Consider the following 144,179-nt stretch of genomic DNA (forward strand, 5'->3'; position numbering starts at 1 on the left):
CAGTGGGCCAAAACAGTTTGGCTACAGCAGGGAAGTTTTGCTTGCCATTGTGAATGGCAAAATGTTTTCTGTGAGCCTGGAAAGAGCTCAGACCCTGTTAATGCACAGGATGAATGTGTGAAATGCACAAACATATTGGCAGAGCTTGCTGTAAACCTCTGAATATGATGAACTTAGTATCTGGATTTGTTATATTTTCAGGTGGGACCCTCTCCTGACATGTGATCTACAGTGAGCTCCTTTGACTCCTACGATGACAATGTTATCACTGCCACATCTCTGGGAACCAGTTATTCACAAGTACATGGTATGTGAACGTCTGCATCTTACATTAACCATTCCTTGTTGGAACAACACAGAAACAATAACAAGAAGGTGCTAAAAGTCATTGAAGTACACGTTAAGCCACATGTACAACCAGTTACATGGAGCTGTTCCAGGAGATGTTTATCTGCTAGGCCTGCTCTGTATGCAGAATGGTGAACTGATTTAACTTGAACAGGTTTTTGTTCACAGATATTGGTAGAAGCATTCTACTGATGTTTCCTTTGGATGAGGTTATACTGGTACAGTGATGATATGTAGATATACAGATGTTTATTCTCTCCCTCAAGAAGGAGGGAGTAGTAAGCAGTAGCGTGAAGGGTTCTGTGTTTTAACTGTATTGCTGCACTTACAGCAGTACTTTTTTTGCATTTAGGAAAGATCTTCAATTGTTTGCTTTCTTCATTCCATTTTCAATTTCTGGTCAGTCTAAATTAGATTAATTTCACACACCAGTGAATCCCTAAAGAAGTGTAAATTAACTCCATTTTACCAAACTCAGCCAGATGATGGCAGTTATTCCCTTGATGTTTATCTTTACATCACCCACCATCTTTGGCCAAGATTTCAATAGGAAGTAAATTCATATTTGAGCCTGTTTTCCTCACCCTGTATAAGGAAATGGAGACTGAGATCCACATCTGGTAAAGGGAGGCTATTCAATTTCTGGCCTATAAGGCAAAAAATCTAAGGTCACTGATAGCTGGCATGTTTTTCTTTTTTACAATTCCGGCTTGAAATTGTTAACACACTCAAGTTCTGTAAGACTATGGCAAAATGGTTTTATGAGAGTGATTACATTGTTGTTTTAGGTTCTAAAGCAGTTCATAGCACACCACGTAGCTGTTGGCATGGAACATCTTCATCTGATTTATGGCCCCAATGCAACTCCCACCAAAGCTGGCAGAAAAAAGTTTCTTCATGCTGATGGGTGTGGAATTGCGCTGCATGTAACACCTGAGACTTCTGTTAAAGTAATGTTCCCTGCTTGGATTTTTTTTTTTTTTAACATTTGACATTTCTTAGAGATTAAGTATTAAAGATACAAATGTAAAACAGAATTACAAGGAAATGGATAGACAAAATAACCAGAAGAGAACTCAATTAGTGAAATGCTTGTTATAAGTGATAAGGAGAGATGACTGTTCTCTCTGAAAGTATATATCTGGGTTTAATGCACTGTATTTTTATATGTAATTTTGAAGGCAATGTTTGTCAGAAATATGGATGATCTTCTGCTACAGCAGTGAGAGAGGGAAAGCAAGGTAGAAGTCTTACAGAGAGCAGGAAGAGAAAGCTCTTGCTTTGTTGATCAATGCAGTGTGTTTTGGGAGAGCAGTTCACAACTTGGGTAGCCTGTGTGTTGGATGGTAAAGGTTTCCACATCTGGCTGGACAAGTTCAAAGAGAAGCTCCCAGAGCTTCTGAAGTGAGAGAGCATTGCACCTGCTTCTGCTGGCAGGGCTTCCAGCATGCCTTTGTAGCCACCACCCTCAGTAATCTCTGCTGGCCAAACACCATTAACATGACCCTTTGCAGACTGTTTGTATTTGTTCAGATATCTCATCTGTCGTCCATATCTAAGCACCTTTTCAGGAGGGATACAGGAATAATCATTCTGCTGCTCATGTTTCTTCTGAGTTGATTAATTTTTAAACATCCAGAATTATTTGTTGGTACATGTTTTTGTTAATAATTTGTTTTGGTGTGTGTGTAAGCATTGGTAATGGAAAGCTGGTTTGAAGAAGATGAGTTTCATGTCCGGCAGGGGCAGAGGTCTGGAAAGGACCCAGCAGACCAGCTAGTCTGTCTTCCTGCCATCACAGGTATCTCATCATGAAAAGCATGAATGCGTCTTGGTTGACAGTTTCACTTTTCTGGTGGAATGTAGCTTTCTGCCAGTGCAGGGGACCTCTTGGAGTGCCGAGGGCAGGTGGTGGGGAGAGGCAGCTGTCAGAGTGGTGACCACTTGCAGATCTCAGTGTTCCCAGCACAAAGAGCAAGCAGCCATCTCACAGCTGTACTTCTAATGAGCTGTAGGGCAAGGGAAGCTGTGTCTCCCATCTCATGAAGCCTCTGATACGCGGCAATAACCTTCACGGGTTTGCCATCTACCCAAATCAAAGTGAAATTTCCTTTGACTGGTGAACACAAGAGTCAGAAAGAAGTGAAGGTTTTCATGTTTATTTTTTATTTTGGGTGTTATTTTGGTTCTCCTCTTTTGCTGGTTCTCATATAGCATTGCAGACATTTCAGTAAACTAATCTGCAGGACTACAGCTCATAAAAGATCGACCTGCCAGAGGATGAGGCTCTGCTTATTACGGAAAAGCTTCTGAGACAGTGACAGCTGAAAAGATTGCACACTTCCACAGGAAATTAAATTGGATGTAATATAGTGAAAGAATGACAAAATAGAAAGGGTATATATAACATACTTGTGATTATTAAGCAGTAGAAAAATGAAAACTTGAGATCCAATAAAGTGCATGTAATTTAGATATGGACAGAAGATTTCCAATAGTTTTTTTAAACTTTGGCCGTCTACTTTGCTTTGCCTTCTCTCAGTGTTGTTATTTCAATGTATCCTTAACTTCTTAGAATCATAGAATGGCTTGGGTTGGAAAGGACTTTTAAAGATCATCTAGTTCCAACACCCCTGCCATGGGCAGGAACACTTTCCACTTGACCAGGTTGCTCAGAGCACCATCCAGCTTGGCCTGGAACACTTCCAGGGATGGGGCATCCACAGCTGCTCTGGGAAACCTGTTCCAGTGTCTCATAAAATTGTGTTAACTTTTAGGCACATTAGATTTTAAAGCATGTAAGTCAAGTTCCAGAGCAGTCTTATGTTATCCAGGTAGATTGCACTCTTCAGCAGAAGGTGCCTATGTGGCACCAGACTGGGAGAGGCAAGAGCTTCCTCTTTGCTTTGTCCTTTTCCCTTGTGGATGTGCAGTGCCAACAGAAGGGGGAGGCTTTTCTTCCCTGTCTGCCCATGCCTGTCGCTGAGGTGCAGCATGGTGCTCCATGGTCTGTGGAAGGCCTAGCCCTGTCCCAGCTGCCAGCTGGGGTCACAGGTGTCGTGTGGACCCACTGGGGATTGTTCAGGTGACATACATGGTTGGTACTGAGGCCCTTGCTGCTAACCCAAGGCACAGGGTTGCATGTGATGTGTCTCCTTTTCCTCTCTTCCTTGGGGTCAGCGTAGGTGCCACAGTGAGCCTGACTCTCTCCTGGCCAGGTGCTTCACAGCAAAACATAGGTTTTCTTTCAGACGGGATGGTAATAACTTACAACACCTTAATAATTTTTCCTTTTAAGATCTGGTTACCTGCAGTTGGAAAGAGTAAGCAGGGCTCCGGCAGATTTAACTTTATTAACCATCATAAATCCTTTCCTTTTTGACTCTAATCAGCCCCTGGAGTCCTTTTACTGCTCTTGACATTGCACTGGCCTTTCATCACGGCACAATATACATTTTCCTGTAACTAGAAAACTGGTGGCGAGAGCCTTACGTAAACTCGAGGTAATGGACGCTGCGATGGGGACGTGCGACTGTCAGATGCTTGCTGATGATGGAAGGAGGCGAGGGAGCTTATGCTGCCAGCACGGCTCTGCCCTCTGTGGAGGGCAGAAGAGGGAACCCGAAAGCACAGGCACTCACAGGGGCTCATGTGCATCCCCTAGCACCTGGGGACAGGGGATCAGCTGCCTTGCTCTGGCCCAGAGACACAGAGACAGCAGTGATTTTGTGTCTTATTTTGGCAAGTGGGCACCAGGGCCCAACCCAGCCTCAGAAGGCCCCTCTGTGCTCAGCCCCCAGCCCACATCCCTGGGGCAGAGAGTGGCCGGAGCCTGCCAGCAGGCAGCTTGCTGGCCCAGCCACCAGGAATGGGGGGGCTGGGAGCGGCACAGGGACCAGTCAAACCTGCATGGGTAGAGGTGCTGGGTGAATGGGGCTTTTCTGAGCTGGGGACAACACTAAAAGGAAGGAGTGTTACCAGGTGGTCGAGAGGCAGGCACCAAGGCAACAAATGCTGCCTTCATAAAGTCACTACCTGGGTTATTGCCTCGCTGTCCAGCCTGTGCACAAAATGCTCCGGAAACCAAGAGGGGAATTCCCCGGTCGGTAGTCTGTCTGTCTCTCTGCTGTCCAGGAATTCATGGGAAGGAGAAGGCATCCCAAGAATCTGCCCCAGTGTGGAGGGACAGTAAATTCCCTCTTGTTTTTCCATACACACAAGTCAGCAAGTTTCTTCAGCAAACGCTTTAATTTTAAGCTTAATACTATGTAAATATTTAACTTGGGACAAAAAAAGCCTCAAGCTGGCTTCACAACATGGATTGGCTTTCAGTTGTTTCTGCAGGTACAGATCCTATGTTTACGTACACGAATGGCTGTTTGTTTGTTTGTTTGTTTACTATGGTAATTTTTTTTATAAAGAACTTGGATATTTTTGTACTCTGCTTTTGCTTTGAATATAAAAATCTTTATATTTGCAATTCGTGTACAGGCATTTTCAGAAGCTTTGGCAAAAGGCTCAGATCTGCTGAAGATAATCACTGTAGGCTGAATCTTTAGGATGACACAATTGTACTGACTTTTTTTTTTTTAACTGAAGTGCCCAAAGTTGTGCTCACCACTGATATCCTGCCAGCCTAAGTTATGAAAGAAAGGTATCGAAAGATATGGTATCTACTGCAGTGTAATTTGTTTGTCCGGACAAATGGGTACAAAAGAATATTCAGCAGTGTCAAGAGCATTAGCAATAAATATGTTTACTAGGTTTCAAAAGTCTGCTTAAATGCTACCTTGAAAGATAATCCTTTTCTGTATCCACATCTATCTCATACATTTATGCTTTCTGCAGCCCTCATCTCAGCTGCTGCATGCGTGAAAGCAGTCTCCTATTAAAGAGGGAAAGACCATAGTCCTGTGGACCTTCTGTACTGTGCTCAGTGTGTGAGCTATTGAGTACATGAAGATGAGAATAGCTGTGTCAAGTGTGTTTCATTTGCATGTGGCAAGATAGAAAAAGCAAACTCTGTGTGAAGACGAGCAGGCAAGAAAGACACTGAATGCCGTAAATACTAAAGGAGTTAATGCTATGCAGTGATTCTGCTTCTGTTATAGGAAGTGTAAGAACAGTATGCTTCCTGGCGTACGTCGCCATCCAAACTGCAAAGGTTTCAGTTCCATGGCAACATGAAGGCCTGACTGTGCTGAAGGTGTATGTATTAATGCATTCAGAGTGAGGGGTTGGGACGGAGCTGGGCAAAAATAAAATGCACCAAAATTTTTCCTGTTGACTTATTTATGTATAAAGTAAAGCCTTTGTTCTTAGAAAATCAAAGCTGACATGAATACACCTGCTCCCCCCACCAATTCTCTCTGATTCTTTTTTACATACATTTTTCTCAGGCAAAAAGTAAATAAAGAGGCTGTTTTTCTGAGGGTTTTTTATAAGACTGTAAGTGCAGCAGCACTTGAATGTTGCCAGAAAATAATATTAATCCCTGAGACAGTGGTATATCTGTAGAGAGAAAGACTTGGGATGGGGGTGGAATGGCATATTGTTTCCAAGATGTAGTGCTTTACAGAGCAAAGTGAAGCAGTGGGTGGTTGGTTGGTTTTTGTTTGTTTGGTGGTTTTTTTATTATTATTATTATTTTCCTTGATCCTTTTGATCTGCCCTCTTTCTGCCTTTCTCTACATCTACTTCCAGTTTCCCCTACCTCCGCTGGCTGAGGAGCAGGAAACAAGCTCTGTTTCCTGACATCCAAAGAAATATAAAAGTACAAGGAAACAGTGTATTTTGTTTTCCCAGCTGACTTGGATTCACAGACCTGCACTAGAAAGGCACCTGCTCCCAGAGGGTCAGGAGTCACCCTCCAGAACAACTGGGCAATCGGCCAGGGAATAACTGAGAGCTGATCATTATGGGAATTTTGTTTGATCTGCTTGGTTGACTGCAAGAATGTAGGATGGGGGATTGTGATAAATATATTTTGCTCAGGGTGAAGAACTACCTCAGGCTGATCCTGCCAGCTGTGCTGATGGGTGGGTGAATTGCAGATTTGCAAGGTTTAAAGTCAGACTGTGCAGTAGGAGAACCTCCAGATGTTGGTATTTGTGAGGCTAACAGCAGTGCTAATCTGGCATGGTAAAGCTGACAGAAGTGGCAAGTTAAACTGGATTTACAGCTGCTCTGTATTGCTAAAACAGGCAAAGCAGCCAGAACATACCAGTGGATCTACCCTATAGATTTCAGCAAGGTTTCTCTGTCTAACGGGGAAAAATACAGCTCTGCAGTTGGAAGTTGCTGTGCAACAAGAGAGCAGTTCACCAACTTTGAACTGCAGTTACGCTGTGCAAGAGGAGAGGAGGAATAAAATTCATCTCTCTTTTAATCTGTATCCTTTTTCTCCTTTTTTTTTTTTTAATTTGTTTTGGTTTGGGGTTTTTGTTTGTTTGTTGTTAAATAGCAGCAGGAATGTATTTTTTCTTAAAAACAAGCCTTGCTTCCATTGCAGTGGGAACCTTGTCTTTGAGATTCTGTTTGGAGGAAATTTCACCCTCTTCAGGAGACCAGTGCAATGTGGGTAAATCTTTTCTAGGGGAATAAATAGCATTGAAATGATCCTGTCTTGGCATTCCACAAAGGGCTGGATTTCACCCTCCAGGCAGTAGAGCTGCAAAGTAAGAAGCTGTCATTTTTAAATGTTCTCTTTCTTAGGCAGAGCAGCACTGGTAAGACCAGGTCCCTTGCTGATGCTGCACTTGACATTCTTCCAGTTTCGCTGTTGTTGTTGTGGCTTCTGATTTCTGCACAGCCCCCCAAAACAAGGAAGCAGAAGTAGCTCACTAAATACTAGCATATGCTCCCCAAATTGTGTCACACCTTCATTTTCCTGAGTTTTGACAAAGGAACTGGGTATGCAACCCTAAATGAAGAGGAGGAACCGCTCCAACCAACAATGTAGCAAGAGAGGTGAAGGATTCCCTTGTAGGTGTCCCTGCCTGATATAACCCTCCGAACAGCCCAGCTGCTATTTGTCAGCACCTTCCCAGGGGAATACCTCAGTCAGCTTGCCAGGAAGGATGAAGAGAAAGCACCAAGAGGAACATCAAAGAAAGAAGAAAAGGAGGAGAGGAATCAAGGATGGGAAGAGTGAGGAAACAGAGCAAAGGCAGAAGGGTGATCAGAGAAAAAACAGGGGGCTGGGAAGAGTGCAGCAAAGAGATGTTCCTCTGGTGCCTGTGAGGGAAAACCTGGTTTTCAGGTGTAATGTAGACAAAACCAAACCAAACAAAAAAGAGAGCAAGAAAATTAAAGTGCACAAAGTGGGAGAAGACACCGGAGGGAGGAGAATTCAGATTGACATGAAGAGGAGAAAATACATAAAATACATGGATGAATTTCATACCATCGTGCAGCCTATTTTATTTAAATAGTAGTTGCTAAGTTTGTAGCATCAAGAACTTGTGACCTTCATGTGGAGGTTTTGGAGGCTGGTGAGGAGCAGTAGGGCCATGTTGGGAGGCTGCTGCAGGCACCAGAATGGGTGGTTGGAGGCAAATCTTTTCTGTGCACTGTGTCTGGAAGCCTAAAGCCAGTAGGAATATCCCCAAAGAAAATTGCTCATCCTGCATCTGAAGACTGACAGTCATAAAAATGTGCCTCCTTCTCTCTGAAGGTATCTGAGGAAGGGCTGTTGCCATGCAAACCAGGGATAAGGGCTTCCTCTAGATCCCTCTTCCAGTTGTTCAAGCTATCTAGGCTACCAGAAATAAAGAGCTGAATGGAAATTTCAGTTCTGGCTGTGAAAAAGAAGCTTTTGAATGAATTCTGCATCAAATAATGAATGTCTTCTTTCCTCCTCCTCTCCACCTACTTTGTTCCTAAACATTAACATTTCATGTCAGTTGAGCTAAGTTTGGTGTCAGACTCACAGGATCCTGCTGAAAAATACACCCCTGTTTTGTGGCAAGCCAGAGAAGATGAGAGGCTTGTGGTGTTTTTCCTTCTCAATCTCTGCTCTTCTGGGAAAAGCAGCTAAGGCTGTGTGAAGCTGTCTTCTTCCCACTCTCCTAAACTTCACTCCTAAAAATGCTGCTCTCTCAACAGCTTTGCTGCTTCTCTGAAGGAGGCATGGCTTGGCCCACTTAGTGCCATCACTTGCCAGGGGATGTTTTCTCAGATTGTGGTGAGTTCCATCATGATAGGAGGCTGAAGAAGGTTGTTGTGGAACAAGTCATTGGCATCGCTATCTGTGTCATTTGAAAATGGTTATTTAAGCACAAAAGGGAAGAAAGAGATCAGAAATTATGAGATTAAAACCCTATCTGAAGCTCCAAACCTCCAAATAATTTCTGCCATTTCTGCTGCTTCTTTTCTAAACACTTAGACTGTATTTGCTTTATATTTTTACACTTTTCTCCAGAACCACCAAGGTGAGAAACATCCTTTCTCTGAAATAGTTTGTTTTGTGGGCAGTGGTACCAGTGTGTGTTCTCTGTGGCCCTTTTCCCACCAAGACTTGTCGACCACCTTGTGTATGTTGCTGCCAGGCTGAGGCTTACACCCTGGCTTGCTGCCACAGTGGCCATGCAACACCATGGCTGATCTTGGGACATCAGTCTAGAATTCCTCCTCAGAGCCAGCTACCAGTTTTCCCCAGACTTTTTAGAATGTCATTACTGAAATGCAAGAAGGTAACAAATGTCTGCAGAGGTGGAGAAATGTGCATTCAAAACAGTGGGTTTGTTGTACAAGAAGAGGAAGGGTTCTTTGGGCACTCATCTCTGAGATACTCTGCAGTGTGTGGTAGTATTTCATGTTAAAAGCATGGGGATGGGAGAGACCTGGAAACCTTAATAATTTTTCCTACTATAGAGAAAGCAAGTGGTGAAAAGGCACAAGAAGGAGATGTTGGTGAAAACAGACCTTTCGACAGTGAGCGTGGTCTTGCTGCTTTTGGTGGCGTGAGTAGAGACATTCCTGTATCTCACTGTAGTGATGCAGAGATGTGCTGATACTTGCTTATTTTGATCAGAGCTGAAATGCAGAGACAAAAAAATTTCATGTTGCTTTGGAGTGCTGTAATACACCTGAAATCAAAGCCAGTTTGATGTGAAAATTATGATGGCTGATGTTTGTGTAACCCCAGATCTCTCAACCTGTACCTGAATTTACTTCTCAGTTCTTAGAGGAAAACCATCCTTCCCACAGACGCCATGTGAACAGGACAGCCATTTCTACACAACAGGAGGAGTTTTTTTCCCTTCTCTCACCTTGGTGTCCAAGCAAATAGGAATCAAATTTAACCCTCAGTGTTTGTTTCAGGCCCTCTGAGTCTTTAATTCGTTGCCATCAGCAAAACAATTATTTTTGATAGGCACACTAGTTGTTTGTTAATTTGTTTATAATCCGTTTTCTAGGAGGTTGCTTTGATGTGGGAGGAACTGAATTCTTTGGGTGCAAATATTTGCTGTTGACTCTCTTAGTCATTAAGAGATGTTTTCCACATTAAGGTGCCTTTACTTTTAAGGGAAAATGTCAAGCATCTTCTGATACCAGAAACATGAAATGTGTGGCTGCCTAAAGAGGAACCATTTGCTGAGCTGCAGCATGTGAGGGCAGGAGGCACCAAGACCAGCTCACGCCTTCTCCAGTCTGCTGCGGAGAGGCCAAACAACCCCCAGGCCCCCCTGGCTGCTTTGCTGCTATGGCTGTCCACAGCAGCCCCCCAGGACCTGAGACCCCACAGGTGCTGGTTTCAGCTATTGACCTACATCCCTGCTGAAATGGCTTCACACTAAAAGATGTCACTGTTCTTTTCCGAAAAGAATGTGTCTTTTTTTCTCAGGCTTTTTTCTTTTAAATAAATTCTCTTGCCACCTTTTTGTATTTTCTGACTGCAGCTCTTTTAAGGCTCCCTGCTGCTGCAGTTTTTGCCTTTGTATAGGTTATTTTTGGAAATTGGGGAACCAGGAGGAGGGAAGAAATTTAGGGGAGTTAACTGCAGTAGAAGTAGAAAGCTCTTTCCTTTGGTGTGCTCTTTCTTCCCTATCCTTTCTTCTCATGACCTCTGTGGTCCAATCCCCGTTGCATTGCTCATTCCAGGGCAAGCCGTAGCCGACCCTCTTTGTGCCCAGCGAGTGGCTCCTTCCCACACGGTGCTGCTTTGCAAGCTGTCCTTGCTTCTTCCTCCCTGCAGTGGCTGCTGCTTCTCTGCTGCTTTTCTGGGTCAGCCACTTGGCCAAAAAGTGGGTAGGTGGTCAAGCAGAGTTTTGAGAGCTGTGAAACACTGGAGGCACTTGGGAGGTTATGTGCCTTAGGGTAAATTGTATGCAGAGAAGAATGTGTTCCCTTCCTTGTTTCCTCAGGGGAGTGGCCCCCTCAAGGTGGTTGGCTTTTTCTTGAAATGCCGGTGGTTTTTTTTGTATTAGAAGTGTCACATGATGACTGCCAAACTTTGTAAGAAAAAGCAAATTCTTTGGAAGACTGAGAAACAGCAACTGAAACCTGACCTGGCAGAGAGACCAGGAGCTCACCTTTTGGATCTGGTGCATGGGGCAGGCAGTGGGGCACAGGCCCCCAGAATGCCTGAACTCTTGTGAACAGGAAAAATCAATTCACCACAAAAATGTGAGGAGAAATTTTCTATGAAGGAGCAACCAAGGACTCTTTTTCCCGTATAGGTTTTCTAAAATCACTAGCGCATCGAAAGTCATTGACCATACGGTAAGTCAGGCTGCTGAGAAAGTATCCAGATAATTGAAATGCCTGTGATTAGCCAGGAAAACTTGCTGATGTTTACACTGCTGTCAGGTATTGAAGTCACACCATAATACTTGTTGCGGTATCTTGCAATAGGTTTTAAAATAGATTGACATCCCAGTACAAAGTGGGAATTTTCCTAATTTTTTCTGTGGTTATGAAAATGCTTAAATAGCAGTGTAGCACAGTAAATGTTAAACACTAAAAGCAGGGTTTATGTGTACTGATAAGAGGATGTTGGTAGAGAAGGAAGTAATTTGAGTTTGAGAGCAGTATGGTGGAAGTTAAAGCAGGGGTTTGTTATAGACTCAGAGTAGTAACATGGTGACTTTAAGGGATGGATTTGGGTCAGCATCATACTGAGAGGTGATATTGAGGAAGACTTTAACCGTAAAGAAATAAATTTTTGAAAAGATGATTCTGTACAAGAAGCCGCACAACTGATGCAAAAATCCAGCCAAATATGAGGAGAATGAAATCAAAAGGACAAGAGGTACTGTCTCAACATACATAGAAATGGAGGGGGTTTTTCTATCATGCTATTGCAGAGATGAATGAAACTGTGCAGAATGGTTATGCAAAATGTTTGCTGTAGGGAAATAGCCGTTTTCCATAGATTCTAGGAACGAGTACTGGCATGCTGCCGGCAGTGATTTATTTTCACCCAGCCCTGGTGCTTGTGTCTGGCACTCAATGAAATCTTCCAGGGTAAATTATTTATTTAATTAAGAATGGCCGCAGTTGCACTGAGAAACTGGCAGCACAGCAGCAGGAAGTCTGTTAGAGATTGCATCTAACTTCTTACAGATAGGCTGCTTATATATACTTTCATTAATTAATATAATAAATAATTGTATGTTGGCATTTTTGTTAATTAGCACAGTTCATAGTACTGACTGTGGTGAGTGTACTGCCATACATTGTAGAAATCTAATTTCTTGATTAAATCACCCAGAGGCTTGTGCAGCAAGCTAAGACATCACATTGTTGCTAACTGAACTTTTGAACTTTTCATAGGAAGAGGAGATTGTCAGTAAGAGAAGAGTCAAATTTATCAGTGCGTAAGCTGGAGCAACCCAAAAACTTTCATTTCAGTAGGCATTCCCATAAGAGCAAGGAGAGGAACCCCCCTCTTCTTATGCCACGTTGGCAAGATAATGCTTTTTCTGTAATTTAACATATTCCAGAGATAAGAGATAAGAGCTGGTGGTTTGAGGGAGTCCAGGAAGAGAGGAATTTGGGTATAACTAACAAGTGAAACTGTCGTTTGAGGAGAAATCCCTGAAGAGTCTTTATGCGATTTTTTTTTTCTGTGTTGTGTAACAAATATAAAAGATGAAGCAATGTGATTTGGTAATTGTACTTTTTTCAATAAATCGGATTTTTAAGAATGCTTTATGAGTTTGATCCTTGCGTTCTTTCCTTGGTTGTTGAGCAACAGGAAAAAACCTTGCAAGAGGAAAAGAAACCACCTCTTTTATAGGAAAATACTCATGGATTTAAGCTGTTCAGTTTGCCACAAAGGGAAAAAAATGGACAAAGGTTTTGAAAAATATCACAAATGGGCATTTCTGAAACATCAGACACACTTGGTTTTTAATGGGCCTAATAAGCAAATCAACATAGAGCTAAATACACCTTCTGGGGTGATCTCCCCTTTTGGCATTGGGGGTGGGGACCAGCCAGGAGGCTGCAGCCAAGCTGGGGCTATCTCCTTTACATAGGGTGGTTTGGACATTCTCCTTTCTTCCCCCTGCAGTTCCTTCAAGACCTTGCTGGCTCTGTGATGGTCCCTGCTGAAGCTGTTGGCATCAATGTCTGAAGCACCTCTCAACTTTGAGAGGTCAGCTTTTCTTTTCCTTGGCCAGGAATCTCCAGTGCTGCCAAAGCTGGAAGCAAGTGGGCAGGTGGTTGGAGATTGAGGAAAGGTTTCCCACTGTCCTGGCTGTGCTTTTATGTCTCAGAGGGGCTGCTCTTGCTGCCTGTCCTATGCAGCCAGTTGCTTCAGCCCACACTGGGCTGGTTTGGGCAGCTGGGCAGGCAGTGAGCTGTTGGGCAGCCAGGGATTTCTGATGGGTGAGCACTTTGGATTGGCTCCCCATGGTCACAGGCAAACTGCAGAGCTGGCAGGAGCACACAGCTGGCATTGAGAGGAAGAAGCAAAGTGGCATCCTCCCCTCTTGGGTGGCAGCTCACCACTGGACTGACCTCACTGAAGCGTGAAACTTCATCCTCAAGGGCAGGTCAGATCATGTACTTGTGAGGTTGTTAACACTTAAATACGATGTTACATTATCACAGTGCTCAGGGATGGAGAAAGTGAAGACAGTGGAGTTTCCTATGCTGCCCTTTTCCACTCCCCAGTTTTGGTGACCCCTAGTCGCTCTCTGTGTGTTTCCCTTTCCAGATGGAGTTAGAAATGGGTGTACATTCTGAATTAATTTTTTATTGGCCGTACCTGTGGATGAAGACTGTTTTTACTGATTTGTGATCAACCATCAAACTGAAATGAATGTCATTTCAGAATAGTCTCTTTGCAGTCACTGTTTTTATTTTTGCTTTACAGTATCTTTGAGGTACTCCTAGTTCTGTGCACTGGAATTACAGTCACGGAATGGTCTGGGTTGGAAGGGACCTATAAAGATTATCTAGTTCCCAACCCTGTCGTGGGCAGGGGCACCTTCCACTAAACCAGATTGCTCAGACCCCCATCCAATCTGGCCTTGAACACCTCCAGGGATAGGGCATCCACATCTTCTCTGGGAAAGCTATTCGTGTGCTTCACCATTCTCATAATAAAGGATTTCTTCTTTAAATCTAATCTACCCTCTTCCAGTTCAAAACCGTTGCCCCTTGTCCTATCACTACAGGCCCTGGTAAGAAATCCCTCTCTTATAGGACCCCTGTAGGTACTAGAAGGCTGTTACAAGGTCTCCCCAAAGCTTTCTCTTTCTTCTCCAGGCTGAATACCCCCAGCTCTCGCAGCCTGGCTTCACAGGAGAGGTGCTCCAGCCCTCTGATCATCTTTGTGGCTCTTTCTGGATCCACTCCAACAGATCTGTGTTTGACTTGTGGTTGTTACCAGAGCTGTGTATGGTATCCAGGTGGGGTCTTGCAGGAGCCCAGTAAAGGGGCAGAATCACATCCCTTGACCTGCTGGCCACACTGCTTTTGATGCAGCCCAAGATGCAGTTGGCTTTCTGTGCTTCAAGTGCACATTACTGGGTCATATCTAATTTTTCATCTACCAATATGTATTGGATTGGTATAGCAAGGTTTTGGAAGCAGTTGTGGCTTCTGTGAAAAGCTTCCAGAAGCTTCCCCTATGTTCAATGGAGCCAATGGCAGCTGGCTCCAGGGTGGACATGCTGCTGGACAAGGCTGGGCCCATCAGCAACAGAGGTGGCACCTCTGGAATAACAGATTTAAGAAGGAAAAGAAGTTGCTGCGCAGCAGCAATTGCATCCAGAGAAGAGCAGGGTGAGAACCTGTGAGAGCAACAGCCCTGCAGACACCAAGGCCAGTGAATAAGCAGGGGCAGGATGTGCTCCAGGCACTGGAACGGAGAGTCCCCTGCAGCCCGCGGTGCAGACCATGGTGAGGCAGCCGTGCCCCTGCAGCCCATGGAGGTCCGGGGTGGAGCAGAGATCCACCTGCAGCCTGTGGAGGACCCCACACTGGAGCATGGGGATACCTGAAAGAGGCTGTGATCCCATGGGAAGCCTGTGCTCTCTCCTGTGGGGGGGACCCCACATGGGAGCAGGGAAATGAGTGTGAGGAGTGCTCCCCTTGAGGAGGAAGAAGCAGCAGAGACAATGTGTCTGAATACAACTCCATTCCCCATTCCACATCCCCCTACACTGCTGGCAGAGAGGAGGTGGAGAAAGTCTGGAGTGAAGTTAAGCTTGGCAAGAAGGGAAGGGTGAGGGGAAATTTTTTTAAGGTTTGGTTTTATTTCTCATTGTTCTATGCCAACTTTTTTGGCAAGAAATTAAACTTATTTGCCCCATCAAGTCTATTTTGTCTATTTGTGTAATGGCAACTGGTGAGTGATCTCCCCCATCCTTTTCTCTTTTGTTGTGTTTTCTCTCCTGTGTCCATTTGAGGAAGGGAGCAACAGAGCAGCTGTGGTGGGCACCTAGTGTCCTGTCAAGTCAACCCACCACACAATACCCCCAAGTCCTCCATGGGGCTGCTCTTAATCCATTCACCCCCTGTCTGTCCTGATACTGGGGGTTGCCCCGACCCATGTGCAGGTCCTTGGCCTTGGCCATGTTGAATTTAATGAGGTTCACACTGGCCCACTTCTCAAGCCTGTTAAGGTCCCTAGAGATGGCATCCTGTCCACCAAGTGTATCAATTGCACCGCTGGGCTCAGTGTCACCCGCAAACTTGCTAAGGGTGCACTCAATTCCACTGTGTCATTAACTAAGGTGTTGAACAGAATCAGTCCCAATAAGGTTCCACGAGGAACGCCACTTGATACAGATCCATTTGGACATTGAGAGGTTGACTGCCACTCTCTGGCCATGGCCATCCAGCCAGTTCCCTATCTATTGAATGGCCCAGCCATCAAATCCTTATCTCCTCAGTGTAGAGAGACAGAGATGTTGTGTGAGACTGTATCAGAGACCTTAAAGAAGTCAAGATAATGCCATCAGTTTCTCTTTCCTTATCCACCAGTGCAGTCACTGTAGAATAATGTATAGAATAAATCTGTCATGTTTTGATGATTAACTTTATTTGGTCCCTTCAAGTCAAGTGCCATACATACAATGTGTACAGACCGCTGAGACCGCTATTATTTTTCATCACCATATTCTAGAAACACTTCAAAGGAATTTTGGAAAAGACTAGATCTTAAAGTATTTTAGTTATTATCTTGGAATAGAGTTGTACACAGACAAGGCTATTGCTATCACATGCTAGTTTCTTATTTCAAGAAAATCTGGTTTCAGGTGCTCAGGCAATAGCTTTCTTTAGTTTTATGGTGTGATTTACTTTAGAGCTTTGACATAAACTGTAATTTACTGTTAACTATGCTACCAAATGTATCCAGTTTAGACTATATCATAGGTAGTGTTAATTTGAAATGTAACTTCAAGTATACTTATTTCCATAAATAAAAGTGTTTATTTTTGTGTTATATATCTAAAATAAGCACAAGTCCCACCACCATCATCCATTGTTACTCATCTTGGATTTCTTCAGGGGTGTTTGAATGCAAGGGGATGTATCAGAGTCCTGCTTCCAAATAGAGAAAAATCAATATGTAGTCTTAGAAGCCTGTGCTTCTATAATATTTTAATTTTGTTTTTCAGTTATGATCAATATTACCTGTTTTGCCAATGCTAGCAGTTAGAGAAAGGCCCTAAGACACTGATGTGCAGGCAGACTGAGAATAGCATGAACTATATTTGTGTTTCTGACATCAGTGTCCTGGTTTATCTAATGTTGTATGATATGCTGACTAAATGCTCCATACTATCCCATCCTCAGTGAGCCAACATTTTCTAATACTGCCCCTTGTTTCAAAAATTGTAGAAATTTCAAATAATAATTTGTTAATGTAAGTTGTTCTCCTACTGTCTGTTTGGAAATCTCATAGTCTCTTTACTTTTCATAAACAATGTTCCTACACTACATTAATGTATATTCCAAATTGGATGCTCCTGGGCCAGTAAGAGAGAATTCATGAGCTTCCTACTTCAAATACAGCATTTTTAAAACTATCATGAATTGTGTTGTAATAGAACATCTCTGCACTCTTTAATACTTATTTAGATGGGTATACTTAGTTAGCACTGTAACCATGATCCCTATTCTGTCCTTTACCTGTCCTGTTTTCGTTATATTTTCTCTGTATTGAAAAGCAACACATTTTTGCTACTGGAAACAGCAAAAGCCGCTCCTGCCAGATCTTAGTTTTTCCACCATATCTCCTTTTATCCCACAGATACCACCTTCACTGCCCATCTGTTACATTACCACATCTGTACCTATCCTCTGCAAGGTTTGCTGGGTTCTTCTCTGTTGCAAGAAGTCAGGCTTTTGAAAAGTCTGTTGCCTTCCAGAAAAGAAGTTGCACAAACCAGCCTTGTTCTAGGTCTCCCATGTGAGAAGTGGCAGAACCGACAGCTGGTTGAAAAAAAAAAAAAGGCAAGCAGAAAAATGAACTGTGCCAAAGATTTCACTTTCCAAATGGACTAAAATGCCTGTTTTATGCGAGCAAAGGGTTTTGACAGTTCCATGTTCAAATAAGCCCTTTGTCTTTTAATTGATGTAGAGATTTGGATTACAACTGCTTAGTGAGTATTGACTGATTCTGTAGCATCCTTTTCCTGGAGATGTGTGTGAAAGGAACATTAGCTGGAATGTTGTAGTAAGGTGCTAGAGAAATGGAGCCCTAGGACCCTTCCAAAATGCCTGGCCGCTGTGATTAACACATTCTGTCTCCCAACGGGCAGATGGCACATGGGAAGTTAACTTTCCAAAGACAGCTGGAAGTTTCAGGATCAGCCTGATGCCTCCCAAACAGTTGAGCAGTTTCTGCTTGAAAATTGCTGTTCAAACGCAGAAATATGCAGTATATGCTGCGGCTTCCTTTTTCCCAGTCCAGGTTTAAACAGACCTTTTGAGGATTGTGAATGCAACCCTAAAAGTTAGTCTGTTTCACAGTATTTATTTTGAGCTTCAGATCCTGATCTCTGTTCTATGTTTAATTTGATTAATGGTTAATAGGGCCATCCAGAGTTGTCCACAGAGGTTTATGTCTTTAATTAAATGCAGAGAAACAGCCAGCTCCAGCTAACCTCTGCCTCTTTTAGCTGGAAAAAGAGGAAAAGAACAGAGCTTTAACCCTGCTTTCCACACAGCCTCCCATTCTCTTGCATCCTTTGGGCAGCCAGTGGCCACTGGTGTGGCTTAGAGCAGATGCACTCACTCAAAGGTGCCAAAGAGCTGTTCTGGCAGCTGCCAGGCAGCTGTCTGCCACCACAGGGTCAGCATTTCCTGGGACTGCTCTTTGTCAGTGGGGGTTTTCCTCCAGCCAGGAGAGGTCTCCTGTTTGGGATTTGGACACTGTTTCGTTGACCTCACCTGTCACGCTGGAGATGGTGCCCAAAATGTGTGTCAGCATCCCCACCTCCTGGCTTTCCTAGCTTTGAAGGCATGCTCCAGCTGTGTCCCTGCCATAGCCATGTGCAGCATAAGGTGATGTGGCCCTGTGCCTCAGTGGTACCCGATGCAGCCTCCAGGAGAAGGGCTGGAGTGAGAGGGAATGGGAACGTGGAGGATGGAATAGGGAGTCCGTCCCTTTGACAGACATCAGAGTGAAAGGAGAGGACAGCTCTTCCTGCTTGCTGAGGCTTGTGTCATGGCAAAAGGGAGATCCTGGGCTCTGAGCCGTGAAATCGTCTGATCCATCACTGACTTAACTTCAGAATGTGTGGCAGAACATAATTAATGGCTTATAAGCATTTTAAAGGCTCCTGATGAAGGGGGAATTGCACTACTTCTGAACGGGTAAGGGGCTTCTGGTGTTTCATGCAAAATTGTAGGTTGTATTTTCCCATGGAATTTGCAGACTTACTACAAAGTATATTTGGGTGCTTCAGCAGTTCTTGGTAAGGTGGTATTGAACACCTCTCCTATTTTTCATGGCACTTACGCTATTTTAAGAGCTCCCACAGTTGAGAGCCCTAGGGGATTTGAGTGTTTTGATTCCTGTATCTTCTGTAGGAAGTGGCTTGTTTTATTCCAGGACATTGCATTTTGGGGGCACCAGTGAAAGACCCAGGAATGTCGGGAGAAAAGAGACTGCTGCTCAGTGTCTGCAGGAAATTGGTAAGGAAAATCAGCTAGAGGGCACCAATATTTCTTCTTAGGGCTGTTAAATTAGGCCATGTGGACTGGCAGCATATGGATGCATGAGAGAAACATGAGGGCTCTACGAAACAGTTGTGCTAAAAATAATTTTTGGTGTTATTTTTAATAATGTTATCACAGATGAAGAAAGTGAGGTAGAAGTTCATAGCCTGGGACAATTCTTTCTCCTGCTTTACAGGGTAAGCACTATAAATCCTTGAGTGTTTGTTTGGCTAGGTAATGCTTTCCAAAACTATGTCAATGAAATAGGCATCAGAGCCATAAAATATTTTCCTGTATTTAGATTCTAAATGTGCAGTAAAAAGTCATTACAGTTTAGACTCCTAAGCACCAATATTGCTTCTAAAAAGAGGGTTTGGATGTTAAAATCTGATCTTCTAAAAAAATAAAGGTTTTAGTATTGCCAGAAATGCCCAGTCAGTGTTTCGTGCTCAGTGGTGTTAGTAGGCTCAGCTATATCCTAGTAAATTTTGTTGCTGTCTGGGCATGAAAAGGATCCTGAAACTGTTGAAGGGGGCAGGAGTATTGTAGGATTACCAGCTGATTGGTTAATTTAGAGGATTATGGTTTTAATGCCAAAAAATCCAGTTGCAGAGAATTGCGGAATAATTTAGGCTGGAAGGGATTTCTAGGGATCCTCTTTCTAGCCCCTGCTCAAAGTGAGTGCACGGTACATGGTTTTGCATGTTGCAATAACTTACCTTTACATGGTTTTGATTTGTGCAAGAAAGATTAACTATTTGGGTATTTTTCTTTTTGTGTAGTAGAGAGACAAATACCAAAGAAGGATAAAAATTAAGGCAAAAGTTGATCCAGATAGCATTTAAGCAGCACCAAAATGTCCCATACCATTTTGCATATATTGTTTTGGTTTTTTAAGATTCAAAAACATTGCTCTAGGGTAGCACAAGGGACTTAGTTTAAACATCTGTGAATTAATTTTAAATTGTTCTTTTCATTGCTGGCTAATATGCAGGAGGAATTGGTAAATATTGAGAGCGAAGGCTGTACAGCATTTTTTAGCCAGTGGTTCTGTTTAGACTTAATCGCTATAATGCAGTGTTAAAATTTACAAAACAGCTTGTAATTGCAGTAGCTTATTTAAACCAGCTATTTGTGGTTATGTCTGCTGAGGAAACTTAAACTTCAATGTTCCCCAGCCATCTAATAGCAGCAAATCGACTGCGGGTCTCTTGAAGGAATATCTAAATGTAGGCTGTTGAATAATCCCTTTGGGGGCCCTGTAACTATTTTTGTGCCTGGATATGCGTCATCAGTGGGTATTTTCTCTGGTGACTAGCTTACATCAGTAGGTCTCCTACCATACGCTCTATCAGTGAGTGACTTATGATTGATGGGAGTCACGGCTGCTGTTTAGCTTTTATCTGTGACCTCAAATAATGGACTACAGGAATTTCCAGGCTGTTAAATTCCTTGAATGACTGAAGACACGGGATGGCTCTGCTGATAAACGCAGGTAGTACCCAGATCCTGGGTGTTCACCGGGGGCTGAGGCGGGGAGGAAGGAGAGGGGGGTTCCTCGGCTGCAAGGCGGTGAATCCGGCGCCGACGCGTAGCCGCGAGTTGCGCGTCCCCGGACGCCGGGAAGTGGCCGCGCCGGAGGATCGCCGAGCGGCCGTGATGCTCCAGCTCCCCGAGCTCTCCAGCCATCCGTGTCCGCCGGTGGCTCTGGCGTTTCAATGTCTTTAGCTGGCTGATCTTTAGGGCAGTTGGTCCGTTCATTTCATCCCAGGGAGACACGCAGTTTGCAGCTCTGTGGAGGGAAAGGCTGTGGCATTTTCAGCTGCAGTCTGGTTGGTTTTTAACCCTTTTTATTACCATCAGCAGCGAGTGGATTTATTGGCATGCTTCACCCAGGTGCTGCCTGGGCTAAATCTGAAGGTGCAGTAGGCTACGTGGTCTTAAGGTGAAGTTGCACCTGCCACAGTGACCCACTGAGCGCACAGTCGTAGTTCATTTCCTGGTGTTCAGTACTTCATATTAAGGAAATAAGGACTGCAGATACTGAGTTATCTCCTCTTTCTGTGTCCATTCTGCCTTTCTGTCAGAAGCTGACATGCGAAATGGGGCTGCAAGACAGCTACAAGATTTTCTGTGTTACCTGTGATGAATTCAGCAGCTTGAGTCAGCCCTACGGCGAGGCGCTTTGTCATTTCTTCTTCTTTCCCTCCTGTTCTTCCTGTCTCAATCCTTTTGATGAAGCTATGATAGGAAGCAGATTGGCTCTCTGTGAACTTGTGCACAGAAATCTCTCAAGCCCTTCTCCTGGTAACCACGGAGTAAAAATGACAGATATAGATGCTCCCAGTGTGATTGAGGATTTAAAAAAAAAAAAAAAAAAAATCCTTAATGCTGTTTATCACGCGGCATTGTTTGGCTGAGGGAGGATAGCAGCTGGATCCAAATTCCTTCTTACCACTTCTTCCTGTTGGCAGGTGGCCTTCCGCACAGGCTGGGCTTGCAAACTCTCACGCGGGTCTTACTTATTCGAGTGCCTACTATTGCTTTTCATTCAGGTGACAGCGGTTTGGGTTTTGTGTGAGATTTTGAGACTTGAAAAGTTTCAGAGGGAAAACAGGAGCTTTGTTTGAACTCGCCTGTATGTTCCCTCCTCCGCATGTACTAGCCCAGAGGTCGTAGTTAATGAATGAAACCAGGCTTCCTGCAGAAGCCAGTTAACCGCTGGCTGTGCCTTTGTTGACACAGTGCTTACAGGTGTGCACTGTCGTGGTGTGGATGCCCTCACTCTGAGCAATATGGGCTGTGTGTACCTTTCTGCTCCTTTCAGACAGGTGCCTGCTCCAACACATGCACTGGGTCTGAAGTGAATTTCCTCATCTGCTCTGGCTAGCTAGCCGAGTGCTGGTTAAGAATTGCATTTGGCAGAAGTAGTAGGAAGAGAAGCAGCAATTAAAAAGAGGCTTGGAAAATCATGAGAGGGAGATGAGGGAGTGGAAAGGTCTTCATCGAGCTGTGATTTTACTCTTCCTTTATTTTTGGGTTTGTTTTTTTTTCAGTCACTTCAATAAGACTTTGAGATTCATGGCAAACTGGTTATATAATTCAAAATCTGTAAAAGGTTGAGCACAAAAATGTTTGATGAATCTTGAGTCATTTACATTAAAAATCAGTGGATTTTCGTGGTGTGTGCTTTGAAAATGTAAAGTTTGCTAACTGGTTGATGCTACTATATGTGTCATTTACCTCAGCTTTCTAGGAATCAAAATGCCTGGCTACACAGTAATATTTTTGGCTAATATTGACCTCATTTGCCCTCATTTTTAGGGGTGTCATGTTTTGGGTAGTGATAGTATTTTAGGGTAGCTTTCATTTACAGTGTTTGTGCAAAAGCTCAGCATTACCACCTTTCCAGAAAGACTCTGCAGAAACTGGAGAACATTTCCAGAAAGGGTTGCCGTTTTCTAAGAAAAAATGTTGGCAAGTTGCCTGCTGTTTCCTGATGCTTGGCACTGAGGCCAAGGCAGAGGGATGGAATCCAAACTGGCATGTGGCAGGGTGTGTAGGTACCTCCCTGTGTGCTGTGACAGAGATGTCGCGTTGGGGACAAACTTAATTTAGGTGCTGACCCTGCAGTGAAGTCACACCCTATGGATTCCTGGGTCTGTATGCCTACACCCTGTTGCCTTCAGTGACTAAGTGCAGGCACCAAGTTCTGCTGGCACAGCTTGAATTGAGGAATGATAACCGAAGTACTAAAACCTTGTTTTTCCAGAAGAGCCTTCACTTATTTAATGGTCACCTTTAAAATCTGGAAAGTCACCCTGCACAGTGCCTAACCAGATATTCCTCTGTTTAGTTAAAATAATTAGGTGTTGGAGCCAGAGATACTGCATATTCAACGAAAGTCGAAGTATTCACTGCAGCATCTTGTAGTATCTCCATCAGCAAACCTCTCCCTCCTCCAGTGAAGCGTATTGGTGTTTCAATGTGCAACTAGTTCCCAGTGGGCACAGGATTGTAATTACCATATATGGGAGGTGAAAACAGAGGCTGAATCTGACACAGGAGTATCAGGGGCTTCATTCTGAAATCTTTTTAAATATTAAATACAATTCTTTTCTCTTCCACCCTTCCCACCTGTTAAATCTATGACTGTACACTCTGTACAGCTGCTGTAGTGATGGGTATTTGTTGAGGGTCATAACAATGAATTGGTATTTAATAGTTTTGTGTCATTTTTACACAAAGTACTCTCAGTGCTTAAATACTCTTGAGAGTAAAGAGGTGCTCTGAGATAGAAAGAAGAGCAAAAAAATTAGAAAGCTCACCTCGCCAGGGCCCACTGTTTTGACAGCACTATTTTTTTTGAAGAGTGACTGTGCGGAGCAGGCAGTGCTGCACAGTCATTAATGAAATCATAAACACAAGTAAATATATGTTATTACTGTGAGCTGGCTATACGTTGTAAAAAATAGTCTGAAATATGAGGCAGAGTAGTTATTTGACATTTTCAGGGGACGTGGTATATTTTGTTTGTTTTAGTTCAAAATCGTCTATTATAGTTACAAATACTTGATCTCTCAAGGTGATCTTTGTGTTTCCATAAAGTCCAGTTGAAGCCACTGAACCAATTCCCAGGTACTTGGAAACTGCAGTTTTGGTCAGCTTGTGTGAGGGAGAGCCTGGAGGAAGAGCTTAGTTTCATTGGTTTGCTTTGAGTTTTGTTCCTTCAGGTATCGTGGAAGAAATAATAATCACGTCATTTAGGCATTACTTTGCTGTAGGGAAAAATAAGGAGTTACTCATAAACATTGCTCATATTTGTAGTGATCAGAGTAACAAAAGTGAAGAGGAAGAAAAATAATGCAGTGAAATAATACAAGAAAAGCACAGTGTAAAAAAAAGTTGGAACAGTGAAAAAAGTTATTTCATTTTTGTGAATATAATTTCTTAAATCCAATTGATACAATGAATGAAGAGCCTTCCATCTTTTTGATGTTACTGTGTACAGTAATGTGAGTGAATGGAGTCAGATACACTTCAGCACTTCCTGTGTGTTCTGTGCCTGATGACCTTGGTCCTGAGACCTTTCGTCATCATCTCAGTCCTTCCTGCAAGCGGCCAGCAACTTTCATAAGGTTGTTGGAGATCCAGGACTAGGCTGTCAGTAAGTTTATAGATTTATAGATGTTGCCCTGGCATCAAACAGTTAATTTGAATGAAATCCACCCATTTGTTGGCACGTGGGGAAGAAGAGAAAAGGAACATACTGCAGGTGAAGGCTGTGTACTATGGCAGACAGGAGAGTACCTCCTTTATGTCAGTAGTCTGGCACCAACTCCTGTAAACTGTGGCAAAGTCTTTTCCTCGTCTCCTGTCTTGTTTCCTGTATCTACACGGAGCAGTAGTTTTTGTAGTGATTTTTGCTCTTAGCAGTATTTCTCTTTAGTGCCACAAAGTGAGCATTTTTCCTGCAGGACCTCAAACAGCTCAACAAGTGGTGAGCTGCCAGTGACTCAGCCCAGCATCCCTGTCCATCTGCTTGCTGCCACCAGCACTCCCTACCAGCCTCCTGTTCTCAGATGCAAAGCCAGGCGTGAATACTGGAACAGGAGTGGGTAAGGGACAGGGTTATCCTGGGGAAAGAGATCCTGTACTCCAAGGAGACAGTGAGGGAAGAAGCTTCCTCCTAAAACAAGTTAAATTTTTTCTGAAGCACATCCTGGCCTTTTGCACATCCTGGTTTGGAAACTTGCTGTAAAGGAGGCAAGAAAGAGATGCCACACAGTGGCACCCCCAGGAGCCTTGATAATGTCAGGACACCTGACAGTACAGCAGCACTTCAAAAATGCACTGTTGTGAAGGATTTTCATGATACTGCAATAGCTAATAGCACAAGGACACAAGGTACTTATTCAGGATTGCTGAGGACTGTGCCAAGTGTCTGTAGTTTCATGACATGACTTTGTCCCTCTGCAGGCAGGCCTTTAGCGTTGATGAGTTTTCCAAAAACTCATCCAGTCTTTCTCAAGTACAATTGCCAGTTGCTACCCTCCTAGTTAAAAATAATAATAACAAAGTTAAAAAATTAAATTCCTTACCAGGTAGTCATTTTGTTTTCATAAACTTATTCCAGCATCCTCAAGGATGGACTCTCTTTTCTTTTTGTACACTTGTTTATCCTTTTGGGCTGTGAAGGGAATGAATGTTTGAGGATTTCTCTGTGTGCTGCTTGGGACCATCTTTGTTCAGGGACAGAGGAGTTACAAAGTCAGTCCATGAGGTCATGACATCTTCTGTCCCTTGCCTGGGAGGTAGGATAACAATCTGCAGTGTGAAACTCCTTTCCCACCTCCAAGGAATTCTGTTTCTGCTTACAAAGGCCAGCCAGATATCCTCATCTGGAAGACTGTAATTTGGGAATGAAAAAGAAATGGGATTATTACAACTAAGAAACAGAAAACTCATTGAACCCCGTTTCACTAATATGCAGGGAAAAGTGATAGTAACCAAATTTTCTCAGTCTAACCAAAACATGGAGCATCACATTGACTAAAGAAAATAGGAGCCTTTTGAGGCTCCTTTGCTCTTAGCTCTCCATCCTCCATAAAGCTCAGAGCCATGCATTGATGAAATACAGCCTGTCTTTAGAAGTGAGATAGTGATTTTCAACCCTCTTGACTCTTGACCATGAGCTCAGGTCTCATGCAAGCAGAAGCTTGCCGCTGGTTACAGAGGGAGCAAGGCTGCAAATCAGAAGGTCAGCTGCTCTTTTTAGTTTAGCATTTTATACCTCGATTGCTATTAAATTAGATACCACAGTGGTATCAGAGCCAAGATCACCTAGAAGGGAATAACTGTCTCAAAGAGCTATAAAGTATCAAAATGCAAAAAGGAGTATTAGTTTAACTTGTAGGAAAAAAATAACTGTGGTGAAAGTCTGTTCCCTTGATGGAAACTAGAGGAGCTGATTAGTTTGAACAACTCAAAAGACAAAAATGCTGACCTGGACAAAATGCTGAAAAATATACTACATAGATTTTTCTTACTTGGATACAATATGATCTAATAGACTTTGGTCATTTCCTTTTTTGATCTAATTTCTGGGATTCTATGATCACTTTCAAAAAAAGGTCATTTTCTTGCCTATCTCACTGCAAACCTTCTTTGTGAAATTTTTTTTAGTTTTACCCCACAGAGGGAGGCATTTGCAGTAATCCAGCATGGCTGTGTTTTGAAGATTCCAGACAGGTTTCTCATGGCCATATCTTGCCATTGCTCCATTGTAAAATGCTCAGAATACTTGATGAGATTTTTGCATTAAATTGTAAGGTATTTTTATCCAGCTGCTCTTTAGAGGCCCGAGTCATATCCATGCTCTATTCCCATGGTAGCCTTCTTCCAGTTCTTTAAAGCTACAATTTGGCTTTACAGGAAATAATTGTCGTGCCTACCACACTGTAACTAAAATATTCAGACACATGAATCTCTTTCTTGACTTCCTATAAAAACGTCATTTGTAGCTTTATTTTGTTTGTTCTGGTTTGACTGTAGTGTAAACAAGAGTTTATTAAAACATTAGCTCTAAGTTACAGTTCTTTTTTGAGACTGCCAGGTTTTACAAAAAATATTACTGAAACTGCAGGGCAAAACCACATATTAACAGAAAAATGAATAATGAGTCTGTTTTCATATGGATTTTTTAAAAAGTACAGCTTGTAGTTGAACTAAATGTACTAATTCCTCCACTTCAGTCAGGAAGCCCTCATAGACTTTCGACAGTGCCGCCAAAAAATTGACGCTCCAGCTGTTTAAAAGATATCAAAAGCTAGTTTGACAATTGTAATCTCTTCCAGGAATTCCCTTTCCCATTTTTCCTCCCTATAAAAACAGATAACAAGATGCTTATATAGTAGAAATGGAAAGTCAGAGCTATTTTATGAAGCGTTGTGCATTCCTTCCAGCCTTAGGAGATGAGGCATGACATCTCCATGACAGGGTAGGAAACACAGGCACTCTGTTGTGTAAGTAGCATTTGCTTCAAGGATTAGCTGCTTGCCAAGATAGCGCAGATTTAAATGTTTCCTAAGCCATTTCTGAGTTTTTACGTAACATGGCAGTGACAGGAGAGCAGTGGAGATGGATGGGTAGGAACTCAAAGCAGCAACCAAGGAAAGACAAAACCAAAGGAAGCAGAGAAATATGCTGCATGTGCCAGCATCAGCTGACACAGCGGAACTGAAGGCAAGGGAAAGCAGCACCAGCCGGGCTTCTCTTGAATTTCTGTCCTCACTTTTACACGCAACAACATGAGACAAACTGAAAGGAGACGCCGCTTGAACTTTTGTTCTGAAGCATCTCAAAAAGGCACTGAAACATGGACTCAAAGGTCAGAAGTATTCCCTTTTCTGGAACAAATTCCCAGGACAGCTGTTAATACTGCTCTGTCTTTTAAGGCTAATCTTTAGTAGTATTCAGTAATACGTATTAAGAAATATATAGTATTACTGTGGCTGTGGTGAGGAATGGTTTGTTCTTCTCTAATGACAGAAAGGAGATTCTGTGTTAGGAAAAGTGAAATAATTAAAGAGGTTGCCAATAAAAAAGCCACTGTATTTGCAGAGGGTGCCCTTGTGTTCAGCAAATGCCAATTAGAGAAATGTCACTTTATGTGTACAATGGGTTATTACTGCGCAAACACTTGTACAATTACGCGCTGGGTCAGAAGGGCAAGTTACCTTCACCTCACAGCCATGACTTTAAAGCAAACACAAATACCAGGCACACAAACATCAGGCGCTGTGGCAGGGGAACAGTAAAGTAATGACTCTTTGAAAATGCAGGCTAAAGAAGAAAGAGTCCATGTAACAAGCCTTGGCATTGTGGGAGGTAATTTTTACCGTGTCTGCACTAGGTGGATTAGAAACATCATCTTTATATCATGGAAAAGCAAATGCTTCCTTCCACCACTTTAAATACAATTTATGTACTGTTACGTTGTTCAGATGCTTGGAAATGTGAAGAGAATATACAGAATATACATTTCTTTCAGTTACCTTCTTTGATACTGGAATGCTTGTAGTCCACATGCCCTTGTAAATGAGTTTGTGCACTTCCTTCTGTTCTGCTACCAATGGTCTGATGTCACCACCATCTGATGCACTCTGCTCTCAGCTCTTGTGTGGCTCTGACTGACTTCAGTAAATGGAATAAAGGGCAGTTCTGCAAGTCACCTTGTGCAAGACATGCACAACATGTCCTTGTTTATTACTTGCACTTCTTTGTAGGTGTTCTACTTTTATTTCACATATTTTGCCTGAAGCTTCTTCATTCGATTCAAATCTAAGTGGGCAGAATGAGCTGGGGATGCTGTTGCCATCTTGGGTGCACACAGCATAGCTGTGCTGTATGTGGATTCATAAGTTTTGCTCTAAGGCTATCAAGTTTGTCCTCTTTTCTAATGTGGTTGCCATCTGTGCTTGTTCTGGCTTCTCTCTGGGTCGTAAGAAAGAACACAGTTCAGCAGGGATTGCGTTACCATCAGTGGCCTGAACCTTTGTGCTCGCTTGACCTCATACCTCTAGGAAGCTCAGCTGGCAAACATAGCACAGACCTTTGTGGCAACACCCTCTGGGAGCGTGGGCAGCCACTAAGGTTATCCTGCTTCCATATATGCCGAGGTATTTTCATTGCCATGCTCTTTTCACGGGTTTGAAATCACTCTGGTTTTAAAGTACCAGCTTTCCCTAAAGCAAAAGCACCGTGCTCACCCGAGGACCTGCTCAAACCCAGCATCTTCTGGGGCAGGACGGGGTGGCAGAAGTTAAACGGAGAGCATTAGTTTGAAATGTTTTATGAGGTCACCATCCTTTTAAATTGGTTTACACAGATGGCTGTCTGGTTTGTTGCTTTGTCCTTGCTTAATAGTAACTGTTTATGGAAAAATGAATTGCTTTGCAGAAGGAGGTCCAAAAGCTCATGCTGTTGTTTCCCTCACTGGAGATCTTCATGTTTTTATGGGCATACAAAGATTTGGCCTGAAATGGAGATTAATTAGGAAGCATAGTGAATAATTGTTTGACTTGTTCCTAAGCTCTGTAGTCACTGGGTTAGAAATGGTTTCCCAAACTGCAGGAGATAAGGTTATTCCTAGTTTTACAGTGTCCATATTGTTAGGGTTTTGTGCTATGTGTACTCTGAGATCAGCTGATACCTATGCAAGTCGGGTCCAGCTTCTCATCCAAACCACTTCCTGGGGTCTTCTTGGGTAATGGCAGTGATTCAGAAGACACCACGGTGCCTCAGAAAGCCACTTTTTACACATTGCACCCAGACTGTGTGACCATGAAGAAACCAAATTCTTAGGAAAGAGTTTTGTTCTTAAAAATACCCACTTTTTTTGTTTGTTCTGCATTCAGATTTAGGTGTACATTGCTTGGCTTGTGTCCTACTGACCTTATTCACAGACTCACCTTCTCTTTTGTGGAAGATGTAGGAATATGATGTACACATACGCATGAGGCAGAAGCCTGAGGCCAGTCTCCAGGCAGAGACTCTGATTTTGCATCCAAAATTGTTCCTACCTGGAAAATAATAATAAAAAACCCCCAACCAAGTAATAGACAGGATTAAATTTTTTTAAAGCAAATCAAATCTAAGTAATGGTACTCTGCACTTTTGCAGGACTGTCTACTTAAGAAGCTGAGAGTGAGTTAGGAACATTGATGAAGCCTCTATTCTGTGAGGTGGGTATGTGTTTTTTATTACAATTTTGAAAAAGCATAGAGAATTCAAACCATTTGCTCAAGTCCAGCCACAGAACTATTTAAGGGCTGGGAATGGAGTCCAGAAATTTTCTGCCATGGCACGTGTTCTAATCAACAATTACAAATAAGGTCTTTTGCCCTTCTCTGGAAGGAAGTGATGAGTTTTTGCATTTTGTTAGTGTTTCAAGTGGCTCTTTTGATTTTTGATTTCTGACTAATGGAATAAGTGACTCTCACAGATACTTTTGCTCTGCTGCTCTCTGCTCTTGCAGTGGCCTTAGATCAAAGTTTGGGGAGATAACAATCTGTAATAGGGAAGTCAGTGGAAATCAAACGTGGCCACTGGATCCAGGCCAAACATAATCTGGGACTCAGAAATGTTCTGTGTGTTTCATTACTTTTTCATTTTTTTAGCATTCTGTCATGGTCAGATGCACCAGCAGTCTTTTAATAAATCCCCTTCCACATTCAGACTTTCAGCTCAGGTTTGCAGGCCCATGGGGGCTGGATTATTTGAATAAGTCTGAGAAGTGAAACTGAACAGTTGTGGGTGCAGCAATTACAGGCAGCCAATCTAGTGAATCTTGTACTTTTGAAAACCTTCATTATTACAAGATGCTGCATGCAAAACAGTCAGCTCTGCTTGCCCTCTGTGTGAGCAGCTGGGACATGGACCCTCAATGCTTCCTTGTGCCAAGGCTGATTGCCCACCCCTGCTTGAGCAGCTCTATTCCCAGGGAGCTTGTCCTGAGCAGTGACCTGAACAATCTCTCTCTTGGGTTCTTGGTTATTTGCACCACTTTCCCTTTTGGAATTGTGAGGTAAACCCTACTGAGTGGGCTTCTGCCTCCTGCTTCATGCCGTCGGGATCCTGGATTTGCTGTGGCAAGAAATAAGTCAGGATTAGAATTTTCTTTAAACTAGTGTTCGTTTTTAAAAGCCTTTTTTGGAATAAATTACTCTGACAGTGAGTACCAAAATAGGTATTGATAAAATATGAATTTATGCATGCCAGCATTTATCTCTTTTGTATCTATTCACAAATTCATACCAAAAATTGACTGTAGCTCCATATGGCTCCCAATCTCTTCCCTCCCCCAGCTGTCAGCTTCTCCTCACCTGGATGAATAAAAGGGAGCAGAGTGCTGGGCCATGAAGTGAAGGTGGGTGTAGCAGAAAAGTTACACTGAATATGTTTTTCTCTGGGACATCACTGTTGCTCCTCAAGTGCCTCTCAGTTTGGATGGAAAATGCATTAAAAAAGTGATGCAGTTTGATGCCAATCTTAGTTTCACACTCTCAAAAAAGAATGAAAATACTCAGAGGGTGAGTTACTTATGTGCTGATTTGCTTTCTGGACAGCAGTGGTTGTGTAAAAGCTATTATTGCTTTAGAAGCTTTTCAGTACACATTATGGCTATCAATTAAAATCACTTATTTTTTTAATCTGAAATTTACACTTGACTGAAGTAGAGATGACAGGCCTGCTTGTAATCTGTTCAACAGGGCTATAAGGAAGTTGAGATACCTCCACTCCAAGACCGTCCATTTTCTGAGCATAAGAACCATTTGTTTTTCTCAGTTCTGGAGTGTTTAAATTCAAAATCTACGGTGAGATTTGATCAAAATTGTGCAAATCCATTGCTGTAGTGTAAAATGATGAGAGATCTTTGGGAGGGAAAACACGCATTTCTTCTGCCCTAACGTGTCTGGAGGCAAAAGGAGCAGGTTTCCCGTGTCACTGCAGGGTGGGCGGTGGGATGGCACAGCTTGCTGCCTCACTGCCCACGTGGCACTGCTGGTGCCTCACACTGCTCACATCAGCATTTTGGTGTCAATCAACTTCTCAAAGCCACCAAAATGGGGAAGTTATGATCCAGTATCAAGTGTTGGTGCCATTAAACGATGACCCAAAATTACAGGGTTACCTCGGTGCTGGGTGGGTGGGATCCCAACTGGACTTCTTCTGTTGCTGATGTTTTTCGTAAGGGAGCTGAAATGATCACAGCTGATTTGGAGTTTTTTTCCAAGACTGCTTTCTGCCACTTCCTTTAGAAACCAAACATGAGCCCACAGCTTTCTGTCCTCTTAGAACATTAAGTTTTGTTGTCAAATTCAGAGCAGTTAGATCAAGTTTTAAAGATATCTAGAGGAATAAAAAGACAAAGAAACAGCTAAGGGGGAACAGAAGACAAAAGTGGTCGAAAGAAAATTTAGATGGCAGAAGGTTCTGAAATACTTTACCTCTTCTCTAAAGAGGTACTGGGACAAACCCTTGACAACTCTTAAGCAGTAAGACATTTTACTTCAGACCATTTTAAATGTTGCTTCAGTTTTATTTTGCATAAAGATATTTTTATGTCATGAAGGTATTCCAACTCATCTTGTATGTCTTGTTAAATTGTAATTCTCTGAGTAGCACAATACTGTCAAACTGTTAGTATTGAAGTATCTTGTTATATCACAAGGCCTATTATTTTCATTAATCTTTATTTAAACAGGGGACAAAAGTCCTATATTTTATGGAACTTTTCATTTCTATCAAATCGGTATGTTTTTCTTTCAGGAAACCCCAGTATGAAAAGTTTGGATGAGTTGCAGTTTTAGAATTTTTTTCAATTCTTACTATTCAGTTTCACTTTTTAAAATGAGCAAAATATTCCTTCTGTTATTGTCTATAAACTCTAAAAATCCCTAGAATTACATATTTATGAAAGCATAGGATTTCAGCACAGATAGGGCTGACTTTTCGTTTCTGTGAGAATGTTTACAGTTGAATGGTCTCAGGAATAAAACTGAAGCTTTTTTACGTGTATGTTTTGCGAATATAGAACTTGCACACGCTCTGAGCTGTGAACCAAAAGCTTCAGACTGAGCCAGCAGAGAGGAAGGAATTTGTCTGCTATACAGCAAAAGGAAGTATTTGCTGTATTATTGAAGCACATGGCCTTTTGCCATCTTTGATAAAGTATTTAAGGGTTGTGCACCCAAAGTCTGCTGCCCTCTTGACCCATCATTCATCACTGGCTGTAGATGAGGTAGATGAGATGCAGCTCCATAGGAGAGCCATTGTTTCAGCCCTGCACAGTTCCGCAGAGAACGGAAGCTGCAGACAAAGCGGCTCCCTGTGATTCACCACGCTGCTCAGCCTCCTGGTGTTTTTTCTTTTACCTATACCTCTTCTGGTCCTGCTCTGTGCTGGCCAAAGTGGACAGGCAGGCACATGGTGAAGCTGTGGGATTGATCCGCTTTCCACTCAGCTTCACTGGGCGCAAATGAGATGAGCGTCTGGGATTTTTTTTCTATATTAGAAAGGAAAACCAGATACAATTATCACAGCATTTGCCTTGGCAATGCATTTAAATTTATTCCCATTTTGACTATTCAACACTGTTGATAGATGATGCTTAAAACGTGGAATTGCCTGTAATTTTTCTAGCACACTGTGAATTGCCCAGTCTTTTTTTTCCCTCTCTGTAAGCAGTTCTGGTTACAGAGATGCCAGCATCCCCAGTAAGTATGCTAAGAATGTAGAGTTATACTTTGTACTGCTAAATTAACAGACAGGAATAGTCACACCAAACCAGATTCAGCTCCCAGATGGAAAGCATCTTCTCTAGCCCAAATTTTAATGACTTTTTTACATGAGAAATTTTCGCCAATGTACCATACTGTGTGATTTAAACCAAATGCTGTCATCTCTCTCTGTTGACAGGTGACAGGTAACTTGTAGAAAATAGAGCTTTCTTTGTTTTCAATGACCAACCAAGGCTTGGAAATGTCTGCACATTTAGGTAGGCTAACTAAGTAGGTTAACTCTTCTTTTATTACCTTAAACTATTTAAATTTAAATAGATAGTTTTTAGTTTGGCAAATGTACTTTCTTTGAGCACTAGTTTGAAGGATGTGATTCTTACTTGCTGTGTTACATATGCAATCCTCTTAGCTTTTATGTTCCTGTAAGTGGCAGGGGAATGAGTCCTAGGTGGCATAACAACAATATCAGAAGAGTTAACTTGGATTGTTATTGGATGTGGTGCTGATGCTGTGAAATATTCTCAGGCATTTCTGCCTTCTGACTAGGAAGGGTCTGTTCATGAGATGATGAAATCCATGGTCTTTGGCAGTTTGCCTGTGCCAGCTGGAATATTGTAGGAGATTTTGGCCCCCTGCAAATTTTAACAGTGACTGTATTATGAGGAAGTGATGCAGAAGTTTTATGATTTGTTTAAAAGAAGAGAAAGGGTCTTCCACTTCTTGTGAATGCTTTACCTAAGAGACATTGTAGTCCACAGCCTGACTTGTCCTTGGAATTCCTTTATGTTTCTGCCATGAAGTCAAGTGAGATGCGCAAATGCAGCGAAAGAAAAGTTACAAGAGGTGTACATGGGCATTTGGATAGAAATATACAATTCTCTGTAGTTGTACCAGCCACTTTAAATACTCTACCTCCCAGTCACTGCAGCTGCTCAGTCACTGAGGAGATACTTTAGATGTCATTACTTTGTGCTGTTCTCCAGTTCATGGTATTTCTAATTTTGAGTGCACTGTATTACCCTATTCCTGTTTATAAATCTTTTAAGTGTGCACATTAAAAAAGTAATTAAATTGTCATTATAATTTATAGTATGCCTGAAGTCAATCACCTAATTAAATGGAAAAAGCAGAGAGGTAGTAGGTTCATAAGCATTTATTAAGTACTACAGTATTAATTATGCAGGACTTTTGAACCAAGCAAAAGAGGAAGGAATGGAAACACCAATCTAAAAAGGCTTTCCATTGCTGGCCTTCTCAATTTAATAATGTGAGACACCCCCCAACCCCCAGCTGGCAGGACAACACTAATGCTTTCTTTTTGTTAATTTTTAATGAAATTATGATGGGGTTTTTTTTATGACAATCACTTGCAGCATTTTCCTGTAATATTTTTGAAAGCATAATTTGTCCCCATGCAGGGGCCTATAAATACATGAGCAGAATTGGAAGATACATTTAGAGTTATGGTTTGGGATGGATTGTGCAGGAGCAGACTCGAGGTCGTCACTCCTCAGCATCTCAGGTGGGGAGTGGAGCCTGTGCTGGTCCCAGAAAAAGGGTTTGAGGGCCACTGGAGGTAGGGGCTGAGCCCAAAAGGGCAGGCTGTGAGTGGCACTAGGAGAGGGCAGGGATATGTAGAGACAGCATGGGCATGACAAGGTTTGCACTTTTCTTTGCAACTGTTCTCTCACCTCCAGCTGCAAATCCATGTCACTTGTCCAACAGTGGAGGGTATGAGATGCTGGCTCAGCCTGCAGGACTGGGGTCAGGAGGAGGCGCTGCAAGGTGCAGACTGTGGGCTGGAGCCCAAGAAATGGAAGTGCATTATATTAGTGAGCTTGTGAAACAGGGCTGTCTCACTGTGTCTGATTGATCCATGAACTGGATGGAGCAGAAGTCCTAAAGTTAGGATTTCTTCTCTTTTCCTAGTTTGTTAAAAATTCAAAACTCTGGTAACACACACACTAAAATAAACTTGCCTGAATTCCATGTTGTTTCCAGGATTTTCATTTCAGCCTCAGTGGCCTTTACACCCAAACATTAGTCATTGAAACTTCTCTTTTAGATAGAAGGGGGGTCTGATCCATCAGCCCAGGCCCTGAGCCCTGGCTGCACTGAAGCAGACCACAGGCTTTAGGGGAGAGAGAGACTGAGCAGGCAGGGCAGCTGCTGGGAGCACTGCAGTGGTCCATGATCTCCTGCTGATCCATCAGCCTGCAGTGACCAAAGCCTAGCTGGTTCTTGGGAACACCAATGCAAGCAAACATCAGTAACAAACCAGGACGAGCCCCAGTAAGGGTTTTGACAGAATCCAAAGTATACTTTGCAACTCAATTGGATATTGATGGTAAGGGATACAGTGGAATCCTTGGAAAGGAACACCTATGCTTTTTTACTACAAGAACTTGTAGCAACAAAAGCTGGTTCACTAGAGATGGGGCCTTTAAAAGACCTTTAGATCACAGGTCTTTAAAAGAAAAGATGACCAAAAATCCCACTACAATATAAATGGACAGGAAGGAGTTAGCGACTTACCTGCTTGCCCTGTCATTATCAAATTGATTTAACACATTTGGAACCTAACTGCACAGGTATCAGTTTATCTTGCAGTATATTAAATAGGAAGTCATTGGCAAAACCTAATCACAACATGAGGGCAGCATCTGAAAGTTGGACCTGACTTATCTGAAAAGTGAAGAACCAGTTCAGTAGCTCTTTTTCTGAAAGAAATTGAGATTGTGTGATTGGAATAGAAATCCCTGCTGAAGGCCATTTCTTTTCACAGTCTTTAATAGGCTGCACTGAATTGACAGCAAAAATGACAAAAAAAAAAGAGGCTAGACTGAACTATCAAGAAAATTTACTGCGTGTAGGTATTATATGTTTTATAAAAAAACCATTGAGTCTGTTTGGCCATAAGCACTGCAGGATTTTGTACCACCTTCTTTAGTACAAGATGAAGAAGACTGTACACTAAGGCCAGATCCAGCAGCTGAGATTGCAGCATCCCTTTTCCTTTTCCTGCACACCCCCTGAGATACAGGCTTGCATGTCTTGCTGGAGGGAGACCTGTGCTTACTGCTCTTAACCTGTTTATTACTGTAATTAATGTTTCAAACAGATAAAACTGGGATTCCCTTTGCAACAAAGACAGTGTTTTACCTTATATGGAGAAAATTTAATTATTGACAGCTCTTCATCTCAGAACTCATAATAACCCTATAATGAGCACAGTCATTATGCTTTAGGTTGGCACTGCAGCAGTGTTATATAAGGAATGTAACTTGACAGTTGTCTGGGGAAAATAATTATACATATTATATATATTATATATATTATATATATCTCATATATATCAAAGGTAGTGGCCCAACCAGCGTCTCAGATGACATAATACTAGTTGGGTTATATAATTCATTTTATGGTCAATAAGCCTGTCTTCTGAGCTGCATGTTGGAAAACCTAATGCTTGTCTGTTTGTATCAGACTTTACAGCTCTCTCTTTAATACAGAAATTGCTCATGCCATGCTCTTGTAATCTGTTTTCAGCTTCTCATGCTGGCGTTAGGCAAAGGCAGTCCCAGCAGTGGTGTCCTCTCTTTGTTGAAACAGTGAAAAACTAAGAAACCCAAACCTTCCATATATTGATTCTGAAAACAAGTTGGATGAGTCATACACTGTGGCCCTTTGAAGTAACAGTGGAGCAGAGCCATTCAGATACGTTTTGCCAATCTTCGTGTGTAAACAGAGGAAAATAAGTGTTCTCTTCATGTGTCTTTAGCACTTTCTTTAGGGATATGTTTTCACTGGGAGCATGGACCTGTTTTATGTTACAGGCATTTGATTTTAAGTCCCAGATATTGTGATACACAATGATACACCAAATGAATATTGTATTTTAAATCCACAGTTGTGGAAACTGCCTTTTCTCAGGTATCAAAACCAGCACAGATGTTCTGTCACAGATGGAGAACTTGACCACCCCAGTCTGTCTTTATGGGTTGCTCAGACATCACTCAGAGGGATCTGTGGTAAGCATTGGCAGGGCTGGGACAGGTGGATGTTTGGTGGCACATGCCTTGCACACACAGTGTGTGACTCCAGGCAGCTCAGCCAAAGACTCTCTCTGTAAGCATGAGGAGGCCACCAGCTTCTCCTGTGCTCCTGGACCTCCTCTGTGCTGGGAGCACAGGTGTGTCACATATATCAGGTGAAGGGTGTTACTTAAAAATCAAAGTATATGGGTCATGATTTCAGACCAGGCATATCAGAAGTAGCTTTTGTGTTTCTGCTACTGGAATTTAGTGTGGCCTCAACAGCCTCCAGATGTTCTGTGTTAGTGTTCAGGTAATCTTGGTGCTGATGTGGCTTCACTATGAGCAATCCCTAATGGAGGTGACATAAGTTTATGCAGGGAGGTAACACTCTTTGTTCGTGTTTGAGTGGAAGTTCTCTGGAATTACAGGGAATATCCTGAAGAAGAGCGGTATTAAATTCCAGCTATCTCATTAATGTAAGTATTGATCTTGTATGTGGGATTTTCTTGAGGTATCTCTTGGGAGAACAATATTAAATTTGAAAGAACAAATGCCACTATAAAGCAGGGAGTTGTGCAAGGACATATTTGTAACTTCAAGCCTCATAAATTAAATTCCTGACTAGACTTGGTGCAAATATTTAAAATCCTCTTCAGCCCACAAAATCAAAGAGCCAAAGGGCAACCTCAATTCACAGGACTCTTCAGGAAGATGGAAAACCTCAAAGTCAAGCTGAAAGTGTATTTGAGAGAAGAAATCTAGGTACATTGGGTCTGGAGAGAGCCTAAGCGAGAGCTTTAGGTGCACATATGTATCTGCAAGGGCTGGAATGAGCAGGGCAAGATATTTTCATATGTTGCTGAAGAGAAAAGTGGGGGGGAAATACTGTGGTTAAGCTACAGCAGGGAGTACTTTGCTAGACAGTTCGATATTGGAAAGGGGTTACTACTATGCAACATTTAGGTCAGTGGAGCAAACTGCCACGGGAGAGTGTGGAGTCAGTCATGCCTCGACTAGCTAAGTGACTATTATAGGTGACCTAGGATGACCTGTTTAGAGGTGGCTTCCCTCCCAAATGTTTCTGTGATTTTTATTTTCTTCAGATCCAACTCTTGTCAGATTGACTTGTTCTTCCAGTTGGTATGTGAATTATTACAGCCCTATTGGCAAAAAAGCCCTCTGCACTAAGAACAGCATGTAAGATAGAAATATGACCAATATTACTTTGCATTTATTGCAGATGTAACATGCCAAATAATTACTACATAAATTCAGTAGTGTGTTTGTGTTTATGGATAATCTCTGGAAATTGGTGTTAAAAATAAAATATCTTATAAATATTTAGGCTGTACTTAAAACATTTTGTTTTCTTCCTTAAAATTATGCTCTTTTTTTTTCACGGAAATGTCTCCATATTTTAAAGATAGGAAATGTATAAAATTTTAGAGAATAATCTCACACGGGAGGTGAGATACAATCTGTGTCCCCATGACCACGTGAATGACATCTCTCCTGCTACAAATGTCTGTTGTGGTGCAGGTTCCCAGAGAAGGGTTTAGAAGACCTCTAGATCAGGAAGCTGGTGCATGTGTGTGTACACATGTATGTGCATACACTTAGGTAATAGTGTGAGACTCTTACTCATAGTGACTGTAGTCAGTGGAATTTTTAATCGAAGACATGTTTTCTCTGTGCCAGGTTGTGTTTTCTTTCATGAAAGAAAACACACTACGTTGTTCAAAAGCAGGCTCTATTGTTAAGTAATTAAAATTAGTGCGTGGGCAAAGATTCACTTTCATCCACAGAAGCAACATGATGTATAGCTAATCACCCCTAGCAGGGAAGAGCATTACTCTTTGGTCTCAATCCAAGTTCCATTGACTTTTACGATATTTGGATGCAAGTTTTCTGATCATGTTGCTGTGATGATCTGCAAACCCACTGAGGACTTCATTGTTCATTGCCAGGACTAGCTGTAATGAAATGGTATGAAAAGCATTGGAACATAGGTGCCAAAACCTACATCTGCAGTTCAAGTTAAGAATTTCTTTGACTTGTCAGAATGGAAGAAATGGAGTAGCCCCAGCAAAGTTAATTCTGACTCCATTATCCTCTTTTAATCACGTCGAAACTGCTGTAGGATTGGTGTATTAGTAAGCAATCCTTAGAGAAGCGGTGAGAAGTGCTTTACCCGTCCTAAGGTCATGCAAGGTTCAGCACGCTCTGCCTGGAGACTCTTCCTGGGATCTCATAATTCTTCTTGTCTCCCATGAAGTAGTCCTGACAGAAAAACATAGCTTCTTTTCTTTGAGTGCTTGCTCTTTTATCATGTAAGCAGTTTCTGGTGATCTCAAAGGTTCTAGAACAGTGCAATAGTGGTTTGGGACATAATTGACTGAATTTTAATATATCTGTTGTAACTTCCTGAATCAGAATTGATGGTTTTAATCTTTGAAAACACTCAAGTGGGAATTAGAATAAATCTTTGGAGATGTAGAACTCAGTAGGAATCTGTTTTGTCCTTTTTTTCTTACTTTATCACTTTTCTTAACCATTCATTGTATCTGAGTTTCTGAGTGATCACTATGGTTTATTGTGTCTTTTATTCTTCATGAGAAGCCTTTAGCTTTATTTCTTATGTTTCTTTGTAGTGGCATTATATTTTCCTGGTAGAAACATTTTTTTGGGCCTAATGTGTTGAGTCTGTTACCAAAAGCATTTTTAAGTCCCGTGCACTTTTCTTGTCTCCTTTACTAGGGCAGTTTTATCTTGGTTGGAGCTTCTACAGTCAGAGTGGCCTCTCACCAGGCTTCTGGTTTTACTAATTTTTGAGCAGGAGCCCTAATATAAAATTAAACCTTGAGGGTTTAAGGGGACAAGTCTTGGTGAAATTGCCACCTTACACTCCTTAGTCTTTTGCTTGCAGCTGCACCAAAGCTCAGCTGAATGCAGCACAGAAAGCAAAAGTAGCCTAAAAACCTGTTTTTCCATTTGTCTGGTTCCTGGGGACACCAGGCCTCAAAGATACCATATATTAATATGAAACATCCTCAGAAACCAGGTTTAGCTAATCCCTGCCAGTCTCTTTCAGTCAGCCAGTCTCTTTCTGCCATTTAGTGTTGTGGTATTCATTTGAGCTGGCACCTGGCTTTTGGAACACAGGCATCAAATTTAGTGGAGGCTCTGCTCACCTGCATTATCATTTGTGTTTCAAAGGTCAATATTTTTTTTTCTTTAGAATATATTGCTTTTTAATGAGTCTTCTGTGTATAGTAAAAAAAAAAAAGGCAATTTAGAGAGGGATTGGGTTAGTACACTATTTGGAATCTGTATTTTATTCTGCGTTTCTTGTCATGACTATCACAAAAGGATATTCAAGGGGGGTACTTTGTCTACAAAAACATTCATGAGCTCTGAAAATTCAGGATAAAGCCTGTGTGTCTGCTCTGAAGTAATGAATCTTCTCTCAAGTACCACATCATAGATAATTTTTACTTAATGCTTTAAATTCAGTAGCATGTCTGGTAAGCTTATTTCTTCAGCTAATACTTCAGTGATACAGCAAGTTAAACTTCCCGTCTTGGCTTTTTTATAACTGTTCATCTATGCTTCAGATCTCACATAGTGGACAGGAGTTGCAAGGGACTGCACAGGTTAAAGAAGACCCTCTGCCCATGGATCATCATTGCTTACAGACTGGAGATGACTACCCCACCATCCTACTTGTCGGAAGTGCTGTTTCTTACTCCAGGCAAAGCTGTCTGGGTTGGCTGTGGCTGAAGGTCAGCGGAGGGCTCACACTGAATGAGGCAGGAAATGTGAGCCTTCAGCCAGCATGGAACAAGTGGGGACAGAAGGACCTTCAGCTTCCATAGCTAGAGGAAGATGTGCTGTCGTAGCTCTTAGCTAACAACAGTTTTCCTTTAAATGAGACGTGCTGGGGTAGCTTGGATAGCTACAAGCTTTTATATCATGTTTTCCTACATGATGCTGAGGAGAAATTCTTGAAACTTTTATGGAAAAGTGTACCAGAACCTGTCTTGTAACTGTCCTTGCAGGAGCTTTCCACTGGCCTCCAAAGCCTAGCGTTTTATCTGAGGTTATTCTCCAGGCTGTTGATTACATTTTTCAGAGCTGCAGCGTTCTCAGCGATGATTGCGTCAGGACTATCAGTTGTTATTTCCAGGTCCTCAATTTTCTTCTCAACCTCCCGCTGTTTTAATCCCAAACCTTCAAACTTCTTGTCTATGGAAACCACAGTAGCCTGGAGTAAGTCCAGCCTTCCAGAAATAGGTACTGTATGTTTTGTAAAAAAATTAGGTAATACTGGGTGTCCAGTGACCACAGCTGTAGACATTGTCAAACCAAAGGGAGGTAAGCAGGTAAGACCTTTTAAGAGGCTGAAAACCATGTATGAATATGCTGCCAGAATATGAATATGTAAACCAAGTATGAATATCCTTTGCTGGTCCTAATTTCTTCAAAGGCATGTTGAAGTCACTGCCCATTCACTTATGAAAATCACAGACAACAGTCTTAAAATCTTAAATCAGTTAAATGATTGGGATCAGTAGGTCATACCATGTAGGACACCTGGAAAATAACTTTTCACACGGCTCCTGAAAGCTTTCTAATAAAATTATTTTTAAAATACATCTTAAATGAGTTGTGGTTTTCATCATTTTGGTGAATTTGGTTGTTTTCTTAAACTGCCCACATAGTACCAGGCACTTGATTTGGCATAATTTTTCCCCGTGTCGCTGTACATCATGGTCCTCCCTTCTCCATCCTGGGAGAAAGCTGTGCCTGCAGCAGGCAGCAGCACCAAGCCCACTGTCTGCTTCCCCCTTTCTGTGGCTCTGGGTAAGGGTGCTTAGCCCAGGCTCAGCCTTGCTGGTGTGGGCAGGGCCAGGTGGGTGAGCCTTCTACAGAACAGGGGTGGAGCAGGAGCTGGGGTCACTCATAGGAGTCCTGGAAACTTCTTTTGCTTGTGGAAATACCAAAATCTTTATGATAAGGGCATGTGTGGTGAGATATTTTATCTCTGCATTTCTGCAAAAGCACATGAGAAGGTAAGATTCCCAGCAGGAGCAGAAGCCAGTATTGAAGTCTTTACAAAGGACTTCTTTCTCCAGTCAAATGAAGAACATGCCTATTTTACAGATTTTTGATGTCTCTACTGTCTTGGTCAAAGGTGTAAAGAGGCATGATCCATGACTTGATCTCTGACACACACAAAAGCTCTCACTGTGGATACACTTAGAACAAACCTTTACTTTTACTGAAACAGTTTTAGTGTGTTGGATGAGGGAATAGGGACCTCAGGAAAAAGCTGTGCCAGCAAATAACATGATTTTGCCGGTACGAATGAAGGCTGTGCTGGGAACGCTGTCAGTACAGTGTGCTAGGACAGCTGCACCAGCAGAGCTATCCTATTCTGAATACAGCCTTGTCTTCTGTTCCAGTTTATCATGCATGATTTATCTTTCTGTCACCTCTTCAGAACCCTTGGCACCTCTCGGCATGAAAAGAAATTAAAACACAATACAGATGAGTCTGCTCTGTATTGGAGTCTTGACCTTTAATATATCAGGTTTTCATATTGCAGCTTTTCCAGCAAATAGGCTGTCCTACAAGAACAGAGGTGCTTTAGTGATCTGCAGAGGTCCTACCTTAGCCATGCTTCAGTTTTATTTGCTTCCACCTACAAACTCTCAAGCTGCCTGAAATGCCTTTGAGAGGAGATAAGGTTTTCAGATTGCCTGGGAGATCATAACCATGAACTCCAGCAGTCCAACAAGGCAAAAAAAATTATCATTAAAATCAGAGAAAACAGCCTGGCAACCCTAGTGTTAGAAAGATTGCTTAATGTTTTGTCCTGTTTTACCAGTTTAATTTTTATCAGCCTTTGGGGTTTATGTTTTTCCCCTTGGTGCTCTCATTACATTTTCCTTCCTTTATTAAAGAAAGTATTTGCACCTTACTCTGTGTCTGCATTCCTCCTGAACAGACTGGTAGATTGCTCCGAGAGCAGCTTTGCAGTCAGACTCTTTAGATCAATAAACCGTCTTAGTTAGTTGTTGAGTATACCAGATCTGAATTTTAAAGATTCACAGTCACACTTAAAATACTTGATGTAAATTTTAAGAGGCATCTGAAGAATTGCTCAACATTTCAGTCACAAAGCTTTGCCAGCGTTACCTTTTGACCAGATCACTGTTTGATTGGGTTTTGGTCTCATGTTTTTCTCTGCAACTATTCATGGTTGGTGTTCGTTTTTTTCTCCAAGAGACAGACAACTATGTCTTTAGAGAAACAAAACAACTGTGTCAACAGATGGGAGAGAAAATACTGTGTCTGAAATAGTGCTAGGAATAAACCATGTTAAAAATAGGTAGTCTTGCCACAACTATTTCTTTGGCCAATGTGGAAATCCTTCTTTCCCATACTTGCATGTTATCAAAACTATACTAAAATCCTGCTAGAAAAGCTGCCAAATAAACCTACAAAAACATTGCTACAACAATAACTACCCTTTTCCTGCCTAATTGTAACAGTCATGCTAGTAAAGGAGAAAGACTAAGGAAGTTGTGCTACCATGGGAGAGCTCTGAACAGTGCCAGGGACTGAGCCCTGGCCAGCAGCAGCTAAAACACAGCTTTTTCACTTGTGGCTATAGATTTTATTGATGTGACCTTCCTCTCCCCTCCCAACAGTACTAGGACAACACCAGAGGGTTGTCAGAATTTTGCCCTTTCTTAGAAGTGTTTTTTCATTCCTAGGCTTGGAGAAAAATAATTTTCCTGTCCCACAAAATATCTGGGGAAACCCACAGCAGTTCAGCTAACAAGCTGGGGTTTTTTAATAAGAAAACTCTTTTCCTCTCCAAAACTGGAAAGCAAACTGAACTACTCTTAAATGTGACTGTTACCTGCAGAATTACAGCTGCAGTTTAGATTTTGCATTTCTGCTTTCCATCTGTTGTCTCACTTATTTTTGCTGTTTGTCTCCTTGCTTTCAATTGTCTCTTCTGTGTCTCAATTTATCCAATTTTTGTGGCTGACCAGCCAGTTCAGCATTATCACTGTCCTAATGGCTGTAAAGAGAGCAGAGAAGCCCTTCACTAAATGAGTGTTTTTCCACAACACCTTTGTGCTTTGTTTGGTCCATTTTTGTTTGTGCTTGGTGCTCCATGTTGTGTCATCTGGGAAGAGAGAAGATGTTTGCATAATGTGTGTTTTTCTGGAGTTGTTTAATTTCTGAAAACATTTATACTCCACAGTTGGCAGCACCTTTGGGGCAGGGACAGATTGCGATCTCAAACAGAGAACAAGTCAGTGCATTGACAGCAGCTGGAGGAGCTGAAGAACAGGTAGAGCCTGGCCCTCAGTGCTCCCTTCCCACATTCCCCACAGCCTTTATCTATGGGGACTTGCTTGGGAGCTTGGCAGAAAGCAGCCTCCGGCAGCAGAGCATAATTTAGGGCAGCCCCATGGTGTTTGTAATTGATTCTGATATCTGCAAAGGTAGATAAGGCTCCTTCTACTGGGGCGAAGGGCAGAGGTAGGCAAATGGTGCAGCCTGCTGCTGGGCATAAATTCCTCATGACTAGTTCCAGCCCTGCTCTTTGCAAGAGGCTTTTCCTTTCCCACTTGTCTGCAGTCGAGGAATGCTCCTGGGGATCTGTGCTCGGCTGGAAGTTGTCTCTGTTAGATTAATGTTGCTTGCTAAGACTAAAGGTGATTTAAAGGAAAAGAATAGGTTTCAGATGATGTTAGAGGCTGTCCTGTTACTTCAGTCCATCAGGGGAAGAGCCACATTCCTTATCAAAGTAGTGTGTTTATTATCCCCACTCTTTCCTCGTTCCCCCATGAGAGAAATGTAAATGAAGAGTCGAAATGCCCATTATTTTTCACTCTTCTTCCAGTAGATAAGAAAAGCTCCCAATTCCCTCCATGAAAAGGCTCAGTGAGGCTCATCAGCAATTCTGGATGTACAGAATTTCCTATGGTACCTTCTTACGTCATTTTTTTGTATTGAGTCCTGCCTATGTGATCCCTGCAATTCATGGGTAGTATGTGTATATATATATATATATATATATATATATATGTATATATATATATATATATATATGTGTCCACTCCAAGGATGTGTCCCGTGGCTTTTTTTAAAATTTGTTTTTGCTTAACTGATCTATGGATGAGTTAGAAAGACTAGTGCTTTACATGCATGAGTGACAGTTTGATTAACAGCTGAATTCTACCTTCTCCCAGCCTGATGAGTTCCAAAGGAAATCAAGGGAAGTTTTGAGCAACATCCTCACTCCGTGAAAAACCCATATTCGAAAAGGTGCACACTACATATTCACTTTTGACTTGAGCACATGCTTTGCTTTGCTGAATTGACTTTACTGATTAGAGATGGAATTAAGCATATGCTTAAATGACTTGCTTAGCTGTGAATGAGGTTGCATAATTTCTCTGCTGGGGCTTTCCTCCCAAATCAGTGAGAGTAGGCTCAGGCTGCAGTGGCAGAGAGGTGATGTGGTTGTAATGGGAAGGATAAGCCAATTAAGTCTTATGCCCTTTGTATTGTAAAATGAGGTTTTGCTTTTTCATTACTGCCAGTTTCAAATTATAGTTGTGAGTTGTGGTCAAATGAATATAGTTTCGTGGGACAAGTTAAGCAAAATATTTTTGCTTCAGCTATAGGAATATATAGCTAAGACCACTTGTGTAGCTATGTCCAAGCTATCTGCTGTTGCGCCGCCTTGTTTTTCAAACTGTTTCATTCTTGTGTTGGACACAAAAATCATTAGAAAACATTCACTGGCAGCATTTAATAGCATATATTTAGAACCTGAAATAAAGAAGCCAGACATTGGTGATGCACCATAATCTATTAGTAATTTGTTTAACACCACTCCTGCACACATGCATGAGAATAAAATAGAAGTTATTCAAATAAAATTGATTTTTCAAAATAATCTTCAAATTTATGATTATGTAGGGTTTTTTTTCTTTAAAACACCACCTAATTTTCTTTTTCTGAGAGTCAATGGTGATCGCAGAACACAAAAAATTGCAAACAAGGAGGGGTTCAAGTTAGCTGTGGAGCCAAAAGTGTGATTCAGTAGCTGAAAATATCTCTGCGCTTCATGCATCAAACTCAAACACTGTGCTTTGGCAACGCCCCCTGGATTAGAAGTGGAGTTTGAGGTCATTCCTCCTCCAGCCTGCCATGTATGGATAGGGCCCACGCTCATGACAAATTACTGACTTACTGAGCACACACCAAGAGCACAGTGACATCAGTGCAGAGGGATCTTGCCTGAGGACCTGAGAAGGACCAAAGACTTCACTGCTGCCTTTCTGTTGGTAGTCTTAAGGCATGGAGGGACTGGGAGGGAGGACACTTTAAACAGTCTTTCTCTAGATGTGGCAGTAACAAGGGGTAGTGAGATAGAGCGCTTGTTTCCCTGTGAAGAGGTCACATGAGGTCCAGCAGAAGTGCTATAAAAGTGTGTGCTCAGAGATGGTTTGGTGGCCTGTTCAGATTTTCAAGACAAATGATCAGCTGCCAGTGATGGTGTTACACTGGGACTGCCAACCTGCAGCAACAGTTGTGTAATCCTGTGCTGTACAAGCTGTCTCTGCAACCATCTGAGACTGATCTCAGCTTATCTGGTCTAAATTCAGAGTGCCTTGAGTGAAGTCTATACTTTTAATTAACACCAGACTCACTGAGCTGTTAGTTTTATGTTATAGGGAACCTTGGCTTAGATTTTGCAGGTAACAACCAAAACTCTGCAAACAGACCCTAAATCCTTAGATTATTTTCCCTGCTGACAAATTTCTGTTGCTCACAGGCATCCCACTTCCCTCCTGGTATCCTGCATGGCTGACTAGTTGCCAGCTTTTCAGGGACAAGTTAGCTGTCACCTACTGCTGAGATTGTCCAGCACTACTCTGCTGTTACTCTGCCATGGGCTTGATCTTGCAATGGCCTTTCCATGGAGATGGAGATAGTTTTGACAGCTCAAGTGATTGCCATGGTCTAGTGGGATATCTTCCATATTGCAAGGTGCCTGCTTAGTGGCCTTAATGGCCACTTAGTGTCTCTGCCTCAATTTCTTCATTGTGCACCTTGCTGTATTGGTTTTCCCCAATACATGGGTGTCATAGCAGGGTAGTAATTTCAAAGAGAGAATGGAAGCCAAGGCCCACTCTGTGTGGGAGGTTCCTCGTGATGATTTTGCCAAAGTCTGTTTGGATCCCATAGAGCATGAGCTTTACCTAGAATCCTATCTTGGGCTTGGCTGAGATCTGGTGTTTTCATTTTCCCTGCCCACTCTAGGAGGATCGCCAGATGTACTCCCATCTTCCTGCCAGCTGCCTGCACAAACAGCCCTCTTGGCAGCAGGAGGCTAGGCAAATGGGTTGAGCAATGTGTGTTTGAGGACACTGTGTCAATTGTCAGCTTGACCATTGTCTAAAAGCATCAAGCCTGGTTAGTGAGGGTGCTGGTCTCAGCTGGCAGTGTCTAAACCATTATTTGCAGTGACGTTATGGACCTATACTTAGGGGGATGTACTCTTGCTAATTTAGCTCCTGGCTGAAGTGAAAAAAAGTAACCCAAAATCATAGTTCCAGTGGTGGCAGCAAAATAAGCTCCTGTGCAGATTGGGCTCTGAAGATAGAGGAGATAATGTAGAGAGGCTCCCAAGAAGAAATTATGTTCCTGGTTTTAATAAAGTGAATCACCTATGTGTAAAGTAAACAGAGTTCACAGGAGATGTTCCTTTTAGTTAAATTTTGTTTGTGTTGCAGAGCCTGAGAGACAATAAAACCACCTCCAGTAATGCACATGCATTAGTAAATAAGTCTATTTTTATTTATATAATATGTATACTATACACATATGGATTTATACATATATTTATGTATATAAACACATATGTACGCACATAAATTTATGCATGTACAAATTTGAACAAACTGAAATTCTACAAAGATTTCTTGGTGCTCTTTGCATTGAGATCTGCAACATGGTGTTAGCAGGATACCAAAATGAAGAAAAGCTGTCTATAAACCAAATTTAAATGGGCTATCACACTCCTATTGAGAAAATCATGGAAAATGAAAAAGCATATATACTGAAAAATAAAGCAGGCTTCAAATCTCTTGCTGTTTTAGTAATGAAGACAAAAATGTTTACAGCATAGAGACATTTGATTCAAAAACTAAATTATATACCTTTTACTTTGGAAGTAGTTCAAGATTTGATCCATTAATTTCATCAAACTGATTATAGAAAACATATTTCTGCAGTATCAGGAGCTGTCAGAATGACCTGGAATTAAGAGGGCAAAGGTAGAGTTGCTTTAAGTATTTTAATTCATCTGTTCAAAGATGATTTGTGTGAACACATTAAGAATACCAGTAAACTAATGGGAATAATTTTCTTCCACTTTTTCCAAATTCAATTGCATATGGTATGATTGCATTTGATCATGGCGTGAACATCATTTCACAGATGATTGTCTTCTGGCATTGATTATATGAAGTCAATTTAAAGTATGACATTGCTTTTACCTTCCTCATGTCAGAATACTTTTTTGCTTCTAGTCTTAGCTGCCGTAGCTATCAAATTGTGTGTATAATAAATTGTGTTTTGTTTAGAGAGCAATAACTGTAAAATACTGCCCATTTGGAGAAAAAGTGCTGCAATTGAGATTGATGCCTGGAGCTTAATGCATCATAGCTGCAATCAAGCAAATTTTAGACTTCTTATTTCTCCCATTACAGACGATAATTCACAGAGTTCTATGGACCGTCTGTGTCTGAGAAGGAGAAAAGGAGTACAAAGAGAAAAATTGGAAAATTAAAAAATTAAAATATTAGAAAATCCACACGGACTGGCTTCACACTCTAACATATTGCAGTACAAAAGCTTTTATGGTCAATTGATTGCATTAAGTAAGAAAACATCTATAAAGAGAGAACTCATGCAAGATGGTTTGGAGTGGGAGATATGCATGTAGCCCCACTGTTCTGGGTTACCAGCCATGAATTCAAGTTGTTTGTTGATGCACTGCAGAAGTGTGCACATTTTTCTACCCATATTGCTTGGCTCTTCTTTAGTACAAATTATTCTGTATAATCCTGGAATCTTGCTGCAGTTTAAGGGTACCTTACAGACCTGGTCAAAGTGAGGCTTTAGGTAAATTCCCAAACCATGGTAAGTTACATACAGTCTGTGCTGGAATGCTATCTGCTGCCAGCCAGTTAAGGAGTAACACAGGCATGGCTTTATTTGCCCTTTGTACTCTTGAAGCAATTTCACCTGTTTACTGTACTATTTCAGAATCTTTGAATAATTAGCAGTAAAATATTATCCAGTTGCTTTCCTAAAATTTTAGTTTCTGATTAAAATACACATGAGATTTCTGACTTTTTTTGCTTTGGAAGGTGCACAGGAATTTCCCTGTCAACCCCCTACCCTCAACTGACCTTACAGTGTCACTTTAACAAATATATAAGAAGTAATATAAAGCAAAGTTTTTATTCTTGATCCATGAAATTAATTAATTCTTATGGTCAAATGATGCTGCTGTCTCTGTTACATTTTTGTTTCACCACTGAAGGTGTAGTTTTACGACTAGAAAATGATTACAGAGGTTGCCAAGGCTGCTAGCAGTGTTCCAAAAGCAGATGGTGTAAGAGTCATTATCAGAGCACTTCTGCCTGTGTTTCCAGGTCCCGTGTAAAAGGCTATTCCCTGAGAGTCTGAGATACAAAGTTCAAATTGAAAATAACTCTTCCAAGCAGTGAGACATGCTGTGATTTTCATACTCTGATTTCCCTTCTGATGAGCTTGTCTGTTCATAGTCCCAATGGCTGGCAAACAACTGCAGAAGATTAGGAGAGTCATGACCAGGTATGACCAAATAGAATCACAGAATCATTCAGGTTGGAAGTCCAGCTGTTAAACCAGCACTGCCAAGTCCACAACCAGGCCTTGTCCCCAAGTGCCACATCTGCATGTCTTTTAGATGCCTCCAGGGATGGTGACTCAACCACTGCCTTGGGCACCCTGTTCCAATGCTCAACAGCTCTTTCCATAAAGAAGTTTTTCCTAATATCCAATCTAAACCTCCTCTGATGCAACTTGAGGTCATTTCCGTTTCTCCAATCATTTGTTAGTTTTAAGAAGAGAGCTAGCAATTCTAGAAAAACCAGAAATACTAGAAAATGCTCAGCAGTGGTGGTTGCATTGCTGTCTGTCTTTGGTGGGCAGGCACTTGGAGGCATGCTCCTTTGCTGCTGCGAAGGAACAAAGGATTGCTCCAATTTTTACTGATGCAGTGATAAAAACAAATTAGAAGTTCCTGCTTTTACTATCAAAACAATAACTCTGGGAGCTTTAAGTAGGCAGCAAAATCCTGTTTGATGACACATGCATTGTCTGGGCTTGTTAGAGACTCTGCAGGTTGCCTGTTCCTTCAGACCACGTCCTGTTTGCTAGAACCAGTGCTGCTGTGAGATGTAGGTTAGTAAGGAGATGCACTAGTACTGCCAGGACAAAACCCTACTGTCCTTAACCAGGTCTCGCTTTGGATAATATTTTGCCTCCTTGTAAGTAATGATGAAGCTTCTAAAAAATCAGAAACTGATCCAGCCTGCCCTGAATGGATCAGAGGCTAGAGTGTTCTTTGAGGCACCATGTTGAAGACAGTGAGATTACCAGAGCAAGAGGGAAGATATTGGATCCCATCAGTTTTGAGCTAAAATAAAGGAGAGGAAAATGGAATATAGTGTTCCTCGTGGATTCAATTTAAACACTCTCTATGAAGCTGGAGCAGCAGAAGTGTGATTTTGTTCCATAAATGATTTCTTTCACTTATGGCTTTATTCTCTTTTTATTAAAGTCTCCTCTGCTTCTGCCAGGGTGCTACAGAGAGGATTGAGTGCAAATGAGAATAAAGACCCTTGTCTTTAGGTTGCAGATTGGATAAACAAGTTCATGATGCATATTAATGAAAAATAACTGTGCAAGTGTAGCCATCACTAAAACCAGTTAGACCTATGGAAGCACAGAGCGATCTGCTTTAGGGCTGGAAGGTATCCATGCCATACCAGGGAGAGGATGCTACAATCCAGAGCACCCCTAGGTCCTACTGAAGGATGGGAGAATAAGGACTCACGCCTTCTTTATTGCTTTGCTTTGCTTTTTTCGCTGGGGCATTTTTCAGGTCAATTGTAAAATTAGCAATTGAAATGCTGGCCCTGCTGAATACAGAGTTTTGCACCTTGAGTAGAGCCATGCCAAGGTTTCACCAACAGATTAAAACCATATTGGGCCCTATCTGTTCAAAGGTTCAAAAGTGGTTCCTGGCTTCACACCCAGATCATTTCCTAGAAAGCTGTAGGTTGGTGTGATAAAGCGCCAGGGGCTGCAGCCAGAGCATATGTTATTTTATATACTCAGATGCTTGTATAGACTGCTGTTGACATTGCTGGTCAGTAACACATTATCATTTGCTATTTGTTTCTGTTGCTGGTAGCAAACACTGCAGGGAAAAAAAGCATAAGCATATCCGTTCTATTGCCAGATGGTTCCAGGCCTGCTTTACCTTTTGGCTTTTGGCACCCTGTTTCCACCAGCTCACATTTGTGCTCTGCTAGCAGTGGAAGTGCCATGTGTCACCTACCCCACAGAGGACAGGCTTTCCCTCTGTAATGGGCAGTGTGGGCAGCCATTGCACTCACTGGAAGCAGAGGGAAGCTTGCTGTTGGATTCAGGGTATGGTACGGTCAGGCCACAGGCACAAATCTGCAAGTTCGGTGTGCTAAGTTTGAGATTCTCCTGTCCAAGTTCTCTGGCATGCTCCTCTGCCATGACTTGTGTAAACCCTTGAAGAGCACATACCTTCTTCTGCTGTGGTGACCTGATCACCTGAGATGGTAGTCAGCCAGGGCCCAGTGACACAGCCAGGGCAAAAGAGCAGGAGAAAGGGCAACATGAGCTGCTCTTCTTGCTGGGACCCTGTGCTCCCCTAGGGTGCTTCTCCCTGTGCAGGGCACATCCACCTGGGATGCTCACACTTGTTGCCTATCCCTGTCACATCACCTGGAATCTCATATGTGGGCATTCAAGGACGCAGGGAAGCCTGAAAGGAAGTGCCCTGAGCAAAATGCATGCTCTGGTTGTCTGTGTGTTCACACCAGTCTTCACAAAACCAGAACAGCCAGGCCCATTGGAGTATGTTGTCTCTAGGAGCTCACTGAAGGTTTGTTGCCTCAGTATTAACAAAGTGGGCGTTTTCAGTCAGCTCCACTGTGTACAAATTAGATGTGAGTCTCCAATTCCTGGTGCCTTGTCTGTATGCCCCAGTTAAGGGTATTTGATAACCCACTCCCTGCAGGTGTAAACAGGGCAGCCTGTGGCTGTCTAGCATGTCTAACACATTAATGAACAAATCTCCTGGTGCTCTGTGCCTCGGATGCACATACACTCCTGCAACATGCCTACAGCAGGACTTTTGTATGCAGAGAGCACTTTCTTTGTGGTCTTTCCCAGAGTGCCATCACATGTAAAGAGAGATGTAAGGATTATGACTGTTTTTCACTGTGTAGGCTAATAACCTATTTTCTAAAACACACTAGCATCATATGGAAAAGGGAATTCCTAGAGATGATCTCACTTTTAAAGCACAGTGCTAAAACGGGAAAGAAGCAGGATGAAAGACATCATGTTGCTCTGGTTCAATAACAGGAAAGTATTTGGATTTAATTAAAAAATATGTACTCTTAAGTTAGGATTTGGGCATGATATTTTCAAAATTAGACAGAAATTAGGCAGAACACTTGGAATGACAAGGTGTAAATGTAAAGAGACTACAAAGACGCTTCATGCTTTGTGTTTAGGTTGCTTTTTGTATAAATCATGTTTGAAAATACATCATTGTATGTACCTAGTGGCCTTGTATGTCTGTTGTTTTCACTTTGGCATATATTAGTTGATGCGTATTCTAGGCCACAGTGAGTTGGAAACCACAGGAGAGCTACTGATTGCTGGTGCCACATTGCTCTGAAGGTAGCAAGAAGGACTGTGACTGAATCTCTGAAGTTCTTACGTGTATTGATGTAGCCAACACCATAATGTCAGTTAGGTTATAAAATCAAACAGCAGGCTGAATTGATCACAAATCTTGAATATTTGTTTTCCAAACAGGTGGAAGAGAGAGTCAACAGCCATATTTGCTGGAGTGGTGAACCAAATTGCTTTGACTGGAACCATTACTCACTTGCACCTTTGATGGCAGCAGCCAGGTAGGAGAGTGAAGGAAGGGCGTTTTTGTGTGAGCTGAGGGACGGGGTCTGAGAGCATAGTTTTTCATTCTCGAAAGGCTTCATGTAGAAGTCACCCACATTTATATTCTGATTAAGTGTCCTTTTGTTACAACTGAACGCCACTCTCGCTGAAATCAGAGACATTTGTCTTTTGGGGCAGGTTTTTATTCATTTGGAAGTGATGTTACTTTGTCCACATACTTGGTTTGCCACTTTCCCTTCTCTTACACAGTTCTTGTATCAAGTATCCAGGGAGCCCACTTCTTGAACTAAACAAGCAGAAAACTGTGCTTGTAAAAATATAAGAAGATATCGTGGGTGAGGTTTTTATATCTGAAATGCCTGGGGATTTTTATTTACTTCGTCTTAAAATATAAGACTGCTTGACAGTCTTTCCATTTCAAGTGCACCATGGACAATACTGTTCAAGGTTTAATTTTTCCTCTGGGTCTTGAACACTTGGGCACATTGAATCTGCAGTTATGAAAATGCTGATGTTGTTGTACGCAATAAAACCCAAGATAGCTTAAAGTTAGCGGATCCCCAACAGAGGTCTTACTGTGGCATCAGATAGTTCAGAAGACAATTTCTCTTGTCAAGAAAAGGTCAATTTTCAGCTACTGATTGCAGCTCCATGTTTATTTGGGTTGGTAGTCACAAGTTGGTCAGTTTTCACACTGACAGTCTCAAAAACGATGCCTGTGTGCAGTACACACAGTTACTTTTGTTGCTGTAGGAGACCCTGAAGCACTGAGAAGCTCCTCTTCTCTCATCTTCTCTGTACAGGCACATCCTTGATGGTCAGAGAATTGTTAGCCCTTAGAATTTAATAAGACTAGCTTGAAAGAGTGAAAGGTTAAGAAACCTTTAAGAAACCTAAGGGTTTGATCTCTCTCACTGACTTTATTTTTTTTTATTACTATTATCCAATATTTATTTTCAGCCATAGGAGCTAGGTATATAAGGAAGACACTGGAGATTCTCATGTGATATGAGCACAGGAGAAGGTGTTCAAAGAAAACACAGAACATATTTTGAGGTAGCCCCACCAGATTTTTCAGAATTATGTGTTAGACCTATATTTCAGAAACAGTCTTGGACCTATGTTTCATTCTATCTATGAATTCAGTGAAAGAAGGGGTTAAATTGAGAAGGACAATCCCTTGAACTTTGCACAACCCTGGAACTTATCCCAAATATTCTGCAGTCCAGGATGGTGCTATATAGGACATCTCTTCTTATGGATCCCTCTCGAGGTCCCTGCAATGGAAGTTGTGGATATCTGCGTTGTTCTCTTTCCCCTCTGCAGTCTCTGGGGCAACTGAGATGCTTCCGCGCAGCCTGGGATCAAAGCTGGGTGGGTGAGAGGGTGTGAACTGATGGCTGTCAGCAGGGCTGTTACCCCCGCCAGAGGTCCTGTGGAATTTCTGTTTAAAGTTCAGCAGGAAAATAAACTGTCCTCATGCACCCCTGAGCTCTGTTGCCAGTTTGGAAAGCATTAACAGCGTGTGAAATTTATAAGGAGCAGTAATGGAACACTGCTGCGGTATGGAAACCTGGCCATGTCCTGACTCACCAGGAAGGGTTTAAGTGGAAAACTGAGAACTTTGGTACACAAGAGTATGGCGGCCATCCTCTGAAATGGAGTTTTAGCATACATTTTTCAGGTTTTGTTAGCGTGTAACTCAACGGCACTTGTGTGCATTGGGCCCTTACTGCTGTGGCTCTTGTACACTGAGAACTCTCCACGATAATGTGTCAGCCGAGTAATGGCACACTTCACTTTTTGTTTGGAACAATTGAATTTTAGAGTAGTTGCTCTCAATTAACGTAGTTCTAACCAGTGTTATTGTAACTATGATGGTATGTACCATTACCTTGTGTGCTAAGGATATTAAAGCAAGCGCTTAATACTGGTAGGGTAGTAAATATGTTGTGCGAGCTGGTAAAAGGCTCCCATTAAGAAATGGAACCCTATTACTGCCCATTTTACAGGTGAAAGCTTGCAGTCTGATTCCACCACTAGGAATGGTGTGGCACATTTCCTCCAAGGACCAGAGCATGCAATACTGCCAAACTAGCAGTCCCAGCCGTCCTTCAGGGAATGTTTCCTGCAGCTGAGCAAGATTGCACAAGCTGTGGTGTGGAGGACTAGCTGTTTTATTCTGTCTGAGAATCCTTTGAAGATACTGGTCCTGGTTCTCTACTGCCTGAAACCTTTTGCTATTTATACCTGGGTAAAGTGAATGCCGAGCGAGCATAAAATGCCACTACTGTAGTGCTAAAGGAGCTGTTACCCACTTTGCCCAAATATAAATGGCTATGCAAAGGGTGAAGCAAGTTCAAGGTCTCTGATTTTGCTGTGACATTGCCCCTAGATCCTGCTGCTCATTGCTGACAGTGTGAATAGAAGGAGGGTGAATCTTCCTGTAGGTTTGAGCTCAAGATGTGCAAACTCGGGGAAGTGAGAGCACTTGCTTCTGGTCCCGCTAGTAGCCAGAGAGAGGCAAACCACGTTTCTTCTTTCACGTCCCGGAGGCGGCCGAGCAGGGTGGCTGGACAGCAGATCCATTCGTCAGTTCCCTGACAGCCCGTGGCGGGGCGGGGGGGTGGCGGAATGAGACACGAGAACGTCCAGAGGAGGCAGAAATGGGCACTACGCTCTGCAGCCTCACAGCTGCCGGGCACGAAGGGCCGCGCTGGCGGGGCAGCGGGCGCGGCGGCTCCGGCGCTGCGGCGGCTCCGGCGGGGGCGGGCGGGATGGGGAAGGAAAAGCCCGCGCCTGGCGCAGCTGCCGCCTGCCAGCCCTCGTCCTCTCGGGCAGCTCCGGCACCCTTCTGCTGGCGGCGGGCTGCGCCTGCGGGGAGGCGCAGTTTGTCTTGTGTTTATTTCAGTGTCCCCACCCCCCCCAAAAAAAAAACAAAACCAGCCCCGAAAGCCATAAAAATCAGCGCTTGTTTAATGAAATCTAGCAACTTCATTTTCCCCCACGCAGAATATGTGGCCCGTGCAGCCGCAGATGGCAGTGCACTGACATCCCGCCTATTGGAAGGACACGGTCCTTGAAATCCTCTGGCACCGCGAGCTACTGCTTTCAAACTAGAGCAGAGACAGATAAGGATATCGTGAAGGAGAAATTTGGCGTTGCGTATTATAAGACCAAATCCTCAAAAAACCTGCGTACTTTTGGCAGTATTTCATATCTTGTAAATAGAACCCATATATATTCATGCATATTTTAAGCAGAATATAGTGTACTGCAATTTCTGCCATCTAAGCAGATATCTTGGTAGAGTAATTTAAAAACAGAGCTGTTTTTTTTCATAGCCAGCACTGCACCGATTAAATAACAAGGCCACCATCCTGTGTTAGGCATCCTGGCCCAGGGGCTCCCAGGTGTCCATATACCTGCTGAAGGCAGTGCAGGAGTTCAGGAGTTGACCCAGCACGGGGTGAGGGCATCACTGGCTGGCTCTCTCTGAGCAGAGCTGTGTGGGGATGGTGTGCTGCAATGCACACTGCTGTGCAAGAGACACTTCTAAAAAGCAAGACATGCAAATAGTCTTGGAATACGGGCAGCAGGAAGGATTCTTTATAATACCTGGATAAACCACTGTATGTTTCATTTCTTTATAATTCTGCAAGTAACCTACTTTTTGCTGGGGGTAGGGGGTCATAACAGCACGAACACTGAACCACTGAACCCCTCATTTGATGGCATTAATTTTACGTAACTTCCAAGACATGTATATACCGATTTGCATCTGTATTTCCCTCTGTCTAAAAATATCTTAAGGTTATAGATTCAAGGCTTACAGCTTCAATTAAGACATGAGTGAACAATTGCAATTTTAAATCTGCCAGTGACATATATGCAGAATTATTGTTACATACCATGCTGTAGTAACCCTGAATTATTTCAAAATATAAGCAAGACACTATACTATGTCAGTCTTTAAAAGCAATCCTATGAACCTTGCTGTGTTCTTATCAAAATTTGAAGAATTTGCATTTTTGAAAAATTACAGTCCAGTGCCCTGTGCAAATCTGTGTGAGTGGAGTCTCTTGCTCACTGACACTTCGCTAAAAAGTTCTGAGACTGCAAAGTTTCAGCCAGTTGGGAAGCTCAGATCCACACTAGCAGTTACTTCCAGATGGCTGCACTTTGATTTGGTACTAAGCCTTCTAGCATCTCAGCCTTTGCATGTTTGGGATGGTGATGTGTACTGTTCCACTTGTTTTTGCCAGAAAATGTACAGGGCATTGTATGATAAGTTTTGACACATGGTATAGCTCAAAGAAGAGGTGAGAAAGAGAGTGTGGGGAGAGAGAAGGGACAAGGAAAAGACAAGGAGAGGAAAAGAAAGGAGTAAGAAAATGCAGCAAGAGAAGTTTATGTCAGTGTAATGAATTCAGCCTGACTGGCAAATACAATCTGACTGCAAGTTGTGAATTTCATTGAATTTGATCCAAGAAAGACACAGCTGAGCAATCTGCAGGAAGCAATCTTTTCCTAGAAGTATTCAGCTCCAAACTATACAAATTCTTCCACTGGTCATAAAATGTCTGTCTGCTACTGAACCTGTGCAATCAGGTATTTTTGAAGAGAAAGTATTGTACTGAAACAGTCAACTAAAGAATAACAAAAAAATTCACTAAATGTAGAGTTTTGAAAGAAGAAAACCTATATAATTTGAAGTTGGCCAATGAAGCCCTAGTGATAAGGACAGTTAATCATTCTGGTGCAGCTGTTTCCTGACATTTCTGCAAAATGTTGTGGAAAAATTAATGAAGGTTCGTTCAGTAATGGTTTCAAGCTTGGCTAGTGGAAAATATGACAGTATTTCCATCGTCAATTAAGAACAAGCAAGGCTTTTTTTTTTCCGTAGGGGAAGTGGTATGCAGTTTGTACTGCACAGGAAACTGTAGACTTGAGAGCAGCTGTGTGATAGTAACAGGTATGCAGAGAATATGGAGAAGGGCCCAGGCCCTCTTCCCTTATCACATGTGCTTCAGTGTAGTAGAAGTAGCTCTGTTATATACTGGAAATACAGGATCCTTACACTATCTACCATGTGGGGTATTCCTTTGAGTGTCTGGCTCTGAAAATAAATGCCCTTCTTGTCACTTCAGTCACAAAGCTTGCATTAATAAGGTTTTTATTGCAATTTTATTACCGTGATGTCAGAAAAGACTAATTCCTTCAGGTGGAGAGACAGAAGATTTTTTTGCTCATCTCTGAAATTCAAGTTACTTGCAATTTGACCTCAGCATGTCTGGTTGTCGCAGCTGTGCAGCATGCCTTGGTGAGCACATCTGGTTGCTGTGCTGCCTGGGTGTGGAGCAGCAGTAGAGCTAGAGGGGAACTCATTGGCCTCGTGTGCAGTACAGACAGGGGCTGTGTGTTTGAACTCAGTGTCATGCGTGTGTATGTGGTGTTGCAGATAGCCAAGAAGTGTGTGGAAACACGAGCATGGCCAGGGGGTGCATTCCTGTTGCAGAGCAGCATAGCTGAAGGTCACTGTAGCAGCTGAGCAGTGGCTGTTGCCCACTCCTTCACCTTGTAGCCTGCAGCCCCTGGCAGGCAGCCAGCTGCTGACAGCCGCCTCCAATGGCACCTTGGGGCTCCTGATCCTGCCAAAGCTCCACTGTTTGTGAGCTCCTCCGGCCCAACTCAGTTGGGGGTATGCTGGATCCTCTCTGCACTTGAATAGGCTGTATGGGACAGAAGGTAGTTGGGAAAGAGACAGTTTCACTCTTGAGAATAAATTGTGAAGACCAGTCCTATACAGTCAGTAGAATTAACTTTTTTACTCAAAGGGTTCTAAATTTTATTTTGTGTTAAAATGCATTAGTGTGAAATGTCCAGGTCTGGTACAGAAACCTTGTAAATCACTGCAAATGTTTAGGTAAATGATTTAGGTGCTCAGTACCTTTCTAGTACCTTTCTGGACTGCGAGGTTTTGTACAAGCCTGCTTCCTGTAATAGCTTTTTTCTTCCTCTGACTTTCTGAGATACTTTGAGCCCTACCATAAATACGATTACTAGCCTGTTTACACAGTATGATGATTCATGCTGAAGTGGTGGATAGAAGATGCACTATAATGAATGGTGTATGCTTTCCTAATATTGCTCTGTAAAGGAGACATTTACTCAATGCTCCTCCTGCAAATTTAGAAGACCCTTAGCAAACTCACTAAAAATGTTTGTCTTGCTCTCTGTAATGGTAGCTGTAGAGTGTGTAGTTCTTATTGACAGGTTTAAGCCAGTGTAAAACAATTAATAATGATAGAGTTATATCCATTCACATAAGCACATAAAAGTCAGCCCCAAGTTTTCTCTCCCTGATGCAGTCCACTGTGAGAAGCTTCATTTAAGATTCTCCCAAGCCTGCAATCCCTAGTGCTGGTAAACCTGTTGCTGGAGTCAGTGACAGCTTTACCAGTATCAGAGTTATCAGAGCATTAGAGACAGCTCATATAAGAGCCTCTAGTTAGTCTTGATTTGGGACATTAAAAGATGAATCCTTCAAGCACCCCACCTGTAACCACGTGCATGCTGCCACTGCAGCCAGTATACTTCATGCCTGCAGTGAGATTGCTGTGTGCTGCAGGGTGTGCTTGGGAGTAAGGGAAAGATGAGGGCTTTGCTTTTGTAGTTTATCTGATGTGGGAAATCTGAGGGTGCTGGGTCAAACATGAGCTGCTTTTAAACTTCTCAGCATGAGGGCTGTGCCTACAGCTGCTTAGGAATTTCCCATAAAAACAATTTGTCAATTGAAAGCGGAATTTCCACAAGAACAAGTTTTCCACTGGAAAATTTCCATATTGCTATTTTTATTTTTTTGTTTTCCCATGGAAATCTCCGAATGAAATACTTCCCTTTAAGTCACTTTACTCCATGAAGAAGACCTTTGATTAGCTGATCTGAGCTAAAATGGTTTCAGCTGCCATTAAGTTGCATCTGCCTATTATGTCTCTCATCTCATGATGAATGGCAGTACAAGAATTTTATGCTTAAGAAGTTCCTGTGGGCAGATCACCTTGACAGTCTTCATGTCCCACACTGTGTTGTAGTCACTTGTGTGAAAAAGATTACTAACTACTGAAAAAGCAATGTCAAAGTGAAACAGGTTCTACAATAGAGACAATACAAACCCTGGGGAACCAGAGAAGCCTTGTCCATTTGTGAGCTTATATATTTGCTGTTTAAACTCAGTTTCCCAAAATTTTGTGTGTATTATACAGGTTATTTAAGATGTCTATGGGGGTTGTAAAACTGTTGGACTCCATTTGAGATTAATGGGGAATAAAAAGTATGTTAAAGTCATTGTAAAATTGACTAAGATTACACAATCAAGGTGAAGGACTTCCACTCATCTTGTTTTAATGCCTGGCCTGACAGCCCCTACCGAGGGGAGCTGGGTAATAGCTGAGACATTACTGTGGGTGACTGGACACCTGGTGCTGAGCATATGGGAGGGGAGAGGAATGCTGCTGACACCAAGGTGTTCATCGTATCACACAGTGACCTCTCATGGATGAACATTAACTTTTACTTTTTAAACCAACTGTTTGAATAATACCAATATTTGTAGTAGGTTCTGAGTTCTCCTTATGGTACTGTGCCTCCAGACTTCTATCAATCTTTTTCTCTGTCTTGCTATCTCTCATCAGTTCTTCTTGCTGTTCTCGTTGACACATGGAGCAAGTTCTAGTCACAGCACTAAAACTTTGGTTATATTGCACGGTGACCAGCTGGCAGTTTTGGTGGTCATGACTGATGGCACGCACAGAGTACTAGCCCCTGTTGTCCCTGAGGGAAATTTCCCTCAGGAGGAAATGGGCTGTACCAGAAAGTGGGCTGTGTGACAGCTGCTGCACCAGAGGAAGCTCACTATCAACGTGAGGCTGAAGGCAGGTGCAGGTTTTTTCACCTGGTGCACACAGGAAGCAGCATGGCCAGTGTCTGACTTTCCTTCAGGCAGCTTCCCCTGGGCTTCTCAGAAAGGCACGGGAGTTGTGGTTAAATATTACAATCTAACCTTTTACTTGCTTACAGACTGACCAGGAGCTAAGTAACTTTAAGCCATTAGCTCCATTTTAGGTGTCTCTTCCACTGGATGAAGGGCAGTTGACTCTCAATCATATCTTGCAAACAAATGACTCAGAGTGAAAATCCTGGGCTACCTTTACCTACAGCAGAGCATGGTTCCAGCACATCTGATGCATCCTCCTCTGTCCCTTGTTCTACCCCTCTCACAGGATTCTTTTGAGTTCCCATTCCCCCTTACTCTGTCACTGGTTTGTTCTGACCCTCATAATTTTCACTGGGTAGCCTGAATTAGATTTCTGAATGCTTGATCTGAACCTTCTTCCTTCTGGGAGGATAGGACTGACAGCTTGTGGAGAACTTGATTGACCCTATGAAATCAGGAAGGATTTTTTAGAGCTGCCTTAGTCATTAATCCTGCCAGCATCCCCATTCTTACCAGATGGTGCTGGGAACCCTCCCAGCCCCAAACCCTTCTGCTTCCCCACTGCTTAGCCGCCCCAGTGGTGCTGAAGACAAAGGTAACAGATCTGAGTAGAAAGAAGAAGGGACACATAAGGACTGGCCATTAATTCTTTATTTAAATATGTCAACAGTTGTGTTTAGGTGATACTGACTTAAGTCGCTGGCATTCAAGGAAACACCTAATAGGCCTTCTGTGCTAATAGCAAAGACTTAATTGTACCAAAAAGCTGAACACAGTTTCAAAGATAACACAATGTATCTCCACTGTTTCCTCCTGTGTGTTGTCCATTGGGAAAAACAGTAAAGCCCACTTCACTTGTAGTCCCCTATGCTAAAATGGAAGGTTTTCTTCAAGTATAATTGGAACTGGAGTTCTCATTCACATGTTAGAATTTGAAGACTAACTGGAGGAATGATCACAGCAATTATTCACACTGTTTGGCAAGAAAAAAACGATTGACAAAACCTACATTGGTGACAATCAGTTGTATTTCATGGCTGCATTGCAAAGACCTTGGTTCTAAATATAAGATAGGCAGAAGTTGTTCTGTTTAGTGTGTCCTAAAATTATCCAGCACAGAAATACTTTAAGGAAGTGTAAAAATGAATTCTCAATTTCTCAAAAGGCAGCTTAAAGGGGAAGGCATGCTGATGTGGAAGTATTGAATAAATGCCATCTCAGTAACAATTTTACCAAATGTAGGGAAGAGTCATACACGTCACGTCCTTGTTATAAGATTCATGGAGAAAATACTCCCACTCAGATAGAAATTCACTGTAAACAGCTCTCTTGCTGTTAGAGTTGATGTACTTTTGAAGATGCAGTGGCTCTTAGAAGGAAAAGAGCATGTTGTGCAATAATGTGACCTTATGTTGCATAGACACTTCCAGTTTTGGAATGTGAAATGTCTGAAACTGGGAGTGGGCGGACAAGAGGTGGAGCCAGTCAGGAGCCTGGGTGGCTGCGTATCTGAGAAACTCTCTTCTGCTGGTGAGTGCTGCTAATTCGCCAAGCGCACGGCTAAAGCCCTGAATAGTGCTAAGCTGAACCACTAAACAATATCAAGTTTCAAATGGACATGGAGCTATAGGGTGATATTTTGGAAGTTAATTGTATAAAATCTAGTTGAAAACAAGGCTGAATTCTTTCAGACCCGAAACCACAGCCTCCCAGAATGCGTCAGAGACTCTTGATGCTGCAGCGAGGTCAGCTTCCCTCCCCCCCTACCTGTGAGTCAGGACAATTCTATTATAGGAAGCTTTTGTTGGAGGCTCTTGATAGAGAGGTAGACAACATGCAGATGGTGAGGACACAGTGGGACAGAGTTTGGATCCTGTGCCTGCATAAATGGTCACCAACAGGCGACCAGCAGGTCAGAAGACCATTTTTTCTGGAGAACGGTGGGATACTAAGGGAAGAATAGTATTTGAGCAAGAGGTAGGTTCAACTGATTTCACCTTCTGTCTAGTTAAAACTTGGATTCAGAGTCCACTCAAGCTGGCACTGTATCGATTTCTCAAGGGGAACAAAGGGTAAGTCTCTCGTGGGCTTAATGCCCTCAGTGCTTGTCCACAGTTTCTTCCATATCTACTTTTGGTGAAAATCACAGAAAAATAATTTTAGAGCAGCTCAGTTCACTGTAGAGAGAAAAAGAAAACCAAGGAGGAAACAGAATGTATTCAACAGGTGGGAATTTCAGAGGTGTTATCTTGATTTTCAGTCAAGGCAGGCACTTTTTAAAATAGAAACTTCCTGTGGGGTAGTCATCCACTTACTCTTTCCTTTTCTGTGAATCCAGACCTGCTCATGGGTGGATCAACACTACTGGGTCTTAAAAATATCTGCGAGCAATGCTGCCCCATTTATATTAGCGTGCCTGTAACTTTCTCCTTGTTGTTTGTTATTGCTGTTATTACCTGGACTGCTCTAGCTGAGTGTTATCATGGATGAAATTCCTGTAACAAGCAGCATTTTGACAACTTGGAGCTGTGGTTTTAGATGTGCTCTCCTTTTAATGCTGGCAGATGCTCTGTGCTTCCTGGACTCACTGCTACTGGAGAAGAGGTATCTTACAGCAGTCTGTGATTAAAAAGATACCTCTAGAAATAATTTACTCTATTAGGACTTTTATTATTTCTATGTGAGATTTCTAGCAGCAGGTAAGAGATCCGGGAAACCAGCTGTAGTTACTTAATTCATGACCTGTGAGAAAAGAAGGTTTTGGTTTCCACTCCGGATGAGCACCTTGAGTGAAAAGCAGAGCATGCAAAGGGCTGACCTACCTGAGCCCTCAGCACAATGGGTAGTTCTGCATTTGAGTGATTTTCCTGAGAGCACCCCATGTGGAGTTTTTCACTTTATTTAAGGCTTATGTTGTACTGGTTTGATCCACTTTCCATTTCACTGGTGGAATATTTCTATTAACTTTCTCACAAGCTGATTCAGACTGCATAAAAAGGGGAAAAAAGAAAAGATTCAGATTTGAATCCATGGGTGGTGCATTTTATGAGCAACTTCATCAATGCTTTGTTCCTAGAGGTGTAAACAACCTTTTCTTTAAAAAATGAAGAAAAACTGGATGCACTTCTGGTGTCCCTCTGACTGCCAAGCGTTCATTAGTAAACAGTCAGGCAAATGGACCTCCTTATGCAGATATGTCTGAGCCCATATGTAGACGTATTCACATGTGGAGTTCGAGTTGGAGAAAATAGTGTGTTCTCAATAGACTTGCTGAGGCAGTTATCTGCCTGAGATTACATTTGTGTTTTCCATTCAGAAAGTTTTAAGTCTAAAGATGGTTGTGATGGAAAAAGAACTACCTAAAGCATAAAGCAAGGCTGTAGTTTATCTGAGCTTTATGATGAGGAGGGGGTGGACAGACAAACCGAAGCAGAGCAGTGTGGTCTCCCAAAAGGGGTGTAGAACTGCCCCCGGCAGAGGATGCTCCTGGACATTTTGACAGCACTAACTGCCACATTCCCCTTTTAGTGTGATTCAGCGAATTATTTCCCTGTTGGATAAGATGGAAGTATGCTTCCTCTGCCATCTGCCTGGTTGCCTGCTGTCCAAACCTGCTCTGACCAGTCAGCAGGAAATTTGGGTGCTTTTGACCTCCACTGGCCTTTTCCTGGCCTTCTTCTGCCCTTTGCTCTTTCTGGCAAGGTCCTGTTGCAGTCAGACTGCAGGATAGCCGCCTAAGTGCCAACATCTTCCAGCTGTCATATGAAACTGCAATTTGGTTCACATCAGTTCTGTTCTTTCTCTAAGCAGTTTATACAGAATATAAAAGTTCATATCCTATCTTATGATTAGATTTGACATCCTTGAACAGATCAAGGAGAAAAATGAATTGCTACCCTGAAGAAAGTTGTGAAGAAAAATATCAGAGTGATGGCTTTTTGCTTTTAAGTTTTACTGATCAGAAATCAGAGGCTGAATTTTGGATCAAACATCCATAGCGATTTTACAATCAAATACTCCCAGCTTGTGAAGATGCAAACAGCAGCTACTCCAGCTTGCTCTAATGAACCAGCAGCTCTTTGTTGATGCTAGCAAAGCAATTAGGCTCCCTGTTACACAGTTGCATCTGAGCAATTTGGTTTATTTTACTCAAGCAGACCTCACCAATCCACAATTAAAATGGCATTTTTATCTCACACTTAGGGGTTGAGAAAAAGCTTTTGAAGGTCTTCATTCCTCTAATGAGCTTGGGAGAGGAACAAAATCAAACAACGGTTTTTTGTGGCAGGAGTTGGGTTGTGACTGAGACAGTTGGCTACTTCATTATAGCAAACACGTAGGTGGCCTTTCTCAAGTTTTGAGATCCGAGAGAGAAGCTCTGACTTGACTGACATCTTTGAGGGGAGTGGAGTCAATCCTTTGCAGAAGGAGGGTCAGGTCAGCTGTGCCATATACAGCACGTGCTGACAGTGAGCCCTTTCCTCTCAGCTGCTTTGAAGTTACAGTCTCTATCTTTCTGGCAGGATCAGATCCAAGCGGTGAGATGGCCCTGAGTTTGGGCAACTTAAAATGTCTGTAATTTTTTGCACCTGTTTGATTTTAGTGTTTACAGCTCATTTTTACCCTGGCTTTCTTTTCAGTGTAACAGTTACCAGCAGACTTTCTTGCTGGTACTGGTTCCACTCTGAAGGAAAGGCTGGATGTAATTTGGAGGATCGTTAGGGTGAGATCAGCTCTTGAAACCCGAGTCAAGTTAATGATGAAACCTGAGTTTTGTTAATAATACATTGTAATTATTACTGCCAGCAGGGCAGATACCTCGTATTTCTCATCTTCTTAGCTTGAGGGTCCTAGTTCCAGTGGTCTTGTTCAACTTGTTGTCTGTTCCACCCCTTGCTTGTGTCTACAAAAGGAAGATTCCTGATCTCTACCACCAGATTTCCACTTGAGCTTTCCCAGGTAGAGCAGTGTCTCCGCAGATGTCGGTGCGTTACACAAGCTGGGGTGCAGAGGGGCCGAGAGGAGGATACATGATCAACAGATGAAGCAGCAGAACGTTAATAATAAAAGACACCTAATTGGAGGTGCCCTTTTGCCCAGCAATGAGGACATATGTCAGTGCACAGCAGGTACCGGGCCCGTGGCAACCTGCTCCCACCTCCTACAGGTCTTCCTGAGGACAAAATTGCATTATGAGCTGAGCCACTTGCCTGCTGCAATTGCCACTAAAGCATTAATCCTAACCTTTTGTAGACTGCATCCATGCTTGCACCTCAGAGATGCTGGGCCAGATTGGAGAGGTGACATAAATCACGGTGTGCCTTATGAGTTGGTGAGTGGGAGGGGAGTGCACACTGGGGAAAATGACACCACGCAGGGGCGGGAGGGAGAAGGCTGTGGCAGGAAAAGCAGCCTGCGGCAGGATGTAGGAAGATGTGAGATAGTGCAGACTCTCTTTACTTAATGCCGTATTTTCTTACTGCCTCCTGTAGCTTTCCCCTGTAGCAGCCTCCCCTGCTGTCCTGTGCTGGTGCCCGCTGCCTCCATTTGCCCATGGTGGGGTGAGGTGCTTTAACCAACTGTAGGCTTTCATTTTGTGGGAAATGCCACTGTGGAACTGTGTCCCATCTGAGGTGCAGGACACCACTACATCTGGCCTCCCACCCCATCTGTGCCATGTGTTTGTGAAGGCATGAGTTAGGGACTTATTTTAGGACAAGATGAAATGGCCTTACGTTGCACCAGGGAAGATTTAGTTTGGGTATTAGGAAAACTTTCTTCATAGAGAGGTTAGTCAGGCAGTGCAACAGGCTGCTCAGGGAAGTGGTGGAGTCACCATCCCTGGAGGTATGTAAAAGTCTTGTAGATGTGGCACTCTGGGACATGATTTAGTGGTGGACTTGGCAGTGTTAAGTGAATGGCTGGGCTCAATGATATTAAAGGTCTTTTCCAATCTAAATGATTCCATGATTCTACATTTGAGACAATAAGGTTCCAACACCCATAATTTAAACACTGGCCAAAGGAGAAAGCCTATAGCAGGAACTTACCAAAAAAGAAGACTTCATTCCGTGATTTTAAGATTTCAGTCTGTTCTACAGAATTTCGGAAAATACTGGAATTTTGGAATGTAATAGTAAGTGTTATATTTTCTTAAGTGTACAGTGAAAATAATTTTTCATTTTTCTAATGCACTTTTCTGCAGTTTTCTTAGTTTAAACTTCTCCTTTGTACATCTTTCTTTAAGTAGGTGCAATCTTAAAAAGATAGGTAATGTATTACTGTTGCTTAAACAGAATTTCTGCTCCAAATCTCAGTGGGGGGATAGGCTGAGGTTGTGATCGCTGTGCTTTTAACTTTATAACTTAAGATCCCCAAGGTGGTTGAGGCTATGTGGTCCTGTCTCCTATTAACTTTATGGAAATGTACTGCCAGAATATGGTCTTCGGTATTTAAGCCTACTAATAATTATTTTGACATCTATATTTCCTCTAATATAATAACATTTATTCTTCATTTCAGATGAAAATTAAATTGTCTGAAGAATAGTATCATCAACTGATTTGTCTTGCATCGTCATGTTTATCTATTCTAGTAAAAAAATCAGTGATTATTAAATTTACCACTAAGGCACAGAATGAAAAGACAAAACCATGATGCTGCACAAAGAGTACTCTTGCATCAATGGGAATTAATCACAGCATATCAAGAAAAGAACATGGTCTCAATTTCCCCCTGGAGTTAATGTTAAAAATTTAATCCTATTAAGTTCAATTACTTTTTGTTTAATGTTAAAATCAGAGGAAAATGAAAATTGTAATGTCAGAATAATCATTTGGATTGAATCTTGCATGTGAAGTTGGCAATATGTTACAGTGGGCGTTTTTCCCTGTTGTAAATGAGGGAAAAGTAAAAACCTGTGTGTTTTTGTTTAGCCCTGGCCCCAGCAGAACTGATGAGCAGTATTTGGAGCCGCACAGGAAGGCTGCATAATGATGAAACAAACCCCTCTTGTGTGCGTCAGCCAATCGAGTCATGATATCAAATAGAAAAAGCAAAATTGTGGGAGAGACCATTTCCTAGCACAGCACTAGACAGCAGGGCTCTAGACAGCACTAGGAATTTGGCATGAGTGTGGCTTCCAGTAGTGGTATTGCAGCCACAGGCTTTAAATAGTTGCAGATGTTCTGAAGGGGGTTGTGGGGACTGTCCCCGCCTTCCCTTTGGGAAGCAAGAAGCGAAGCACATGGCCTGCAGGAGCACAGAGTTGCCCTGGAAGGAGACTTGGCTGAACGTATCTGGGCACCTCAGCTGAGCACAGCTGTGGCTTGTCCTGTTGCAGTCAAACCCACGGGAGGCTCAGCGCTCCTGTCAGGATGAGCAGTGGGATGGTCCGTGTGGCAGCCCAGCCAAGCCTGGCCAGCACCGGCAGTAGGCCAAGCCCTCCTGTTCTTGCCCAAGGGGTGACTCTTTGGCTGCAGCCTGAAATGGGAGTAAGTAATGTTTCCCTTCCTGGCAGCTCCTTCATGCAGGGAAGGGCCGACATGCAGAACCAGGCTGTGAGAGAGCTGCTGTGTCCCACTGCCCCCAGGCCCCAGTGCTGCCGTTGGCCGGGCACAGCCGCCTCCACGGCACGGGATCTGCGCCCTGCCTTCGCCTCCTGCTGCTCCCCAGAGTTTGCTGGTACCACTCTGGTTTTGCCTCTGAACCTATTCCCGTAGTCCAATGGGCTGTTTATTAGGATGTCATAACAGAAAGCTTCCAGCTATTTGTTACGGGATGTCAGGATGCAAAAGCCACGTGGAAGATCTGCCTGGTCTTTTCACCTTTACTCTTGTCATAATGTCAGTGAAAAGGGGAAGATTTCAAAATCTGACTTTTACCCCCCTTGTATTCTCAAGTTTCTCAAGAAACAGGAAGCTGTTTTGCATAAAGGTAAGATTGTGTTTTTAATAAGAAAAGTTGGTGTTAGACAGACTAAATATACCCACACAGTCATACTCAGTGGGTAGTCCTGGCTATTTTTAGGCTTTATTTGTGCCTCTCTTTATTTGTTTTTTTTTTTTAGTGACACCTCCACTGTACTTTCAGCTCGTAGTGAGGCACCACTTCCTGTGGTGGTATGAAACTGGCAATTACAGCCGGCCTTGTCAGGTGTCATTTATCAGGCATTGCAGAGGGCTGGTTTCAGCAAAGGAAGAACAAAGCTTAATAAAAAAGAGAGAGAGGGAGAAGCATTCTGTTAATAATTTGCCCTTTGCAACAACAGACCCTTATCAGATCACCCACGCTCATCTGGCTGCTGACGCTGTACTTGCTTCATTAGTAGGAGCTATTTTTACACCTTTTGTGTCTTTTGAGGAACCGAGTGGGCCTGCTGGCTTGTAGTGATTCACCATCTCTGGGTGAACAGGGTGTCCTCAAACCCTGTCGGTGGGGGAGGAAGGCAGAAGTAGGGGGAAGAGTTCAATTGAATAAGCAAGTCGATTAAGTCGATTATTTATCTTAGCTTTTCTGAGTGCTAAAACATCACACTGTAGTCTCAAGGAAAATAACCCATGTGGTTTTGGTTTGCAATGCAGCATTTCAGATTATTAGGAGCTATCCCAAGGAACATTTTGTAATTATTAGTTCAAGTTTAGCTTAGCAAACATGAAGCCCTGCATGCTTGTGCATATACTCTATGTGATCATTTCCCTGTCTATAAAGGGAATGTTGACAGCTAGACACGGGGATGTTTGGGAGTTGAACTTCATCTTTAAAGGTCCCTTCCAACTCAAAACATTGGGTTGCATGTTGGTGGTGCTTTCTTTTGTTTGTTGTGTACAAATGTCCTTGGTGTATCACAAGCACCCAGGAAACTTTTGGGCCAGACTGTTAGGTGATTTCACTTCTGATAATGGAAAGAAAAACTAAACTTGGTGGAGTGAGCCAGGCAGGATGCAGGGGAAGGAGAACCCTGTATGAAGTTGTCTGGAGTTTTTTAAAGCTGAATGGCAGTTGCTTTCCCTTTTGATGGACCATCAGTCCTGAGAATGTCCTCTTAAGAGCCTGCTGAGCTCTTGCCTGGTGGCTGAAATTAGGATTCTTTGCTGCCTTACTTCAACTTTACATGGATAGGAGTAATTTGGTGTTCAATGGTTTCATATTGCCCATTTCCTTGGAGCAGTTTCAAAAGTTAGTGGTATGTGAGATACATATATGAAACTTTAAGGTGCTGTGGTGATGCACCCTAGTCTGACCTTGTCTGATAAAAAGTCGTCATGAAACCTGAACAGTGTCTTTCCCGAAAACTGTTTTGGGTTTTATTGTGTTGTGCTTGTTGAGAATCTGTAACTTAGCTATCAGCTTGGTTTGTCCCTTAAATATCAACTTGATCTGGAATAACAGAGATTTTAAATGTGGTTTCAGGCATTTTGGCAGATCTTCGTCTCTTCAGAAGTGTTTGCTTGGGAGAGTGATGGTAATGTTATAAACACAGTTGATTTGTGTTTTGTAGAAAGAAACTTAAGTGCAAAGAGTAAAATTTCATGTATACCTACAAAATGCAGCAAAAAGCATATGCATATTTTGCTGAAATTTTAGGTGGTGTTCTGATGCAATTGAATATTATATATACTGACTTACAATGCTTCATACAGTAAAAAAGAAAAAAGTACTGTAAAATATGGCCAGAATAATTTTAAAGAGTTTTTTTTTCTTTTTTTCCTCTGCTAGCCATCCTAAGGGTTGTAAAGAAAGCAGCATTCTTAAATATGCAGTCTAATTAATGTATCCTACATTACCACTATAGTGATCAGAATCTTTAGGTGATGCTCAGTGACTGGATTTACTACACCAAAATGCCTGTATTGAGTCATTAGTCAAAATGAAAGATTTTGCTGCTGAGTAGTGACTGTTGTGACATCTGTGCGATATTTAGAATTTGAGGCTTAATAGCTGATCTCAGCTGAACTCTTACAAAGTATTCAGGATGGATTGAAATAAAACTGCTGTGAAGACCCATTTGGGGGCAAAAAGTGGAAAAAAAATAGTAGGAACATGCTGCTGATGTTTAGCATGTGTGTGGTTTTGTTTTGACATGTGATGACCACAGAGCTTAGTAAACAGTGACAGGTTTTAAAATACGCTTGTATAATAATTTGTGTGAGAGAAAAACAAATGCAAGCTCAGATGCTGTAAATGTCTTCCTATGTAATTCTTCCAAGGGCGAGGGTTTCAGTCGGAGGCAGTGCATTTGCTCATTCAAAGTGGTGTTTGAAAGATACTGATATTTTCATGTGAAATGAAAGTGGTTTCTTCTGACACGGTGTGAAAGGAGGCATGGCTGTTCGCAAAATCTGCCGCAGTTGCATAATTAGGTTTGTGTAACTTTTTAACTTAAAAAACCTCACTTCCCAGAAAATTAAGTTGTATTTTCCCTCTGAGGTGAAAATGCTAGGCAAAGGCCTGATGTTTTTCTCCTATTTCCTTTTAGCTTGAAAAGAATAATTACTTTGTACCTAAAAATGTTGCTATATTTACACAAATTTTGTTGTGGTTTTTTTCCTGGGAAAACTTGGGGGAAAGTTGAATGATATCCTAACAGGGATTTACTGGTACAGCTGTGTTCTCCCCAGTGGCTGCCCGTTTGCAGTTCTTGTGTGAAAATGATGAGGCATTTCAGCCTTTGCATGTCTTTCAGTTAGGAAAATTCTTATATCTGAAAACTTTTAACAGTTTGAACTCTCCAGTGAAAATGTTCTTACCCTTCTTACTGTAGGTGATGTTTTACAAGTCTACAAATGACTCCAAACCACATCCACATGGGAATCTTGGTCTTTGCATACACTTCATCCTTTCCAAGTGCTGCTAAATTCATAGTTTACTTAATCTGTCCTTTATTAGGTGTGAAATTTCCCTTTCTGATTAACACATTTCTTTGTGTTGAATTGAGAAAAAATTCTTTAATCTCAGTAATTTTCACCAGTTCTTCCAAATGCAAAACTTTCATTGCAATCCCAGTGGCATCACATAGCATCATTGATTAGTGTCTGAGCCTTTGCTTTTCAGAGGGTTTTAGCCCTTTTTGGGCAGGGCCAAAACTCCTTTTCTAAATGGCAGGTGTGCAAAGAAAAGTAATTCTACAAACAGTCATTGGAAACTATTTGACACTTCTATGGTTTGGCACAGTATCCTTATGTTCAACTGCTGTGGCTCAGAAGAAAGTGAGACAAAGTTGAGTTTCTGGTGATAGAGAGTAGCCCAAGACTTAAGAGCTCATTTGTATCTAGGCACTGATTTGGATACTCCTATGCCTTGCTAATGTGTATTTAGTAAATACTGTTGCTTACTACTTAATTCACCTTTGAGAGACACTCATTCTTCTGCAGATAGCACCAATGGGATTAGGCATCATATAAACCTTGTTTCATCCGTCAAAATGGTGTTTAAAGAGGTCCTTAGTGATGGGCATCAGTTTCTGGCAGTTCTCTGCATGGGAGCTGTTCTCACTCTCATAAGTCACTGTGTACTACAATTCAAAGGAAAATGAGAGGGGTGGATGGAGTGGGTGGGCAGGGCAAAACCACTGCCTTCTGAAATTTTAATAATACTGGGAGTACTGCCTGTCAGATCTGCCATTGCTCTGCCATTACATTTTAAGGTCCACGTGGGAAATGATTGGTATTTTATTAAACTCTTTACGTTTTTTAACTTGTTCCCCAAGGAAATAAGTACCAGTGTGAAATGATTAGCAGTTTACATAGTTCTTTAGTTTTCTTGTTTAGTTTCGTATCTGAATAATCCCAATTCTTTGCTCTTGTATAGAGACAGATTCAGGATGTCCATGTCAGAAGGCAGTCAGACAGAACAGGTAGATTTTGCGTTATCTGACATGCTCTGTCAGACTCTTGAAGTGCACAGCAAGATTAGGCAACCAGAAACAAAATATTTACCCGATCCATTAAAAGCAGTGGGATCAGAGGGATCAATTAACTGCTAATTGATTGACAAGTTTGTTTGACTTGTTGGCTGTTTTGGCATCTCTTTGATAGCAGGGTTTTGTTCAGTTCAAGGAGAAGAATTGTGATTTGTTTTTCAAATTCCTACCTATAAAGGAAGTATTTAAGATTAATTTGGTGCCTGCACAGTTTTTTTCTCTTTTTTTTTTTTTTTTTTCTTCTAATACTCATCCTGTGGAAATAAGTGTTCAACTGGTCTTTGGCAACGTTAAAGCTTTTTTTATACATTTTTTTCCATCTGGTAGTAATGTGTACATTGTGTATGATGCTGAAACAGGAAATAGTGATCTACTTTTCAGTGAGCAATCCTTGTCATTGTAGTTAAAAGGTCAGTGTTAAAGCATTTCTGCTCTAGACTTCTTCTATGGCTTCCTAAAATGCACTCAATTTGAAGTTAAGGTTTTTGGTTGGTACTATTTTTCTACAGAGAGCAGCAGTTTAAAATTATATTTGAGATACTTAATGTAGCAAAAACTGAGTGTTTTGCTGCAGCTGTACTCAAAGCATTTATGATACAAACCAGCATCTCTTAATGAAAATCGCCCATGTTTTTTTACTACTGTGTAATTGAACATTCCTTGCAATATATGTTACAGTTTTCTCTGTAGACATCTTAGAGGTGTTGGATTAGTTTATTTTCACCTTGTGGAAAATAACTTCAGATATTTAGCATGTAGGATGTAAAAGCCTAAACCTAAGGGGTCTGACTCTGTTTTTATGAGGAGTAAATCTGGAATTATGTCCTTAGATTTGCAACTCATTGCCTCAGATTCATACCAGGTTAATGTAGAGCAGAATTTGGCTCTCCTTGCTGTCAGAATAATTTGTCTCCTTTTAGTCTCTCCGAGTCAAGTCTTGTATCTGTTCAAAGCTTCTTGAAGTCAAATGAGAGGCTCTTGTTTCATACCTGATTTTACTGTTAGTGTGTGCCTGACCTCTGACTCAGTAGGGTCACATTCAGAGCCTTGCTCTTCTTCACAGCAAGTACACACAGACACTTATATGAAGTGTCTGAATAGGTGTAAGATCCTATGGTTCAGGTTATCAGGTGTTAGGATACAACAGATTTGATGATTTAATTGGTTTTTTAGTTGGTTTCAGTGTGCTTTTAAGCAGACAGATTCCAGTTATTTTCTTCAACATACTGTGATAATGGTCTCAGCTAATAGTTTGAATTATCTGAATTAATTAAGATTAAGGTGAATTTGGTAAAGGCATAAAATTAATGAAATACTCAGTACTACTACAATTATCTAAGATGTGTTAGATGACAATTCTCAGTGGCTGAGATTCTAGAACAGCTCTCAAAATATAAGCCAGATTTAGTTCAAGCACTGAAATAATAATTACACAAATCAAAATTCCAGGTTTTATACCACTTCTAGTTTATGCACAGAATCTTCCCCTTGAAACCAGCAACTACCAGGGACACAAGTGTGCACTCATGAGAGTAAAAGCCTGAAGCTGGTGTTTGGTCACAGTGAGGCTTCAGTCTGCCGTTGATGTATCTGTAACTGGATCCTCTCAGTGAGTCCCCTCAGTTTCTGGCTTCTTGGGGAATCCTTGTGAGCACAATATAGCAATGTAGAACAGATCCTGCCCTGTAGCTTGTCCTCAAGTAAGCTTAGTACAGTTTGTTAGATCATTGTGTACTGTGTTTACTCGCTGAGCAGTGTTTGGGTTTGTATTGGATAGTACTTTTAAATGACATTTTAAAAAGTATATTGTAATAATTAGTTCAGCTGCCCCCCCCCCCCCCCCAAAAAAAAACCACAACAAAAAAAACCCCAACAACAAAAAGCCCCACAAACCCATATGTATTATTCTAAATATTTCAGGGTTTTTCCAAAACTGTGGTTCTCTGGCTGGTTTTGAAGAGTGGCAGTACATTCAATAAAGCACTGAAGTCCAGAGGGCAGGCAGAACATCTGGGGTGGAATTTATTAACAAATTAGAGGAGTGTCTTCAAATGTGAAGAGGTAGCAACAGCAGTTACAAGACAGAAAGTGGTAGATTAAAATAAATACATCTAACCTGTTTTAAAAGAGCTGCCTTCTTTGAATTGCATGTGCAAAATGATGTCTTACAACTCCTGCCAAACTACAGCAAAAGCCCAGGCATCCTCCCATTCCCCAGCAATTCAAGACTGCCAAGTGTCAGTGGTGGGCATAGGAATTTACAGTCATTCCTAGAGGTGTTCAAATAGACAGGTACAAAACCACAGTCAGATGGTCAGCTTAGCCCCCTAACCAGAGGCTGTTGGAAATGCAAAGGGAATCTCTCTGGTCAGGAATGGGATGTCTTTTTGCTAAACTGGGAAATTAAATTGTTTCTTTTTCCTTTTCTTTTTAGTTAGTACGATTCAATGACAGCAAGTGTGATGTCAAGTAGTATAAAAAAGCTTGCAGTTGGTCATCTTTTTTTTTTCATTGGTGTAAAATGCCAAAACTATACACCCCAAGGACTGCATTCTTTTTGTTATGTTGCTACATAACATCCTCAGCCCATGAATGAATATATAACCTTGGAAAGAAGGATGAACAAATGCTTACCTATCTTCATGCCAGTTAAATCTTTCAGTTCAGAGGTGCACACTGGATGCTGGTTGAGAGCTGTTCTTCAGATTTAGCCCACCTATGACCTTGCCTATGTAGAAGAAACTATAAATCCATGTTTTACTAGGAATCCCAGTCTTTTTTTTCACTGGGATATCAACACCAAGCAGTTCTTTGGGGAATCTCATTAGCAGGACAGAGGGAGACGTAGGACAGCAAGCTGAAAGTGTGCTGTCTTTCTTCCTGAAAGGCCAAGGCAATTTTCTTCTCAGTTGCAGGTGAGGAAGAGCTCAGAGGTGGCCTTTCTTGTAAGGCTGCTGGGCTTATCCCAGACAGAAACTAGACTTGCCTAATAAGGGTCTTGGCAGTGGTCTGTGCATGAATGTAAGGATTTCATAGGAACCACTGCAGTTTATCTGTGCTAACACTTGTCCTATAGAATACAAATTCTTCAGGGGCCAGTTACTGTGGTTTTAGGCTGGCTTTGTGCTGGCAGAGCTGGAGAGAAAAGATTTAAAACAGGGCTGGATCTGACCCTTAGTCCTTACTCTAGAGTCAATATTTATTCTGTATGGTGTACTCAGGATTTAGCCTGGAAGACATAAGCTTCCAATTTGTTCACTTGCAAGAACTGTAATATGAGCTACAAATTGAGAAGCAGTAAAAGTAATATTTTGCCAAATTTTATTTTAAAGCTGTTGAGTGTAACCATTTTAATGGTCTGAAAAAAAAAAGAGTAAAAAACAGGAATAATCTTGGAGCTCTGCAGTCAATCAGATACACATCCCCTGCATACAGCTCACAAAGGCACCCTAGTTAAAGGAGCAATAGGATAATGTTTCTTTCTACAAAGTTTTGAAAATCTTGATTTAGTAGGTGCATCTGACATAAATACAGCTCCTGGTTTCCAAATAATCTTCTCATGTTCAAAGTTTTCATAGAAGTGAAATGTCCTGTTTTGAAGCAGGCAGATAGCACAGCTAATGTGACTGGGGGAGCTGGCTCTCAAGCCACATTCCTATCAGGAAACCTGGCTTGGCCCCCAGCCAGGAAGGACTTTGCAGCTCCTGTCAAACAATGTGCTCTGTGCAACTCCCATACAGCTTCTGATCTGTGTAGGTGGGCTACTCTTATTCACTCCGGCAGAGCTGAGCCGTGCCAAAGGTATTAAAAAATTGTGCACTTTTATCATCCTTAGTTCCTTGGTTTTAAGTAGGTAGTACTTGAAATATAAAGAGTTTCTGTCTATCGAATGGTATTTGTTTGATGAAAAGCAATATTTAAAAGTATACTTACAATTTTTTCTGAAGGAGAAACGTTAGTCACTTGGAAAAATGGAAGTCTGTTGTTGGTTTAATACCTTTGGCTGTGGATGCAGCCAGATTAGATAGAGTCTTGACTGGATAAAACAGACAGAATGCCAGCTAGCTTTACAGTGTCTTACATTTCTCCAGTTAGGCCAGTCTCCCATTAGGGAGGGGAAAAAGAACAAGAGAAATAGTATTAAAGCCGTCTTTGACACAGGATGGATGGCAGCTCAAATCAAACCAGAAGTGATTATGTTCGTTCTGGAAAGGGATTTATTTTCCCCAGGAGAGTGGCTCTGGCCAAATTTACACCGTCAATAATCTCTGTAATTAGTCTATACCTGTTTCATAGTGTAGGTTAAAAAATTGTACAGAATGTTCTGAAATTGCAGGACTGCAGAGTGGCTTTAACTCTGTAACAGAGGTCTCAGTCCAGAACAGAAAAGTTTTGGATATATATTAGCATCATCTTTTTGCTGAAATAAAACCATTGCTGTCACATTGCTGTGACTGGCAGATTACTTCTATAAAGGTACTCTCAGTAAAAGGAGTATGGCAAAGAAAGGATACTCCCATCTTCTAGAAATTTCTCCTTCACCATTTGCAAAATTGCCTAATAAGGAGAAGAGTATTTTTCTTTGAAGATGGATACTAACTTTATGCTCTTTCAGTGAGGAACGTTCACTCTTGTCCCTGTTTCTGCCTTCTCCCAAGCCACACATTTTCCTTTACATGTGTGCTCGTATATTGGCCTCATCAGTGGCCTGCGATTCAGTGTAGCTCAGCTGCTGAAAGTGGTTGCCACTTACCTGCCACTTCCTCGTGAGCCCCTGCTGAGCTGCTCTGTCTTAACTACTTCTGTATATTGTACCTCGTGCACAAGGATTTCTTTTTCCATTTGGACTGACACTTTTTATTTGAGGAAGTTGATTAGGAATTTAAAAAAAAAAAAATTATACCTGGATTGCATTTTTTCTTTTTTATTTTAGAGAATCAGACAAAAGAGTTATTTAAAAAAGCCATTAGCACATCAAAGTTGAATGGCATTAGGACCTAAAATGTTCTGGTTTACATTTGATAGCTTGCTGTTACTTTGTACTACAGGGGATTTCTCTATAGTTAAAATTTAAAAATAGTTGACTAAACCAGCATTCCATCGGTTATTGCTGGCCTAACTACTGATATATTGTTTATACTACTAAATAATTAATTCATAAAAGGTGGCATGGTAGTGATTCTATTTGTGTCAAGTTATCAGGCTTTGTTAATGTCCATTTGTTCTTGGAAAGTGTTATTAATTACAAAGAATTAAAAAGTATTTTTCAATTTTTGTTGATTCTTTTCCTTTATAGACTTTATTTTTTTAATCATTTTTTGGTGTCATTTAATGGAGAGAACATGAGTGCTCTAGCTTCTTTGTGACAGCTGCTAATTGAGGATCATTACAATAGTCTATATACCCTACTCTGAAACCAGTGTTCCAGCTGTTTCTAAAGATGCGTTCTTTAGAGATGCTCTGACTTTTGGCATAAATAAAAACCATAAGAAATGCTGCCATTGTTGCTTTTGTTATCACAATTGAGCAAACATCCGTTTTAATGAAACAAAGGCAAAAAATCTGGTTTTGAGGAAAGATTTGTTGAAAACTGAGAGTCCTTCCTCGATGGGAGAAATGGTCTTAAGGCAATGAGATGATGTTCAGGCTCCCTCTTCTCCGAGCTGGTCTTTTCAACAATACGGAGTAGCCTGCAGTGCGATGACAGTCAGAGAGGTGGCAAATCATGGCAGTCACAAAAGTCTTTTAGTCATGTATTCTGTAATTTTCTTCTGTAAGTTTTTTCTTTGAGAAGGCAGCCATATATTCTTTAGCAGTATCACACAAGTGTTAACTAATTTGGACACCTACTCCAGTTTCACTACATTTTCTTGTCCCTGAGTGATGACACCCTGACCAGGAGTTTGTGCTGGTCCCTGAAACATTTAATGAGAGGCCTGGAGTCTAAAAGTATTAGCTGGAGAGAGGCATTGAAAGGGGATTTGCCAAGAGGATTCAGGGATAATCTGGGCTTAACAAAGGCATAGGAATGAAGAGGTACATTGGCAGCTCTCTTTTCACTGATTCAGGAGGGTAAGACTTTATTAATTTAGACTTGCTGTTATTCATCTACACATTAGATACCTAAGTCCTTTAAAACTGTTCATGGTTATAGTCTTCAAATGTAATTGCTCAGACCTCCAAGATACAACGTGAAATTTTCTAGTGGATGGGTAAATGAAATTTTCAGGCCTCTACTGTAAAGAATAGAAGATTTTCATCATCATCTATACCTAATATCAAAAATTTCTTATAATTGTATTTTTTTCCCCACAGGAAGTTTGAAGATAGTCATGCCTATTAGATGTTTAGAAGATGCAGGTAATTACTTTATAATGAAAAAAAATTGTAGATGCCTATTACCTGTGTGTTTTCCTGCACTTTGCTATTGTTTCTATGAGCCAAATTCAGTTTCTCCACTGTAGGAATGAAAAGTATTCCAATATCTCTAACACTGATTTTTTTACCTCTTTCCTTGCTAGTGTTAAATCATGACTGTCTTTATAATTCACATTATTTCATCCAGAAAATGTCCTGTGTTTGGATAGTATGAAAACAGAAAGCATAGATTCTGCTTCAAATTCAAATGCTGTACTTTTCTATGAAAATCATACCTCTGAGCTTTTGGTCTTCATAATAGACCTGTGGAAACCTATTGCATTTAAACATTAAAAATGCATGTAGACCTGGATGGAATTGTTTCATCAGTGAAATCTAAAATGCTAAAGTCACATAAACACAGTCTCTAATACATCCTTTACTCCCAGCAAGACTTTCTCACTAAAATTTAACGTAGTGATTGGAAGATGGAGTTGGGGAAAAGTACCAGTAGTGCTGTGTTTGAAATGCCTCTTTGATGTCTCTTTTTTAACTGTTTAAAAGTGGCTTAGAATGGGGAACACCACCTTCTTATAAAAACAGTTAGATGATCTAAGGTAAGAAGTACCTCACTTCAGTAATTTTTTAGCAATATTCAGTATATACCCCAAGGAACTCTGCCTAGTGGACTGTGAGAAACAAGCATCTCCATAGTGGAGAGCCATGAGCATAGACAGCCTCTGTGTCAGAAGCACCTATCATGATATGGAAAGATTTCTTCTCTGATCAACCTCCTTTGACTTTAGAGGAAGGCCAGGTGACTAAAGTGCATGTCTGAGCCGTAGGTGAGTAATACTGGATAAGGTAATTCCCACCCACAGTGTTAGGCTTCTATTTTCAGCAGTGATTGCTGAAAGAGCTTTGAAAGTATGTGGTGGACTTTCTGATACAAAGCCTTTAAACTGTCCCCTGAAAGCCTTCCAAAGCTACTGTTTAATTTGGAAAGTGTAGGTCTCTATTTTCTATTCTAGAGCTGCTGTTGGGTAGTGATTATGCTTGTGTGCAGTCTCTGGAGCCAGTCTTTACTGTGTCTGCTCACAAAAGGGAGTTTTGTGAAATGTAGTTACCTTTGCTTAAGTCCCTCAGTAATTTCCATGTAAGGCTAAATAGAAGTGCAACTGACTGCACTGAAAGTGTTGTTTAGTATGGCTGTACTAACTGGTGTGTGTGGGTTTGTTTTTTTTTTTTTTTTTTATTTTATATTTCTGTACAGATAGCTGTGTCACCATGGAAGAGATGAAGAGAACTTTGCTCTAGGAGATCATAAGTATCTCTGGATCATTCTGCATCTCATTATTTAATAACAATGGAACATGTCCAAATGCTATAACAGGTCTTTGCAAATGTATAATAAACTGTTTAGGAGAGTTCATGCCATGAACAGAACTGTATAATACTCTCATTAGTGTACAGACACAAATCTAATGCCTATAGACTACTGCGTGGAAAGTTCCAAAGAGAAAGAAAAGTCTGTGAACTTGCAACAGCCCTGGAAAAATGGGAGCAACAAAACTTTAAAAAGCACAGCTTTGGGCACACTTCATGTGTCTGCACAGCTTTCAAGTGAACTAGCACTTAAGACCTTGTGTAACAAAATGGACTCTGGGGACACAGCTATAGGGCAAAAAGCTACCTCAAGGTCTGGAGAAACTGCTAAAGTACCAAGTAGATGGAGGCAAGAACATTCAGCTGTTATTAAGATGAGCACTTTCGGCAGTCAAGAAGTACAGCGGCAACCACAAATAGATCACGAGCAAATAGGAAACACAGCATCAGCACAACTTTTTAGTTCTGGGAAACTGGTATCATCAAGTGAAGCTGCACAGCAAGTCACAGAGAAGCAATATCCTCAGCATTGTCCAAGCCCTTACTCATGTCAACATTCACTTTCCTTTCCACAGCATTCGTTGCCACAAGGCTTCTTGCACAACATAAAGCCACATCAGAGCTTGGAAGGCCCTCCATGGCAGTTTCCTAGCCATTTGCAATCAGTTGCCTCAGAGGACTTGTTTCCTTTTCATATGCATAGCCATAGTGGAAGTTTCTCCAGGAAGAAGATTCCAAGTTTGAACCCTGCATACAGCCAATATTCGCAGAAATCTTTAGAACAATCAGAAGATGCTCACAAAAAAGAGCACAAACCCAAAAAGCCTGGCAAGTATATTTGTCCTTACTGTAATCGGGCCTGTGCCAAACCTAGTGTACTTAAAAAGCATATTAGGTCTCATACTGGTGAGCGACCATACCCTTGTGTTCCTTGTGGTTTCTCCTTCAAGACAAAAAGCAACCTTTACAAACACCGGAAGTCACATGCCCATGCAATTAAGGCAGGATTGGTACCTTTCACAGAGTCAGCAGTCTCTAAATTGGACCTTGATGCCAGTTACATCGATGTGGAAGCTGAAATTCATTCAGATGGTGAGCAGAGCACAGACACTGATGAGGAGACCTCACTCCTAGTGGAAGCATCTGACAAACTGAGCCCCATCTCGCAGCTCCCACTGGACATTGCTAGCAGGAGTGGTTTTCACTCCTCCATGGACGAGTCCTTGGTGGGGCCGATGAAAGTCCCCATTTTGATTATCCCTAAAAGTGGGATCCAGTTACCGAGTGAGAGTTCACCATATATTAGCTCTGATATGTTGCAAACCCCATCCTTAAGTACCAAGTCTGATGACTCTCATACAGTTAAACAGCGACTTGCACTAAGACTGTCAGAGAAGAAAGGACAAGATTCTGAACAGTCATTAAACCTCCTGAGCCCCCACAGTAAAGGAAGCACTGACTCTGGCTATTTTTCCCGCTCAGAAAGTGCTGAGCAGCAAATTAGCCCACCAAATACTAATGCAAAGTCTTACGAAGAGATAATTTTTGGGAAGTTCTATAGGATTAATCAGAGGACAGCACTAACTGTAGCCACAACAAATCAGGAACACAGTTTAATGGGTAGAAAGGGCAAAACAGACCCATCACCTCTTTTAAATAACAGATTAGATATCAAGATGCTTGAGGAACATATTTCTCACCTGACTCCAAATAAAGAGGAACTCATCGACTCCAGTAATTTGAGCTCTATTAAATCTACACAAGTTTATCCAGGCAGCAATACAGAATGTAGACAATCCCAGACCACATCATCCATCAAAAGTGAATCCAACTTGTACCAAGTCAATCAGCAGGGTGATGTGCCTGTCCTTCTAGAGCCCCCAGTAGATTCCTCTCCTCTTATCAGAAGTAACTCCATGCCAACCTCTTCTGCAAACAGCCTAAGTATTCCCCCATCTCTGAGAGGAAGCCATTCATTTGATGAGAAGATGACTGGCTCTGATGATGTATTTTATCCTGGGACAGTGGGGATATCCCACCAAAGGATGTTGAGAAGGCAGGGTGCCTTTGAACTGCCATCTGTGCAGGAAGGACACTCAGATTCAGACTATCATGGAAGACCAGGGAAAAATATCATTATTGCTTCCAGCAGACAGACAGCAGGTGACAAAGGACCATCCTTGAAAGAGAAGAAAGGAGACAAGACCTTTTATGACTATGATGCCAGTGGAAAGCACTACAGAAAGTGGGAAGAATTTGAAGCTCAGAAACAGAACTACAGAGACTTGCCATCCTTAGGTGGGATGAACAAGGGGGGAGAGTTTTTTATTGATCCACTTGGACAATCTCAGTCAGTGCCATCCATGCTTGGAACAACTTTTGAAAACAGGAAGCGCAGGAAAGAGGAGAGTGTTGGAGATGAGGAAGACAGTCCTATGATTTGCAGCAGTACAACTGGCACCCCTGGAGGAATTCAACCTTTGGACTTGGATCCCAAATCCCAAATTCAGGAAGTGCCAAGAAGTGGATTTGCCCTTCAAGGCCTGGACAATGCTCCCCATTGCCATGTGGAGCGTTTTGAAATGTGCAGGCCTTACTTGCAGTCTGGAAGTCCAGCAGCTTCTCTGGAAGACTCAACCCTAACTGCAGAGCAAGAAAAGACTGCAGAATCACTGGTTAAAAGGCCCCCTGGAAATGTCATCTCTGTCATTCAGCACACAAATTCATTGAGTAGGCCAAACTCATTTGAAAGGTCTGAATCTACAGAACATATTGCATGTCAGCAGGAAAAGATCTATTCACCATCTGAAACATGTGAGAGCGAGATTTGTGAGTCCCCGATGAGCCCAGACCGAGCTCCACAAATGGAAAATGTTGACACCGGTAAGCCATCCCCATCCCAGCAGCCTCAGCCATGTCATATGCAACCCAGGTTGGTTCGCCAGCACAACATACAGGTACCTGAAATTCGTGTCACAGAGGAGCCAGATAAGCCTGAAAAAGATAAAGAAGTGCAGAGTAAAGAGCAGGAGAGACCTGCTGAAGAATTCCAGTGGCCCCAGAGAAGTGAAACCCTTTCTCAACTTCCAGCTGAAAAGCTACCACCCAAAAAGAAGCGTTTAAGACTGGCTGACATGGAGCACTCCTCTGGAGAATCTAGCTTTGAGTCTACAGGTACAAGCCTCTCTCGTAGCCCTAGCCAAGAAAGTAATTTGTCTCACAGTTCGAGTTTTTCAATGTCCTTTGAAAGAGAAGAGAATGTGAAGTTCATCACACCTCCCAAACAAGATGAATTTGGAAAACAGTCTGAGTTTTTAACAGTTCCAGCAGGTGCTTACTCACTTTCCGTCCCTGGGCATCACCATCAGAGGGAAATGAGACGCTGCTCATCTGAACAGATGCCCTGTCCTCATGCTGCTGAAATCCCAGAGATCCGAAGTAAATCCTTTGACTATGGGAACCTGTCTCATGCCTCTTCAGCTGGAACACCTACTGTGGCATTGTCTCCATCCCGAGAAAGAAAGAAATGCTTCTTGGTTCGCCAAGCTTCCTTCAGTGGTTTTCCAGAGATTTCCCAGACTGATCAGAGCACAGAACAAAGTATAAAGCAGGAGCAGATGGAACATTCACAGGTTGGTCTTCGCTCTTCCCAGCTTGCCTGGCATCACTCCCCTTCCTCTGTACTTCAGCCCATTCAGGTAGATGACTCTGGAAAACAGGCTATTGGCTCTTGTGCCCAGCTTAGTAATAGCTCATCCCACCTTGCCCAGCAACAGGCTCTTGTTGCAGACAGCCCGGAAATGTTAAGGACTCCCTTAATCCAACAAGCACCTTATATTCCTAACAAACATCCATCAGAGCAGCAGCAGCTATTTGCACATCAGGAAAAGGTCCCATTTCCTCCTATTCATAGCACCTTGTTTCAGTTCCCCTATCCAGCTGTCTGCATGGTTCACTTACCACCATCTCAGCAACCTATCTTGTGGCAGTCCTGCACAGAACCTCTGCACTTCCAGCATCAATTTGTACAACAGCTGCAGAAATCTTATATCAAACAGCCTTTCCAAACAGATGTTCCTCCCAGTTATCACCTGGAACATGCACCAGAGCTTATTGGAAAGAAAGCAGCTGATTATGTGCATGCTAAAGAGCAAGCATACCAGCATTACTCAGGAACATCTGGGCCCTATTCAAAAAATACTCTTGCTAAGTACCAGTCAGACCATAGCATTAAACCAACAGATACCTCATCTGAGCAGCATCTTCAGACAGATTTTGACTCTCCAAGTGATGGATCTGTACAGCCTTTGCCAGGAACAGTTGTTCCTGTTAGGATTCAAACCCATGTGCCATCATATGGTAGTGTCATGTACACAAGCATTTCCCAGATCCTTGGACAGAGCAACAGTCCTGCAATTGTAATTTGTAAAGTTGATGAGACAGTTTCTCAAAGAACATTGGCAACTAATGCAACCATGCAAGGAATTGGATTTAACATTGCTCAGATGTTGGGTCATCATGGAGGACTAGAAAAATATCCTTTATGGAAAGTGCCGCAGACACTTCCACTTGGACTGGAGCCACCAATTCCTTTGTGTTTGCCTTCTACTTCTGACATGGCTTCTACCTTGGGAGGAAGCAAAAGAATGCTTTCCCCTGCCAGCAGCTTGGAGCTCTTCATGGAGACCAAGCAGCAGAAACGAGTCAAAGAAGAAAAAATGTATGGGCAGATAGTTGAGGAACTAAGTGCAGTTGAGTTAACTAACTCAGATATAAAGAAAGATTTTCCAAGAATGCAGAAGCCTCAACTAGTAAGGCAGAGCTGTGCTACTGAGCCAAAAGAAAGTCTGCCATCCATGTCATCCTCTTCATCGCTGTCATCCTCATCATCTCAAGATTTCCCCCCTGTCAGCATGGCAGGAGCTGATGCATTCCCACCGAGCAGAGAGAAACTTTCCAGTTTTGATTCCACATCACCAGGACAGAAGTCCAGTGGCCCATCTGAAGGAAGAGACTCACCAGAAGAGTTGGATGTGGATGAAACAGCCTCAGATATGAGCATGAGTCCACAGAGGTCTTCATTGCCACCAGGAGAAATTCAGACAGAAGACCAACTGAAACATCAAAAATTGCCTCTTGGGATGTTAGTCCAGATGTCATCTAATACTGTTGGGAGAGTCACAGCCTCAACCATTCTCCTGACAGATGTAGCAGATTTTCATCAGATCCTTCAGTTCCCAAGTCTGCGTACTACGACTACTGTGAGCTGGTGTTTCTTAAACTATACAAAACCTAATTACACTCAGCAACCAACCCTCAAAGCTTCTGTTTATGCTTCATGGTGTATAAGTTCATGTAACCCAAACCCATCTGGGCTAAGTACAAAGACCACTTTAGCACTTCTGAGGTCCAAGCAAAAAACCACCACGGAGATCTACACCCTGGCTGCTATGCACAGACCTGGAGCTGGTAAACTGACATCATCAAGTGCATGGAAGCAGTTTGCTCAGGTAAATAAGAAATTTTAATAAAATTAAATTCATATATGTTTATATGAGAAATTTCTAGTAACTATAAAATCCAAGTTAAATGATTTTTTTTTTAAAAGATTCCCCATTGGGAAATCAGCCAGTGACATCTTCCCAAAACAACTTTTGAGACTCAGTTTATCCTTCTGCAAGCTCTGCTGCTTCTGCTGTCTCTCTCTCTGTCTCCATTTTCAAAATCAGATGTAAAAAGTGAGGCTTTTAAAGCCCTCCTTTCATGTGTGCCAGAGCCTGATACATTATCTCCTTTTATTTTGCCCTTGGTTTTTCCTGATTTAAACAGTGTCAGACACAAACATCCACATGCATTTGTAAGAAAAGATTAAGCTAAAATTGAGTAAGGATCTTCAGATCCATTTAATGTCTTTTACATACTGACTCTTCCTCGCAGATTAAGCATTTGCTAATGGTGCCAGGGAAAATTCTGTAATGGCAATAAATTACCTTATGAGGCTTTCCATATCTATTTTCCATGATTTTTTTTTCCTGAGGAAAGATAAGTATTGTCTTTTCTGTCAAGACTCTCGTAAAAATTTGTCCGTGTTGCCTCCTCTCTTATTCTCTGTCAAATTAAATGGGACAGATTAATTCACCGTATAGAGTTGCACCAAAATGAGAGTTTGGTTTTGACCTGGTATGTTAAAAGTATTTGAAATGAAGTGTGTGTTTATTATGTGCTCCAGCAGTAACACCCTTCCTTGACTTTGTTCTACAGATGAAACACGAGCCATTCTTCTTGTTTGGCAGCAAGCTTGAAAAGAAAGTAGTGGGGAATATTATAAAAGAAAGAGTAAAAGGAGACATTCATGGAGATAAAGACATTACATCCAAACAAACTGAGCCGATACGAATTAAAATCTTTGAAGGAGGGTAAGAAAATATAACTGGAAATTTCAAGCTCAGCCTGTCATTTTAAAGACATTTGAAAATGAGTATGAATGAATTAGGATGTGAACAGTCTCCTGTATTCCTGCCATGTCTTGTAGCTCCCAAGTCTCTTCTTTTTTGTGTCAGTCTTAAAATGCACTGCAGTGTACCTGTATACTCACTTTGGGCTCTACTTTGCTATTAAGACAATTGTTTCCATTCTGTGTGAGAGCACTCACTCAAAATTGTTACTTTAAGTCATAGGGAAATGGATGAACTGTTACCATTTTGATATTTTCTGTACCATTTCTTTGTATTTAGTGACTTCCATGAGGATGTCTTTCCATTTTTAGGCACTGTGTACTTCCACTCAGTTAAACGGATTGACCAGGCATGCTTAGTCTTATTCTTGTAATATTGTATTATTTACCGAGGTTGGATTTTGGAGATAAAACATAAGATGCCAATGAAATCTATGGCATCTAAGCCTAATCCATAGATCTGTCATGTATGGTTGATAAAATAATGTTTAATTTTACTGTGGCAATCTATCACTCAAGTGATAACAGAAACAAATAACAAAGAGGGGAAAGCCAATTAACATTGTTTTGAGGCTTACGAAATTTCTTAAGAAAAGAAAATTAAATAGACACTTGTTTGTCTCTGCTGTTCACTCTAAAATGAAAGATACTGTTTTGTTTCTTTTACAGAATTCTGACACAATGCAATTAGTTTGCCAGTTTTTGGTACTGCATAGTCAGGTGGCTAAACAAGATGTGTTTTTCAGTCTTACCAAATTCAGATGGTCTCACAGCACTGTTTTATTGGGGTAACTAAATAGGTCAGGAGGGAGATGTGAGAAATTCATACATCCATTTCCTTCTCCTGTCGGTTTGTTCCCTTTAAAATTACAGTTGTCCTTCACTGACTTCATGTTTTTGTCTGAGATTGAATAGTCTCCATGAAGTTACCATTACCATTTCTCTGTAGTATGCAACACTGAAGGAGTATAGCCTACATCTTGCCTGAAAGACTGAAAAAGTTATTCTGGAGATTTTTATAGGTGTACTGGCCCAGACACCCTTGTCCCGTCTGTTCTCTGTAGTTGTACCTTGTCCTAGTACCTGAGCCAGTAGGCTGGCTTTACAAGAGTGACCCAAATTCAGCAGTGAGCCTAAGTTTACAAGAAATTTAAAGAGCTGTTGCTTCAACTCACACCCACTTTGAAGTATAAAATTTTCCTGCTTCCCACTATGTAGCATTTCTGAATTTGGATGACCCAGCTGAAGACAGTCTACCTTGATGTAAGCTTCATGATGAGAGGTCAGAAAAGTAAAAGTGTGTTAAGAAAAGCAACTTAAAGGAGGATTCAAATGAGCGTGAGCTGCAGCAGATCACTCTATAAAAAGCCTCTACTATCTAGTACTTTCTTTAGGAAATTTTGTGTGTTACTTGCACTTCCTTAAGTTTTCCTGTACACCAGTAAGGTTTATGAAACTATTTGAGTAAAATCATATAATTCACACTTCACCTAGAAATGTCTCCTAGTAATATTTGGCTATGTTTAGATACCCTTTGAGTGAAACAAAATATAAGAAACCTTGATGTGCACATTAATTTCTGGAGTGGGGAGAACAAAGTCTGTGCAATAGACTGGGGCTTCCTCATTAGAAACATGTTACCTGCAAAACTACAGCAAATGAGATGATGCAGTGTTTGTAGGTTCACTCTTTACTCATGCATCGTAACTTTATTTTGCATTTTACAAGAATTATTTGTGGAAGAATAGATTCGTTCTTTCCATTCTAGACATTCACTTGACTATTTATTAAATCAATGTAATACCTTAGATATTATTGTCATGTCTTGCATTGCTTTCTGTCCTCATTATTGAATTTGTCCTTCTCTTCGAGTTGTTGTTTATGAATTCTGAAAGCTAGTTTTTGACATGGGTGGGTTTCTGTGCTTGCTTGTTCTTGGCTGTTTATTGAGCTATTTTGTTCTTCTTTCTTCAAGCACATCTTCATCTCCTCTCAGCACATAGTGCAATGAACGATATAGCAAATGTCTGTTGTCTTCGTGTCACATTTTCTCCCCTGGACAGACAAGCATGGATGGTCATATCTTGTTTCAGCAGGATATTTGGTTTTCGGTTGTCATGGGGAACGGGTTTCCTTAGGCTTTGTGATTGCTTTTGTTTCACAGCTGTGAAGAAGGTAATTAGCTGAGAAAGATCTGTGGTTGTCCGCTTCTGGTTTGTGGGAACACCTGTCCACCTGGCAGGGAACTGCAGCTCTGGAGCTGCCTTGTGCCAGTGGGGTGGGGCATTTGTATGGCAGCTGGGCAAAAACCAGCTGAGGCTGGGGATGAGTGAGAAGCTGAAGGAACAGAATCAGAATTGAGGCAAAAAGTAGATCATAGAATCATAGAGTTGTTATGGTTGGAAAAGAGCTCTAAGATCATCAAGTCCAACCATCAGCCAGTATAACCAGATGTCAGAGCACATCACCACCTTGCTGCATAAAGCCCATCAAGAGCATTTTGTAAGCATCATAGCAGAGGGAGTTTGGAAGGAAGAAACTTACAACTGCATTATTACCACTGGCAAGTGGCTTGATTCAAGTGAAATTATCCAAGTCACAAAATCTGCTTTCCATCATCTGTGACTGCAGATGTGACTGATGGGATGTGAAGCAGTATTCCTCAAAGAAAAGCAGTCATTTAAAGCTCAGTACTTGCTGCAGTACAGCTAGTTACTAATGGTGTGCAAAGAAAGGAGGGACAGGACAAGCATGCCTGCCTGTCTGACACCTAGCTTAATGACATTGTCAGCCGACAGCAAGAATTCACAGTTTGCTTATGTTCGTTCTTTTATATCTATCAGTAATAGACTCAAATTGAAAAACCCAAATAAAATAACATTGTGGGTAGAAATTGCAGGACTCTGAGACTTGTTGATGCCTTTTAACTCAAGAGTCCTATCCAAGTCAAACTCAGAGAGGCAGTGACTGAAGTCCTTATGTGCACGTTACATAGTAGGAAGGGGGAAATTACTCAAAGCTTTGAGAGAGGCACAAGTTAGCAGTAAGATCTAATATTCCTGGGGTCTTAAAGGTAATCTCGATAGACTCAGACTTCTGGTCTTTTAGTTTTTGCACCAGCCCGTCTTTAAATGTCAAGTTTGTGTGTGTCATTTCTCTTACAGTCATTGTTATGATGAAGCATACTTAAAGAGTCAAGGTCAGTTGTGGCCAAAAACCATCTATATGAATGATGAAGAGACACATGTATTATCATTGTCTTTGTGTCCAATGGGATCTGACAGGTGACAGAAGCCAGTGGAATGAGGTCAAGCAGAAGAAGAGCAGAGATGGAGCAACAGAAAAGCACATGTAATAGCACAGCATTTATCTTACCAGTATCAATCAGGGGTGATATGGTAGACTCCATCCCAGCAAAATCAGACTGTAAAGAGAGATGAAGAGAAGATAAAATGGCAGTATTTCAAATAATAATGGGCATTTTTTTTTGTCTGTGGGAGAAAGCCTGGAGTTAGTTGATGAAGCAGTGGATAGAGAAATGACTAGCAGTCATTGGCATGTGTATGAAGGAGAACCTGGGAAATGGGGCAGCCAGACAAGCAAGATCCCAGAAATGTTGTACAGAAAACCTGCTAGAGAGATCAGTAAATATTAAATTACATTAGACTATGGCAGTTTTGCCCATGCTGCCAGGGACAATAAAATATATAGGAGAAGGACAACTTTGCTGAAAATTAGATGAAAAAACCTGAATGTAGGCATCCACATTTGAAAGAGGAGCTGATGTGTTTAATAGATAAGAAGATGGACTTGAGAACAGGACACTGTTTTATGTTTTTCTAAGGTATTAACTTCAGTATTTATATTGCCCGTGATATAGCTAAACATATGCGAAAGTGTTCATCTAAGAAAAGCACACTTGAAAAATGTTTCAGCTCTGTAACCCAAAAATTGCCACTTTTTTCTTGTAGAGTTATCATCATATTAACAGAATCTTTCACACAGTCCCTTTTTTATTTGAAGTACTGAATGTCAGTAGCAACGATATTTTGTGGGCTGTGCATCCACAGAGTGACTGAAAATACTTTGTTCTGCTCAGGAAGAGGGCAATGGAGGACAGAGGGCAGAAAAAATATTATTTCTCAGTTCTTGCACTTCCTGGATTTTACTTTGGATGAATGATGATGGAATTCTTCCCCAAAGGAATGCCCAGCAGTCTTCAAACCTCAGAACAGCCTGAGTAGATTCCCTGGACTCTTTTAGATTTCAGTATTAACAATTTAGCACAATAATAAAGGCAATGTACAGCTTTACGTAGATTTTCATATCTTACTTATTTTCTAACCACACACTATGTGATCAGCAAAAATAGCATGGAAAGCTTATGTCTGTGCTAAGAAAAATTCCCATAATAGCTTTCTTCAAAGTATCCACGTGTGACGTTTACCCTTTTATTTCTAAAGCATCACATACCTGAGTGAACTCAACTCAGTGTCTCTTTAGGGAACGATTTATCTTTGGGAATGTCAGGCGTCTGTGATGTAAATGCATACATCCTTGCTCGTCATCTGCGTTCCCTTTATACTTAATGGGAAGAAACAGGCATTTCCAGGATGTGATTTATCTGATCCCAAGGGATAAATGCACTAAAATAGTTAAATGAACCGTGCTGCAAAACAACGCTGGTTGGTAAATGTCTGTGCTGTACAAGACTACAGTGAGCTGAAATAAATCCAACCTGCAGGCTTATATTTGGAGTTGTGTCTACAGGAATGGTTTTTCATTGGTTTCCTGACAAGGTGTTTATACTGTTCTCATACTGCAACCTGTTGGTCTCATATTGTTTAAATACACTGGGACCAGTACATTCACTGAAAGCCAAATACTTTATGAGTTCCAGAGTGAGAATTCAGTAGTTCCTTTGGACTTCTGTGAGTTTGCTTTGATGATGAGGATCAGATGCATAGAAGTGATGTTTGTACATGTACGAGACCTAGAGTCTGTATGACTTAAATACTTGCTCTCTTCCAACAGGTATAAATCAAATGAGGATTATGTCTATGTCAGAGGTCGTGGCCGAGGAAAGTACATTTGTGAAGAATGTGGCATTCGCTGCAAAAAGCCAAGCATGCTCAAAAAACATATCCGCACTCACACTGATGTCCGGCCTTACGTATGCAAGTTGTGCAATTTTGCCTTCAAAACTAAAGGTACTTGACCCTTTTTGCTGAGCTCTTACCACTTCTGGAGCTGTTTTGCCCTCTGGGATCCAATTGCCCATTGCAATCAAGGACATTGCCAATTTTCTTCAGAATAAAATTGTTGTGGTTTTATGTATACAGGACTGTATAAGAGAGTTTGTTCTCTTCTGTTTGATCCAGGGATTTTGTAAGACTCTCAGACTCCTTGGATAGCTTCATTAAGACCTATAGGCTTTTGGCTGGTCCTTCTGTCTGCAGAGAAGATATAGTAGCATAAGAAATACCCTGAAAAATAATACTCTGCTAACATTGTTACATGGTGCAAATTTTTATTGCAGCAACACTTAAATGCTACCAGGAGACTACACTTCTTATGACATAATGTAGAAGCAGAGCATCAGCTGCTGAGGAATACATGCCTTCACAGGCTCTATAGTGGGTCAGTTTCAAGTTTATAAATAATGTATGTCTCCAAGATGGGCCACTCCATCCACTGTGGCATTAATTATGAATAGAGATCTGATAGCTTCTGTTCACATGTATTTATCAGCACAGAAAAAAGCTTCCATTTGTCACCCTGAGGCCACAGATAATTATATTCTGTGGAATTCAGATTTGTGATGCAACTATCTCCTCGAAAGAAAAAAATCCTCTCCTTGGTAGCATTCCTTTGTAGCACAGCCCAAATGAGCCTTACATTCTCAGTTTCGTAGCTTCCCTTTGGCAGACAAAAGAAATGGATTCTGGTCCCAGTGCAGTGAACTTAACTCAAATGGGGAGAAAGGAAGCTGAAGAAATTTTCTCCCAAGATCCCAGTGCAGCTTCATGGCTGTTTTGAGGATTGAGGATTGTAATAGTTTCCATGACTCCAGCACTTCTTCCTGTGCCAAAGATGGGAATAGCTGATGGATGGTAGTAGACCCATCAACCTAATTTAAGATGAGAACTTTCATGGGCATATAGAGACAAAGACAAGGAGCTGCTTGTTTGTAGTCCCAGTAGACCATCTGGTGAGCTGTTCTCGTATCATTGCTTACATTTGACATTACTGTAGGAATGGGTCTTGAGGAGGGACTTGAAGTACTTGACAGTATTGTGGTTTTACAGCTGTGTTCAGAGAGGACATTCCAGGAGGAAGAGGTGGCATGGAAAAAAAAAAGTGAAATTGCTTGCTGAGGCTGGCATTTCTGACAGAGGAGAAGAAACATGAAGGATGTGGTTTGCTATTGTACAAGAAGGGCATCAGTAAGAAGAAACTAAGTTAGCCTTTGAAGTACAAGAAGTGTTTAACTGGTGTATTACTGATCATAAGCAGTTGTCAGCCTCATAACTATTGTTGGTATTTTGCTGAGAGCAGTAGCAGTACTTTCAGAGGTACTTAGGTTTTCAGTTTTTCTGAGTACTTAGCCATCCAGAAGCATCAATGGCCAAGTTAGCCTTTTCATGCAGTGCACAGGCACAAGAAACTCCTACTGAGAAGGGAATTATTTGAACTGGCTGGAACTGAAAGTCAGAGAAGAAGAGCCTGGCTTGTGAGTTTCTAAGCACACCTGCACTATCCAGAAGAGGGGTGCAGTGTTCCTGCCCCAAGATGGCATGTGCCACAACACCATCTGGAGATGCTGGTTGGGGTCCTGGAAGCAGCATAAATGCATTTCTAGAGGGCTTTCCTTGAGCTAAGACACACCATGTCTTGGTCATGGGTTGGGTTTGCTTGTGCCATGCTTTCCCTTTTGGGTGTTGCAAATGAGACTGAAGTGGCAAATGGATTAGAGCGATATTCTCCAGCTTGTGCTTTGTGCTCAAGTTTCTTTGTCATGAAATGTCTCTTGGGGCCAATCTCAACCCAGTTTTTTTATCTATGAAGAAACAGACCAAGACAGGCACTCCAGAAAGTCAATAGTCTAGTGTTAGATTGCTCCCTCAGGGGAACAGGAGATTTGCTTTCAAATCTCTGCTGTATCTGGCTTAGATCTGTACTCTAAATCTGGGAGCTGAACCTGGATTTCCCACATCCCAGGCGGGTGCTGTAAATACAGCTCCTCTCAGTTCAGAGACTGCAGCTAGATGGTAAACTTGCATAGAGAAGTCTCCCATAACTGTCTGTTTTTTGTGGGGTACTTTTGCTTCAAAGTGTTTCAAATACATGGAGCATTTGAAAATTATGTGTGAAGTAAATGGGAGAGCCCTTATCTTGAAGGTGCCACAATGTAAATAGGAGCATGAGCCCTGGATGGCTGCTCTGAAGTGGACTTACTTCGATGTCTAGGCAGTCTGTATGTATCATGGACAGTGAGTCCAGGAATAGATCACATCCAAAAGTGAGTTTTTTAGGGGTGCCTAAATGCCATGTGGAAAATTGGAGAGATGCCTGTGTACCTCTCAGGCCCTCAGTTTATTCGAATTTTTTATTTTCTTAAGATATAAAAACCCGCTCTCATTAAAACAGGCTCTGAGGGCAATGGTCTAGATGAGTCAGCCGTGTCTGTTGTGGTGTTTTTTAAAGCTGAAACTCATCATCTGCCGCATAATGGAGTTAAGATACACCAAAACCTTACTTGAACAGTGATCTTTGTTGTTGTGCGTTAATTACATTAATCTCTGATCCATAGGAAATCTGACAAAACATATGAAGTCTAAAGCACACATGAAAAAATGCTTGGAGCTTGGAGTATCAATGACATCTGTAGATGATGCTGAAACTGAAGAAGCAGGTATGTCAAAATGATTTAATTCAGTCATAATGGCCTCATTCCAACTAAAGTATGGAAAGTATGGAGTCTGCAAATGACTCATTGCACTTTAGCACAGTGATGGGCATGGGAAAATATAGTAAGAGTATTTGGGGCATTTTTTAATTGGGAGTTAACTTTTTAATAAACAGGAAGTAAAAAAAAAAAATCCTATCCAGTTGTCTGAGTAATATTTTTTTACATGAAGAGGAGCTAGAAATAAAAGTATGGCCTGTTGTCATCTGTCTCGTATGAGGTTCCCAATCTTTCCACTTAAGATGTGAGAGATGGCAACATTTAGTGAAGGTAGCATAGGATGAATTTGCTTTCCTACTTCCTTTCAAGTATAGAGTTTTAAAGAATTATTTTGAAAAAAATACGGTTTTATCAGTGAGGAATGGCTTTATGCAGCCATCCCGGATGAAGAGCGTCCAGTGACAGCAATGAGTGTGCTGGGTGGGGAATGGATGTGGCGTGAGAGGCGAGTTATGTGCTCACCATTTGGACTTGCTGTGGCTGTTGCAGAAAACATGGAGGACATGCAGCAGGAGGCAGAGAAGAGCAGCAACCTGGCAGGGCTGTCAGCAGAGCACCAGTTTTCTGATGCGGAGGAATCGGATGGCGAGGATGGCGATGACAATGATGATGATGATGAAGATGAGGATGATTTTGATGATACTCAGGGAGACTTGACACCAAAAACCAGATCAAGAAGCACCAGCCCGCAGCCCCCTCGATTCTCCTCCCTTTCAGTGAACTCGGCTTCGGCGTCACAGGGGGCTTCCCCCGAGGGCTCCCTTTCAGTGGGACACACTTCCCTCATCAGTTACTTGGTCACCTTACCTAGCATTCAGGTTACTCAGCTGGTAACACCAAGTGACTCCTGTGAAGACACACAAATGACAGAATACCAGAGGTTTTTCCAGAGTAAGAGTACAGATTCAGAGCCTGATAAAGACAGATTGGACATACCCAGCTGCATGGATGAGGATTGCACGCTTTCGTTAGATCCCAGTTCTTCTCCGAGGGACCTCTCACCTTCCAGTCGACAATCGTCACCTGGCTACGATTCTTCACCCTACAGAGATAACTCACCAAAGAGGTATTTAATGCCAAAAGGGGATTTGTCACCCAGAAGGCATCTGTCACCCCGCCGAGATATTTCACCCATGAGGCACCTTTCCCCACGGAAGGAGGCTGTGCTGAGGAGAGAGTTATCACCAAGACGGGACGTGTCACCAAGACGTCACCTATCGCCAAGGAGACCAATGTCACCAGGGAAAGATGTGTCTGTTCGAAGAGATTTGTCTCCCAGGCGAGAGAGGAGATACATGGCCTCCGTTAGAGCGGCATCTCCCCGGAGGGGCTTGTACCATAATCCAGCATTGTCCATGGGTCAATATTTACAGTCTGAATCTATTCCAGTGGGACACTCAGTAAGTATGAAAGAATATTTTCATTCCTTTTGTCAAAAACAGTACTCTTATTAAATCTGTGCATTTCAAAAATCTTTGCAGCTTTGTGGAAGGCAACATAAACTTTGAGCCTTAGAGGGAAGTCCTGGATCAAATGCAAGAAATTTGGAATAGACAGGGACCAAGTCAGGATGCTGATTCAGTTAGATGCACTAGAGTCAGCCTAAAGGGCAAATCTTCACTTGGTACAACCCTGAGTAGTCCCATTAATTTCAATGAAATTAGGCTGGTTTGCATTTTCTGCCTCCATATTCGTTGCATTTATTTTATATGTATTATATATATATAATTTTTTAAATGGTTGAGGGAGCTTACATGGTATGTGAGGCCTGCTTCTGCAGTGTAACAAATCTCCTAATTCCCAGACTGTCAAATGGGATCAAGCCAAGCTTAAGGCTTAAAGGCCTGTACCTGAGGTATGGTGCCCATCACTGAGTATTGTTTAATGGAATAAAAATGCTAAGATAATAGAACCTCTTGGAAAAGCAGAGTGCACATTGAAATCAGGATCTGTGGATGGAATTTAAAGGACATTATTGTGTGAGAGGAGCAGGCAGCTGTCTGCCCCGCAGAAAGTGCTGTTACAACTGGCTGTTCCGGCAGGGATGCAGCCGTCTGTGTGGAAATATGCAAAACTTGCACAGCTGCTGTCTGTGCTCTTCCCTTTTGGTAAATCAGCTCTCAGAAACTGCCAGATTGGCACTTTTGACCAGCCCTAGCATTCACAAAGCACTCCCTCCACAACTAGATTATGTCTTCAGAGGTAAGGAATGGCCTTGCCATGTGTGAATTCAGTTATTTATCTACAATGCTTCCCTTGCCATGTTGATGTTGTAGCTGCCCTCTCTCCCTGCCTGCCTGTGTGTGTGTTCAACCTGGGTGGCAGTCTCAGATTACCTCAGAGTTCCTTGCTCCCTGCTCTTCTCCTGGCTGGCCTCTTCTTTGTGGTGTTCCTCTGTGGAGGAGAAGAATTGAACCCTGAGCTCATACAGTCAGCATTTCTGAGCTCTGGTGTGATTTTCTCTGTAGAGTCAGGCTGATGTGTTATCTGCTCCCAGGAATGAAGTGAGGGATGCACCTGGGCAAAGATGGCTGGAGCAGGAGCGGACCAAAAAGAGCTGAGATGCTGCCATCCTGGCAGATCCAAAAGTGATTTCCCAGCATTTCAGGGGTATAAGGGAAAGCTGCAACGTGAGTGGCCATAATTATAGGAAAGGGCAGCACAGGTACTTCTCCCACATCTCAGACATGGCCCCATGGCCTGGTAAGTTGTTGAGAAGAGCAGAAGAGAGGGGTGGCTGATTAGATGGTCCCTGAGAAAGGGCATGCTGAAACTCTGCTGCACTCTCACAGGAATGATCACTGCACAGCTGAGAGAGGATACAAATCCCACCAGCGGTTTTACTGACTAAGTGAGGAATCACAAGTGGGTGAAGAGTCACCAGTTTAACCAGTTATGATGTCTTAGTGTCAAATGAATGGGATCATATGGGATTCTACAGCTGACATTGTGCAGGGTGCCCTGGTCCCTCGTGTCTCACGAGACACACTGGCATCCTGTAGTAAAGATTTTGGATATATAATGATGCTACCAAAAGCATATGTTAACAGTCATCCTTGGCCATCTGACAGTTCTTGCTGTAGTATTTTCCTTGTTTGTTACACAGACCTTCCAGTAAGGCATTTAGCACATTGTAAGGACTCTCTTAGCACTGCTAGCTCCTTCTTTTGAAAAGTCCACCATGCCAGATGGAGTTCTAAAGCTTACCTTATTTCTGAGGTAGAGTCAGGCATGTGGCAGTGAAAAACACAATGTAAAATATCAGTTGTCTTACAGAAAGCATCAGTAACTTGGTGGCATGCTGAGTGTTTTGAGAGAGAAGGCCAGACCTCAGTAGACTCACTACAACCTGAGTACAGGAGGCATCACTGGAAGCAGAGCCCAGGCAAACTTAAATGAAAAAATGACAAGTGAGGATGATTGCCCATCACAACAAGTGACTGCAAGGAAGGAAAGATGGATTCCTCCTCTCTTGATACCTTTCTGGAAGATGTACTTTAGCCAAACAGTAGAGGAGTTTAAGTGAAACACAAGTTATTATACTCAGCGGATGGGAAGACAAATAACACCTGAGCTTGCTATAAATTAAAGCTGTCAGAGGAGAAAAAGAAATAAAGGTTGTTTTTCACTTTTAGACTAGTGAAATCCAGCAAACCAGAACATCATTAGCAGCTGCATTGGTGATGCCCATGTCAGCTTACAATCCTTAAAATACTTTAACAGCTGCATTGGCTTCCCAGTCCTCGCAGGAATAAGGGCAGTTTTGTGCTTCTAGAGCCTGCAGTTCGCAGAAGAGGCCAGTTTTCTTTCTTCTTAACTGAAATTGATGTATTTGCTCTAGTTTCTTTGGCCAGTGCTGGTCTACTTGCCCTTCATTGTTGCTTCCTGTTGAATGTCCATGCACTGTGGTCGTCTTGTGCAAAGGGCCTGTAAAGTGCTCTGGCATTGAAAGCACCGTATAGAAAGCAATTGAAATTATTTCTTTAGGAAGTGGAAAAGAGCATGGTGAAAGTAACTATTTTTTTAGATTGTATAAAAATACAGAAAAATACACACTTTTTTTTCCTTTGGCTGTTAACAACAGGATACACTCTTGCAACAGAATACACTCTCCAAAGTAGCCTAAGTCTCTAGTGTGTGCTGGGTCCCCCTTGGCTTTGACAAGTTAAATTGGTGTCTTTAAAATTAAAGCCAGATACCTTCTGCTCTCTAAATTCATTTGGCATCTTCTCTTCTGTCAATGCCAGAGGTTTCTTTCCTTTCTGAGGAGGCTGATGCCATTATCAAAGGGCTCAGATTCTTCTTCCCAGTCATCTTCTGCCAGTCCTGAGAGGAAGAGAAGGAATAGGAAGGCTTCATTTGTTCACCCTGAGTGAATCTCTCTTAGCATTTTAGTTTGGATCAGGCATATGTCTCTGTTGTCACATTTTTTGTGCTTTGACTCACATTTTCAGATCAGTCTTGGAGTAAGTGACCTAGATTGTTGTCAGATGGAATTAAACTGAAAAAATGTGCACTGGGAGGGCACCGGATACACTTGAACTGTGAGTGGCCATTCAAGTGACTCCAGAGAGACAACATAGGGCTAATCTGAAGCCACCTTCCCTGCCAATCCCACAACACTTGCATTGTGAATATGGGATCCAGCACAAACAGTTTCACTCCGTTCCTGTTTGTCCCAACCCTTAGTACACCCTGCTGCTTCCTAGTGCAGACCAGAACCTTTGTCTCTTCTTCCAGTCCCAGGATAGACACAATGAAATTGAGAAGGTATCTTGCTGTGAGTGGTACAGACTCGTCTCTCACTACTATTTTAGCTTCTAGGCAGTAGTGGATTTTGCTTGTGTTGCCATTTTGTTTCTCATCTCATTCATTTTGAAGTCTGAAGCCTGTCTTGATACATTCAGAAGGGCTGAAGGGAATTAGGCACTTCTGCGACTGCTTGAAAGTTGATAGGACTTAAGGTCCTTTGATCATCCCAGACACAGATATTAAATCCCTTCCCAAACACTCACTACTTTATCATCTTGAGTGAAATGCTTTCTTGTACAGAGAGCCAGAAACTTCTGAACTCCAGGTAAACTGTAAATAGGTTCACTGGTGTATGTGGGCTGCTGTGGTGCATTCTCTGTAGGGCTGCAAATTGAGTTGATCCTGAAACCTAAGGCCACACGGAGTTATAGTCACTTTTCTACACATCATGCCTTTCAGAAAGCACATTGGTAATATGCTCTGTTACCGAATTTCACTATAGAGTTCAGTGTTGTCTGGTTTTTAACTTTAAAAAACCTTAAGTACGTTGTGACATGGTAATCAAAGAGACTGTTTTCCACCCAACATCTTTTTGCAAGCTGTGGTCTGAGGCTGCCCAGAGGATGTCTGTGAAGGGTGCTTGGCTTTGAAATGTGATCTTCCTCTTAATCTCCCACAGCCTGATTTGGGTGATGTACCAGATACAGGGTAAACCCTATCTCATCCCTGAGGCATTCTGGGGGACTTGTGAAGCTGGATATAGCTTTGCTCAGGGGTGTGATGTGGCAGTCTAGCTTTGTGACCAGGTCAAAGCATTTAGTGAAAAGCTGCTACAGAATACTGTTGCTCGGGAAATTTTATGTCACCTGGAGTTGAAGGGAAATATGCTAAACTGTAACAAATGAGAATTAATGGGAAACAAACTGGATTCCCATCACCTGACAAAGAGAGGAGCTCATCTCGCGGCACTGGCAGCAACACATTCTGACTGCACTGCAAAAAGATACCGTAACTTCCTGCACTGTGCTCTGTGATCTAATACTTGCCCTGTCAACTGAATAAAGTCTTTGGATTTTCAGGATGCTTGTTGAAAAAAGTCTTTTGCCATGAATATGTATATGTGTGTGTGCTCGTAGGTATGAAAATGCTAGATATTGGTAAAGGAAATAAAAGCAGGGTAAGAGGAAGAAACAGTTACTAGTGACTGTAACCATTTATATTATCTGTTTCTAAACTTACCTACCAGAGCTAGAGAAAAATAATCCAGTATGTGCCCAGCCAGGCTTGAAAGGTATCCAGTGACATGCACACACTGTCACTGTCTATGTTAAAATTGGGACTACGAGACATATATTGGATGATGCTGCTAATCTTAAAGCACACAGCAGTTTCTGTCATGTTAGACACCTCTATCCGACAAGGACAGACTCTTGCTCTATTCCCTTATGAAACTCTGGCAGGGTAAAACATGAAGCCAGTGTCTTTCTCAGTTAGAGATATGTGTGTGACTAGGTTTGTTCTTTGATGAGTTCTACTCTTTTTTTGCTCCATTTCCCTTAGCCGAAGTTCACATCAGATGTAATAGTGATAAATGTCATGGTGTAGGAAACATTCAAAAGCACAATATGACTGAGAAACTGGTTGACAGACCAAAGATGGAAAAAAAAATAGGGGGCAAGCAGCTGTGCAGAGGTGAGGTTAGCAATAGGGAGGACTGACAGGGTAGGTGAACTGTCTTGTGGCTTGTCAATTGCAGTTTATTTTGTAAAGTTTTCCCTATTCAGCAATATAATGTGCTGTCACTGTGCTTTCTTATGACAGTTTCTCTTTTATGAGACTCAAGCGTCTCACTTTCTGAATAGGAAAATTCCCAACATAGATTAGTCTCTGAATAATATCTCTGAAGTTCGAGTCTGATGATTATGGATCACCCTTTCGTGTCTCGACATTGATTTATATTAAACAGGACAAAGCATCTGAGCGCAGTGAGATTGAGCCCTTGGGTAGCACAGAAACTGAATCTTTAATTGCCCCCTAAACCAGCTCCCTGGGATGGGATCAAGAGGTTGCTTAATGCCTTGAGAGCTAGGATTTCCCAGCAGTGAAGTGCTGCCACTTCAATGCATTGGCATTTAGCAGCACAGTCCTCGGGCTGCCACGCCAAGGCTGCGGTAGCACCACAGCTCTGGGGCAATTGATCTGTGTTTGGTCAATTTACAGAGCAGACATGAGCATTTTCATTCATTTAATTTCATATGAGAGTCCCTGAGAGTTGTGTGGCAAAATCCCACACATAATTATAAAAATGTCATCCTGTACTTGTGTCATCACTACTCCTCTGGTCAGCAGTAAATGATACTTTATCATCAGATAGCAAACAAATTTTAAAACTTAAGAATGAAAGAAAAAGGAACCCAAAAGCCCAGGGCATATTTAATACTGAGTGGAGATGGAGCTATTCATTCTTCCAAGGCGAGAACTAATGGGAAGGCAATGAAAATGTCAATATTGCGAGATTGGCTTTTATTAGCCGTCACAAAATCCCCCATTCTTCTCCATCCCATTATGAGTGGGCGAGTCTCCCTGGGACAGAATCATCACTTTTGCTCACAGCTGATGCCTGTGCTTTTGTTATTATTTATTGTTTACACTGCAGATAAGCCAGAGGGGTGCTCCATTGTCTCAATGACTAGAAAAATTTGTGTCTTCATTGCAGAGAGACACTTAAACTTGCATGGAAATACCCATCTGCTTTCACCAAGGATTGGGTAAAGCTCCCAGGGAGCAAGTGTCTTCTCTGGGGCTCAAGAGCAGATTTTTCAGAAGGCAGAAAATACATACATGCTGTCAGATATTCCCTGTTATGCCAAGCAGTGGTGGTGAGCAGGGGATGTTCAGATGTGTATTTCTCTGCAACAAAGTCCAAATACCAGCATAGTTTTCCAAAAGAGAGGGTAAATTTCTCCTGAGGAATGAAAATCTATCTACCCCAAATTCTGTTCAAAGTTTCAGTTGAATGTAATATCATCCACTTCCTGACCTAAATTGCTGCGTTGTGTTGCTGAACTCTCTTAACTAGCCACTGCCTTTCCCTTCAGAGGCATGAGCCCTCTAGGGCTGAGCTAAGCAGAACCTCCTCGGTTGTTTGGATATGCAATTAGTGGAGTTTTCCAAATGCTTTGGGATCCATCTGGATGAAAGGTGCTTCGTGAATGGGAGGTTGAGTTAGACAGGAAAGCAGATAGGTGGTTTGGCAGCCAGACAAGAATTCTGCTAGTAGCAGCACTGACATCTCTTTTTTTCTTTTGCTTACAGAGAAGGGGGTTGTCTCAGGCACCTTACTTCAACATATATGGAGAAAAAGGAGGCATGGAGCACCGCAGGTCTAGTCTGTTCTCCGAAGGTCCGAGCGACTACGTCTTCAGTCATCTTCCACTACACTCCCAGCAACAGATCCGAGCACCTATCCCCATGATGCCTATTGGGGGTATCCAGATGGTCCACTCAGTCCCCGTGGCCCTTTCAGGTTTACATTCTCCGTCCACTCTGGCCCTACAGAGGGAGCTCTCTGAGGAGAAGCAAAGAGGAACTGCGGAAACCCTTACAAAAGAATCGTATAGTATTTCTAAGCACCATGAGAAACGTACCTCTCCGCACAGCTTGCACCCCGCTGCTCCCCCCAGCGCCCCCTCCTCGCCGCTGCTGTTGCTGGCGCAGAGCACATCCGAGGACAGTGTCGTGGCTACTGAGAGGGAGCAGGAGGAGAACATACAGACTTGTACAAAAGCCATAGCCTCTCTGCGAATCGCCACAGAAGAAGCCGTTCTGCACGGGGCGGAGCAGCTGCAGAGGCCTTCTGAGCCTCACCAGAAACCCTTAGAAAGTGCACATTTTAGCATTAAACACTTTAGTGGATCTGAGCCAGGCCAGACCTGTGCCTCAGCCACCCATCCGGACTTGCACGGTGGTGAACAGGACAGTTTTGGTACATCACAGACTGCGCTAGCCCATCCCACCTTTTACAGCAAGAGCTTTGTGGGTGTCCAGCAGCTGGGCTTTCACAGCAGGAGCGACCCCCCATCAAGCACACAGGAAAGGAAAGATCCGTCATCTGAGAAGAGCAAGCCACATTGATCTGAGATGCATGGAGACTTTAACCCATACATTTACCCCACTTTTTTTTTTTTTTTCTAGAGATAGAAAAAGTATTCAACTTTACAGCATGCCTGTTCTAAGTTACAGTAGTTTGCTATTATATATACTTTTGTTATATCAAAAGAATTAGATAAAGTAACAAGTCATCATGAGCCTGACCAAAACTAAATTTGAAATTCTTATTGGGTCTGGTACTTTTAAATTGTACAGATGTTTGTGCCTTTTCTTTACTTTGCTTATATTCTTATAAGCATTTTTTTAGCAGTAATTTGTACATATTTTAGAATTTGTGTATCTGCTTTGTAATAAATGTAATTTCTTTCCTTTTTTGGACACTTGGATCTAAATGATGTAAAACAGAACAGCATCAATATATGTGAGGTTGCACTAAAACATATTTTTATATGATTAAAACTGAACAGCTTTTATGTACAGCTCTGATTCTGTAATACTAATATTTATTTACTTTGTTTCATAAATTGTAAATTTTTTTCTTAATGTTGTGGATTGCTTTTCTATGTGAAGCATGGGATTTACTGTTGCGTAATTAGAACAAAATGTATATTGTAAAACAAGATATTTAAACTAGAGTATCTTATCTTATTCTGCACTTATGCATTAGTTAAAAAAAAAGATAAAAGATGTATCAGTCAGTTCTTAACTCTTGTAATTTTTTTTTGTCTCTTGTTTGCCGGATTGACTATAACTTAAGTGCTGATTGTGATTTTAAACTGATAGTACCGTAAAGCATTAAAGTAAAACAATGTGCTATTGTGAGTTTTTTCAAAGCTTTATAAAACAGTTATAAATATATTAAAAGTATTTGGTCTTATGTGAACATGTTGATCTATACACTCCTTAAAAAGCTATGGGAAAACATTCCACCCCATGTAAATACGTGCATCCCTGGTGCCATCTGTGTAGCTCACCGGGACCGGCAAGATTTGCTATGCTGGTGCTTCCCGGAGCGGGACTGGGGCACTGCTGACTGCCGGGAGGCAGAGCCGAGCAGCGTCCTGACCCGCTCCCTGGCCTCCAGCAGCAGGGTGGCAAGGCCCCTATGGCCGCATGGGGCTGGGCGAGGAGCTGGCCTGCTGGCTGCACACACGGCGCCCTGCCGAGCCTGGAAGTCCCCTGCTCCTGAGGGCTGAGCAAGAGGCATGAAGAAGTGCTCTGAAGTGTCAGAGAGGGGTTTGAAGAGGAGAAAAAGGTGTTTCCTTGCACTTGAACTCCATAGCTGGCCACTCCCTACTGCAATACCTGTGTCAGCTTCGGGGGAGGCTCCCGTTCTGTCCTGTTCTGTCCTGTCCTGTGGATAGAGGTGTGTGGCCCTGCCGGTGAGGCAGAGAGCACCACCACCCCAGCCTCTTCTGAAATGGGTTTCATGGGCAAGAAAGTCACAGTCTTCCAGTGTAGGGTCTCCATCTGGGCAAGGTTTGCTCCAGAGGGAAGGGAGAAGGAGCCCGGGCTTGTGTTTGAACACGTGTGGTGGGTTACCACTACCACCAGCAGCATGCGTGCACGCACGCACGCACACACACACACACTCAAACACACGCATGCATACACACAGATGAAAGAAACCAACGACCTGGATTATATTTTGTGCTATTTAGTGGATTATAAATCTGTGAAAACAAGTTTGTATATTGAAAATACATCTAAGGAGTGTTCTTTAAAAAGAAATAAATATACAGTTACATGCATGAGGTGTCTAGTTTTCATATGTTCTTCGAGTTTTCCAAGTTTATTGGTGTTCAGCATCCTGCACAAGAAGCACCCTTAAAAATGTGAGTGGTAGTGAAAAATGTGGACCATATTTTGGCTTTCTCACATATTATCAAACTAAACCAGTTTATTTCTCCAGTAATACTGTGTGGGGAGAGAGCCACAGGTGGCATATTGTCGTACTTCTAGCACGATGGCATATAACTAGTGTAATGCCATAATGAACTGTGACCACTTCTAAACATTAAAGGTTAGCTTCTCATACCCATTGCAATGTTCTGACTTTATTCCAGATCATTGTGATAACCTTGCCAAGATAAGCATGTGCCAGAAAACTGGCTCATCTCAGACTGGAGAGAGGAGAAGCAGTATATGTAGTAGGAGATGAGCAGCCTGTTGGATCATGCTTCCATAAAAAAAAGGAGGACTCAATTATACATTTTAAATAAACAAGCTCCATCTGATAAAAGCCTCTCTCCTCCTGGGCTTCATGGCTGTATTGAGAACAAAATGCTGTGCACAATGATCAGCTAATCAGGTAATCATAGATATTTCATTAAAAGGGAACCAGGCAACCCCTGATGGTAAATGCTCTATTAACATTGCCTTTGTAAGCAACCTCTTACTGTGGGAGTTACCTCTGGCTTGTTTGATTATTTTAATTAATTTGCAGCTGCAATTTGCCATCCACCTTCTCAGCCTTGGGGCATGTTTTTTTTATAATCGGTGAGCAAGTATCACTGAAATTGCATGTGATATTTTTGGGTTACAATAGAGCAATGCTGAAGAGGTTTCAGGTGCTTACAGTCTTAATTGTGTTTTCTTAATGAGCTAATGTGTATACAGTGCTTTGAAAAAAAACATATCCTTATACAAAGCTTAGGCATCAATGGTGACTTTTCATGCTTTGGAAAGGGTGTGGGGGAGGAATGGCAAACGTGTCTGACAAAATTTTCCCAGGCATGAGCAATTTTCAGAATCAACATAGCAAGCACAGCAACTGGGACTGGGGGGCAAATAATTCCATGAGTGCTCTGCCTACTCTTCCCAGTGCAGCGCCCTCCAAGCTGCCTGCGGAGATGACTGTGTGGGGCTGTTTGTGCCCCGCTGTGATGAGCCCACGGGCTCAGCCTCCGTGCTGCGGGAATGCAGCTGCATGGCTCCCCGCCGGGAATGTTGGTCTCCGGGCAAGACCGGAGTTGCCTGTGTGAGACAGCCCCTCTGAGGGTGACGGGAGGGGGTTCCTCCACAATACTCAGGGCAATGGATGCACGGAGGTCTGTTAGGACCAAAAAGTGTAATCCTGAGCTCCCTGATGTAAACGGTCTGTGTTTTTAAAAGGGATGAAAAGAAGAGATTTAACAGGGTGATCTAGAAAACTGCAGAACCGAACAAGGATCCTTGTATGCAATGTGCTAAAAAAATTCTACGTCAGGAATATAATTGCCTATTATATTGTTCAAGGAGGTTATAATTTTCTATGAAGATCCATATGTCTTTTCTGTAAAGTACAAGGGAAATACAGATGCTCTGGCAAGCTCTCTTTATTTCCTTCTCTCAGAATACTGTCACCAGAGTCACTTCAGGACTTACTCGCGTCAGCAAGACAGAGGGTGTATCAGTCTCATGTAACTGCCTGCACAACCCTCTCACGAAGCTTTAGATTCTGATTCAGGGTAGTAACTCCACTGCAGGTTAAATACTTCTATGTGGACTTCCCCACTACAGGACACACTGCCAGCAGCAGATAATAATTAGCACCAATAAAGGGCATCATTAGTTATAACAGACCCAAATGGAGTCAAGGGACTTAAGTACAAAAATTTCAATTCAGGAATGCTGCAGTCCACTCCCATTTAACCCTAGTGGCACCTCAGTTTACAAGGTGCCCCGCCTTGTTTGAAGCTGTTTCCTGCTTTTGGGCATGAGTTGAACTTCTCTTCTTGGAACTGCTTCATGCCTCGTCCACTCCCACACTGACCTGGAGACCAGAAAGTATGTATTTCTTGCCCTAGATCCTCCAAGGGACCTGCCCTACTTAGTGGGTCTTTGAAAATACCCGACATATGATGAAATATGCTTCCCTCTTGAATTATACTTTTGGCGAGTGCTGTCACCTCTTACAGATTAGTTTAATGATTTTGTCCCCATTTCTGGGTATCTAAAAAAAACCCCAAAACCAAATCTATGTTTAAACTGGCTAGATCAACATCTCCAGTCTCCTAGGAGAGTGCCCTAAAGTGCCCCATGAGAAGTAGAAGTTTCTTCTTTCCCGCTGAAGTTCTGTCACTGTGAAACAAAATATTCAAGATACATTGGGTCATCAATACAGTAGCCTGTTGTCCCCAAGAGGAAGAGCTGTTTGGATGTGACCTGCTCAGCAGGAACAGAGCTGCCTGGGAGGCTGGTGAGTAGAGTGGTGTGACAGACACTTAGAAGGACAAGGACTGAGTTCAAGCAGCTCCTTGCCTGAAGTCTTCTAGACAGCTTGGAGAGCACAGTTTCCAAACATGCTTCTTACTTAGCATCCAGCTGCTTTCTGAGGTGGCTGACTCTCCTATGTCCAATGGAGGCAGGCCAAGACTTAAAATTCTGGGCTTCAGAGTGAGGAACAAATACCAAAAGTTAGGTGTTACATTGCATGAATCCTTTATTGGGTTTTGCCCTAAATAGCTTAGGGAGAACAAGCCTTATTGATTTATTTCATTGTCCAGTGGAACAAGTCAATGGGAGTTATCCTTTTAAGCAATTTAGCCACCCCTGAAAATCTCAATCAATATTCTCTAAAAAATGTCCTTAAAGTAAATCCAGGATATTCAATGCAAAACCTGCACAGCACATCATATATTTTAGTCTAGTGACTATTTTGGTGTTTTTTTTTTTTTTTTTTTTTCAGTTAAAAAGCCTACATGAAAAAATCAGCAGTCTGTGTACTAATTGAGTTTATTACAGTGACAATGTTACTGTGCCCTTTTCTCAAATGCAGATTACGCACACTAAACACAGACCCAGAACATATGCTTACTGTAAGGTCAATTAAAGAGGAAAATGCTGGATGGTTTGACTTGTTCTGCAATTATTCTTGGGGTCTTTACATATGCTACATCTGTCACGTGTGTTTGCAACTATCTTTAATATGCCCGCTTTTAACTGGCTTCGGAACCACTGATAGCACCAGGAATGTGGGAGACAGTTTTCATTGCAAAATGTTTGGCTTTTGCCCCTGTGATGATGTCTACATGAGATATAATAAGCTGATTTGTTGTGTGTACATAAGTCTTTTCCAAATGATTGTGCTTGGTGACAAAAACTCTTTCTAAGAGTTTCTTTAATTTGTGAGTGTAGAGGTGGCCTGTACATATGTGAAGGGCTTTAGTAGGCATATGATAGAAATTAAGGAAATGTCTCTAACTTTTCATACAAGATGATCATAAGTGGAGGCAGAACTGAATGAAACTCACCTTTGGGAGCAAAGACCATGAACCACAAGAATCCCTCTAAAGGATGAACTGGCATTCAGGACTGCTGTCTCTCCATGCTGGCAAGTGTCTGCACAAGGTGTCTTGGTGTCATTTTCCCTGCGCTTTAAGAAATATGGATGGTCTTCTATTGCACTGTGCATTGCTGTATATGTTGCAAAATCACGTCCTACAGGCAAGCTTCTCACCCATGGCACATCAGGCACCAGTGCACCTCTGCTGTAGGGCAGCCAAGGGACTCTGGGAGCCTAACACCTCCAAGGTCTGTTGAAGCATACAAACAGCCTACGAGACCATGGATGCTTGCAGGCTGGACTGCAGGCTGGTGGGAGCAGTGGTAGAAGAAAACAACAGCTTTCTGAAAACCAGAAAAATGTTCTGCTCTAGTGAGTTTCCTTGCTTTTCTGCATTGTATGAATATTCATTTTGAAGCTGACATGTCGAGGGGAGCTTGGTCAGCAGGAGGCTTAATAAAAAAAAAGCCAAACAATATTACTATATAAACTGCCTTTTCGCATACCTTCCTGATGAGTGACATCTCTGAACTGACAGGAGCGCTGCAAAGCAAAACAGCCGGGATGAATATGCATGGCAGCACACAGCCCCACGAGCACCCAGTGAGCTGGAGAAAGCCAGTGGAGGCAGATCCAGCTCTGTACTGAAGAACAGCATTTCTTTTCCCCCTCTCCTGCCAGAATATAAGGAGAGGCTGACACTCTGCCATAGAAATTAATGGAGTTTCCACATTCATTTTAACAGCAGGAGGTGTAGTCTCTGAAGGCTTGTTTCCATGAGGTGATGAGAAATCTTGCTGCTAAAGTTGCAGAGGAATGTCAGAGTACTTGGCATTTTGCCGTTTCAGCCTCTTTCGTTCCCATCTGTTCCTAGAGAATCAAAGGTCTTTGCCGAGTTCAGCTGTGCTCTGCCAGGGCCTTGGGGGGCAGCTGTGGGCCATGGGAGGAGGTGGTCCCTGAATGTCCTTGTTTGTGGTATAAATGCCCTGAATCCTCTGAGCATATTAGCCCATTAGCAGTAGTCTGCAAGGCAAAGGAAGGCTTGGGAAGAGCCTGTGTGCTTATTCTTCCTAGACAGGTATACACTTAAAACCTCTAAATGGTTACTTTGAAAGAATGACTCTTAGAAAAGCCAGGTTTTCTGAAGAGCTGGACTTTGGCTGAGGCACTTAGATGAAGTGGTCAGAGTTTTCAGAAGTGCTGAGCATTTGTTATCAGCAGAAACTGCTGGATTCTGGGCACATGTGAATTCTGGGCCCTTAAAAACTTAATGACTAACTTAACGATATCTGGCACTTCACCTCCATTTGTTATTTTCCACAACCTTTCTTTCTTCCACAACATCTTTATTTAGCCAAAAGAAAAGGAGGAAAAAACAAAATGAATTAAACAATGAGCCAATATTCATGGCTGAAATACCCTGTTCTTTTTTACTGCCAGGAAAAATGTAAATGATAAAGCAGAGGCTTTGACCAGTTTTGTGACAAAATTTTTCCTCTCCATTTCGTATTTCTTGATGACATTTTAACACATGGTGCTGGCATAAAGAGACATCTTGGACTGATTTTTAATCTTTCAGAAATTTTCCTTGGACAGACAGAAGAGAGGGGGTCTTTTAACTTTGGAGAAAAAAAAAAGAAAAATCAGAAAGGCAAAGAGATGGAGTTCTGCAGGGAGCAGACCTTCTCTGGCAGAAGATGAGCTAAATAGTCTAATAGTTTTTTCCATCTGCATTTCCTCTGGCCTTACTATGAGCAAAAGGGATTTAGATCCAGCTGATCTGTGAGGGTGGGGGGTGAAGGGAACTGGCTGATATTATAAGCTGAGTCCTGCTGCCTGGTCCATCAATTAACACAGGCAGTGGGAAGAAACTGAGGGGGATAATGCCCCTGTGGTGTTGCCTCTGTTCTGGAGGATCCTGTGAAACGTTTTTGCTGGCTCTCTGCAGAACTGGATTCCTGCCAGACTGCGGGAGCAAAGGATCAGCCACTGTCTAGAGCTTTGCCTTGCACTAACCTGCTGGATTTTTGAGCGTGCAGAAATCCAAGTGAGAGTTAATGCTGTGTTACGCAGGCTAAACTTTGGCTTGGTTTGCTCTCTAGCTGCTACTGCACAGCCGTGGGCTGCCTTGGCCACTGCTATGAAAGCCACTGGTGGCGCAGGGCTGCCTGGGGGCCTCAATTGAGTGGGGCAGGCCAGGGAGCTGGTGGAGGCTCCAGAGCTGCTGGCCTTGGAGTATGCTCTGCTTGAGGCTGCTCTGGCTGGTCAGAGTCCCAGGAGCTCCCAAAAAGCACTTGGAAATTCTGTATACTAGAGCTTACAAAGTTTCCTGGCTCCTGCAGTCTTGATTTTCCAGGAAAGGGGAGAAGCTAAACCCTCCAATGGTTTGGTTTCTGTTTTTATTAAAATTAAGGTATTCAAAATAATGCTGATGGTGTCAAACATTGCTCCTCCCTGAGGGAATATGAGACAGGAACCAAAAATATGTTGTCACAATGCACGCTACCTAAGAATTTCATCAAATTAAAAAGAGCAGTGAATAAGAAATGTCCTGACTGTTTTACATAGATAGGATAGAGTTTCTTTCCTTCTCTAACTTTAGTCAGTTAGCTCCAGAAACATCAGCAGTGACGCTGATTCAGTCATCTGTATTCTGCATGTTTTAATGGGATGCCAGCTCCTGATTTTATGCACAAGTTTTATGATCAACTGCCTATTTCAGCAGAAATTACTGTTTTCTTTTTGGTGCTCGGGGTCTTAAAATTATCAGTGTCATGAGGTGGGTTGACCCTGGCTAGACACCAGGTGCCCACCAAAGCCACTCTGTCACCCCCCTCCTTAGCCAGGCAGGGGAGAAAAACTATGATGGAAGGCTCATGGGTTGAGATAAGGACAGGGAGAGATCACTCACCAGTTATGGGCAAAACAGACTTGACTTGGGGAAATTGTTTTTATTACCAATCAAATCAGAGTAAGATACTGAAAAATAAAATCAGATCTTAAAAACACCTCTCCCTACCTCTCCCTTCTCCCTAGGCTTAATTTTACTCCCTATTTTCCCTCCTCTCCCCCTGTGGTGCAGAGGGATGGGAAATGGGGGCTGTGATCAGTTCATCACACACTGTCTGTGCTGCTCCTTCCTCTTCATGGGGAGGACTCCTCACACTCTTCCCCTGCTCCAATGTGGGTCCCTTCCACAGGGTGCAGTCCCTCAGGAATAGGCTGCTCCAGTGCTCGTGCCCTGTGGGATCACAGGTCCTGGCAGCAAACCTGCTCCAGTGTGAGCTCCTCTGTCCTTGGGGCCACAGGTCCTGCCAGGAGCCTGCTCCAGTGCTGGCTTCCCAGAGAGTCACAGCCACCTTCAGGCATCCACCTGCTCCAGTGTGGGGTCCTCCACAGGCTGCAGGTGGATCTCTGCTCCACCCTGGACCTCCATGGGCTGCAAGAGCACAGCTGCCTCACCATGGTCTGCACTGCGGGCTGCAGACGAATCCCAGCTCAGGCACCTGGAGCACATCCTGCCCCTCCTTCTCCACTGACCTTGGTGTCTGCAGAGATGTTTCTCTCACATATTCTATTGCTCTTCTCCAGCTTTAGTTGCACATGTTTTTTCTCCTCCTTCTTAAATCTGTTATCCCAGAGACTTTTCCCCCCCACTTCCTAAATCCGGTATTCCAGAGGCACTACCACTGCTGCTGATGGGTTCAGTCATGACCAGCAGCATGTCCATCTTCTAGCCAGATGGCATTGGCTCCATTGGGCATAGGGGAAGCTTCTGTCAGCTTCTCACAGAAGACAGCCCTGTAGCCCCTCCTGCTACCAAAACCTTGCCTTGTAGATCCAATACACGCCCCAGTGTTCTAAACAGATGATGCACAATGTGACATCTGAAGAGAAGAGCTCAGAGGGTGCAACATTTTTCAAAAAATTGCCATCATTCAAATCTTATAGTTCCTCCAGTTGGAATGAAGGCTGAGGCAGGGGAAGAGGAAACCTTTTTGTATTATAACAAATAAAATGCTACAATGGGGTTTGAAGGTGCAAATCAGGCTATAACAAAACATGAGTGTGCATGCTTTCAACACCAAAATGACTTACTGGCTGCTAATTAAATCTCACTGCAAATGGGATTTCATTTTTATTTTTTGATGGAAAAAGTGGTTTTATTACATTCACTTGGCTGACAGCCAGGAATACAGCTCAATACAAATCAAGCAAAGTTAAAGGCCTTCTGCAGCAACATATGGCTTGTTTGGGAAGTATGAGTCATAAATGGAACCAGATGCAAAAAAAAAAAAAAAAAGAAGTTATAAGAAGGTAGCAACTGTCCTCAGACAGATGCTGCTATTGTTATTTCTGATGTTTCCACCTCATTGTGAAAAATTTTCGCATGCATATTGGTGAACAATTTTTTTTTTCAGCATGGACTGCTGCCTGTTTCAAAGCTCTTCAGTGGTGTAGGTCCACCCGCTCTGCTCATGCAGCTACTTCATACCTTACACAAGCTGTTTTCTTCTTGCAAGCTATTAGAACACGTTTCCCAGTACTGTTTGTTTCTTCCCCTGGTTTCAGGGTGTTTCTTAACATATGCAGGGTTGGCCTTTAGTTTGTTCTCCAAGTCCTGTGTAAATACAGGCTAATAGAAGTATGTCCTTGCTTAGGAAGAAACCCTACGGATGCTTTGTAACCACACCCTGTGCATATCTGCGGGGAGGGCGTGTGTGCATATGCCTGCACACACACAGCCAACCCAAGTGCCAAGAAAATGACAACCAACAGGGGAGGGGAGCCATCAGGGGCTGTCTTCTGCCAACAGCTTTGGCTGCCTGCAGCAAGGCAGCAGGTAAACATGGGGACAGCCAGAGCAGTGATGATGGGGTGAGCAGCCTGGGTGCATTTTGGTACCATTAGTAGGGCCCCCAGCTTTGCCTGACGGCTGCTGGTGTAGGAGTGCTGTCAAGGACTCTCTGCAACCATAAAGAACTACCTGTCTGTGCACCCATTGCTGTGTTGCCTACCCAGAGCATAGGTGTGCCTCTAGCACAGGGGCCCAAGAGTTTGACTCTTGGGCCCTAGATACCATTTTCTTTTTGCCAGAGTCATATTGCACCATGTTCCTGTTGTTTTTCTCCTAATTTCTCCAGCCCTTCACTCTACATTTCCCATGAAGGATGTCAAGAACTTTGTCCAAGTTTAACTCATCAAGATCCCCTTCCTTCCCACACAAAATCCTCTCATACTACAGGTAAAACAGATTCTCTGTGTTTCCTTGCTGGGCAAAGCCTAACTAGCCCTGGTCTAAAAGGAAGTAATGTCTTACATGCTCAAGTCCTGTAGAAGAAAATGGTCATGTACCCCAGAACAGTGACACAATCCACATGGTGCAAACAGTGCAGGTGCAAACAACAGGTGATTGGGTAGGCTATAAATCAATCTCCTTCACTCAGTGGTGGACACCAGATGATGAGTAAACAGCGAACATCCCACTGGAACATGTTGTCCTGTTGCATGTGTTCTCCCAGCCCCGGCTCATCCTGCATCCCCCTGCCAATGCTCCTCCAATGTGGGCCTGTTGGCACAGTCCCTGTAACAACAGGGCAACACAGGCATGTCCTATGGCTCAGCCCTGACAAGTCCCTTCAGATGTGTAGTCCTGCATGGTGGTGGACAAGGCCCCTGAAGAGCTTGTGAAGCACCTGCTTTGTGTGTGGTCTCTTCCAGCAGGATGTACAAGAGCTGCCCATGTCCCCCACCTGGAAAACTCAGTGCTTAAACCACAGCTTGAACCACTGCCCTTTTCTTGGCAGGCATTCTTCATCCTGAGAATAAAAGGCTATTGTATTGACTAAGTGGCTATCTGATACCATAGCATCTCACCTTATTTGATCTGCAAGGTTGATGAGTCACCTGCTTCTCTGAGTGGAAATGCATTTGGAGTCAGTGTGTGCGCCTATAGCCTGCCCAAAATGTCCAGTCACAGTCCAGCCTCTCTCCCTGCAGTACAAGCTACTGCCCAGCTACAGCATAATCTGACATATGAGCAGGCTGGGTGAGCTAAAGGGGGGGGAACTGGCTCAACTCATAACTCAGGTGTGTGCTTGCTCCCTCTTATCTTAGTAAAAAGTCAAACTACAGGCAAACATTACCTCCCAGTGTTTGCATTACAGCATATGTGCAAGCCTTTGCATTTTAGGAATTCAGATTGCATATCTGAGTTGGAAATACTATTTCCTTCTTTTGTACCTGGTTTCTGCTGGTATCTGGGATCATGATAGAGGAGAGCTGGGTGTCAATCATTTTTAAAGTGATATCAGGGACTGAAGCTAAGGAGAGAATTACTAGTAAAACTGCTGCTTTGTATGCAAAGAAATCCTCTGGGAAGGTAGAGGGAATTTCAGAAGACTGCATTGGCCTCTGGGAAGAACAAGAATCTGTCACCTTGGTTGGGAACCCAGAGTTCAGCTGGACAACGAGACAGGCTGTGTAAGCTGAATGGATCAAAATTTATACCCACGCTAAAACCAACCTCATGACACACAATACTACTTAAAAGCAGATAGATTTTGCAACTCTTTCTCATGCTGATGACATCAATGGGATTACTTAAGTGAATGGGTGTTTATTAAACATGAATAAGAGCTGTGCTATGTAGCATTAAATGCACCCCACTTGGGCTGGGGGTTTGGGAGTTCATGTTCATGACTAATTCTTGGTGCTTGCTAAGAAGAGCTGGGAGTGCCAGCAAAGGAACTTCCAGCTCCTGGGGGGGGAAAGGCTTTACTTTCTGCGCATTAATTGTATTCATCTTGCTCATTGTGAAGGAAAAACTGAGCTCTCCAGCATACCCTCCAAAGGCTTCCTACCTCAGGAAGAACTGTGGGAGGTTTGTGTGCAAATGCTCCATAAGAAGAAAAGACCAAGAGAATGGAAAAAGTCTGTCTCTGAAGCAAACTCCCACAGAGAGAAATTGCAAGGGGGTTGGTCCTACCAGGAGAGAGGTATGTGCTTAACACACCCAGAGAGGCCCCATTGATTAAATACATTCAAAATCATTGTATGGTCTGTGCCTTAACTTGTAAGCTCTTTTAGTCACAGATTTTGTCTGCCTCTTTGGCCAAGATTTTGTTTCAGACAGAGCATCCTTCCAAGCACAACACTTGTGGCAGTGTAATGGGTAACCCTATTTCTTAAGCACAGGAAACCCAGCAGTTTTTCCATGCTCGAGGGTTAGATAACCCTTCAGCATGCACTGGAGGCCAAATTTCCTCCTGGAGCATGTGTCCTGGCCCCTGGGGAGACTGAGCCTGTCCCTAGTACACAGGCAGCCCTCTAGAGTGCCTCATCTCTGCTGGTGTAGATCCAATAACAGAGACACCCTGATTTAATTCTACAGAGGATTTGGCTTTTAATTTTGCCTGATTTTCATGAGCAGCTAGATGGAAAAAGAAATGCCTGGAGCTGAGTTTTGCTTTGACTTTCTGAAGTTTCCAGGTGAGTACAAAATGTATTAATAGCAATCAAAACCAGAGATGTACTTTTGCGGACCAAATATTTACATCCTTAGACTACATGTACACAACGTAGACAGTTGTATTTAGAAATCTATTTGTTCCCCCCCACTGAATATAAAATCACGATTATGGTTGCTATCATAACCCTCAGTGTTGCAAACTCTGGTGCCACAGCAGGCATAAGCTTTTTAAACAGTTCCCTGTTGTCTTAGTGGTACAGCTTTTCACGGTTGCCCTTCATCACCAGCCTAGTGACAGCTTACTGACAGCTGACAGTAACATACAAGGAAAATCCACCAGCTTTGACATGTTTGTTCCCATCAGCACAGAAATCTGCAGGCCGTTCCGGGTGGCCTGGGGGGACAAAGCCCCAGGCAACTAATGCCGGGGCTGGAGGAAGGCTTGAAAAAAGGACAAAGTTCACAGTTTCCTAGAGTAAGGGGTAGGACACTGGTCTTTTAAAGTGCAAATTGATAACCAAAAGAGGGAAAGATAACAGTAAAAGGAAACAGCAGAAAGCCCTGAAAGGGCTGGAAGTATCTTTTCATATAGCAGGTTACACTTCCTATTATCATTTTGTGATGTTCCCATTCAGGTATCTGTCCATCCTTGGAACAGCGAAATTACAGCAGGTCTACGTGGAGACCAAGTTCAAATATCCAAACTTGTGAAGAGATATTTTAACAAAAATCTGTATGTGAGCAGCTGGCTGCTGCTGAGAATGAGGCCAGGTAGAAAATTTGAAACCAACTTCTGACTTCTAGTGAATTGCTTTTTGGAATCTTTGGGTATATTGAATATTCCTGAAAGAACTCAACTGCTCAAAAGCAAGAAAACTTCCAAGCCTTTGTTTAGAATGTTTAATTTAAGACTCTAACTCACTAGGGGAAGAATTCAAATTTCAGGGATAAAATGAGATATGTGAAACAGGAGAAAAATAGAAAATTCAGCCTTTAGTTTTATGTATTCTGAGTGAGAAGATGAATTCATTTAAAAGAATATCCTAAAGTATCCATGTCATGGGTAACAGGTGTAAGTCTTTGCTCTCCCATGGAATTCTTGATATCATGGGAGGATAGGTTGCTTCCATGGTACTGAATATTTATTTTGCTGGATTCTTCTCTGCATTGTACTTGTGGCACATTAATATCCAGTGCACTCTAGTGAGCCAAGTGAGGTATATTAGTCAGGACATACAAGAGATTAAGTACTGTAATATTTTGTTATGCTGGAGGCAGCAGGTATCAGTGGCAGATGTGATGATTTGGGGGGTTTGTCTGAGAAAAGTTTACGATTTATGGATTTTGTAAATTTGTGTGATATGGAAAACTCTGTTGTATCAGAAGGCTGATCTTTGTGTTGCTACTACCTTTCACCCTCTGACTTGGACTAGCTAACGTTCCTAGGAGGAGCTGGCCCAGGGCTTGCACTGATAATTAGTGATGCTTTGCAATGCACACATGCTGAGCAATGGCGAGTCAAACTGGTTCATCGCTGCATAACTCAGTTTGGCAATGCTGTCACCTGGCAAGGGACTGTTGTCATCAAACAAGGTGAATCAAAAACTGAACTGACAAAAGATGGAGAATTTACCCTCTTGAATCATGTTAAGACTCGATCAGCTCATACAGTTGAGGAACAGCCTGCAGGAGGAAATCCTTAAGACTGGGAAATCCCAGCACTGTTAAATGCACATGAATTACCAAGGAGACCCAAGAGAGTGGATGAGACAAGAGGCTAGAGACAAAAGCTGTTTAGTGAAGATGTTTGTCCTTGGAATTCAGTTGAAGCTTAAGAAAAAAAAGGTAAAAAAAAACCCCAGGAAAATTATGTGTATGTATCTGCTAATTTTTGCATGCTTGGTTACACATCATATTTGTGTTCCAGAAGAGTTAATACATAAACCAGAATGCTTGCTTCTCCCCTAAAACTCTGGGAAAGTGAAACTCTGTGAGGTCTGTCTGGACCCAGGAACAGGTAGTTTTCCTGTGGGTCTCACTTCTCATGAAACTGTATTAGGTGGAATATTATCCATTTTAGCAGTGATTTGCAGGATAAACAGACTCTGGACAATTATCAGGTATTGAGCTAGATTTTGCCTTTCAGAGCAAAGGCAGTGAGAATGGGATGAGTGGAGTTGCTGTGAGTATGTGCAATGCTCCAATGGATCCCCACAGCAGCCCAGGGGAAGTGGAAGGAGCCCCTGGTCAGACAGCAGCTCGTCATTGCAAACTCGGCAAGGGCAACTTTCTATCAAATAAACATGAGGGAAAGAAGGATGTAAAATTGGGTTGTCATATTGTGAAGACTTTATTTTTGAATCTATATTTGCTCAGTAAACCCATGGAAACTGGCAATGCTTCAGAAACTTGAAGCAAGGGGAACAATTGGGAGGATGAGGAAACAAAAAGATCATGAAAGGACTTCCACAAGGTTGAGGATGTTTGCAACAGAACATCCCAAAAGCTTAGTGAAGGCCACTTGAGGGAATTGTACCCCAATACAATGGGCAAAGAAGGAAGATGTGAGACACTCTGAGAATGAGAATTTGAGGGCTGAAATGCAGTTGTAACTCCTGGGAATTGCACAAGAATATGAGTACTGGCTCACCTATGACATAACTATAGTGACAAGTGTCATGCAGAGCAATACTAGAAGATAAGAGACCCAGAATAAGCCTCATATTAGTCTTAGGTGCAGAATGTCACATGGAGTTGTGCAGCTGTTCAGATCTGTGGAAATTATAGAAATTTAGAAAGTGGAGTTTTGAAGTTTGAAAAATAATCTCTAAATAACTGGGACAGCAGATTCCTTTGCTGTTGATTCATGTCATAAATGGCAGAAAATAGGACTTCTATGTGAAAACATCAAGTAAATAGTTTGTAGGCAAATGGGCTGCTGTGGTAAAGTGGCTTTGCCTCACAAAGCAGAAGATATAATTAACTGTATACTGAAATAACATTCTAACAAAGAGTGGAAAAAGAAAAAAGCAGTCATCAACTGAATCTGATTTTGAAGTCCAGGTTAGGATGAATTTTAAATTTTAACTATCAGAGGGTCTCACTGTTTATGGATTCCTACTTGTTTCTGCAATATCTTTGATCCACACAAACATTTTATATGTTTTATAAAAGACAACTATGACAAGCCCAAAAGAAAAAGACAGTCAGTAGATTTCATAGATCACCATTTATAAGACAGCCACAAAGTTCAAAGAGATCAAAATGTCTCCCTTCAAAATAGGAAGTGGCCTAACTTCACCCTGCCCCTCAGCTTCCCTCAGCATTCTGGTTAAAAAGACCCCAACGACAAACTCAATGCAGTCACTTAGTGATTTGCCATCACATAAAGAACTGTGTAAAATGCAGACAGGGTAAAGAGCATTGGCACAGAAGAGGTGGTGTTTGTGTTACAGAAAAGGATATGTGTAAGACAAGAGTGGCCCGCGTGCAGTCGTATCTCATGGGACCATCAATGGATCATGGTTTTGCTTTGTTTTGGTTTAGTTTTGATGTGTGTAAACCTGTGCTCGAGGCAGAAGTAGGCAATCAATATTTGCTGTCAGCAGCCAACTACTTACAAAATGGTTGGAAGTTTTTCCATGAAGGAGACAAGAGACTCCGAGAGTAATAAAATTTTTGACCAGATCTGACAAAGGCATTTTCAGAGACAGTTTTGAACCTACAGTTATTCCATGAGTTTACAAGGACTAGGCAACCCACCCACTGCAGCATCTCATGGGATGGGGGCAGAGTTCATGGAAGCTTGTCTATCTTCAGAGTGAACCACTGTGATTTTGGGACTGGGCATATCCCACTTCTTCTCGTAAGTTACAAAGCCTTCCAGACTGCTCTCTCCCCATTTGGTTAAACAGATCTTTGCACCTTCTTTGTAAATGAAACAGTCAGCGCTCAGGAAACACTTGGCTTTTACCAGCCAGCCCTCCTAGCCAAAGCTCCCTGCATGGCTTCAGGCACTAACTGCTCAGAGCAAAGCAGAGCCCCTCCAAGGTTGTAGTGGTTAGGTTGGCTTGCTAAAGCCTGCTTAATGGGTGTGCTACTCCAAGGAATGCATTTCCTTCAATGCACTCCCAAGGCCCCTTCCCTAGGAGGAAAAGATTTTCCCCAGCCACATAAATTCCCCTGAAATAAAATTACCTGGTGTTCCCAGATCAACAGTGCAGCCTACTGGCCATTTCACTCTAATTAGCTCATTGAGTCTCCAGCAAAACTCAGTCTCCAGCAGGAACCTCATCAGATCCATGCAGACATACTTGGTTTCAATACAACATGTTTTTACCAGCAGAGCCGTAATACCCACCGAGGGTGGCTTAAATGCCTTTGACTTGTGGCAGATCCCATATATCTTCATAAAGAATTTGCAGTTACTATAGCAAAATAAGTCATTTAAGCTGCCTTAAGTTATTTCTTGGAATTTCCTTTGATTTATTCATGGCTGGAGGATTTGCAATTCAGAGTTTTGGCAGCTTGTCAACAGTTTCTCTAAGGGAGAGATGCATTCCACAACCTTTAAATAGGCTGGGACCGTCTTGTCGGATGTGTTTCCTACATCTGACCACATTCCTTATGCCTATAGTTAACTAAAATTTCTTGCAATTATTTCCACTTTCTAGGCAATTTAATTTTTTCCTTAGAGCTTGGGTTAAAAAAAATTAGTTATTTATCTTGTAGTTGATATGAATACAGGAACATATGTGACAGGTTTTAGAAAAAATAATATTTCTTAGTATATAGCCAAGAAAAGTAATTATTCTCTGACATAATAATTCATTGTCTCTTGTGGTTGCTTAGGGTCAACCCTCCTCTAGGTATAACATTGTCTTTCTGGTAGTCCTTCAACAGTGTATTTGTCAAAAAATTACATAACTATTAAAAAAATAATGTGAAGCACAATGCTATTTTCAATGGAAATTATTTCATTCCTGAAATTTGTCTTGGGTTAAATGTAACTGTTCATACTGATCAGAAAACATACACAAAAAATATTTCAGCAGTGCTTATATTCACCACAGTGCCCTTCTCCATTAACCTAGGATTTCATTATGTTGCTTCTCATTAATTGTTGTGTAAATAAGAATATAAATATATCTCAGTTCCTGTGCTTGCTTCTTGAAATATAATTTCACCACGATTTATTTTTAGAAATAACAATAAAAAAAGAACCTAATAATAGTATTTTCAGAGATTCTAGCTCTGTTCTCAGGAATTATGAAGGAACTTGGTCAAGACAGTATCCCAGATCTCTTAAAACAACCCTTGCAAAAGCATATTTATCAAAGCTAAGAGGTCTCTGACCCAGCCAAGCACTTAGCTGCTTATTTAGCTTTAAGCCTCTGCCTAAGTGGCTCACTGAGCTGTCTTCCCCCTCCTCTGAAGGGTGCTGGATGCAGCCGGGGGAGTAGCAGGCATAATTTTTTGAGTCAAGAAAGTTTAACACACCGTGGAGGAGGAGAAATGTGGGAGGAATATGAACTGAATTCAACTTACCAGCCTCAAAGAAATGAGGAATGAAGTCTGAAACTGTGCTGCTCCTTTCCCCTCCTAACAAAAGAGAGAACATCCTGCTGCTGTCAAGGGGACTCTCTGAGCCCATCTCAGCCAGCCCCTATTTCTTCCTTTATGTTGAGTACAGACACAGGCTGTTCAGTTTATTATTCAAAAATTATTATTTTCTTTCCATTAATTTATCTGTTTATTAGACTTTTTTTCCCTGTGCAGACATACAGGAATTGAAACAGTGAAGTAACCTTTGGACTTGAAAACGTATGGAGGCAAAATAGGCAGTTGGTATCATTGGAAATCACCGTGTAATTACAACCTGAAACACTTGTTATGATTGGGCTTTGGCTTGCAGGAGCTAGCATAACCCCCTAGGCTGAAAGATAAAGGTCTGCTGACGTTAAATGAGGGTTGCAAATTAATGTAATGAATGACTTTTAATAATAACCTTTTGGAGGTGGTTCAGTGTTGTTAGCAGTAAGTCATAGAATCATAGAATCATTAGGCTGGAAAAGACCTTCAGGATCATCAAGTCCAATCTTTGACCAAACACCACCATGTCAACTAAACCATAGCACTCAGTGCCGTGTCCAGCTGCTTCTTGAACACCTCCAGGGACGGTGACTCCACAACCTCCCTGGGCAGCCCATTCCAATACGTCACCACCCTTTCAGTGAAGGATCTTCTTGATGTCCAACTTGAAGTTCCCCTAGAGCCTCTTGAGGCCATTTTGTCTCATCCTGTCTCTGGTTGACTGGGAGAAGAGACCAACATCCACCTGGCTATACCCTCCTTTCAGGCAGGTGTAGAGAGTGATAATGTCTCCCCTGAGCCCAGGATAAACAATCCCAGCTCCCTCAGCCACTTTTCATAGGATTTACTCTCCAGACCTTTCACTGGTCTTGACAAGGGTTTGCTGTACCAGCCTGAAGGACTGGGACAGGCACCATCAGGGAAAGTAAGTGGGAGTGGGAGTGTCCTCAGTTTTTCAGAAAATCTCCATATTCTGTGTGTGGTTACTGTCAGTCCTTTCATGACTCATAATTTCAGGAAGATCTGAGCTTCCTTACTTTATCTCCAGAGATGTGAACAGAGTGACTTTAGCCAGCGTGGTATTGTTAGGTCAGACCTTATTAAGACATACCCTGAATCTTGAGGGTGATTCTATCTCATCCCTTCAACAGCCAGGGATGAAGACATGATGGTCAGCATCTGTGACTCAGGGCCAAATGTATCTCTTGTAAGGTTCTTCTTCAGAAGAGGTGTCTTCCTCTGCCCAGACCCCAAAAGGCTGCAGAGGAAAATGATGACAGAAACCAGAGAAAGCACTAACAGAGAGCAGTAAAGAAGGAAGAGCATGGAAAAGCAGAAAATAGTCTCTTCTGGGTGTGCTCAGGGCCCCTTTTAATTATTTGGCACTAGGCTTAAATTTAAGTATACCCGAGGCATTGTATGCAAGAAGAGACTGGATGCTTTACTCTGCAAGGTGAGCAGAGTGTTTGTGGCTACAGTAAAGGGGGAAGGAAAAGTATAGCCCAGACTGAAGTAGTAGATAGAAAAACCCTCAGACATCCTCGTTGCACTGATTAGTATCTTGAGTCATTGCCTTTGAGGGAGGTGAGAGTTTCCTCAGTGTGGTGGAATTAGATGAGCTCCTTTAATGAGGTTAGATACCAGAGGCATTGCGCAGTACGGTGAAGTTCCCTGAGGGAAAAAAAAAAAAGAAGGATACCTTTTCCCTGCTGAGAATTGAGGTCTAACTGGGGGTAATCAGTGTTAAAACAGTAGGCTTTGAGAGCTACTAAAGCTACCCTACCTATGGCAGCTGTAAGTGGCAGGTAGAGATGGGAAGAGCTGTGACGCTGTGTAGCTGCTCTGCTCCGCAGCAGATCTGGCTCTAGACACTTTGCCACCCCTCAGGCTCAGGGTCTGTCACTGAGAGGTCCCTGTCCTGCCTGTTGGAGGCTGGCCCTGCACCAGCTGCCGGGCAGCCAGCGGCAGTCGCTTGGCAGAGAAGCCTCCGTGACGGCCGGCCAAGGCATGGGAGGTAACACTAATGCAATCTGAAACCTCCCCCAGACAGCAAGGCGGGCAGGCGGAGGGGAATGAGGACACAGGCAAACAAAAAAAAAAAAGGGAAAGAAATCAGGCTGTCTCTTTATCTCCTTTCAACAGACATCTGTTACACAATGTGTGTCTTTCTGCTGCTTTATATAGCATGCGTTAAGTTTTCCTGCTTCCTTCAAGCACTGCTAAGGACAAGGCGTTAAGATGAAGCAAGCGTCTGCCGTGCTTCAGGAGTTAAACTCACCCAAAGAAAGGTGAAGGTGTAACCTACACAAACCCCACGGCCGCTGGTCTCTGTCCTGTGACTAATGCAAAAACCCCCAATCTGGCTGTTCCGGCTTGGAAACCACTTGCGACCGGGCTGGCTCCCAGGGGCCTTAGTGAGTTTCAACACCAGAGGCAGGGCCGGTTGCTCTAAATAGCACTGTCAGAGCTAAGAAAGCAGAGCTGTCCCCTTTGCAGCCAAACCTGTTGAGCACCCTCAGCTACCAGCTGGGCAAACAGGTTGTTGCCAACTTCAGGTGGCCACTGTGGAGACCTGACCCCTAAACCAAAGCATAACTTGTCAGGTTGCTTCAACGAAAATCTTTTAAAAATATTCAACAGAAGCAATAGAAAATGGTAAAATTGGAGATTTCACTTTGGCTAGGGTGACCTGACAGTACTCAGGTTGATTTTGCTTTTTCATTTTTTTATTTAATTCTGTCTCAAGAATTTGCAGCTCTCAGTATAATTTTTGTAATAGTTTGGAGTGTGTTTAGAAGCTTAAGAGCCTCTTCATTACCACCTTTTCCTTTTTTAAAGTGCCAGACTCTTTTTTGCACAAAATACGTATTAATAGATTCAGGGCTGCTGTAGTGATAATAAAACAAAAATGCCATGCAGCTAGCACCCTGCTGCAGAGGGGCAGGCAATCCAGTCACCAAACCTGTCTAACCCAAACCAAAGGGGCTCTCAGGAGCCCTCTCCTGCTCCTGCCTGCAACAGAGCTCAAACCAGCAGCAAATGTCCCAAGGGTAACTAGTCCAGCTGAAGCTCCAAAGAAATTTAGCCAAAGGACCCTAGCCAAAGAGCTGAGATCCAAATTTAGTTTTGGACCTTTTGAAAGCACAGAGTGCAGTGTTTGGGTTCGGAGTTCTTGGTATCTGCAAAGATCAAGAAGTTCCAAGCTCAATGAAGTTCTTGGCAATGAGAGGGAAAGTTGGTCCTGGGATAGCAAGCATGGAGGCACCACAACTTCCACTGAAAACACCCGTAAGCTATTTCAGCTTTTCTTTGGTGAAGTGAACCTTTCTCTGGTCCCTTTAATGCATTCATCGCCCCTACTACCTTTCAAGATAATAGCTATGAATGCCTCCTTTGTTATAAGATGCATGCTGCCCTGTGTGTGTGGGAGGTGGGTGTTACGATAGGCATCATACAGCAGTATTCTGGTATTTTAATAAATGAGCTTCTGCTGGAAGTGACATTACTTGAGTGTAAAACCAGGCATATCTGTCTCTTTAGTAAGATACAGGGTATTTTGTGGGGGTGTGAAGTAATTTTCTTTGAATAATTGAATTAATTAATTACAAGTTACATAAATGGATAAGGCTCCAATTGCCCATAGTATCTGTGTACCATTCACAGAACTCAATGCAATATTTTCTTCTGATTACATGAACACTCTATTCTGAATATGCCAAACAACCTTCCTTTCTCCTTTTTTATAGTTCCCTGAGAACTACTTCTGTAACACCCATAAGATGTGAAGAACAACCAGAGACCTCCTACAGGGAACAATCTGCCACCAGAAGAGCTGTGCATTTCACTGATTTTTTTGGCACAGATGCCAACTCACGCCCTCATTCTAAGACAAAAAAAACTTTTAAAAAATTGTAAAAAACTTTGTGTCTTGGTGAAGGAAAATCTCAGAACATCTAAAGCATTCAAAAGATTTTGATGGAGGATCTTGCAGACCAAGAAAAAGAAATGCTAGATTCACAAAAGTTGCAATGGGAGGATATATTACCCTGTAGCCTTGAGCATGCATCAAGCTTTAGCAGAGCTAGTTCAGTTTCCATCTCTAAAGAAACTTGAGAACAACAGGACACTGTTTTCACTAGCAGCCTGCAAACTGGTTGTGCAAGGCTTGAAGCACTGCTCCTTGGTCTCTCCTGATGAGAAAGCCACTCTGTGTGCAGCATTTTACATTCACTGCCACATGCTCTAGAAGCCAGACAGCCACTTCCCAGAAGCATGAATCATTTTCAGATTTGTTTTCTGCTTCAGCTCCTGTTAAAAGTATTTTATTCCAAGTAGAATGGCTTTAAATGGAATACCTAAGGAGACTCAAGAACAGGATAGGGATTTATAGGACATTCATCTGCAAGGTCAATCTGCCTATAAAGGATGCACCAGAGCTTTGAGTGGCCACCCAGTGCTCCCCAGCAGTGTCCAAGCCACTAGGCAACCCTGTGCCGTAGGCAGCACCTTGAAGCACCGCCAGGTACTGGGTACTGAGAACAGGACTGAGAGTAATGCCCAGGGGACTGCAGCACTCACCTGGGATGTGCAGGCACACTGCAGTGCGGGCAGGGCTGAAGCTTGACCTTGTACTGCCCAAGGTTTCAGTCACCATAATAACTTGGGAATGTGGTGCATCTGAACAGAACAGTCCATGGTTGTGGACAAATGTGTCTGAGGTGGGAGCTGGGGTGCCACTACACCTTTTCTGTTCCTGCTTTTTCCAAAGGCTTACAACAGGATCATATCAGGATTAAGCAAAGCTGGCTACTTTTGTTTGAGGGCTCTTTAGATGAACTCTGGGAACCCAAACAAGAACCTTGTTAAGGTTTATTGAGGAAAGTGAGAAATGTCCAGGCACATTGATGATGGGAAGCCTCGCACTCTTCTGCTCTTCTGCTCTTTATCTGTGTAGAATAAGCGCAGTAAGAGTGAAATAAAAGTTTGCAACACCAAGCTGTGTGTCAATCAATTTTTGGTGCTCTCTGGGCTGTAGAAATAGTAATGATTTAGCTTTAACTACTCGATTTTTTTCATCTTCAAGTTCTTTTTTTGACTTTCTTTTCACTTTGTGGCTCTTTGTTTAAAAGCCCTGAATTTTCCCAGGATCCTCTGGAAATTTCCAAGATGTAGTGTTTTGCTTTGGGCTTCAGTGATGCCACTTGTGACAGTGTTTAGATTTTTATTTCAATTGCACCTCTGAGTCACAGAGCTGCATTTCTTCCTTCTTTTCTTTCCCTTTAGAAAAATGTTTCAAATTCTTCCCTCTACAAGTGCTTTGGCAATATTAAGAACTGACATCTTAACAATTAATGGAGCTGTTTCAGTGTCTCTACTAGGAAACTTACATTCACTAGTTTCGATTATGATTTGGAAATAAGCAGGTATGAATGTGCAATGCTGTTTGCTTGTGACTTTGTCTTTTGGCATATTTTAAAATCATAATGTCCCTGGTGCTGACTGTCCAAGAACAGTGCAATTTCATCCCTTCAGGTGGTTCTGATGATACCAAATGTCACTCAGCTGCCTTATAAAATCAGTGAAATGTGGAATAAACCAGTCAGTAGCCTGGGGAAGTACCCCTTTCTGTGTGGCTTCGCGTTCCTTGGCAATTTTATATGCCTGCATACATTATCCTTGTAAGTGTGATCTGATGTGTAGGTGGTCTCTATTTCTGACACATTACATTTATCTGCATCTCTGGAGAAGCTTAAAAAGCCAAGCCTTTTTTACAGTCAGAATATTACCATGAATATGATGTATTCTGGGGACTGCATTCTGCATCCCAAGCACTCAGCTAATCAGAGCTGCAGCTCCAGCTGGCCGTATTTTGCCAGTGAAATAAAGTGGAGCTATATAGGGAGAACACGTGAAGGCGTGCAGTAAATTTTTATGAGCCTGAGAATGGAATGACCACATTGCTCAAGACTCACCAGCAGAAAGCTGTGAAAGGCTTAACCAAATAAGTGGCAATTAAAACTTTATAGTGTTTCACACTGTCATGTGTTTGTGCCCTGTGTGTAATTTTTATCTCTTGTTTACACCTGCAGTGGTGAAACTGAGGACAGTACAGGTTGCTGTACAGTCACCCAAAAGGCATGATTTCATTTAGTTTGTTCATGGGTCTTCCTTGAAGCTACTTGGAGGTTTTATATGTTATTTTGAAACACAGGGAGGTATGGAGCCCGGAGGGAACTGTGTGGTACTATTGCCTTCTTCCTTTTGTGCTGCACAGTGCACAAGTACTGACAGTGCTGTAGTCTATAGCTCCTCATAGGAACTCTTATCCTCCAGTCAGTATACTTTGTAGATGCCATGGAAACTGAAATGTATCTGTGGTGCTTACCGCTGTATGACAAGGGATGAAATACAGATGTTTGTAATGGCCAGAGGGTATATTTTTTGGACATCTCCTTGAACCAAAACTAGGTTTAAACATACTTTTGAGCTTTGTGGCTGTCCCTAACCTTCCTTTCAATCTGCTTCTGGGTTTTTTTTAGTATTTTCTTTTTCTACTCCTGATACAGGTGGTCTCTCTGGTTCTTCTGGTATCTTGGCAAGGGCCATGGAGGATCAGGACAGGCAGAGAAGAAGGGGGAGGGTGCCAGCTCAGTACATCAGGGAGGAAGAGGGCAGAAAAGTCACCTCAGTAAGGACATGAGAGCAGAAAGCAGGGCAAGACAGAGTTAAATAGCTCTGCAGAATCAGATTGAAAAAATATAGTAAATAATCTTGAGACCTAACCTCTGAATCTCAAGCTGAAAAAACTCTGACTTAGTCAGCCTCATTCACATAATGGGAAAATCTTCCACTTTGAAAAGCCATGCCTCTGCCACTAATACCACGAATCTCCCTCCCTGTTTCTGGCCTTAACACGTTCATCAGTGTATCCCTGGAATCCTGCAAGATGTTACTTTAGAGATAAGCCTGTCCCCAGGGAATCATAGAAAACAGAGATGGAAAACACCTCAAAAGATAAGATACCCCCTGTTGTTGCCCCAGGCAGTGGAAGGCAAATTACATATATGGGCTGGGGCGTGGGGAGATGGGTGCATGGGCAGGGTTTATTTGCTGGAAAGCTGTTAAGTAACGTGCTGGGAGAACGGTGAGGTAATGGGAATGGTGTTTCATCCAAGCAGTATTGGAAACTGCCAGGTAGAAATGAGGTACTTTGTGGTCACAGTGGAGAGGCAATAATACAGGTTAATGACTATGCTCCAAGTGTTCTCATCCACATGATTTAGGGCCATGTAGGCATCCTGAGCTGACTGGGATGTTCTTCATTGCACATCTGTATCCGTGGTGGGATAGGAGTAAGGATTAGGAGGGCTGCAGCAGGACTGTAGCTGCACATGCTGTGCTGTTAGTGCAATCCCAGTGTTGAGCAATGCTACCCTTCCCAGTGACAGCACTGATGGATCCAGCTTGGTTGTTCTACAGGGTCAATAACTGACAGTAATCATTTCAGGAGATGAGCAAGGTAAGAATCAAACTGACCTCTTCGAGAATCCTGATTATTTCAGACATCAAAGTGGTCTGCAGAGCTAAAAATATGTTTTTAGACATAGGGTGCCAAGTCCCTGCCCTGTGAATTGCAAAATTTCAAAGTGCTGCTTTTTTCTTCATGTAGAGTAATGGGGAAATGAGAAGAACTAATGGGAAACCCGAGTCTTAACTGAGTAAGGTACAGAGTTAGGGTGTATAAAAGTGCTGAAAGTCCGTATGGGAAAGTTGAGAGGGAAAGTCACCAAGGACATTGAAGAGCTCCCAGTCTGTTGGAATGGAAAAACCACAAGAGAAACCCTACAAGAAGAACTTCAGCATTTATCCGGATAAAATTCTTCCAGGTGATTAAATTAATAAATAAATATTTCTGCAGAGCACAAGGAAAAGAGATTGCAAGACACGGAACAGCAGAGTCTTTCGCCATGGGACCGTGGTGGGGGTGGCGAAACTTGGTCCTTCCATGCCACCTAGTGTAGGAAGCTGAGCAGCTCCTTGCTCTTGGCAGCAACTCCACGACCTGCTCGTCCAGCCAGGCTGGGCTCCGCAAGCAAGGGTGATTAAGCAGGAAATTAAGTGAGGATCAGAAGTCTGCCGCTGTATAAACCATCCCACCAATGCGGGTAAAAACCTGCTTCCAGTAGCACGGCAGCAAGTGATGCTTGCTGCTTGGCTGTGTTTGCATTGTGACACACTCAAAGTTTTAGAGAGAACGGTGCAGCTTGTATTTTTATATGTTTTAACTGAAACAGAGTAAGGTTACCTAACTTGCAGCTCTCAGCGTGCTAGGAAGATAAAGATGGCATGGGATGTTTGCATTCTGACACTTAGTAAAGTGGTTTGAGTCTTCATTTCTGTGACTAAAACTGTTCTGTGACTATAACCGTAAGTGGATATTGGGCAAAGTCGGAGGGTTGGTTTTGTTTTTTGATTTGTTTTGTTATGTTTGTTTGTTTGTTTTCAAGAGGACAGAGAAATTTCTGGTTTGTGGCTGATTTGTGTAAGGAGAAAAAAAGTTTTGTTTCCATTAGTACTCCAAAACATGCCAATGGCTAAGAAAGGGCCCAAAGTTGTGGTGAGCTGTCTAATTTCTAAACATATATATGCTTCAGCTGAGTGGTTAGAAATACTTTTCTCTAGTGCCAGTTACTGGTGTAACTAGTGGACTAAAGGCTAAACCAAGGATGCTTGACCTTACTTTGAAACATTCAGAAGGGCATATTAGGTGGCAGAAAATTTTGATAGCCTTTGACGCTCCCAGAAAATCTATACCATCTCATTAGACTTGTTCAAAACTGCTTCTTAACAGACTGCAATGTCAATCCAGGATATTACCAATCCCAGAATAACCAGATAGTTATAGATATATACTTATATATGTATTTCATCCAACACCCATGGACAAGGGCATCTGCACACTGGCAGATTGTCCTGCCCGTAAGATGTGGTGTGTTTATATGCAAGTTTTGAGAGTCATAGTTGCTAGCCTTGATATATAAAGAACAAATGATCTCAGCAGAATTAAAAAAAAGACAGTTACCCTGAATAACTGTGCTGGAGCCTGCATCAAGCATAGGAAGAGGTAGTTCATGCTTAGTTTTGGACATAATAAATATCTCATTTTTTTTCTCAGCTTTCTAATTTTTCTTTTATCACTTTGTTTATTCCCTCTAGGCAAATAGCTGTTTGAATCATCCAGTCACTATCTTGCTGGAGTTGATAAACACTATTGCCTCCAAACAGGAACGAGCCAGGCTTAAGGCAAGATCTGTGCCCTTCCTCCATCCTGACTCCTGCTAGATGCCCTCACCTGTGTACAGGCTTCTGTGTTCCCACATGCCTTTACTGTGGTGCAAGCAAGGTTTTATGTGTTGTGTAAACAAGGAAATCCCTAGAAGCAAAAGAGCACTTCAGAAGTTTGGCTTGCATGATGGCAAAATGATGACACGTAACTACAGCACTAATAAGGGCTGCATGTCTACCTTGTGTGTTGAGAAATGGGTGAAACACAGCACAGGGGAGGAATAGATGGAATGTCATCATATGCTTTCCATTTGCACCCATGTGAAAAAAAAAAAAGGATAGTGTTTCTATGCTTTCCAAAGCAATGTGATGTATGTGTCTGGTTCCATTATTAAAAAAAGATTAAAATGATTTAAAATACATTTCAGTATTAAAAAAAAGAGGTGGATGTTGGCCATTTTGAGTCATCAGCCAAACTCTTGACCTTCCTGGTTTCTCCTTCGCTTGGAACTCCCACGTATCTCTAGTTAACAGAACCCCCAAAGATGAGTGATGTTTAAATATTTAAAATCCTTCTTTTTCAACATTTTTCTAGTCTAATTATTGATCCCACAATGTTTAGTATCCAGGAAGCAATCCTAAGTTCCTGAAATGAAAACCACCTTCCAAAAGCCAGGCTTTTAAAAGATGAGTCATTGGCTGGCACTCGAGCATTTTTTGGCACTTAGCTTAAAAGTAAGAGGTTTTGAGGACAGTTTCTGTGTGTGAGAAAGTAAAACAAAAATAAAATCAAATCAAAAAGTGCTTGGCATGCAGCCTGTCAGCTTTCAGAAAAGAATGTGATAAAATCACAAGTGTCCTGGCTGAAAGTAGGGGCACTCTTGTATTTGGTGTTTAATCCTTTCCTGAATGGCCTGTAATTACCATCCTGTATTTCTCTGAAGCCAGGGCTGCATTTCTCTTTCTCAGAATGTGTCTTTTTGCTGCTGAAACTCTGGGGTCGAAGAGGGCTTTGGTTTGCTCGGGGAGGTGGGGAAGGGGTATGGGGCTGTGGAGACCAGGTTCTCAGCTTCCTCATTAGCTCCCTGCAGAAGCTACTAATCCGTACTAGGACTGCTGTCCTTGAGGAAAATGTCAGATTGGTGGAAGGTATTCACAACTGATGCACCTGGGTCTTGCCCTGCCTCTTTGTTCCCTTAGGCAAAACCTGGAGCAAGGAAAGAAAGGGTAGGCTAACTGGTATGACTATCAGTTAAAGTGCTCTAAACATCTGCCTGTAAACAAAAATCTTTTCCCTATTGTTTCAATATCTTCCTCCTGAGAACTCTAGTCCACTTTGAGAAAGGTCTGCGGGTTCAGGTCAGCAAAGATTAACATCAAACAGAGGGAGAACGGAGAAGGTAGAAGTTGGGATATATACCTCCCTGTACTGAACAAAATCCTAAAATAAAGAGTGTATTATCAGCATGGTTTATGATATCTATTAACCCTTGGAGATGGAAGACCTGTTGATCACATGCATAGAGGACCTGTAGCACAGAGGGCAGTGCTGCAAATTTGTGGGTCTCTTGCTAGGTCGGTAGCACAGTTGCCTGCTCCATTGTTCCTGCCATGCGTAAATGGGCAGTAATTTCAGTGAATCAAGAGAATTGAGGGTTGATAATGAAGGTGTTTTCTAGATTTCTTACACTTTTTCTAATGCTACACTAAATTTGCAACTTCCCATTTTCAGCTTGCCCCTCCACAATATTCTGCAATGGCTAAGCTTTGTTTGGTTTGTTTCAGGCTTTATAATTGAATCTATAATGCCTCTGTTGCAGTGTTTGTGGAAAATGATGATGATGGTCTCACAATTTTCATTCTAGGTATCTCCTTGATTGCAGAATGACAAGGACTGGGGCTGTGTACCTATGTGAACACTTGGACACATGGAACGATGTAGCAGGAGACAGGTTGATAGAGTTCCCCTAGACTTAGGAAACATTTTTAAAGCAGAGAGTATAACCAGCCAACCTGGAACAGCCATGGGTTAGCAGTAGCATCACCTCCTGTTACACGACTCTCATGTCAGCAGTGCATAACCTCTCACAATGTGCTCATTCCCAATGCCAAGTGAAAAAATGGCATTGCCCTTGAAAACCAAAGAAGTTACAGGTTTGGGGGAAGAAATATTCTGTACGGCTGATCATTACAGACCTCCACAATTCAAGCAAGCGCTTTGAAAAGCACAGCTGCAGGAAGCAGGTGTGAGCCTCTCTGTGCCTGTGGCTGCTCACATCATGGCTGCACAGTGCAGCCGGGAAAGGCCTCGCCTGCAGCTGAGCAAAGAAACTGGGCTTTCCTCTGGAAGGCAGCTTCCCACGGCTCCCTGCCAAGGAGGCTGCACTGAATTACCCTGAGCATTGGCCCTTTGCCCCTGTATTCCCCTGCTGTGGTCAGTCTGGGCAGTAGGACAGGAGGGAGCCGTGTGATTTAAGTTGAGAGGAAGGGAGCAGATAAGGACACAGAGTAATGAAATGAGTAGTTGGAATCAGGGGAAGTGGGAAGCTGACCTAAGGACTGAGGAATGTCATTGGGGATGGAGGGGTGGGAACGGGACATGTGAACTTGGCAAAGAAACTGGGAGACGAAGCCAGGAAGAGAGGGTGTGGAGAGGCTGAGATTAGATGGGGACCAGAGAGAAAGTCTTATTCTGGGGTTGGGCTTGTCTCAGGTTTGGGAAGAGGACAGGGTCTAGAAACCTGGCAAGTGGATCATGGCACTGGTCAGGAAAGGGGTCAGGAAACAGAGCAGGAGGAAAAAGTTGAAGGGCTTTGTACTGGGATGGAACAGAGACAGAAAACCATGCATGTGCCCAAGTGTGGTCTATCCTCCAGAGCTGGAATGAGACCCAAGAGGTGTGTTGACTCCACCACTGTCTGCAAATACTTCTCAGACCTGTTCTTTGAGAGAAGATGCAAGAGCATGCTTTCAGCTTCTTTAGTGAATTTTTTGAGAATTTTGCCGAAATGGTGTAGAATAACTTTTCTAGGTAGGCTGAAAAGTGAACTCAGGAAGGTGAGCCATGATATATGGAAACAAATTTGTGTATTTTTTTTCTGCTTTGTCATGATGTATTTTTAAGTAAAAATCACATTTTATGGCCAAAGAATTTGTCATCAGTTCCTTAATCTGCCATGTAATGAATCCATGAGTCTATAAATTTCAGAAAATATTTGAGTATAGATTAATTTTAGAAAGATATAATATAGAAATAGCACATTATTGAATAAAGTTAAATGTGCTCTCTTGCTTTATCTTACCAATTTTTACCATTCTTAAATAATTTTTAAATTGTAGGAGATATTTTTTCCTTATTGAAATCTCTAGCAGCTGGCACAGATAAAAAGTCGATCAAGATACGCTTCAGTATTTCCATGCATTTCACGATGATAAAATGTGGTAGCTCCTGTGATTTTTAAATCCTTTTGTCAGGTAAAGAAAGGAAAGGTGATCCAAAGTTGTCTTATCACAAGTGTATTTACCTGTGTAGTGTAGTGTATGAACTTGCTGGTCATGTGGAAGCAAATATACCTCCTCAGTTTCTAGTTAATTTGTAGCAAGAAGAGAGTTCAGGCAGGCGAATGGTCTGCCACAATGAACATTGCTAGTACAAAGTTTGCATCTAATTGCAAAATTAAAACCATATTACTACAAAACAGTTTTTATATTTTTCAAATATTCCTGATGCAGCTTCAGTGCAGTCAAAAATAATCATGAGCCAATTAATTCTTTTTCTTCAGTTTTATTTCAGGAGTGTAATCAAGTGTAGTCTTTGCACAAGATAAGAAGGACAAAACTTTTCATTTTGATTTATTGTTAGGATTTTTTTCTCAGCTTGGTATTAGAGTAAATTCTGCACTGGAAGCAGGTCCGATCAACCTGTTAAGAATGGATTGGTGCATTCAGCCTCCCTTACATTTATGTGATAAACAAATGGAAAAAGGTGTGTCTGTAAAATGAGACTCTGCTTCTGTCACTTACGAGGAGGCCCTGCACAGTCACCTCCTATGCTTCACTGCCTGCCCTGAGAGCTGAGGAAGGCTGTTGGTCCCATGCAATGCCACACTAATCTGGGATCCATCAGCTGGCTTCAAACCCGGAAGCAACATGGATGTGCCTAAACTGTACTAACACAACTGTGTAGATTGGTAGGACTCCAGTGAGATTTTTGGTATTGCACTTTGCTGGGTACTTCTACTGACTTACCCGGAAGTTGCTTCAGTATTTCTAACATTTTCTAGTGCAGAGAAATGGAAAATATGATGGCATCTGTTAATTAATTCCACATTGAAATGCGAGCACGTGAGAGGACTTAACATTCTCAGCCTCTGGTGAGAGAGCACAGAATACTGATACACTTGCTCCTTTCTGATTGTCCATTAGAGATGGCCTTTGAAATATAGCCTTGAGTATTTTTCTTTTTTCCTTTTTTTAAAGTACAATGTGGTGTTGCTAAAAGCTATTTAATGAAAATAAAATCTTTTCCAGAACAGGTACCATATGAACAGCCCCTTTTCCTTTCTGCTCTTCATATTTTTACCACATATATTAGCAGTGCAGTTTTTAAGGTTCTCATCCAGAAAAGTACTGGAGCAGGTGCCTAATTTTAAGCATATGCTTAAATGTTTTTCTCTCTTAAACCCTTATTCTTGGCTTCCACTAGGACTGCTGAAAAGGGTGATAAATGTATGGAAGTTTCTGTGATGTAGAAAGCTGTCTATTAGTAACTCCAGAGAAACCACCAAGTGATTCCACATGGACCACCAAACCGTCTTCAGAGTGTAATGATTTTCATTTGCTCTGTCAGTCCAGGGTAGACTCAAGATGAAAAGTTATGTATTATTTTTCCAGCTCCCCAAGCTATTCAATCCTTCTTCCATCATTTGTTTAATACATTCCTCATATGCTACTCTGGTCTCCTGACACCCAGACTGTTCCTGGGAACAGCTGAATTCCCACATGAGGGGAAACACATTTTCATATGTTTTTGGGTATTTCAAAAGTGTTATTTTATTTAATAGATTTAAAATATTTAAGTCCCCACCCTTCTACCACCCCTTTGGCATGCTTTTAGTGGGTGTCCCAAGAGACCGTAAAGCCGAAATGAGAAAAGCTACAACAGTACAGAAAAGCATGCTTTTCATAGGAGTTCAAGGTGACATATAATCAAGAAATACATTGCAAATAAACTGAACTTAGTTTCCTCTCAGAAGGAGATCAACTCTTCACCTCTTCTCTTTTACTGTTTTACTTTTAAGAGCTAATAAAAAATAGACCCTGACTCTCCTCTTGCATCAACTTTATATTGGCAATGTCAGGGTTATAGTACTCCATTAGCTACAGAACTCCATTAAAATGTCGGCACTCCATCAAGAAGGAGAACTGTGTCCATGTTACCTGAAGAATTCTGCCCTACTAGCATTTTGGGAACTCCTTCAATGTGCAGATTAGAGGTATCTCTGTAACACAGAACTGTTACTCCTGCATGAAATTTAAATGGGAACAGAAGATTATGGGCTAAATTCTAAAATGACATAGTGAAAATGAGAGGAGAAGAAAAGAAGGTAAACACCCAAAGTCAGTTTGTGTTCCTAGTCATACCCCTTTATCTTGCTGAAGGCTCTGAAATTGCAGAGGACAGTTACTCCATGAAGTTCTAAAGAAATAACATTTTTGGAGTGAAATACTGGCACAGATGAAGGCAGTAGGAGTTATCTCTTGCCTCTTGTGTGAGAAGATATATGCAAAGTGTAGATGCTATGGCGTGCTATGGTCATGTCTCATTTGAAGAGTAATGTTCTTGTTCTTGCCCATCCCAATCACAGCCTACTAACTGATAGATCCCTGGAAGAGCAGTGTTACTTAGCAGCCACAGTGTTCTATAGCTGGGAAGCTTCAGGAGACAGCGAAGTAACCCAACATGCATTGTGGAGAACAAAAGTAATACAGACCATTGAAATAAATGATGTTTTTAATAGGAACAGCATGGAATCATGTGGTGTTCACTAACTTATGCTCCTTGGGATTTCAGCATTCTGCATATCCAGGGAATGCAGTGTGGTAACCCCCAGCATGCAGTTTCCAAAAAGAGTGGAAAACTCTGCAAATTAGAGAAAACATGACAGAGCCAGAACTCTGCTTTGCATATTTCCTCCCCTTCTCCTCCTATCTATGTCACCAAGCGTTTCCTATTAACACTTCTCCTTTATCTTACGCAGTGCCAGAACCTGAATGAGTCACTGCTGGAGAAGGGCTTGTTTGATGGCAAAGGCAAAGCAGCAGCACTGCTAACAGTTTCAAAACAATAGGGAATAGTCGAATCTACAAAAAAGGAAGCACTAAACTTTTGCTGTGCTAGACTGTCACTGGCTTACTGTCAACTCATTAGGCAGCATCCTGAGCAATGACGAAGGAATATATTTGAAAATACATTTGGGACTGTTTTGCAAGCATCAGATCATTTACGCTCAATGTGAGCGTTCCCCTTCTTTCCTACTGGGTTATTGTGCTAAGCTTATTTGTAGTTAAGTGTTGATTACCCCAGCCAGAAAACAGCATTTTCTTTTGGTGAGTACTTCTGAGGTTTTGAAATTTGATTTTGGTCCACATGTGGTGGAATGAAAATTGGAATTTCAGAGTTTTTTTAGGAATGACGAATTGCTCAGAGAAGAATCAGGAGAGAGAAAACAGCAAAAAGATGAATCTGGCATTAACCTGACATGTGGGAAAACAACAGCTGGTACATCTCCTGGTAAGGTGAAGACCTTATAAATTACACTTTCAGCTATTCTGCATTCTTCTGTGATAGGCTCTAGGAAATCTTTCTGATTCACAAAATATTCTGTGTTTGGAAGAATGTCAATTCTGTAAATAAAAATATCACTGAAAATACTTGGATTAGCCGTATTGAGAACCCAAGAGTCAACTTTAAGAGATTAGACCTGGAGGAATGGAAAGTTAAAAGATCTTCAAATCCTAATCTTACATTCCCTTTAGAGGAAGCTGCCTCTAAATAACATTGATTTGACAACAGTTTCATGAGAAAGTGGTAGTAGCACCTACATTTTACTCTGGGAAGCATGAACAGTTTCCCAAGACTGTCTGCAATGAAAAATGTGAGCTTGGTCTCCACATGGAGACCACTTGGTCTCATTACCAAATTGTTATTTTTCCATCTGACCAGTCAGGAGGCTTTAGAAAAAGCCATAGGCCCATCCTAGACAATAGCTATTGAAGAAGTTTCATATATTGGAGAACAAAAGGGAAAGAGGTCAAATTAAAAATCATAATTTGGAGTTCTGTCAAATCCTGCTTTCCCTTTTCAGATGAGACTTCTACTACTGTGGCCACATCTGAATTTTATAAACTGTCTCAAAAAGCTGAGAAACTTCAAAAATTTCAATTGTCATTTGGAATAAATTGCCAAGAAAGGAAATTGAAGCACAGAGCACAAATATCTTAAGAATCACCTTGGTTTATTTATGAACAAAATATGAGGTGAGGGTTATGGTGAAAAGCAAGAAAGAGAAAGAGAAATTTAGCAAAAGAAGGATAGACATACCAAGATAGCTGGCCTTTCTCCTGTTCTTAAACAGTTCTGTGCTTTAATCACAACCTAGAAACAACATATGCCTCACTCAAGATCATAAACACCTTCCCTACATGGCCTAATTCTATAAAAACTGTAGTTTTGCTCAGTATCTTCTAATTGCAAACAGATGCAGTATCAATTCCAGGTGTAGCAAGATACAGTATCTGAAGAAAAAACCAGGAATATTTAGGAACATTTCTGGTAAAGTTCTTCCAAAAGTGGCCTAAACAGTGGGCTTGATCCTGCATCCTTTGCACCCTTTGCATCCTTTGAACCTTTTGCACTCTTTGCATCCTGATCCTGGCCCAAAGGTCACTGCCAGGTTGGTTAGAAGCTGCTGTGCTAGTGCAGCATTGTGCTGTCAGAGGGGGAGTGGGGCTGACCTCCACAGGTATCCTGCTTGCTTCTGTTGTGGACTCAGTTGGCATCAATTCAAAAGCCTTGAAACATGCTTTTGAAAAAGCCTCTTTGTGCTTGTGTATGAGTGTGGAGTTTCTAGCGCAGGAAAAGACCAAAAGGGTAATCCTGTGGCTCTCATCTTCAGGCTTCTCATGTCTGAGGCATGTAAGAAGGAGGTGGTGGCTGTCACCATGGTTCTGCAGTGTTTGGGACAGAAAGGGTGGTACAGATGGGCTGGTGCTTCTCTGACAGAGGTTACAAAGTTCCCTTTCTTTCCCAAGCAGAGAGCTTATCTGGAGAGGTCTAACAAGAGCATGAAGACATTTTCTCCTTTGTTCTCCTTGATTCTGAGTGACACAGAAAAGTGTACCCCATCATCTCTTTCACTTCAGGTAATTTTATAGGCTTATTTAATTTATTAATAGATTTTTTATCTCAGAGCTTCAAAGGTCATAATAACTGTCAGAGAGTTTCTTGCTGTTTATAACCTGTGTGTTGATACCATCGCAAATCCCTCCTGCACACAAGCCCCTTAATGAGAGCAAAGTGGTATTTTTAACTCAAATTAGTGGGCCTATGGGGGAACATTAGCCACAGTTTATTAGTTCAGCTCTCCAGTTGCTAATCCAGTGTCCCTGCATGGCAAGGCAGTCACTGTGTAGTACAGGTGTTATTGCACAGCATGCTCTCCCTCCAACCAGGCAAGACCATTAACTGCGAGGCAGGTGTCTGGTTCTGCGAAGGAGGTACGGACAAGGCAAGCGTCAACAGGCACACCAGTAGGAGTTGTAAGTGATAGGCTTAAGATGTTAGTTCTGTGCAAAGGATTCAACCAAAATTACCCTTTTGTGCACAGGAGATGCTTAGTGGATGGCCTTCTCCAAAGCTTTGAAATACTTAGTTTGAAACACCTATGAGTCTTCCAATTTTGGTTTATACATTTGTGTTTAAGAGTATCTTTAACACCTCTTCAACCTATCCATGTTTTTGTTGCCTCTGAAAAGCATGTGCAGTGCACCAGCAGTAGTTCCACTAGGGACAGACCTAACAGCCTGCTTGCTGCCTCTTCTGCACAGTTCCAGAGCAGATGTGGCAGACAGGTGTTGAGAGTGACTATGTGGGTAACAGAGCTTTCACTAGTCCCAGCTCTCAAAGGCTGAGGGCCTGTTTCTGTCACAAAATTCAAATGAGCAAGCTGATTTGTGAATCAGAGTCAGACCTAGACAAGGGAGACCTACCCTTGTTTACTCCCTTTGAAGGTCAATTAGGCAACTTCTAGCCTAGGCCATATTCAGATATTCTAAACTCCACCAGCAGGCTTGCCTGGTGCTTCCTACTGACTGAACCTAAGTACCTCCCTTTATGGTGTTAGTGCAGTTTCCTTGACACATACCTCTGTGGTTCTTGGCCTTTTCAACAGACTGAAGATATGTGATTAGGTGGTATTTAATTCTTCCTAGGACAGGTCTGAGAGTGGTGACATTGGGAAGTACAGAGTCTTTATTGTAGTGTAAATTCCCCTTAGTTAACACGCTATAATTTTCTGCCCTGAATTTTAAAGGCACAGTACTAAAAATCAGGCTAAAAATCTCCAATACAGAGTGAAAAGAAGGACTTGTTGACTGGTGGCTTTATGGAAGCTGAGATAAAAGGTAATTTTCCAGCTACCCTGACAGGGAAGTCCTGCTTAGGTTACAGGACAACAATTCCACCTGTTTTCTGCAAGTTGCTTGTTCAAGGGCTTTCAACTCAAGTTCTGTTCTGGAGAAATGAACAACAGAGTATTTTATACCTGGAAAATTGAAAAGGCTGACAGTCATAACCTATTGAGTTTCCCATATTTTTCATCCAGAAAGCTTTTTCCAGTTATTGCTTTAAATAAGCACCAGAAGAATACTTGGAATGGAGTAAGGTTTCAATATAGACAGCTTCACAAAGACTGAGCAAAACTGGTTTTCCATCAGACTGTGGAAGAGGGTGCAAAGAAGGGCATTGCTGGGTCAGAGGGTTACCAGCTGAGCAGCAAGATGTGAGATGTGAAACTGAACAAGCCCTGTGTCCATCTACTGGGGAACTTTTATTTTCTCTCTCAAGGAGAATAAACCACAAGTTTGTGCTTAAAGATTTGATGAGCAATGCATTGAATAGAGTCCTACCAGCACAAGTGGATCTACAAGGGGTCTGCAAAGATCGATCACCAGCCAATATCTAGCTGCTGATCCATCACCTACCGATATACACTTGCACCAGCACCAGTCCTGCCAGCAGGAAGTTTTCCCTTCACCTGTTTTTAACAAGACCATTCAAATTACAGCACAAGGAACCTGACAGAGATTATTTACATATAACTGTTAGAGAAACTTTCCAAGTCTATCAGCAGGTGATTCATATCCTGAAGCACTAGGGAATGACACTTTTGCATGCAAGTTTTATATGAAAAAGCAACAAAATGGAAGCACATGAACACTAGAGTTCAAATGTATTTCATTTTCCCTCCTAGCAATTACTGAGAAATGCAGGTTCAGTTATTTTTTTTGGCCCACATCTTGCCATCAGGTTCCTGAATATCTGAGCATATCTTACTAAGATTTGCTGTATTCAGAGCACTGCCGAGATTGGGTTAAATGAGCTTCAAGACAAGTCCCTAGAAACTGATTCAAGGAATGCAATCTCAGCCAGCTTTTCAGAAATGCCAAGATGTTTAACAGATGTATAGTCTTTCAGAGTTAAGCTCTTCTGAGCTGCAGTCTAATGCTGATGTATCAGAGGCTGATAGGTGGTTTTTGCCACTGCAAATCTCTGGCTCAGATGGATTTCATTGGAAAAAGTCAGTCATGTGCACTAGAAAATCAAGATCTTGGATAACACTTACTCCACCTCCTATGCAAAAGCATCACCTCCATGCTCACAGAAAAGTAGATTCCAGAATTCAGTTTCAGAGGCATTTGGATGCCAAATGATGTTTACCAACATATCTTTTGATCTGTAAATACCTAAAAGTAGCTTAAAAGTCTTATCCCGTGACTATATAATTATACTAGAGAATATAAATTTGGCAATGACACAAGTTAAATATTTTAAACACATAGTTCCCCCCTAGGTGAGTTTTCCATGTTGAACTTTATTTCAGTTAATTGTAGGTGTAGGCAGAAATACTACAGTTGTTCCTATGAAGAAGGAAAATATGCTGAATATGGGAATGTATTTCAGACTGAAAGGGCCTGACTATAGGATTTCAAGTCCTGGATCAGGGTTTTCAGTTATCTGAGTTGATACTAAATGACATGTGAATCTTCCTGCAAGAGGATTCTGTAACAAGCCATTTTAAATAGAGAATATTTTTTGCTGAATTGAGAGCTACTTTTGACTTAACTTACCAGATACTGCAGCCATGCTACATAGCTGGAAGCAGTTACTAGTAAGGTATAGAAGATAAATCTGGCAAGTTTTCTCTACATATGTCAGAACTGTTGTTATGTTAATTGTTTGACGAGAGAGTGGGAGTTCTGTGTCTTTTAGAAGCATTGATTTTTTTTTTACCCAAGTGGAAAACAAGGTCGGAAAGAAGAAACTGCTTCTTTTCCTTGCCTTGCACTCTTTTCCTGCACTGATTTGGGAATTTGGATGCTGTTGCCTGGCTGCATTTGTAAATCTGTCCTAAACTAAGGCATTTACATTTGAGTTTTTGCCCAATGAATAATTTCACTAGCTCTCCTCAAAATCTTGAATTAGCTCAGTGTGCGAAAAGATTTGAAAGCATTTGCACTAGTGGGGGCAGGGAGGATAAGAAGAGGTGAAAATGCGCTTTATGTGCCCGCTCAAAAATGTTAAAGCTGCTCATTGGGTCAGTAAGTTCAGCTAAGCTCCTTCCTAAATTCTGCTGGATATCAGATAGCAGGATTTAGCCCTTATTTTAGTAAAGCTTCACAG

At 42.1% G+C, this 144,179-nt stretch overlaps 1 protein-coding gene and 1 long non-coding RNA gene across 7 annotated transcripts in view; both read left to right on the plus strand.

Annotated features, from left to right (window-relative positions):
• The first annotated feature begins 201 nt into the window (after positions 1-201).
• On the plus strand, positions 202-106,354 carry HIVEP2 (HIVEP zinc finger 2). Of its 6 annotated transcripts, XM_048299911.1 has the most exons (11): positions 202-307; positions 29,662-29,723; positions 30,846-30,907; positions 53,558-53,655; positions 79,891-79,935; positions 81,206-86,828; positions 87,580-87,734; positions 92,807-92,982; positions 95,586-95,687; positions 96,231-97,141; positions 103,809-106,354. In XM_048299911.1, the coding sequence occupies exons 6-11, from the start codon at positions 81,417-81,419 to the stop codon at positions 104,625-104,627; spliced, it is 7,575 nt and encodes a 2,524-aa protein (XP_048155868.1). In that variant the 5' UTR covers positions 202-307; positions 29,662-29,723; positions 30,846-30,907; positions 53,558-53,655; positions 79,891-79,935; positions 81,206-81,416; the 3' UTR covers positions 104,628-106,354. The 6 variants fall into 6 exon arrangements, with proteins under 6 accessions (XP_048155868.1, XP_048155867.1, XP_048155866.1 ...); XM_048299910.1 differs by lacking the exon at positions 30,846-30,907; XM_048299912.1 differs by lacking the exons at positions 202-307; positions 30,846-30,907 and adding an exon at positions 20,320-20,473.
• A 34,193-nt stretch (positions 106,355-140,547) lies between these two features.
• Positions 140,548-144,179, plus strand: part of LOC125322431 — a 10,894-nt gene continuing 7,262 nt past the window's right edge. The window contains exon 1 of the long non-coding RNA XR_007201995.1: positions 140,548-140,641. This is a non-coding gene — a long non-coding RNA (uncharacterized LOC125322431). The remainder of the gene's footprint in view (positions 140,642-144,179) is intronic.

This window comes from Corvus hawaiiensis, chromosome 3, assembly GCF_020740725.1.
Source record: "Corvus hawaiiensis isolate bCorHaw1 chromosome 3, bCorHaw1.pri.cur, whole genome shotgun sequence".
In the NCBI taxonomy this organism is placed as follows: domain Eukaryota; kingdom Metazoa; phylum Chordata; class Aves; order Passeriformes; family Corvidae; genus Corvus; species Corvus hawaiiensis.

Coding starts and splice junctions, on each gene's coding strand:
- HIVEP2 (XM_048299911.1), top strand. CDS start 81,417: ATGCCTATAGACTACTGCGTGGAAAGTTCCAAAGAGAAAGAAAAGTCT. Junction 87,735..92,806: donor ATTAAAATCTTTGAAGGAGG/GTAAGAAAATAT, acceptor CTCTTCCAACAG/GTATAAATCAAATGAGGATT. Junction 95,688..96,230: donor TGCTGAAACTGAAGAAGCAG/GTATGTCAAAAT, acceptor TGGCTGTTGCAG/AAAACATGGAGGACATGCAG.